Source organism: Anopheles moucheti, chromosome 2, assembly GCF_943734755.1.
Source record: "Anopheles moucheti chromosome 2, idAnoMoucSN_F20_07, whole genome shotgun sequence".
Taxonomy (NCBI): Eukaryota; Metazoa; Arthropoda; class Insecta; order Diptera; family Culicidae; genus Anopheles; species Anopheles moucheti.
The window spans coordinates 23,902,957-24,030,589 of record NC_069140.1 but is presented as its reverse complement, the minus strand read 5'-3'; the positions used below and the strand labels follow the sequence as shown (position 1 = coordinate 24,030,589).

General features: G+C 45.8%; 10 protein-coding genes across 10 annotated transcripts; 7 read left to right on the top strand and 3 right to left on the bottom strand.

Moving 5' to 3' along the window:
- The first annotated feature begins 30,420 nt into the window (after positions 1 to 30,420).
- LOC128297289 (uncharacterized) lies at positions 30,421 to 39,672 on the top strand. Its single transcript, XM_053032909.1, has 4 exons — positions 30,421 to 30,760; positions 30,846 to 31,025; positions 37,906 to 38,021; positions 38,091 to 39,672. The coding sequence occupies exons 1-4, from the start codon at positions 30,424 to 30,426 to the stop codon at positions 38,157 to 38,159; spliced, it is 702 nt and encodes a 233-aa protein (XP_052888869.1). The 5' UTR covers positions 30,421 to 30,423; the 3' UTR covers positions 38,160 to 39,672.
- A 106-nt stretch (positions 39,673 to 39,778) lies between these two features.
- On the bottom strand, positions 39,779 to 41,434 carry LOC128309969 (26S proteasome regulatory subunit 6B). Its single transcript, XM_053046488.1, has 4 exons — positions 41,330 to 41,434; positions 41,144 to 41,227; positions 40,519 to 41,069; positions 39,779 to 40,453 (listed from the first exon to the last, which is right to left on the bottom strand). Exons 1-4 carry the CDS (start codon positions 41,360 to 41,362, stop codon positions 39,883 to 39,885), a joined length of 1,239 nt encoding a protein of 412 aa, XP_052902448.1. The 5' UTR covers positions 41,363 to 41,434; the 3' UTR covers positions 39,779 to 39,882.
- A 316-nt stretch (positions 41,435 to 41,750) lies between these two features.
- LOC128310558 (surfeit locus protein 6 homolog) lies at positions 41,751 to 43,422 on the top strand. Its single transcript, XM_053047227.1, has 4 exons — positions 41,751 to 41,980; positions 42,049 to 42,435; positions 42,497 to 42,651; positions 42,755 to 43,422. The coding sequence occupies exons 1-4, from the start codon at positions 41,878 to 41,880 to the stop codon at positions 42,974 to 42,976; spliced, it is 867 nt and encodes a 288-aa protein (XP_052903187.1). The 5' UTR covers positions 41,751 to 41,877; the 3' UTR covers positions 42,977 to 43,422.
- A 6,102-nt stretch (positions 43,423 to 49,524) lies between these two features.
- LOC128309165 (serine/threonine-protein kinase SIK2) lies at positions 49,525 to 65,648 on the top strand. The gene is made up of 15 exons (XM_053045565.1): positions 49,525 to 49,619; positions 52,804 to 53,807; positions 54,720 to 54,836; positions 54,936 to 54,999; positions 55,315 to 55,430; positions 55,514 to 55,684; positions 55,762 to 55,885; positions 55,951 to 56,192; positions 56,266 to 56,468; positions 56,554 to 57,091; positions 57,566 to 57,956; positions 58,044 to 58,301; positions 58,370 to 58,532; positions 58,600 to 59,611; positions 60,985 to 65,648. The coding sequence occupies exons 2-15, from the start codon at positions 53,100 to 53,102 to the stop codon at positions 61,117 to 61,119; spliced, it is 4,242 nt and encodes a 1,413-aa protein (XP_052901525.1). The 5' UTR covers positions 49,525 to 49,619; positions 52,804 to 53,099; the 3' UTR covers positions 61,120 to 65,648.
- Positions 65,649 to 65,779: 131 nt separating this feature from the next.
- Positions 65,780 to 68,132, bottom strand: LOC128310802 (TNF receptor-associated factor 6). The gene is made up of 4 exons (XM_053047523.1): positions 67,996 to 68,132; positions 67,654 to 67,787; positions 67,276 to 67,576; positions 65,780 to 67,201 (listed from the first exon to the last, which is right to left on the bottom strand). Exons 1-4 carry the CDS (start codon positions 68,044 to 68,046, stop codon positions 66,542 to 66,544), a joined length of 1,146 nt encoding a protein of 381 aa, XP_052903483.1. The 5' UTR covers positions 68,047 to 68,132; the 3' UTR covers positions 65,780 to 66,541.
- Positions 68,133 to 68,408: 276 nt separating this feature from the next.
- On the top strand, positions 68,409 to 70,432 carry LOC128310602 (tyrosine--tRNA ligase, cytoplasmic). Its single transcript, XM_053047284.1, has 2 exons — positions 68,409 to 68,762; positions 68,845 to 70,432. The coding sequence occupies exons 1-2, from the start codon at positions 68,559 to 68,561 to the stop codon at positions 70,264 to 70,266; spliced, it is 1,626 nt and encodes a 541-aa protein (XP_052903244.1). The 5' UTR covers positions 68,409 to 68,558; the 3' UTR covers positions 70,267 to 70,432.
- A 316-nt stretch (positions 70,433 to 70,748) lies between these two features.
- On the top strand, positions 70,749 to 90,116 carry LOC128296969 (elongation factor-like GTPase 1). Its single transcript, XM_053032509.1, has 3 exons — positions 70,749 to 73,227; positions 73,292 to 73,405; positions 89,358 to 90,116. Exons 1-3 carry the CDS (start codon positions 70,749 to 70,751, stop codon positions 89,729 to 89,731), a joined length of 2,967 nt encoding a protein of 988 aa, XP_052888469.1. The 3' UTR covers positions 89,732 to 90,116.
- LOC128296970 (pre-rRNA 2'-O-ribose RNA methyltransferase FTSJ3) lies at positions 73,632 to 76,565 on the top strand. Its single transcript, XM_053032510.1, has 2 exons — positions 73,632 to 76,118; positions 76,196 to 76,565. Exons 1-2 carry the CDS (start codon positions 73,765 to 73,767, stop codon positions 76,455 to 76,457), a joined length of 2,616 nt encoding a protein of 871 aa, XP_052888470.1. The 5' UTR covers positions 73,632 to 73,764; the 3' UTR covers positions 76,458 to 76,565.
- Positions 79,242 to 126,855, bottom strand: LOC128296971 (uncharacterized). Its single transcript, XM_053032511.1, has 5 exons — positions 125,812 to 126,855; positions 88,870 to 88,950; positions 88,590 to 88,651; positions 79,610 to 79,839; positions 79,242 to 79,525 (listed from the first exon to the last, which is right to left on the bottom strand). Exons 1-5 carry the CDS (start codon positions 126,853 to 126,855, stop codon positions 79,242 to 79,244), a joined length of 1,701 nt encoding a protein of 566 aa, XP_052888471.1.
- On the top strand, positions 81,235 to 81,903 carry LOC128296972 (uncharacterized). The gene is made up of 2 exons (XM_053032512.1): positions 81,235 to 81,331; positions 81,416 to 81,903. Exons 1-2 carry the CDS (start codon positions 81,235 to 81,237, stop codon positions 81,901 to 81,903), a joined length of 585 nt encoding a protein of 194 aa, XP_052888472.1.
- Positions 126,856 to 127,633: the final 778 nt, after the last annotated feature.

The window sequence follows — 127,633 nt, the reverse complement described above, 5'->3', positions numbered from 1 at the left end:
CAAGGAAAGAGAGCTGGTTAGGGGGAAAAAGGGGGGTTGGTCTCATTCACAGCACACTACCATTACCGATATGGTTCCACAATTTAGCTCGATACTTGTTACACGGTACTATTTTGGATACTTTTAAAGCATTCAAGGATTGTTACACGTTGCACGATGGTGGACGAATGGGGGTTCGTGGGATGGACGATTCCGCACACACGTGTGCCATGTGTGTTGAATCGGAAGAGATAGGTTGAGTTTCATCTACGCTTTCTAATACACTCAGCTCTACTAATGCCCAATACGAAAGGAAGGATGCTCCAACATGGATTGCAGCAGTGGGGTTTGGGTTGAGCGTGTCGTTGTGCTTGCTGTTGACTTCATCCCGACCGTAACAACGAACGACTCTTCGATGTTCTTCTTCCAGCAGCTACCTCGAACGAGACTGGAATGTTAAATCGTGGAAGAAAAAAAAGGACATTTAAGAAATCACATCCAGCGTGTGCGCAATTGGCTAACAAAATTCAACCCTAATCCTGTTTTTAAACTCACCCAACGCCAACGGTTTGTTTAGCAGGTTCCAGCTCTTCTCCCTTTCGTATGGTATTGGTGCGGGCGAACGTCACGAAATGCACATTTAATTTTAGGGAACACAGCCACAGGGTCGGGACGCGAAACATTTAGCCACTAGTATGCTAGCACCGTAACTCTGGCAAATCTGGTGCTACACATCCACCGAGCAAAGCGTTTCCTCGAGTATCGTGTCCAGCTCTAGCGAGGGTATGCTGTGGCTTATACTTCTCTCAGAACACAAACTGACAGCTCGCGTGGCATTGTAATCTGTGCAGTGTAGGAATGGAAGGAGAAAAATGTAAAATCGCATGACAACCCCAAAAAAAACCCTCAACCCCGAGCAACGAAACAGAGACAGTGGTAAAGAGAAAAAATAGAGAAAGACAGATAGATGAAGAAAAAGCGAAACTAGTTAGTACGAGGGCGTACAGCTAGAGGGCAGCAGTGGTAGCCATAGTATCGCACAGCCAACTAGTAGTAACTGCGTTAAACGTTCTTTTCATCTGGCCGTGCACTTCGTTGTGCTGTGTTGTGCAGCCTCATACCGCACTGCCACATGTGCAATGGCAATTTTCATCACATTAACATAGTAAGCGCTGTGTCTCGATAAGCGTATTAAGGAAAGTGCATCCCTTTCCAGCCGGAACACACTCTGAGCGTGCTCTGTCACGTGTAAAAGCGAAATTGAATTTAGATTACCGTACGGTGTGATTATGTGTACGTGTAAATGGTGTTCGGCTATGTGCGGGGCTTAGAAGTAATTAAAGTTTGTTGTTTTGTACACAGTAAACGAATAGAAAAAAAACACTAACAAAATCAGAACACAACGTAAACCAGCTGCTAGCCCATATAGCTACTAGCTGGTAAGAAACTTTATCTATTGTTATTATGGTTGCAGCTTGAAGCGTCGGCAACCGAACGGAATTGTTTGATAGTTTAATGATTGATTTTATTCTAATGTACAGAAGCAAAGCAAAAGCAGCTGGCGCAGTGTTTGAAGCATTCTTTTCTTTACAATATGTACATGTTTTGTAATAGTGTGGTTTGTGATGCGTAATGTACAATGCCCCATACGTACAATTTACCAAACACAACTCCGGACACCTGAAAATTGTATGATTGTTTCAGTTTTGTTGCGAAGGATTGGATATTGAGTTTGAGGTATTAACTTTCTACTTTGCTTTAGAATAACCGAACAGGAGTTGCTTACACAGTTAAAATGAACTTAAAGAATTCCACAAATTTGATCCACATGATTAAAATAGCAGTTATGAGCTATTATGGATTTAAATTACAAAAATAATAATCTGTAATCTCCTGTACAATCAAATAACATAAAAAAGATGTTTGAAAATACGTATTTTAATATGTAGATAAAGCTATTAATTCTAATCCTTTAGTTTACAGATGTCCAGATTTGCGTGTGAGCCACTGTATGTAGCTACATGGCGGTACACTGCATTACGATCACGATGGGTTTGGTGTAATGGAAAACTCTCACTTACCCAGGCAAATACCTACATCAATCTGTGTTTTTTTTCTAATGTGCAATCGGTTGGTCGACCAAATCGACTCAATTTCCCAATTATTGCCATGCTTAGCAGAACCACAACACAAAGCATGATCGCTTTAGTGTTCGCCAACCGATCGAAAGCTAATGTTCGATGCTGGTCAAACATTGCATGTGAAACACGAGTTATAAATTTATTCGCACACACATCAGTTAGCTTAATTAATCGATAAAGCTGTTGCAAACATTCTATCGGGGATCGGAAGTTCAAAGTGGAAATTAATTTATCGATTAGCCGTTTATATTTACATTGCAATCGCTGCATAACCAATGGAAGCTGGGCTTGTCATGAACGATAAGAAGTAATCACTGCAAACGTTACTTCAAACGTTATTTACAAAACGTGCACTATATTTTTAATTAGAAATAACTAATAGTGAATTTGATTACCCGTTTGAAGGGTGTTTCACAATGCAAATCTATCCAAATCCATCTATTACGAGGTGTATATGCTACAGGCATCACGTTCCCACCAGAATGACATCAATCCTAATCAAACAGTTAAAATCGGACCGACCCGAATCGTAAAACTCAAAATCATTTTCCTTTTGGGATTTACTTTAGTGTCAAAGGGCCTAAATGCCTGACGTGGAACATTTAAGGTGTCACCGAGACGTGCCCAAACACACACGCAGACACAAAAAAGGCCGCCATAGTATTTAATAAAAACCGCGAGCCGTCACCGAAAAAAAAGGATCAATGAACGTTCAGCCCGAACTTGGCCGGTGTTGGCATTTATTGGATTGGTCGCGCAGAAGGAGCGCCTAAAAAGAACTCACCAAAAAAATAATAATAAAAACCGGGAGTGACGAACTAAATGAAAAACGGGGGAGCTCCGAAGCCTAAAGGGATTCAGACAACCCAACCACGGTTCACACCTGGCGTGGAAAAAGGTCAGCAAATCAACTTGCGACCATTAACCGGCAGGTTGGTAATTATGCGATCGTGACGAAAAAAAAGAGTTACTAACGGAGGAAAAGCGGCTCCGAGCGGTTCGCACCACTTCTGCACGAAGGTTAAATTGTTAGACGCCAGCCAACCAGCCAGCCAGGTAGAACCGGTTGGGTGGTGCGGAAATAATGAGACGTAAATACTTGCCACGTTGAAAATTTATTGTGAATTTAGGCGGAGATGGAGGGTGTGTGTTTTTTTTTGTTTCGTATAAAATTAAATTAAAACAAAACAGGCACACATCAAACATAAATAAAACCTCCCACCGCGTTCGGTCCCTGTCGCCCGGGAAGGCTGGCACATTTTTAATACTTAAAAACTTCCCCATTTACTTGCTTTGCTAAAACAACCATCCAAGTAGGTATCCCTTTTCCGGTGCTTCAATTAATCCTTATTCTGCCTTAACGCGTTTGCCTTCCAACGTTGAACCCCTTTGCTAGCTGAATCCTATTACGGCATAAATAACTCAACGTACTGCCGGGGTCCCCGGAGGTCGGTCGGGTAAGCCGGCCAATGCCGGGACGTTCAAATTACTTCAGTCCGGGGCACATTCGAGACGGCCGTGAGGCCCGTGATGAACAAAAGAATGAAACCTTTGAAATATTACAATGTGCACTTATTCGCTCTGTGAGCGTTCGGTTCAAAGGACGAAACACGGTCCTTTATTAAAAAGGAAAACACGGCCATACCGGGGTAAATTAGAAGCTGATGCTGGCCTCGGGGTGCCTCGGTAGCTTAATAAGGCCTACAACAAACTGACCGACGAGACAACGGTTCACATTACGGCACTGGCAGCTTGTAAGACATCAAAACCGGGCAAAAGGATTCGAAGGAGACAATTCCGTATTCCGTTGCAGTAAAGCCCGGTTTACTGTGAAGAGCATGAAGAAAGGTACGGCTCAGTAGCCCACGGTTGCCTCTAATCCAACGGAAACAAAACTCATCCAACAGATCCAAGATGGCATTGGCGCACCCAAAACGTCATCCGTGTTGAGGTGAAAAGTTCACCGAGAATGAAAGTAGGAAAGAATTCCGAAAAAAGGCTTCTGAGGTATGATGTATGGGTAGAGAGGGTGCAGTCGAATGATGATTACTGTTGTGACGATGGCTTTGCAATGGTTCTGAGACAGAGAGTGATTGTTGGCGTGTGTGTGTTTGTAGCTAGCCACAGAAGAGGGGTTTTTGCTTATATCTACGTGTCAACTCACTGAACCTATGTATGGCATTTATTCGCACCAGACTGACTGCATGATCCTGTAGGTCGATGTTCCGCCGCCGGTCCCGATCTCGCGCCAGTTTGGCCCGTCGCCGCAGGCAGCATATCACCAGCAGCGCCAGTATGGGGAAGCCAATGATGCAGGACACAATTGGTATGATCACCGTCTCGGGGGACACTGTGTACACGCCGCGGGTTGCCCACGCGGTTGCAGGGAAGAAGGTTGGTGCGAATCGGTGGTGAGGTTTTGTGGTGAATCGAACGAAATGCAAATGGCGATTGGAACGTGGGATCCGTTCGTTGTAATACAATTACAAAACCGTTGACTTACCAGTGGGGTAGATGACTATGGTGGCTCTCTTGGTGTTTTCATTTGTGGCAAATCCTTTCGAAATGGTGATGGAGTGGAAGCACTAGCAGGCTTTGCACGACGCCGTACGCAGACGGTAGCGCTGTCGGTCACACTGTTTATTGCAAACGCGGCTGGTCGCTGGTGGTGAAGCATTTAACACTCATGGCTACCTGCCAGCTGGACACACTACCCCAACGTTGGGTGTTGGGGTGAGGAACGACGGACAGTTTCACACAAAACAAATAAACCCGGCGCGTTGGACCGACGACACTGAAAGTATGAGAAGTTTGGGGCGGTTTTTTGGGTGATTGGATTCTGGCACGCAAGTAAGAACATTAATCCTTTTATTTTTGTGGATAGAATCAAACCGTGGATATACGACTTGTAATTCGATTTACCGAGCGACCTCAACCATATTTGCAACTTAAACCTTTCTTTAGCTATTTGGAACTCTCTCAAGAATTAACTTCAGAATTGTTATATAAACCTTGAGCAAGGCTAATACACCTAACGATAAAGTTATTATAGCCAAATCTACTAATCGGACGACTTCACACTGCGATATATGTACAAGGATAGGTTCATTACCGCTATACTGTCACTTTTTTAGGTCAATGCTTAAGTATTTATATGTTTTAGAATTCTAGTTGAAGTATTTATAGCATCTTTAGACAATAAATCAGGAAACAAGTTATACTAAATCTAGTCAGCAATTTGGACATTTGGACCATTCTCCAGTAGCAATGACTGATTCTTGTGCTACACGGTAGTACTAGACATAGTAAACCAGCTAGTACAGGCATCATCCTAAAGGTTGTTACGCCAACCAGTAGAAGCGACTCTGAGCGACATCCTACTGCTCTGGACTTTTTTCCGAACATTTTAACAAGATGCACTCAAGAATTAATTGAATATAATTCTTTTGGAAGAATTGTAGTTTTGCTTGTGCCGAACAATACACAATTACTAGTACTCAACTATGTTCCCATTTCCTCGTTGGTAACGAAGAATTTCATAACGAATCCAGCAGACATTCACGTGCTTCGGTGTAGTATAATCAAATTCCTTAATTCATATTGACGTGTTGCGTTCGTTATTATCCTCGTGTCCTTGCCCGTATCCGTTCGGCGGTCGAAACACTCCCAAGAATGCACACCGAACGATCGATGAAAGCACCCCCCCCCCCGAAACCAAGTGTGTTCTTTTGGGGTGAGTTTCTTTTGTGCCTGGCCCGAAAAATTCATCGAATCGATTGAACAAGCCTCCGACCGTTTCGGTGGAGCAATTCGCACAGGGAACAGCACTTTTCACGAACCAGGGATTGCGCGATTTGTGTTGTGGCGCTAGAATCAATTAAAGCAATCCGGTTTGTGGCCGGTTTTTACTCAACAAAAAAATAATACGCCCGGCACTCCTGACGGTACTTGATGATGCCGTGCAAACACTTATCCGGCACGTGTTAAAACACTCTCACACACACACTCACACTCAGCTGATGATAATGCCCGCGAGACACCGGTGTGCGGGGGGTTGTTTGTTTTTCGGTTGGTTGGCTGCTCGTTTCACTGTCGCTTCACTTTCACTGCTGGCTGTTTGCTGCAAACACAACACACTCAGCGAGTCCCAGCCGTTATCCTGCGCCGAGAGCGGAAAAAAACGACACCTTATCCCGACCACGGCTTACGGTCAACAAACAGAGTTGGCGGCAAACGTACCGCAGCCTGCCTGGTCGCTTAAATACACCGGCACCGATGGAGATGTGCGGTGGATGTGCTGCTATAGCGATGCTACTACTAACTTCGGTTCGCAAAAGCTTCCACGCTTGCTGCGATCCACGGCACGGACGAAAGCTTTTGCGACGTGTGCCGGTCGGGATCGTCTCGGGCAGACCCGAAGGTTCGGCAACACGTTCGGTTTCCTGGCACGACCAGTTGGTGCATGCGCAACGATGCCTTACTTGCAATCCGATACCCCTCCATTAGAAGCCATTTTGAGAGGGGTAGCAGATCAACCTCCGGAGAATCTCCCCTCTCCCCTTTCCCCCACTCCACCACGGATCCTTTCCCACAAGTGCGAATTTCCACGAGGATATGCAGACAGTCAGCATTTGAGCGTTCGCTTTCCTTTGCCGTTCACCATTTGCCACCGAATTCTTCAACCAGCACGTGTGCGAAAGGAAAGCAGAGCGTTAACCCTCATGGGGGCGCAACTTTCGTGCCGGATTTCCTTGGTTCCCGAGGGAAGTTTACTGCTTATTTTCTGGAATTGCTTTTTTTTTGCTGTTAATGCTCACACAAAACGACAAGCGAAAGCTGAAAGTGAGTTCGAATCAGGCAACGAATGAATGCTTTCGAATCGAACGAAACATGGCCGGTGGATCCTTTTTGGCAGCGAACGTATCTCCTGCTGGTGGGCATGGCCGTGACGTAATGGGTGTAGTGTAGTTTCGACCTCCCTTTGGTGTGCCCGGTACGGTGAACGTTACCCATGAGAATGCTAACAGATGGCGGATAGCCCCGAAGGAAGACTAAGCGATGTTAAGTAGATTAGTGAATGGATGGGAGAAGCGGGAGAGAAAAAAAAGGAATCGAAACGTCCGCCAGTCATTAAAAAGGAGCATAGCAGCCGCCGTTCGCGACGGCCAGGTTGTCGTTTTGCTGGTTTGTTCCGACTGGCAGTGGCAAGGATGCTGCAAACAGCTGTTTCATTCCGCGCTCCACATCCGCGCACCATCTTTTTCAACCGGAATATGTCGGAGTTAATTTCCCGATACCTTCCCTTACTCGGTTCTCGGTTTCTGGTCGTGATTTCCGAGACAAAGTGGATAATAATTTTCACCGTGCGCTGCCAGCGGCACCAGCACCAGCGGCTAATTGTGCGAAATGAAACCGAAACATACAAAACACGTCCATTCCGTTCCGCAGCATCCGTTTTGCCACCACCGACCACCGAGTTTTTCCGGCCCGGTGTTACGAATGGTGTCTCGAATATTAGATTGTTTAGGGGGGTTGTTTTTTTTGTTTCACCGCCGTTCCGTTTCGTCAGCTCATAAAACGTCGAACGTTGTGCCATAAAATTGGCCAACAAAATGGGCAAACAAAACGGACCGACCGAACGACGACCAGAACCATAAAAGTAGCACCAAATTTTCCGCACCACACGCATCACACCTTCGCTGATCGCTGACGAAAGATCATCCCATCCCAATCAGCAGATCCTATGATCCGAAGACCGCAGAAATGTAAATGAGACTGGAAGAGCCGCTGGTACGAGAGTGGCCGATTATTAACCTTTTTCATCCTCCTCCGACTAGCCCGGCATTATAATTAAGGGGAAAAGAGGTGAAAAATAGGCATTCGTTTGGTTGGGTGCTAATAAATCGAGCGCTACTTCCTTCGCTGGCCGGTATATTGTGTCGGGGGTTGGAGGAAAATTGAAAGCGAATAATTAAAACGGTAGGAAAATGGAAAAGAACACACACACATAAACCCTTCACAAATCCCAGATCAATTACATTCAGTGCAACTGATGCAAAACATAAATTGATTATAACTTTAATGCCAAGTTGTTACAGCCGGCAGCCGAGACAATACCAGTACCACCACCGTAAGGCATTCATGCAACTTTGCACACTCAAGAGTTTAAGTTAGAGCCATGTTTGGACTCGTATCAAGTTGAAGTGGAACGTATAGTATATCCCTACATTTTTTAGAGTTCTGCATATTGCAAACGATTCGGTGCGAAAGCTTCCTTAATTCATACGCTCCCTAAAAAAAAAACTTTCCTTAATGGCGGATTTATATGACGGAGCCTTGAAAGGATTCGCATTGCTTTTTAAACAAGGTCTGGAAAGTAGGAAGGACCCCCTTTTTACCTCAACAAATTCCAGTACAAGTTAAACAAAATCCAGTAACATCTCTAACTAAACTAAGAAAAAGTAATTAATTGAATAATTATAAATACTTGTTTCGGGCAGAAATTCTTACAGTAATAAGCCAACTAACGAATAATTAATTAACTTGCAAACTTGTAGAACAATAGAAGAAATTGTCATGTTCAACAACAAATAAATAATGCTTCCATAATTAATCAATTCGAAATTCAAACCGACATAACCCGGTATAAAGAAGAAATGCTTATTCTCATGGAGTTTTCGGGCTGACGTCGGATCATTACAGCTTTTTTTTGAATTTTTTCAAGCAAGTAACTTATTTTAATTGAGGCAAACGTGTAATACTTTTTCTCGGTTGATACATGATCATGGTTGATAAAAAAATGAATAAAAATGATGAGAGTACTTAGCACAGAAGCGTTGTCATCTTGAAAACCGTCAAGAAAGGTAGGAAAAAGCCATATCTACATCTAGAAATTAAGTTCAACCTGTACATAAAATACACAAATGATTCCATCTTTCTCCATTTCGTCTGTCAAGTCTAAAACAACCTTGAATCCTTCAGAAATAGTTCAACACCTCGACAACCGAGCGAAAAGGTCGGACCAAAAAAAATAAATTGTCTAAATTTAATCGAACACCCTAACACAATCTGCCGCTCTCAAGACTGCTAAAATTCATACCCAGTGGAGGATCAATCCGCTTGGAGGCCCAGGGCGGAATTATAAATGGGGCCTCTAATTTTAAAAACGATGAATTTGGGGGGCATTGAGGCCCTTGAAATGAGGCAAAGCTAAAGGCGCAGTAAGAAGGGGCATTAGAAACATTTGTTGGGGCCTCCAACACGGCGTGGCCCTAGGCGACCATCTACTCCGTCTACCGTTTGATCCGCCGTTGATCCCTTTTATCAACTCAACCACGAATCCGAAGATCGAACTATTAAATAAACTTTTAATAAACACACAAAAACACTGTCCTGTCCTTCATATAAACACGTATGTACGTAAAAGCGTTTAGAAGGAAGCGTCGCCACCAGCAGATGCCAATCGCACCTCATAATTGCATGCGGTTTTGTACTGAGTATATAGTTTGCATGAATATAGCGACGAGCTGAGCTGTGCCGGTGCCCGAAGGATGTGGACACCGCTCAGCATACGACGATACGGATAAAGAGCAGTACAATAGATGTTAATATCACATATCACAACATATCACATATATCAGCAGATTGACTCGCGGTACTGTTTGCCTGCCACATTCCCACATTCCCACACGGTTATTCTTCTTCTTGATGACAATCTTTGTCGGGGGACAACAGAGAGCAAAATGGAAAGAATTAATCACCGTAAGTGTTTAATGTCCACTTCACAAATGCTAGAGGAGCGCACGGTCAGCTCAGTCGTCATTGCATATTATTTTGAAGCGCTTTTCCTTTCATCGAAGTCTCTCTGCGCATGCGATCGGAGCCACCAAAAAGCGACCGGTTTTGTGATTTCTGACACCAAGAGAGCATCCACGAAAGGAGATAACATCAATCTGATCCGCACAAGGCTCCGCCATGTTTGTACATAACATATTGATATCGCATACTCACGTATCGTTCGCTTTGAGGGTATTGATCAATCATCAGAATAAGAGATCTTCTACGATTGGCTATTAGTTACACATACTATCGAACAAGGGAGAGCCATCGATAGAGTAAATAGAATCCTCCGTCTCATTTTATCCATCCAGTTCCTACAGTGCGTCTCACAACTGTACAGCAGGTTAGTTTTTTAATCATTAGCGATAGAAAACATGGAGTGCCACTATTTCCGAAGATATTATTCATTGCTTATTGTTCAATTATTTCGCAATAATTATATGTCATGTCGTCATGGAGTTTCCGGGAGTTTGAAAGGATTCCATACATAAATATATGATTTCAATACTCCTTATTGTTATTTCCATAAAAATGAGCTTGGATGGAGTCATATTAAGGTGCTAGAACATTTGGACGAACGGAAAGAGAGGAAAGAACAGTCGACGGATCAAGCGCTATGATCACTAGAGGGAAGGGTACAGCATATGAAATGCTACCACGTGGTACGGAAATTTGTGCTGGCTCTTCGTTGATCATGCTCTCTTGGTGTCAGAAACCAAAAATTTCACCGTTTCTGAGCGTTTTTGACTTTTTTAATTCTCACATTCCGGCCACCACAGAAGGAACTCCGATCTAAGTATTGAATTTATGGGTATATATAGGTATGTGCCTTCAATGCCCACTATGGAAGTAAACAAACGTAAACATGGTTTGTTGCTGCATGCTATTCAGTGCCAGTGCCAATCTTCTTATCCAAATTGCTGGGCACATTTGGATTGGGTAACATTACCAACCGATTTACTGCGCGTACAACGTGTTTACCGGATGCTGTGCGCAGTGTCACTACGCGAACTGTTCCGTCCTTGCCAGGATGAACCGAAACAATACGCCCCATTGCCCATAAGATAGGATGCATGTTGCCTTGTTTGACGATCACCAGTTGGTTTTCTTTTAGGGATACTGATCGACCATTGCAATACTTGGCTTGCACTTGCAAGTGCTGAAGGTATTTCGGATACCATCTAGCCCATTTGGTTCTCATGTGCTTCTGCACTGGCTGATATTCCTTCAAGCGGTTGTCTGGTATACCGGTGTAGCTGACGTCTGGTACCACCACTTGCATGTTGTTACCGATTAGAAAGTGTCCCGGTGTTAAGGGTTCCAAATCCGACGGCTCGTCAGATAGATGAGTGATCGGTCGGGAATTTAAACATAGTTCGAATTGTGCAAGCAAGGTAAGCATATTCTCCTGTGTGATGCTCGTTGTTCCGATGGTTCTAATTATGTGTTTTTTAGCTGCCTTCACCGCTGCTCCCCACAGACCTCCGAAGTGAGGTGCTCGTGGAGGAATGAAATTCCATTTCATCTCATTCGTCGCGCACCAATCAAGTAATGCATTTCGATCATTTTCATCGCATTTAAGCATGTTATAAATGCTCGTGTGACGCTCCTTTGAACGTAGTTGCATTTCTCTGAGTGTAGTTCCCTTATCCTTCCGCGGCGTGAAACTAATCGGCGTAGTGTTCCCAAAAATGCTGTTGTGGTTAAACCGCTTTCCAATTCTATATGAACCGCTCGCGTTGAAAAGCATACGAATATCGCGATATAGTGGGACTTCTGGTGCGAACAGCTGATTTTAGAAAAATTGGCCCACAGTAATCAACACCGCACACTGAACACGGTCTTGTCGGTCAAACTCTCGACGTCGACAGGTCAGCGATCCTTTGTTTTATGAGTGTTGGTTGGTGGTAGACATAAATGCATAAATTGCAACCTCCAATGATCCAGAATCGTTGTCGCAACGATGTAAGCAGCATGTAGTTTGCTCAGGCGATGTGCAACTGCCAATAGTGCTGCCAATGGATGCTTTGATGCGAGTGTGACTGGATGTTTACGGAATCGAAGCATTCTTGATCGTTTTCCCTCTCATCCACGATGAGTTCTCGATCGGCGATCGGATGTTAGTGGCTGCTGTGCTGGAACGTGATGAGACACTTCGTGAAGTTTTGTTGAAAGTGAAAGTAACAAAGGGAAGTAAGCTTGTACTAATGCATGGTCTTCTGTGTCGCTTGCAGTTTATCTACCACCATAGGAAGAACGGTATCGTCGAGTCGTTGCGAAAGGGCAGTGGCTGGATCCACAACTACCATGTGCCGCAGAATAAGGTGGCCTATTTCATTAAAATGCTCGAAAATACGCGCTTTTAGGTGTGCCCATATCGTCCTTTTCTCAACTCAACTACGAATCCGAAGATCAAATTATTTATTCTATTCAATAAACTTTTAAGAAACACACAAAAATACTGTCCTGTCCTTCATATAAACACGTATGTACGTAAAAGCGTTTAGAAAAAAGCATCGCCACCAGCAAATGCTGATCGCACCTCATAATTGCTTGTGGTTTTATACTGATTATATAGTTTGCATGAATATAGCGACGAGCTGAGCTGTGCCGGTGCCCGAAGGACGTGGACACCGCTCAGCATACGACGATACGGATAAAGAGCAGTACAATAGATGTTAATATCACATATCACAACATATCACAAATATCAGCAGATTGAGTCGCGGTACTGTTTGCCTCCCACATTCCCACACGGTTATTCTTCTTCTTGATGACAATCTTTGTCGGGGGACAACAGAGAGCAAAATGGAAAGAATTAATCACCGTAAGTATTTAATGTCCACCTCACAAATGCTAGAGGAGCGCACGGTCAGCTCAGTCGTCATTGCATATTATTTTGAAGCGCTTTTCCTTTCGTCGAAGTCTCCGCGCATGCGATCGGAGCCACCAAAAAGCGACCGGTTTTGTGATTTCTGACACCAAGAGAGCATCCATGAAAGGAGATGACATCAATCTGATCCGCACATGGATCCGTCATGATTGTACATAACATATTGATATCGCATACTCACGTATCGTTCGCTTTGAGGGTATTGATCAATCATCAGAATAAGAGATCTTCTACGATTGGCTATTAGTTACACATACTATCGAACAAGGGAGAGCCATCGATAGAGTAAATAGAATCCTCCGTCTCATTTTATCCATCCAGTTCCTACAGTGCGTCTCACAACTGTACAGCAGGTTAGTTTTTTAATCATTAGCGATAGAAAACATGGAGTGCCACTATTTCCGAAGATATTATTCATTGCTTATTGTTCAATTATTTCGCAATAATTATATGTCATGTCGTCATGGAGTTTCCGGGAGTTTGAAAGGATTCCATACATAAATATATGATTTCAATACTCCTTATTGTTATTTCCATAAAAATGAGCTTGGATGGAGTCATATTAAGGTGCTAGAACATTTGGACGAACGGAAAGAGAGGAAAGAACAGTCGACGGATCAAGCGCTATGATCACTAGAGGGAAGGGTACAGCATATGAAATGCTACCACGTGGTACGGAAATTTGTGCTGGCTCTTCGTTGATCATGCTCTCTTGGTGTCAGAAACCAAAAATTTCACCGTTTCTGAGCGTTTTTGACTTTTTTAATTCTCACATTCCGGCCACCACAGAAGGAACTCCGATCTAAGTATTGAATTTATGGGTATATATAGGTATGTGCCTTCAATGCCCACTATGGAAGTAAACAAACGTAAACATGGTTTGTTGCTGCATGCTATTCAGTGCCAGTGCCAATCTTCTTATCCAAATTGCTGGGCACATTTGGATTGGGTAACATTACCAACCGATTTACTGCGCGTACAACGTGTTTACCGGATGCTGTGCGCAGTGTCACTACGCGAACTGTTCCGTCCTTGCCAGGATGAACCGAAACAATACGCCCCATTGCCCATAAGATAGGATGCATGTTGCCTTGTTTGACGATCACCAGTTGGTTTTCTTTTAGGGATACTGATCGACCATTGCAATACTTGGCTTGCACTTGCAAGTGCTGAAGGTATTTCGGATACCATCTAGCCCATTTGGTTCTCATGTGCTTCTGCACTGGCTGATATTCCTTCAAGCGGTTGTCTGGTATACCGGTGTAGCTGACGTCTGGTACCACCACTTGCATGTTGTTACCGATTAGAAAGTGTCCCGGTGTTAAGGGTTCCAAATCCGACGGCTCGTCAGATAGATGAGTGATCGGTCGGGAATTTAAACATAGTTCGAATTGTGCAAGCAAGGTAAGCATATTCTCCTGTGTGATGCTCGTTGTTCCGATGGTTCTAATTATGTGTTTTTTAGCTGCCTTCACCGCTGCTCCCCACAGACCTCCGAAGTGAGGTGCTCGTGGAGGAATGAAATTCCATTTCATCTCATTCGTCGCGCACCAATCAAGTAATGCATTTCGATCATTTTCATCGCATTTAAGCATGTTATAAATGCTCGTGTGACGCTCCTTTGAACGTAGTTGCATTTCTCTGAGTGTAGTTCCCTTATCCTTCCGCGGCGTGAAACTAATCGGCGTAGTGTTCCCAAAAATGCTGTTGTGGTTAAACCGCTTTCCAATTCTATATGAACCGCTCGCGTTGAAAAGCATACGAATATCGCGATATAGTGGGACTTCTGGTGCGAACAGCTGATTTTAGAAAAATTGGCCCACAGTAATCAACACCGCACACTGAACACGGTCTTGTCGGTCAAACTCTCGACGTCGACAGGTCAGCGATCCTTTGTTTTATGAGTGTTGGTTGGTGGTAGACATAAATGCATAAATTGCAACCTCCAATGATCCAGAATCGTTGTCGCAACGATGTAAGCAGCATGTAGTTTGCTCAGGCGATGTGCAACTGCCAATAGTGCTGCCAATGGATGCTTTGATGCGAGTGTGACTGGATGTTTACGGAATCGAAGCATTCTTGATCGTTTTCCCTCTCATCCACGATGAGTTCTCGATCGGCGATCGGATGTTAGTGGCTGCTGTGCTGGAACGTGATGAGACACTTCGTGAAGTTTTGTTGAAAGTGAAAGTAACAAAGGGAAGTAAGCTTGTACTAATGCATGGTCTTCTGTGTCGCTTGCAGTTTATCTACCACCATAGGAAGAACGGTATCGTCGAGTCGTTGCGAAAGGGCAGTGGCTGGATCCACAACTACCATGTGCCGCAGAATAAGGTGGCCTATTTCATTAAAATGCTCGAAAATACGCGCTTTTAGGTGTGCCCATATCGTCCTTTTCTCAACTCAACTACGAATCCGAAGATCAAATTATTTATTCTATTCAATAAACTTTTAAGAAACACACAAAAATACTGTCCTGTCCTTCATATAAACACGTATGTACGTAAAAGCGTTTAGAAAAAAGCATCGCCACCAGCAAATGCTGATCGCACCTCATAATTGCTTGTGGTTTTATACTGATTATATAGTTTGCATGAATATAGCGACGAGCTGAGCTGTGCCGGTGCCCGAAGGACGTGGACACCGCTCAGCATACGACGATACGGATAAAGAGCAGTACAATAGATGTTAATATCACATATCACAACATATCACAAATATCAGCAGATTGAGTCGCGGTACTGTTTGCCTCCCACATTCCCACACGGTTATTCTTCTTCTTGATGACAATCTTTGTCGGGGGACAACAGAGAGCAAAATGGAAAGAATTAATCACCGTTAAGTGTTTAGTGTCCACCTCTTAAAAGCTAAAGGAGCGCACGGTCAGCTCAGTCGTCATTGCATATTATTTTGAAGCGCTTTTCCTTTCGTCGAAGTCTCTCCGCGCACGCGATCGGAGCCACCAAAAAGCGACCGGTTTTGTGATTTCTGACACCAAGAGAGCATCCACGAAAGGAGATGACATCAATCTGATCCGCACAAGGCTGATCCGCCATGTTTGTACATAACATATTGATATCGCATACTCACGTTATCGTTCGCTTTGATGGTATTGATCAATCATCAGAGTGAGAGATCTTCTACGATTGGCTATTAGTTACACATACTATCGAACAAGGGAGAGCCATCGATAGAGTAAATAGCTAAGGTACTGTGGCGAGAATCTTCCGTCTCGTTTCATCCATCCAGTTCCTACAGTGCGTCTCACAACTGTACAGCAGGTTAGTTTTTTAATCATTAGCGATAGAAAACATGGAGTGCCACTATTTCCGAAGATATTATTCATTGCTTATTGTTCAATTATTTCGCAATAATTATATGTCATGTCGTCATGGAGTTTCCGGGAGTTTGAAAGGATTCCATACATAAATATATGATTTCAATACTCCTTATTGTTATTTCCATAAAAATGAACTTGGATGGAGTCATATTAAGGTGCTAGAACATTTGGACGAACGGAAAGAGATGAAAGATCAGTCGACGGATCAAGCGCTATGATCACTAGAGGGAAGGGTACGGTTATATGAAATGCTACCACGTGGTACGGAAATTTGTGCTAGCTCTTCGTTTGGATGCTCTCTTGGTTTGGAAACCAAAAATTCCATCGTTTCTGAAGCGTTTTCGACGGACGGAACGGCGAAAAATACGAAAGAGATGCAGGATCCGTTTTGCCTTTTCCCCCTTCACTCTAATGCGTTTGATAGGAATGTGAAAGGAATATTCTTTTATAAACCTTAATTCTCACATTCCGGTCACCAAAAAATTGAATTTATGGGTGTATATGGGTATGTGCCTTGCCTTGTTATCACTTACAACTATGAAAGTAAATAAACGAAAACATGGTTTGTTGCTGCATGCTATTCAGTGCCAGTGCCCTAGGCGACCACCTACTTCGCCTACCGTTTGATCCGCCGCTGTTCGTACCCTTTTTCCAACAACACAGTGTTTGATTAATTTATGCCTTCCAAACGCCTCGAAACATTAAACATTAATGTATGCTTGTTGTTTTCGTTTCCTTACACACTCCAATGATTGCAGTTTGTAGGCCCGACCCGTTTTTGCCGCTTTTTGCGGCAGAAACTTATTCATAATCATGCGCCGTCTCACTAGCGGTGGGTGTGTGCGGGTTTCGAGCGAAAGAAAAACAAACCCGACCCAGTACCGTACAGCATTCCAAAACGCATTGCCAGAATTTTCCAACCAACACTCGTCTGCGCTTCCGTTCGAGGAGAAAAAAAAACATTTCCAGAAAGGAAAAGCTTAAAACATACAAAACCCACAAGAAGGAAACCGAAAAAAAGCGCGATAAATATGCAGGATCACTTTGAGAAGGGTCATGTTGCTGCGCTCGGAGGTACGAAGCAATTTTCCTTCGGTGGCTTCATCTTTAACTCGATTTGGGTAACCTTGCTTCCCGATTCGTTCAACTCGCGCGTTTCCTGCAGTAATAGGAGTTTTCGTTTGCACCGAGCTGGATTCGTCTGGCGGTGCTGGGTGTGATGAAAAGAAAGTCCCTAAAATAAACAAACAACCACACACACGTACATGTGCAAACACACACACATCCACAAAAAGAGGAAAAAATAAGGGAAATTTAGAAAGAAAATGCAAGGACAAAACAAGTTCCACAATAGTCACAAAGTGAGTGGAGGAAGAAATGTTGAACCAAGCGAGCGGTACTTTGGAATTGTTTCGTCGTTCATCTTTTGTATAAAAAAAAGTACGCTTCGTTCGATTTAGTGAAGAAACAGCGCAGCTTGAATTTTGCACCACATTTTGCGTACCGCTGCGAGCTTTTCCATTTCCATGCACGCACGTGCCCAACAGCTTTTAAAGCACGGCTAACGAGCGATGTGTATGTGCGTACGGACACATGTACGTACGTCAGGAATATTGTGTAGAACAGCAGGCCGGTTGTCGCCTTAAAAGAAAGCATAAAATTTAAGTGAGAAGAATTTCCACGCCTGCCACGATTCGCATTACGTTTGGCAAACCAATCACCAATTTCCCGCCACATGCTACCACGCCACCACGTGTTTTTGTGAGTGTGCATGGCTGTGTGCGGTTATGCTGCTGCTGCTGCTGGAGGAGGATGCTGGATATTGCCACACACAGTGCGAGTTCATGGCGCTATGCATCCTGCGGGACACTTTATCGATTATGGGTTGATGGGTATAAATTAAAGAGCCTTTGATTGGCATAAAATTGCTTTTCACGGCGGGTACCGCATTTCTTTTCCCCTCCCCCCTCAGCGTATCGATCGGAACAGAGTTGGAACAGTTTTATTGGGAAAAGGTAATATAAATCCCGAGCTTTCCGGCCTTCACTCCCCCCAACTCCCCCCGCCTTTCCTCGTAGTAAGTTTGTGCAAATTAGTTTTGATTGCTGGGTGATTGGAAAATGGCACCGGATTGGGTTTGTTGGTGGAAGGGAGGGGGGCGAGGTGGGGGGGTGGGAGGGGGGGGGGGGTTCTTTGACATTAGAGAGTAAAGTGTAAGTAATTTTCAAATCCAGAGAGTGCTTATGAAACTTTTCTTTCTAATCCGGTTTTAGTGCAGCGGTGAGCGGATTGTAACTCACCTACTCGGGTGGTTTTCAATCAATAATGCATCGGATTATCAACTTTTTGCTCTTTGCTGACGTACTTCCAGGTGTGGGCGTTTGTGGGACGCTGCTGCAGGTTATAAATATTCATTCCAAAACAAACGAAATCAGACGATGGTGCTTCGGGTTGGCACTACCATCGACTGTTGTTGTGCTACCTTCTTCCATTCAACCATTTATGGGGCGCTTTTCCCGCTCGACGGGAAAAGAGCCCACGGTTACAATTGCCATCAGCCGGCTAGAAGCAACTGCCAGCACAAAAGATTCCAGCTGGATAACCTTTGAAATCACCATTTGCAATTAAAACGAACGTGAATCTTTAGCATCGCCCACGCGTCTGCAGTGCACGGTGGAAGATGATCCACGGCCGCTAGAGACAGAGTGACAAATTCAGCTGTTGGTGTTGCCGAGTTGTGTTTGATTAGCATCTGTTAAATCGTTCTTTGGTCTGTAGACTCCTTTCTGCCATTATAGTTTCATCCAGAAAAAAAATGTTCAATCAACTTCCATGCTGTTTCCAGCAGAAAATGCACCCCCTTCACGGCCCGGCCAGACACATCTCCTGACAGCTGACTGCAACAGCAGAATACAGCGAGACAAAAGCAGTGTACAAACAATTTGGTGCATTTTGGTGCTCTGTCGAACAATGGGTGGACTTTGGCGTTCCTTTCGTTGCATAACTTCCACCATTGTTCGGCGAACGAACAACAATTTCCGTGTTCTTCTTGTTCTTCAAACTCAGATCTCCGGCTTCTGGGAAGTTACAAGGACGGCCGATGCTTCGCGAGAGGGCCTGCAGGAAGGAGATGCTGTTAAAGATGTACCAAGGCATTTCAGGCGCCTCAAGCTCGACGACGCGGACCGAAAAGTGTGCCACAAACAGAACGCCAAGGTACAGCGGAGATCAGGAGGCTGAGGAGCTCGTACATCCAATTTAAGTCTTTTAAACTATAAACATTAGGGATAAAGTTGGGGTGGAGCGGAAGGGTGGGAAAGAGGAATCTGGAAATGGAATGTCTTCTTCGCTCCAGCTCACACACCATCGGGGCCCGGGATAGATTTACAACTATTCCTCCCATGCAAAGTTAACAGCCAGTGCCCCAGACGCCAGACGCCATTGTTTTTGGGGCGTGCTGCATTCAGAACAGGTGTATGGTTCGAGTGGATGAAGTTGAAGCGTATTGTTTCGTATGTGACCTACATTTTGTGTTTCTTCCCTTTTTTGTAACGAGCACACACACACACACACACACGCACACAAACTGATTTTTGTCAAGCTGTAAACTCAGTGCTGTAAAGTATCAGCATCAGCGAAATAAAAACAAAACACATTGAAAGCCGGTCCGTGCTAGGCAAACTTGGGCCCTTGCCACTTTTATCTTCACACTGGAGCAGCGCCAAACAATGGATTCGGTGCAGTGTTGGTTGTGTAGAACTGAACTGCTAACTGTAACCTGATGGTTGGAGATGATTTTTCCCTCCCTTTTTTAGGCTAGAACCACATGGGTTGCTTGGGGCAAAAATTTTCACGCAACGTTGCTACCGGGCATTTAGACAACGCAACCAAAAGGAAGAAGCAGCCCAAGAGCATGCGGAACGGATTCCAACACCCAATACACGCTACGCTCAAACCTGTCGAAAAGGGTCACAATTAATGGAAGGAAGAAGCAACCCGCAAAGAAAACAAAGCCACCAGCCCAGCCGGTTTCGGTGCAAAATGTGCAAAAGTTTTGCATATTTTATCGACAGCTCGTACCCGAAATGGATACGCGCAACCCGAAACTCGGTCGCATTGGTTTGATGCCACCCTCGCCGGTGGAGCGATGATTGGAAAAGTTATGCAGAATTTCTAATTAATTGTTGCCGAAAACCCTGCACCAGCGACAGCGTTGCCATGGAGCGCGCGGGTTTTCACGTTTTGTCCCCCCGCCGGAGCGTCAACATCAAAGACAGCCTGGATGGGGGTAACAAGAATGTGTACGAGCGAGCGTTGTGGCGGGAGATTCGAGTTCGCGTTTTGATCTCGAAAATGATGACAAATGTTGAAAAGGTAAATAGTAGACATCACACAAATACGGTGCACATTCCGGTAGTGACGAATGCTTCGTCTCATCTCATGTGAGTGATATTTTTTTTATTCTGTTTCCATGGGAGAGAGTTTTGATGTGCGCAAAAAAAGGAAATTCGAAACCATCAAAGCGCGATTTTGCACAAAGTTCCCAAGTGATGTGTGGTGCGGGATTTTTTTGTTTTGTTTGTTTGTTACCATCCATTTTCCCCCCTTTTCTCGCTGTCGTTTTACGTCCATAAAGGGGGTGCAATATTGAAATCTCGTCAGGTTTGATCGCAATAATATTTGATGATGTGTTGTTGACGTGCAGTTGTTGCGTTCCGCGAGTTCTTTCGCCATTGATTCCTCTCCATCGCATCGCTGCTGCTACCGTTTTTCCCTGCTAACGAGTCCCCCACGAGTGCGCTTGTGTGCGCTGGGGAGAATAATAATGGATGCCGGCGTAGGGAAAAATGAGATCATGAAGTGCAAACGATCGAATGAATATTCGACCTTGGGTGGAAAATTTCGAACAGAGAAAACAAAAAAACTTTGGCGAAGGAAAATAGCACACCGTCAGCATTTGCTGCGTGTATGGTTTCACGCTCATATTTATTGGCATTTTTATTTAAATTGCTATATTGTTCATTTTATTTTTTTTGGTTGTGTGCAGCCACTGTAAATCCACACGCGGCTTAAAAGTTTTACAAAACGACCGTTTTATGGTTCTTTGTGATGATGGGGGTTCGTTCGGATGCGCGATGCATATTTCACCTGGGCGGAGCAATTTGAATGGGTTCTGATTTTATTCTCCACTCCACTCCACACGGAACACCGTCCGATGTGGATCCATGGATATGTTTTGATCAAGAGAATTGAATTTTACTGCATGATGTTCCTGTTACGCTAGAAATACGACTGCTGGATAGTTGGATGAAATTGATGTACACAATTTAAAGTATTTTGCTTGCTTTATTATTATAACTTTTCCCGGAGGAAAACTTTCCATTGGCATAGATTGTAGAATAAGAAATGCAGTGATGTGAAAATGGAAGCACAAAAAAAAGAAAAATACACCCAGCGATGGAGCGAGTTATAGCACGGAAAGTTTTCTTTTTTTCCAGATTGATTACCTTCAACCGGTACATATCTTCAAGTTTTGTGAAACACCACGACACTCGGTACACTTTACTGGGGAGTGTATACATTGTATACGCGCTGTACCGAAGCGCTGAGAAACACATTTTCCGAGAGTAGGAAAACTTTCGCAATTGCCTTCGTTTTAGTACTTCTTTAGTTTTCCATCCGCTGCCAGGCTACCAAATGCCATCGTACCATCGCATGATCGCATGGGAGCAGGGAGCAAAACGTAAACTGTATTTATTTTATTTTCCTCCTTGAAGGACTCGTTTGCACCATGGAATACAGTTTCAGCTTTCTACCCTTTTCTTCGCAAACTATGGTGATGTACGCGCGCAAAGTGAATGTTACGGGATACGGGTAAGTAGCTCGGTATGCTTATGTTCATGCTTTTGCCACGCAGATCGACCATCGACCGTGTCTGCTGTTACACCGACCGGCGGCCCGGCTGGTGATGCATTTAAAACCATCAAAGGAAACCCATTGCACGGTGCGGTGGATGTCCTCTAAACGTATCCCGTTTCTCTCACCATCGCCACCAGGTAGTAACCCACCGCACGGTAGGCAAAAGTTTTGCAAAATTGAATTCCTCCACCCTGGGAACTGGGGTGGATTATAGTAATCACATTTTCCCTCCATTTGTTGCGCCCATTGGTTCATTCCGCTAACTTTTGTTGCGGCATACACTGGCTGGTATGGTTCCGTTCCTTTGCTGGTTTTGAATTTCACACACGTCATTCAGTCTGCTGACGGAATCAGCTTTGCAGCCAGCTGGATGTGCCAAAATAAAAATAGCAAAACAAAACAAAAATGCGCCAAACACTGGAGGATGATAAATCTGCTTGCTGTTGCTGCTGCTGCCAAATGGAGGATGACCGTGAGGAAGTGATGGAAGACAACCTCGCAGCACTAAAAACCTCTCGGTAAAGTGTCATCGAAAAATAGTACCGCGAATGAACGCTGTGGAGAACGTTGGGAATGGATGGAACGACATGACAAGTGAAACAGAACAAGTAAAAGTTGGGCAGAATGTTTGAAGGGCACTGGGTAGATCGAACACAGTGCTGGACGTTTGCGAGGAGTCACAAAGAACAGGAATAGATGTAAGAATGAGTAATTTTAACTAGGAAATATTATTGATGTTGGAAGTATTAAATTGAAACGCAAAAAAGGACACAAAAAGAGCTATTAACATTCAACAGAAAACTGTTGAGAATAGAGTATACTAGAGTTAGGTAAATCCGGTTTAAATTCATAAATAACCCAAAATGAATGACTTTTAAGGGAGCTTGTCGTTATGGTCCCTCCCCAACTCATCGTTGCCAAGAATCATTAAGCTTTTGGGAGTCGATTCCTGATTTGAATGACTCCTTGCTGAAGATTCATATGAAGGATGCATTATGAAGTGAATAAAGTACATAAAGAGCAACACTAGAGTGTACCTTTAAATTATTTTAACACAATTTAAAGCGAAGTTTTAGATAGTACAATTAAAAACTTCCTGGGAGCTTTTACTTTAAGCTGCCCAATGCTAATTTTATATTTGATGGTTAAGGCTATTCTGGTTACATCCAGAGTTAAAAGCGTTGCTAATCGATCTAGTGATAATTTTATTAATAGTAATAAAGTATTAGTAGCTCTTATTAGTAATTGTTGTAGCCAGAAAATGGCGGAATAAACAGATGCGTTCCATGTTTCTTAAACATTATTGTTGTGTTGTGCACACCTGAAGCCGAGCGCAGGGCACTCACCGATCATCCGCCGTTATCGGTAAATGAGTAGCCTCGATCGGACCGCTCGCACACGACGGACGCTGTTTTAATCTGTGTTGTAATATCGTGCATCTGTGTATCCTGTTTTAGTTAATAAATACGGCTACGGCTCTTTTAAACGTTAAACCCTTGTGAACATAACAATTATCATCTATCTTTAAAAAAAACCGCAAACCTGTTTTGTTAGACTACCAAAGAGGACTATCTTCTTAATAAAGCCGGATAAAAGCCTTAATAAAGCAGGATAGTCAATCCTGCGTATTTTGGACCGGTCCTGCCGTGTGGTGAAGATCGGCGCCGCTGCCAATACATCACTGAGCAGCCCCAAAAAATCTATTGACTAGGAATCTCAATATTCAAGGCTAGACAAATGTATCTTACTATATTATCTTACTCCAATATTCCTCAAGATTCAATCTTCATGGACAGAGATTGCATAGTAAGCTTACATTGGCAGATGCAATAATGATGCAAGCGTGTCAGAAAGACCGAGATGGGTTGAAATATTCAAACGACGATCTTCAGTATATTAGTCCAATGGAAAAACGAGATCAATGGAAAAACCAATGGAAAAATGGAAAAAAAAAACTTAAAAGCTTTAGTGAAATGAAATTTCAACTAAACTAAGCTTTCACTGGGCGATTTCATCCTATAAAATAGTGGACATATTGCTTCACTACCTCATCCATCTGTTTAACACCTTATTTGGGTAATGCTTTTACACCATTGTCCTGTAGAGCAAAATCAGTAACGCACTGTGCGGTTCCCGATTGCCACGCACTGCCCCCGACTCGCAGTGACACAGTTTCTTTTCATCCGCTTTTACGTCATCAGCGGCAGGATAATCCCAGGGTGGTTCATGTCCCTTTCGCCGTACGTTCGCTATTTGTGTGGCACCCACCATCTTCAACGCCACTGCCAGAGCGCGCCACGTCACGAGTGTCCTTTTAACGCTCGATTGACAACATATTTCGTCCACTTTCAGGCGCTCTCCAGCGGTTTCTTTAATATTTCGTTGTACCGTGCGGGAAAATAAAAGAGGAAAAGAAAATTGTCACTTACACGTGTGCGTCCCCCCAGCATTACTACCACCGTCGTGGGCGTGTGTGTGTGTGAGTGGGGTAGAGAAAAATAAATGACGTTCGTGCTTTAGTTGACCAAACCCAACGTCCCGACGCTGAAATGTCTGGTGGGTGCTGGCTTCCTTTCTTGCTTCGCTATTTACTTTCCCCACAAGAGTGCTTTGGGAAAATGGGGAGTGATAGAGAAAGCGTATATTCCTACTTTTGGGTAGACATTTAGATTAAGCAAAAGGGAAATGGAGAAGGGGGTGGCAGTTGTGGAGCTCCAAGTGGAAGCTCACTTAAACTGAACGTTAGTGTGTAAACAGAGCAAGTGAGCAAAAAATCGCCGGCATCCCAACAAGTGTGTCAGTCGCCAGTGGGCACGATCACATTGTGTGCGCTCGATTAGTCGCTTCGGTTCGTTTATTCCGATTAGCAAGCTACTTAGAACTGGCACACTGGAACTGAGGTGGAAGTATACTAATACTGCATACCCCGTGGGTGTGGTATATGTTAAGTGCACTTGAACTGTACAATCAGAACTTGGAACTGCCATCACGAATACAGGAATGCAGTTGCATGAGTTGAGTAGCAATCGACTGGGTACAAATGTATTGCAGATGTTGATGATTTTTTAAACTTTCAACCATTATTAAAATCTACCCTCCCAAGCGATTTGATTAGCCAGTATTCGATTTAATACAGGCAATATCCGAGTTTCGCGGTTCTCGACTTACGTGGATTGGGAGAGACACGAGTTTGACACGTCGTAGAATTAAGATTTTAATTTACAATTAATAATCTCACAAATACGTTACGTTTCATTAATGTAAAAACTAATTTGCATAACATTTTATGATAATTCTTGAAATAAACTTATAAATTTCAAATTTGAAAGAGCTTCGTAAAGTGAAAATAAGTATTCAATTCTTGAACACCACATATAAACGATGTTTTAGGGGAAACTCCAAATACGCGTCGGATTACTTGGATTGAAATTAACCAGGTCCGTCAAAAAGACTAGTTCTTGGTAGTTAAAGTGTAGCTCTAAGCCTTAAATTAGACATTGAAAGGTCTTTGTTCTGTCCTTATCGAAAGAAATCAACGCAAGTATGAAAAGGTAACGAAACCTTCTCACACCTTATGTTAATGTGAAGAATTACCCAGGATATTTCAAACCAGGGGAGTAATTAAGGTATTCCCAAGTCATACCGAGGTATTAACTCGATGAGCAGAAGAATTAGTCCAGAGCTGCAACGAACGAAGCTACCCCAACTCTTTCTCCACTGGAAAGCTGTCTCCGGTGAAAATTTAGCTCCGCACAGCTATGTTCCACGAAAGTAGTATCAAAAGTATGAAACGGTAGTGGATTCTTTGTACTCTTATTCGGTTCCTGTTGCTTATCCTCAGTGAAAGATACTTCTTTGTAGTGTCATTATCACTTTTATGCACCTCTGATCGTTGTACGGTTTAGCGAAAAACTGATTAAAAAACACGAGGAAAACTCAAATGGATAAAGCTAAAATTGCCAAGCCAGGAGTAAATGTGGGCTAAACACTCGTTTTGCTTCTTTTTTTTTTGTTCTGCTGCATGATGTAAATTGTTGTGAACACGTGCATAATCGTAGAAAATCCCTGGCTTGTGCGGTTCGGCGTGCACTGTGGCCTGTAGTACACTTTATTTTGTAGCACATCCTGTCCATCTGCTAACCATTAGTCAACGTCCTCCCATGTTGTCGAGTAGTCGATGGTTCGTGTCGTGTCCCCTCTGTGGCACCACTTCTTTGCATTATCCGTTCCCTGTGTAGCAACGAGTATTGCCATTTCTTTGACTCTATCTACAGCTTGACTCACGTTTTTTTTCCCTCTCCCCCTTTGAACGGTGGCCAAATGTCAGCTTTGTGCAGTTCGCACTTCTTCGCTTCAGCGATTCCGGGATGCTATTCCTGGGAAGATACCAGCACGTCCCCAAAGGAAGGCAGAAAATGGAAAGCACACATCATGCACGAAGGAAATAACACTCCGGGAAGGATAAAAATAAAACCCGGAATGAATGAAACATGATGCTGGGCGAAAATAATCACCACCAAACCCGGCCGGCAAGCCAAAATGCCAAAGTAGCCCTGCTAAAACGGATCGCCCGGTCGGTTGGGGAGATTTATTCGTTGAAGGCACTGGAGCAGTTGGAGGCTGGCGAAGAATTGAATGTGACAAAGGGTGGAAAGGAAGAGCCGGGCCTGGTCGGACGACGTGCTTTGTAGCTCTGTCTGCAAGGAATCATATTTACACCTCGTAGTAGCACTGTTTGGCATCTTCCTTTGTTCCCCATGTGCATGGCACACAACCTAATCACGCCAACCTCTACTTCCGATACCGGTCTCCACACCCAACTCCGGAAGTCCCGGAGTTGCAGAGCCGTTGGATTTGTTGGATTGTGCTGGGTTGTGCTGTGGAGCTAATTTCGCTCTCTTTTTCTCTCTCTCTCTCTCTCTCTCTCTCTCTCTCTCTCTCTCTCTCTCTCTGTCTCTCTCTTTCTCCGTACCCGAAGCCCGTTAACCGAACGTATGTGTGTAATAATGAAACTGTTGGCAACGGTACGAAACCTGTCACGAGATGGAAAATATGAAACGGATCGGCATCCGTTGGGATTTCCTGCAGGCGAACCACACACTGCTGGTCCTGCCCCTGCAAACGGAATCCGGAAGATGGATCACACTCGGTCGATGGTCCACCGATACGGTGAGTGTCTATTTTCTGCTTCACCATTCGTTGTGACTGCCTGAAATTAGGTTAAAGTTGGTTTGTGCTTAATGAATCTTTTAAGAAGAGTCATTCGTATGAATCGGAGTCGGAATCAGGAATCGACTCTCTAAATATTCATTAACCATCATGTAATATATGAAATAATTTAAAAATACACATTAATTGAAATTTAAAAATTATCTGTAAATTAAGGATTCTATAGTCTCCAAGGATTCATGAGCATAATGCAATACAACATTCCAAAATTATATTATTGTTATTACACTTACTCTATATGTATTATAATTTTGAACCTAAAATTATATTTCTGTAGAAATTCATGAATCTTCATGAGGAGTCAGATTGCTGAGGATTTATAAATCTCTGATGATTCTCTGTGTCATAGCGCTGGTGCGTCTACCAAAAAGGTCGTGATAAAGCATCGGCTGTCTACGGCACTCGACCTTAAACGGTTTTTGAGGATTCCTGCAGTGAGATAGATTAATCTCTGAAGATTCATGAATTTTAAAAATTAAGATTCAGATTCATTCATTCAGATACATGAATCTTAATCAGATTCACCCAGCATTAGCTTAAAAATTGATCTATTTTCTACTTGCTTATATGATTTATTATTAAGATCTTTTATAATATTTTTTTTACATATACAAAAAAAACCATTTAATGATTGTATAAAAATTAATCTATTGCAAAATAATGTGTGAAAATGAAAATGATAAATGACGCTTATATATCTAAGTTTTAAAAATAGTACATCAGTTGTCAAATGGTGCTTACCATCATGACGGAAATAGATCCGGCACTGTATCCGATACAGTGTATCGCATCCCCACCAATAACGAGGGAGTGGTTTTTCCGTTAAGCCATTGCAAGATCGGAACACAGCGAAATGCAAACCCATCACGCGCAAGAACAGGAAGCAATGACAAAGCGATAAGGGATCCCTGCTGGGGAGGGGGTTGAAATTGGGGGTGTCCTCTCCCTCCCACCGTGGGCAGAAGGAATGCTATGCAAGCTTCGCTACAAAACATTCGGAATGTGTAACCCAAAATCCTCTCTCGCTCACTCACACGCTCACTCTCACTTTCGGTGCCCATCGCGCTCCAACCCATTCGGGCAGTGTTGTCGCTCACGTTTCCCGTTGCTGCTCCCGCTTTCCCGGACATCTGGTCCTAGGCCAAGAAAAACAACGGTCAGCAGAAGTCAGACCGAAGTGGCATTTACTAACTGGCTGTTGGAGCAGCCGTGCTTCATAGTCGCCATTTCAGGACAGGACGAAGGAAATCCGAGTACGATGGTAGCGGTTGTGTATCATTTTCTCATTCCCTCTCACTCTCTCTCGCACTCGCTCACGCGCTCCCTTTCTCTCTCACACTCTGTCTCGCTTGCACACATTTAACCCGAACCGTGGACAGATTTTCGCGTTTTCCAAAACGCGTGTGTTTCAAACGATCGATTTTCATATCCTCTAACCCAGCACACGGCCGCTTTAGATCGGGCGGTTAGACGAGAAATGTGGGCGAGGGAGGGAGCCAAATGCCACGAGGGGGAGGACACTCTTTCCTCTTATCCCGATCGGTCCGAATGCGCGTATTTTCCGAAGTCCGAACTGCGCTCGGTTCGTTTTGTTTGCGTTTGTTGGCCGGCCAACGTTGAATTCCTGCTCGGGAATGGAACGAACTGCACGCTGCTATTTGGTGGGTATTGTGCTGCAGTTAGTCGCGTGGTCGCTTGCGGTTCGGTTCTCTTTCCCATCCGCTCCCGCTTGGTACGAAACGTACAATCCGTCACAACAACAGTAGCTTATTTAAATCGAGAAAACAACTGCCCAACCCTTTGCCCTTTAGACACACACACACATACGCGCGCACACTCATAATTAAACTCCGTTCCAGTTGTCGTGCTCGAAGCTTCACATCCGACACAGCATGTGGTGATATAACCCGGTTTCGCGCATGCAGGGGTCGTAATCGTCCCACTCGACCAACATGTGAGATGTCGCCCCGTGCGGTACATTTAGCGCTACGCTTAACTACCTGTTTTCCACCCACTTGAACTCGTCTCGCCACACGCCCCATCGCTGGGGATGCTGGAATGCTGGAAGGGGTTGCGGGTTTGCTTGGTTGGAATATTAAAGCCCCGCGGGGTAAGTGTGAGTCCCTCCGGTGCGGGCGGTGATGGTGCCACCAACCGATGGAGCAGCCCAGTCGCTCGTGAACTGCCGTCATCGCAGTAACCCTAGACACCGTGTGCGGGCAGGGTCGCTCGGTTTAAATTACTTCCGTGCGGTGTCCTGATGTTGTGCCAGGTTTGCTGCTGCTTGCTGTAAGATGAGAATGAAAACAACCGTGAAGTGTGTCGATTAAACGAAACAAAAACAAAAATTAAAGTCAACCAAAAAAAAAAAGCCATCCAAAATATATCGCCCACACGTGTCTACGTGCTGCTTGAGGGGAGTTCACCTTCTTTCTTTGTGTGTGTTAATGTTTGTGCCCTCTGTGTGTGCTACAAAGAACGGTAAAAATTGATTGATTCAGCAAATGGGACGTGAATGTTTATCAGAGATCGAACGGGCACACACACAGCAAAGCGGGAAGCGCGTTCGAGCGTCACCGGAAGAAAATTGCTCTCGAGGTTGCTACTATTGACATAGGCAGGGAAAACCATAACTTCCAAAAACACCGAAAAAAGCCTACAAGCCGGGTGTCCCTCCGGAAAGGGGGCAAGGAGTGGCAAACCAATAAAAGTTATCTTCAGAAAGCAATTCGGACTCGGTTCTTCCCGTGCCGGGCCTGTGATGTGATGAATGGGTGAATACCGAATTTCCAATCGAAGCAATCAGCGGACGGTTTGAAGTGAACGCGTGCGAAGCAAGAAACGGCTGTTTATTTAGTTTGTCGCACGGTGTTGTAATCGTTTTTTTCTTCGTTCTGTTGTTGCCGCTCTCGGCGTTGCCACGAGCTATTCAGGCACGTGCCTTCAGGCTTTCCCCTTGTCTCTTGCAGGCCTAGCTAATGAATATAGACACCGACATCAACAAACCGTAGTATCGGCACGATACGGCACTCGGCAGGACGTGCGAAACCGTGTGTTTTTAGGTGGAAAAGTGAAGCGAAACAATGTTATTACAACTAGATGATGCTATTGAAGCGACGTCCTCGATCGAACGGTTACAGCGTAGCAGTGGCAGACAGCACCAGCAAACGAAGGACACCATTCTAGCGGACGCCGATCGGCGGAATGAAGCCATCAACAGTACCATTCTCGGCAGAACAGTTCAGAACGCCACTAGGTCTAGCGGTGTGCGAACGCACACGCACGTAACTGTTGCGATGGCCCAAGGCAACACGACGCTGGCAGCGGGTCTCGGGCCGAAGGTACCGAGCGCCACCCTGACAACGTCTCCACCCACCGAACAACCTGCTCGCAAGGCAGACATATTAATCTATCCAACAGGTGAGTCATACTGTCGCCCGTTCTTTGCTGAAACTCTTCAACTTACACCTTTCCCTTTTTATCGCTGGTCGTCCAACCCCACTAGTGTCACCGGAAACGATCGTCGTACCGATCCTGTCCTGCATAGTGGGATTTCCCATCTTTGCCCTGCTGGTCATCTGCTGTCTGCGCCGCCGTGCCAAGATTGCACGCGAACGTGACCGGCGGCGAAATTTCGATCTAAAGGCCAACACCATTACGCTGGTACGCTTCAATTCGCACCACCGTAAGTATTTTCCCCCACTGTTGATGTTGTATAATGCTTGTTGGCTGCATGTAAAACCCTTGCCCGTAAATACATTTAAAAAAAAAAACCCTCCTGTGTCCTTGGCCTTCTGCCGAATGTGGGTTGTAAAAGTTTTTGGCAGTACCAGGAAACTATCATATCCCGTGGGTGGAAAATTAGTTCGAGGTTGTACGCGCGAAAACTTCCTCCCCCACGTGGGAGGAATGGGGTTTGTCTGTGCTGGAATAAACTTTACCTAACTGTGCCGTAGGGTATGTTTCATCGGAAGGAACAAAAATCCACAAAAAAATCAAGACAAGTTAGTCCAACGAAACGAAACAACTGAATTGGTGTTGCTAGCGTTCCGACTAACACTAGAACTACCTGGAGTGTTTTATTGCTGATATTCTTTATACACTATTTCGCACAGCTGGATAATGTTTTTAGGGGTTTTGTTAATAAAGTTGGAGTTCGTATTACTGTTTTTTATACTTTGATTGAGCAACTTGTTATATGCCCTATCGATCCATTCTAATAAAATTTTGAAACATAAAGTGGGATAGTCTTGCATATTACTAGCTACTTTAAATGTTTTGCTTGCCTATTCGTTATTAGTACAGTTCATTCTCAAGCTACGCGAATTTGAAAAAGGTAAATGTCTAAATTTTGACAGTAATTTCGTATAAGAAATTTAAAATTGTTTTTGCCAACATTTTGCCAAAATTTTGCCAACAAATCGTTACACTTTTACTATTTAAAAAAAATCAAAATGCTTCCATTTGGCCATAGTCATAGCCATAGTGTGCTTCTAGTTCCTAAACCTTCTTCTTCAGCACAACAACTTTAAGAGATCTAGGTCTTTATTTACTCGTAACAGAAAAGTCATTGCTGCGTGCGGGGAATAGGTACGAATGGGATTTCGGACCGATCCTTTCGTGTGAAATTCGGCGCCGCTTTCAATACACCTCCGTGCCACCTCTTCTTAAATTACGTTGTTTAATAAATTATGGTGTCAATTTCATTTGGTAGTACTTTGGCATAAAAATGTCGTAAAAAAATGTAAATGTATCTTGACGTTTATAGGTCTAGTAAAGAGCAACGATCTATCCCTGTCTCTCTAGGTCTGGTCTGGTAAATCCATTTTATATTTATTCAATTCTCTTGAGCAAAGTATTTGCTAGTTCTTCATCAATTTCGACCACTAAACTATTTAACATTCTAAGAAATAAATCCAAACATTCGATACGTCATTTAGTTCCAAGATCGCGAATAACATTAGTAGGAGAATCAGCAGAATTATTTAACCCCCATACCTAAATGCGATTAGAGGAATCTATCCCAGCCAAACTGACTGATTCGGCAGCTCTAGTGTTAAAATAGCCATCTCACGCAAGGGTAAAGGGCTCTCACGGGGGGGGGGGGGGGGGGGGGGGGGGGGCAAATACAACCACTTCTGGTAGCAAAGAATTCGGAAGGTTGCGAAAAGGAAAGCATTCAGCGGAAGTGTATGTTTCGTCCAAGGAATGTGGCCACACGTTTTGGACGCACATTTGCATGCGGAAAGTTGAGGCACGGGGTCGGCCCAACCGCTTCCCCACCCGGCACACCTTCCGTACAACGCGTCACGAAATAGTTCGATTAATTAAATTTTCATACAAAAGTTACGGGCTGTGCTGTGCAAACTTTTTGCCGTTGCCTCAACCAAATTGAATCAATTATTTTGCCGGTGAGTGGAAACAATTTTGCCAACTTCGGATTTTTTTTCTTATGTTTGGGTACCGAAAATATCCAAACCGAGCAGTACAACACACTGCCTGCAGATAACGCTGCCGGTTTGCTCCATTACGCGCCTCATTGTCAACGTCAGCGTCTCGCTGCTTATCAGGTGCCGGTTTTGTCTTTCGATTACAGCGTGATTAGACAAAGTTTTCACTAGACGAAAGTTGTGCTGAAAATCTGCGCCGTCCAATGGACCAGAAGATCTTCTAGTCTTCTACTTGCTCGGGGAAGTTTGTGTGTGTGTGTGTGGAGCAGCATCGCTTAAAAGTTGCCACCCGGGAGACCTGTCTGGTTTTGCCCACGAGGATTTGCCGGCGCTGAAACACGGAACCGCGGCAATCGTTAGCGATGTGGGCGAATCGGGCAAATGTGAAAATGCTGAAGCACATGAATCACATTTAATGGAAGACAATCCATCCGTGCTGGGGAGTTGAGCAGCAGCCGGAGTGCGCGAGCGTGTACGATGTGCGATGCCTTGATTGAGATTTATTATCTAGCGCAATGCGTTCCTTTATTTAGATTAACAGGAGTTTGACTTCGGTTTTGGCGTTCCTTGACGTACCGTGGCCGCCTTTCGCATAACGAGCAGGGACGGTAAACTCGCAAGTGATGTCCCGCGGAACGATAGTGCTGGGTGTTAAGCATTGTATGTTTAACAGTGAAATATATTTACAGCACAAAATACGCACCGATACGAAGACGGTTGCACTCCCGAATGACCGATTGTTATTGTTTTAATGATGTAATGATATGATATGTTTAATGATATGGTTGTTATCTTTGGCTCCAACATCTGTGTGTGTGACATTTTTAAGCAAGTTTATTAAATCCCTGAGCTTTCTTACTTACTTATCTGCAGGCTAGACGACTGTTTACCGGGCTTGGTTTGCCACAGAAGTCCTTTAAGACGGCTGAAGGTCAGGTGCCGTCATTAGGGGAGCGCTAGATTATATCGACCTTTCTGGCACTTTACCCAAGCCTTCGCTATTCAGCTGGACGGACAGCAAAGTCAAGTTTATGGGGCTGAATGATCCGGCATCATTCGGAAGCAGAGATTATGCTGTCTCTATATTTTCTCCCAATGGCACGATGGCCGGTCGTATTCGTAACGGCAGGACTTGGAAATGGAGAATGGAAATTTAAACGCACCAACTTACAAATAGCTTGATACGCAGAGTTTAGTGATCGGAAGCTTTATTCTGCTTTATTTTTAGCAATTCGTAACCTTTCAATAGATATTTGGGACTTCTTTTGGTGACTTTATAGTGGTGCAGGTCACAAAACGACAGGACCCTTTTCCTGCTCCGAGGAGCAATACTCATCTTAATCAGTAAGCCAGTTCCTTCGATATTGTCATGTGCTTTACAATGAATTATCGGTTAGACACTCGTCTCCAGAACATCTCTTTTACCTTGCCACCAAACTTTCCTTTCGTTTGATGAAAAACTCCATTTGCTTCGAACACTCGAGCTGAAATTACCGAGCAAAAACGAAAGGATTCGAAAAGGTAAACGTAATTATTGATTGAAAGTAAACAATTACCTTGATTGAGCCGGGAAAAGTCGTGGACAAAAAAGGAAAGGACGAAAGATAAATCGTTCATTGTAAAGTTTGTTGCTCGTGGTTTGGCTTTAGTGCTGGCCGTTTTGTAAACGAAGGGAAAATAGTGGTTTTGTTGAGTGATTGAGAACTTTATGGTGGGTTGGATTGGTTGGAAAGTGCGATTTTTTAGGAGTTTACTTAGAAGGTTTTTTAAGCAAGTATTTTTAAATAAAATGTATACTACTTGCGCGTTTAAACCTTCAACACACTATATACTTAACGAGCGTGCTATTGGCGCATAATTTATGGCCCTATCGAAGCTAATCACAACGTCCTTAAATTAAACTTCCACGAAAAGCAATCCATTAAAACGAAGTCTAGTGGAAAAGGATATCTTGATCCGTAAATGATATGGGTTGCGAAGCGCGTTATAAGCTTACTACATTCCTATCCAAAACCACACATCTTCCTACGGCAAGCCGTTCGACCGAACCGCGTAGCTAACGTACGGAAATTCAACTCACGCACGCAGCTGTGTGCCACACGCGATCCGGCATCTCCCGGTCCCGGTCGCATTAATGAGCAACCGATTGTTCGGAGCGAACGCGTTCACCGGCTCGCTAATGCCGATCAGATTAGCTTCAGTGCTGTATTTCGTCCTCTCCGACAGGACACGAGTTTTCCGCTTGGAAAAAAAATCCGAAGCTTTTACTCAGTGCATAAATTCTCATCTCGAACGGCTAAACGCGGACGAGATTGTACATCCGCGCGCTTCATTGTGGTTGCATTCTCGGTAATGAATGCGCAAATAAATAAATGAATGAGTATATAAATAAATAATTGATTCACAGCCACCGACATTAGCTACTTAACAGCATCGCACGCGTACCATCCTGGCGCCGTTTTTGATGTGGTGCTGTTGCTCTTTACGATAGCGCCAAAAGCTGAAATAACGGCCAGCCACTGCTACGCTCTACTTCAAAGGGCCCAGAGGCCTGCCCAGAGTGCGGTTAACGAAGTGGCAATTACTCCCATTTAGGTCGTGCTTTAAGGGATGGGATCATCATTCCCTCGTGCCGGAGTGTTTTAATCCCCAGCTTCCACAAACTTCCACGGGTGCGCTCACGTGTCGGGAACGTCACGGACAAACTTGCCCATTTATAAACACTCGCGTCGTTCCGAGCATAAGTTGAGCCGGATTTTGGTTGCATTAGGAAGGCACAAGAACACTTTGTGCTGTTTGTTTGGTTGTTTCGCGTACGCAGAACGCTGGCTACGCTGGCCATTATTATTATGCTAAAACGGTCGTTCACAGATGCCCTTCGGAAGTCGTGATCATACGGCGCATTGAGGACGCGCCCTACGACGAATAATTTTGGCACTACTTGTGCATTCCTCCCCATTGACGATGGAATTATAATGAGGGATTGTAGTTCATTGCGTTGTGGTTAGTTTGTTTGTTTGAGACACGATTCCAATTCCACGTTACTGCTCTTGCACTACAAATGGTAATTGAACTGGGCCAGTCCTGTCCCGCCCCGCCCGATCGCTATCGTTCTAGTGCTACTGATTTAATTCCTCTTCAATCATGTCGATACGCACCGAAAAGCGAAGGAAAAGATCGTTCAGTTCGATTGCCAAGTTAAGGAGCCGCCGTGCCGTATTCCTCCCCTTGGCGTTCCGACTGATTGATAATGGGGGAGGGTTTTTCTTTTGTGTGCATGAAATCTACATTTGCCAAGAGGGATTTTGCACCATTTTGGCCACCAATTGATTTGCAAAGTTTATTTTGGCAATTTTGCTTTCCGCACGCTCGGACATGAAATCGTGACGATTTGGGCCCTCCCTCCCACGGCGAGCTGAGTTCCGGTGTGAAAATCGCAACCGACACACGAGAGTTTGAGATTTCACTTTGAAGTTTTGCATTCGCTTTGTTGAACCAAGAGGGTGACTGGAGGGCTTTTCTTAACTTCCAGAATCATTTAAGCTTCGGACGATTTGGAAGCATCAAAGGCCGGAGAATAAGTTATGCAGGAAGACTGCCTGGATCGACGTGTTACCGGTTGGCAATACGGCAGCCGATCAGGACCGAATGTCGATGAGAAAAAAGTAATTGTCAGCTTTGCGTCAACCTTGGACGATCGACTGTCCACCCCGTTCGTTTTTGTGTCTAAGATTTATTTCAGTTAAGTTCCGCCAGAGATATCACACATTGTTAGGCTTGGCAGTGTACGATAAAAAGCTCGTCCAGTCCAGTTATCTTGGTGTAAGAGGACATCAAGAAGTTGATCCTTCTTGTGATGTTTTTTGATGTAGGTGGAATCCTCCGGAGGACATTTTTGAACGCACCCCAAATCTCCGGAAGCACTTGGGGTAAGAACTTTTCCCTTTCGGTGGTTGTTGTGGGATGGCTTGGAAGTCGTCACCGCTTATCTTCTCAGCCGCGGGACGTAAAATACTCACCGGGTTACGGGTCGGGTTGTTGGGCCTGTCGTTGCCGTGCTTCGTCTGAAGAAAATTCCGACAGCTGCTGATTGCCTGCTGCTGCCGGGATAGTGTCGGCTTCGCCTGTTCTCAGGTACATCTACTTCCCTGTTTGGCCAGTTGTTCCACCCTCTCGGCGGAATGACCTTTTAGACCCTTTAGGCTTAGGTAGTGCAGTAGAGCAGTCCGATCTATCTTCCGCAGCACACAGATTGTTTAAATCTCAGATCGCCTTTAAAAGAGAGCTTGGCGTTATCTCATGTTGAAAAACTTCCTCGCTTCAGACACTACAACTTCAATGGCACAATTCTTCATACTTAACCGCCTGACCATGTTCAAAGTTACAGAATCACAGCATTAAATTCTGTCCCTCCCCATCAAACATAGCTTCACCGCTTGGAATTCGCATGAAAAATCACTCAAATAATTACGAATGTTAATGCTTACCTAACTTCAGTAAACTTGTGTAAAATAATTATAAAATTCCCCGTTACATGCTGTGTAAATACACGGTACAAATCGACCATTTCGCTTGCGGTAGCGTACGTTGCAAGAGCTCTAATTAAATTAGATTCAAAATGCAAAGCGTCCTTTCATTGAATAAATCGTAAATTAACATTCGTCGGCCTGGTCCCGGCCGATGGAAATGATGATGTGACGACTGTGAGATTCAATTCCAAAGCGAGATACGATGTTATTCATCCATGCAGCGTTTGGTGCGAACGCGGGACCGGTGGTCTTTATGGACCTGTTATTCATTCCTGTCCTTTCCAACCAGCTGGTTGCGTCGGGCCGGGGGAAACTTTTGTGTTCTATCCTGCGGCAAATCGCTCCATCGCTTAACGACGGTAAACATGGCCCGGACGGAAGAGGATGAATGTGAACAAAGGCATCCTTGTTGCGTTGTTCCTGTTGCTACAAGTGAATGGAAGGCATGCTGGGGAAAGCATCCTTTAACGTGCTCGTCCCAATTCGGGCTTATGAAGTGACTTGTCGTCTTATCAGCTTTTCTTTCAACGGAAATATTTCGCTACAAACTAATGCTTGTACGTTGTGTTATGTTCTCTCCTGCCAGTCAGTAATCAACGCTCCATCCTGCTACAGTCCGGTGACAGCTTGAGCCGTGGATATCCCTCGCTCGATCTGGATACGGTGTACGAGGAGAAGAGCGACACGCACTGCAGCAGTCAGGTAACTGTACCACTGTTCGGAATAATTCGATCGTAGCCCTCTAACTGACCTTTCCCTATCCTCCCACAGCTCGACTCACCGGCCGCTCATATGCTACTGACGGACTCACCGCCCGATACGGACAATGAACAGTGCTAGCAGTCCGAGAGTCCGGTCCGTTCGAGGGCTCCCAGCCCGGAACAGACCGGTCTATTACTGCCCGGTCGTACCAACACGATCACTGGCACGATCGCAACGGCCGCGTACGGCATGTACGGCAAGGATCGTGACGACACCGTGCTGGATCTTGTGCGAGGCAAGCGGAAACGGTTCCGAAACACCAAACACAAGCGCCTGGCCGTATCGCACAGTGAAACCAATCTCACCGGACTGGGGCGTAGCGCTGCGGATCGTAGTCCGGCGCGAGCACGTGATGGGATGAGCGGAAGCTGCAGCACCAGCAGTACCAGCCAAACAAACGCCAGCTTCGACGAAACGGGTAAGGATGGGAAACAGTCCAAGGTGCGGTACGGTTCGCGTAAAAAGGCACCACGCGTCCAGCGGCAGCGAGAGGTGTGTGAAGGCATCAGGGCTCCGCTGTGGACCACACTGACCCATGCACAGACAATAAGCGATTATGAAATCTAGACACCTTACTGCTTACGCATGGTACAGAGCTGGCAGGCAAGAGATGTACCGATGTCCGAAGAAGCATTCCCCCCCAGCAAACCCATAGCGTGCGGAGCATAAGGAATTGATTGACTGGTAGATAGCAAATTGTGCAAGATTTCATACAGCCAAACAGCAACTTTACATGCGAATCAACCGTACGCCGAGCGAGGATAATTAATGAATCATTCAACTTCTAGTCAAATGCTGAACCATTGTTAATTATGAAACATTTTTTGTAGGCTAAGTGCAACATTCAAAACTCCATTGACACCAGTGACACGAGAAACTACCGAACAGAGATGATAAGAGTTGAGCAATAAGCGGGCGCCGGGTTAGGACAAGTTATTGCAAAGTGTAGCTAACATTGTTGAACCATTCAACAAATTGCTGATAAACTTTAAACCGAAACGTGGAAAACTTACCAACATTAAAACCGAACAGGCCCAAAACCGCATTAAAAAAGCAAAGAGGACAAATAATCCTATTAATCGTTTGATTATACACGTGCAACAGTTGCTATATACATACATACATACATACATACATATATATACCTACATATATACCATGTTGAAATGATATATCTATACAATTTCGTTTGCGCTATATAAAGTTTGTATACTACCAAATTAAACGGTTTCCTTAAACTTTCGGCGTGCTGCTTGTTGGTATTGTACAGCTAAAGTTGTAGAGGAATTTTAAAAAGAAATGGAAAGTATGGCAATAGCACAGCAAGACTTAATACGTGTACAATTTGAATACAAGAAGAGAATTAAAAACAAAACAAACAAAAAACAGCCAAACGTAAAGGCTCCGCTTCAATCCAGCGTTTGAAGGCGAGCCATCGAGACGGGTCCGTTTGTGGTTTCAAAACATGCTGCTATCGTAACTGTATGTATATGTAGTTTCATTACAAAACAATGCCAAAATAACAACTTTGTCGAACGTCAATGTTAAACAGGAAGAAAATTCTATATATATATATATATATACACTCTTTCTCTCAGTACATAGATGTGTGTCTGTGTAAGCAGGTGTGCGTTGGGGTTTTGGTTTTGGAAAGGTGTCCGAAAATGTTACACCAAAAACAAACTGTAAAAGCGGAATTAAGAGCATTAGTGCCAGACAAAATCATTTTATTCAAACGAATCTAGTTAGGATTCCCGCAAACGAAGCTAAACGAAAGGTAATACACCTCAATACGCGCTTCCTACTTGTAGAACTCGTGCTCCGTTTCATCCTTTTTGATATTGTTTTTGTATCCCTTTTCAAAGTCTTTCGCTAGCACAATGTAACGATTTTCACGCACAGCGTGCATGCCTGCCTCCTGACAGATAGCGTTAATGTCGGCACCGGAAATTTTGTCCGGCCGGGCAACGAAATCTTCCAGATCGACGTCCTCGGAAAGATTCATCTTGGCGGTAATGGTGGAGAAGATCAGTCGCTTTTGTCGTCGATCCGGAAGCGGGAATTCGATCTTTCGATCGAGTCGACCCGGACGCAGCAGGGCAGGATCGAGCGTATCGGCACGGTTCGTTGCCATGATGACCTTCACATTGGTGGTTTGATCAAAGCCATCCATCTGGTTGAGCAGCTCGAGCAGGATACGCTGTACCTCACGATCGGCACCGGTCTGTGCATCGAAACGTTTCGTAGCGATGGCATCGATTTCGTCAATGAAGATGATGGCCGGTGAGTTTTCCTTCGCCAGACGGAACACATCACGCACCATACGGGGTCCCTCGCCGAGATACTTTTGCACAAACTCGGAACCGACCACACTGTTAAGGGCGAAAAAAGGGAATGTTACGCTACCGTTTACATGCACAGTGTAATGACCACTTACCGAATGAAAGCAGCCGTTGTATGATGGGCGACAGCCTTCGCCAACATTGTCTTACCGCATCCGGGTGGTCCGTACATGAGCACGCCGCGCGGAGGATCAATACCAATTTGCTTGTACAGTTCGAAATGTGTTAGCGGCAGTTCGACAGCTTCGCGAATTTCTTGCTTCTGCATATCCATACCACCGATGTCGGAATACTGAACATCCGGTTTCTCGTCCGCATTTAGCATGGAAATTGAACTATCCGCTTCCGGAGGCAAAACATCTACCAGAGCATTACTGTGTTTGTGCAGGGCGACACTAGCCGAGGGTTTCAGCAACTCCCGGTCGATGGTGGATAGAATGCGAACATAATAGTTGGAGCCCGTCGTCGACCCAACGATACCGGTGTTTTGATCAACCGCTTCCAGGAACTGACCAATTACGAGCGGAACCGACTGGATACGTTTCACTTCTTCCTGCGCGTGCAGGTATTCCTTCTTCAGATTACGCTGCTCATCCTTGATGTACTCCTCCTGAACCACTAAGAACTCGAGCATCTTCAGCAGTTTCTATGCAGACAAAGGAATCATGGGAGTTTATTAGGTATTCCCATCTCATGGCACAGCACATTCCATTAGCTTACCTTGTATTTTATGTACAAATCTTCCTCCTGAGGTTCTTCCAACGGGTTCACTACGTCCTTCATGGTTCGCGTATCGGACTCGTCCTGTGCGTTGGCAACCAAATGAGAGCGTTATTGCCGATGGCGGATGCAAAGCAAGCACTGCACGGAATAAGCCAGCTGTTGCGACTACACCCTCGCACTTACCTTATCAGGAATAACCATCTCGGCGTCAATCATTTTCACTATTTTTTGTAAGTTAAACAAGCACAAGTCGAACAACGGCAACAAATATTGCAATGACTCGGATGATTTTTGACAGCCAGAGCGTGCGTCAACTTTCGCTACAACAAAGCTTGACAGTTGTGTTCTTTGTTTATTGCCAAGGTTGGTAGATAGAAAAAAATTCGACAACGGAACTGCACTTGATAACCGTTGATAGAACTCTCATTTTGCATTGAAAATGGTCGGAAAAAATGTTGTATTCTTGTCGAATGCTTAATATCATAGTTTGAAAACGAAGACTGCAATTGGGCAACGGAGCGTATGTTCCCGGATCGCAAAGACAGTTGTCATTCGACTATGCCCATCTCTACGCTACTGTCATTCGGGTCGAGTCCCCCGTCCATCGCAGTGTACGTTTTGTTTTGATTGATACCACGCGGACCAAAAACATTAATTCGTTTCAACTAGCCGGATTTTTGTATCCGTGAATAGAATTTATAGCTTGTGTACATTGCACCAAATTACCTAAAATGGGTAAGAAGGTAACTTCCGATCTAACAACCCGCATGCAGGCGATAAACGATGAAATGGAATTCTACATGGAACTGTTCAACATTCCGGAATCCAAAGAAGGTATGTATCGTAATGTAAAAGTTTCTATTGCAATTCCGTACTACATTTTGCTTTGCTTTGCTTCACAGACGATGATGATGAGTCTGAATATTTGTTGGACACTGATGATGGCGCCAAGAAACAGCATATGAAAAGCATGCAAAATAGCGAAGAGGACAAAGTACACCAGTTAGAGGTTAAGAAAAATAAAATCACCGGGAAACATTTGGGCCGCAAAAGCAAAGCGGGCACGGACAGCAACAAAGCCGAACGCAAGAAACTGAAAAAGGAAAAACTGCTGAAGGAAAAGCTAAAGTCGATCAACATGATGGCCATAAAACAGGAGCGTAGCAAATTAGTCGAACATAAGCCGCTGGATGTAAAGAAGGAAAAGAAACCGGAACCAATATTCAATGCGGAAGGAAAGATTGTGTTCTCCAAAGTTCAGCTGGATGAAGGCGATGTTCGGAAGAGAGGTAAGTTGCGGAACTGCGCTGTTCGATCGGAATGCTTGTAAATTCCACTTTTGCTTTTTAGGCATTGAAACGGATACGAAAAAACTGCTGAAGAAGGTAATTGACAACAAAAAACAGCTGGCCGAGTTGAAGGAATCGGGCGATTTGGAGAAGTACGCAGAAATAAAAAAGAAACAGGCATGGGAGAAGGCATTGGCCAAAACTGCCGGCCAAAAGGTAACGTTATCTGTTTAGCTCATTTGTGCATCCGGAGTAGGAAAGATCGTAAAGAAAACGTTATAAGAATTATAATCTTAAATTCTGCTTATTTCTTCTAAAGGTACGCGATGATCCGGAACTGCTGTCGAAGAAAATCATGCAGCGCAAGAAGCAGATTAAAAAATCGAAGGAAAATTGGAAGGAACGACAGCAAAAGATGGAACATCAGCAAAACCAGCGGCAGAAGGAACGAACGGCCAACCTGAAGGAACGTGCTCAAAAGAAAAAGAACACCAAGCTGAAGAAAATGGCCAAGAAGGGACGAATCATACCTGGATTCTAGAAATATACACGTATATAAGTCGTCGGAAAATGATGCGGATTTAGGGTATTGTTATTTTTTTCGCACTTCCGCATTTCTAATGAGCGCGCGCCCTATAGTTATCATTTCAAAGGGTGCGTCACACACGTGTAAAGTATTTCTAAGAACGCTCTGCTCTGATGCGAGAAGCTTCCTACACTCTAAAATAACTAACTGCGCTTCCGTTTTTCCATCACACACCGGTTGAATGAACTCTAAAAATATTTCTTTGAACGTACGTTTCCCTTTCCGTTCGTCATTTGAACGTACGTCAAACGCTGTCCACGGGCGTTTCGCGTGCGACCTACAAGTAGCGTGCTCGAAAGAACACACTGGAGTGGAACAGGTCGCGTAAATGTTTAAGGACTTGTCGCTTTAATCGCTTTACACGCTCCGTACGAAGCTGTCCTACTCTCGTTGCACTTGAGACACATACACACAACCAAAAGGGGAATGTACACACCTCGCACCTTCCGCGTTCCCGTAGATGTCGCATCGTGCTATATTTAGCAGAGACAAGTGTATGTCTTTTTTCATCTCGTCGTTTGTCTTATTTATATTTAACCAGGATGAGCTAGATTCAGGACGTGTGTTTTTATGGATAGAGTAGACAACGGCAGGCGCTTGCTGACGCAGGCAATAGAGCTTCGCACGGAGTGAAAAAACATTCCGTTAAAGGAATGGCCGCAACGACCACGGACAACCCATGCAGGCATCATTTGCATACCAGTGCAAGTCAGCCTGTTGGGCGCCCTGCCGCATTGGCCCTTGGTGGCGCCGTGACCTCTCAATGGGTACGAGAGTGTCGTCGGTGTATTATCATCTTTACCCACTCGGTACGGCAAATTGTCCACCGCGTAATCACCAGTCACCCTTCGAAAGGACAGAACAACACGCGTCCCAGTGTGCTGCCGTGATCGAAGCAGGCACGGGTTGCTAAGGTAGGACGCAATGTTTCGCATTTCTCCTTTGTGCCGACGCGGTTTACGTCAACCGCGACCGGCACATCGAATACAACACAGGCCGGGGGTGGAAATCAGTGAGTAGCCCTTGCCTCGCTATTCAGTGCGCATGCTGCAAAGACGAGGATTTGTACGTACTGGAGAGGATGAGTGTTTGGTTTGGCACTGGTACGCCCGTACTACTACTCTTCCTAGCTTTTGCTTTGGATGACTGGGGAGCGCTGGTACGAATTATCCCGGTACTGTCGTCCGCTGTTCTGACGTCATTACGCTGACACACTGTCTGCTCTCTATCTCTCGTTTTGCTCTCTCTCTCTCTCTCTTTCTCTGGTATCTCTGTTCAGTTCAATTGACGGCTGTATCGCGTATCAAGAGAGTGTGAAACAACAACCCGGGAGAAAACAGGAAATTGAGCGAGCAACCATGCGCCTCCATCGTGGTAGAAGAAATTTGATAATCACCGAGTCGAGGGGGTGAGTTGTGAAGGAGGTTTTGGTTGGAAAAACAATGAACGATGATAGCAAGAAAAAAGAGATGTTACTCTCCATGTTATGACTAGGAGAGTTGGAAGGCGAAAGAGAGCTACCGAGAGCCAAGTTGTATTGGGGATTATATTAACTGACCGGTTGCTTGATTATTCCAGAGCGAAACGAGCCAAAATAACATCCCCCATAGCAGACGGTGGATTGAAAAGTGTGTAGAGTAAGAGTTTTTGTCACTGTACAGTAACGTTAAAGTTAAATTGCTGTTGGTTTTTATCGAACGTTATCGAATTAATTGCATAATTAATTTGATATTCAATAATAGTATAATGCATTCTATTAAAGTACATCATCCCGTAACAGATACTTTTTGGATTGAATCGTAGTGGGTTGGGTTCATTTCATCCAACACAAAGCACTTTACGTAGCAACAGTAGGGTGACAGCGATAAAAAAAATAACACTGTATCCATTGCAAAATGGGTACACATGACGCGAGAGAACCATTCGGATGGCGGGCATCGTTAAGAAGCAAACTCATTTTGCGAGAGAACATATCCCATTTCGCTCACACCCCACGAACCTGGTGAGCGTTTGGTGTACTCCATTGCCATTGTTATTGTCTGCCGTTGGCGAAGGTATCGAGCAACGCTGAGCTGGGTGCGAGTGTGCTGTGAGCAGCGCTAAACTTTATCTCCCCCGCCGAAGGTCCGAGCGCGCGCTGGCTGGAGCGAAATCCCCAAGCATTTTCGTGCAGCCTCAGTTCAGGTTTAACCGTCGGGGCTCGCGAGTGGATCACAGTAGGCTTCCGACCGAGATCCGACCGTTTGTCTGTTCCCGGTCCTTCGACAGCGAGGTGTCCTTCGCGCAACGGCCCGTGTGTGCCAGCCAGGGGATTGCCCAGAAGGATGTCCAGCATCGCCACCGTCTCTGTACCAATCACGCCACACTGAGACCAATCGTCGGTTTCGGCCGGTACGGCGGGCGGCGTGCAATCACCGGGCGTGTATAAGTGCCGTGCATTGGGTGGCGTGTGCTGTGCAGTGCTGGATGTGGAACACCACAAAACGGGGTGAACCGCAAGGATTAAGTTCTGGTTAGACATCGAAAATTGGGGTTCACTTTTTGGAGCTAACGAAGCAGCATACATAATCGTCTCCCGTTTTTTTTGGCATTGCATTCCACTCGAAGCTTGTGCTTGTGGTGCGTGTGTGTGTGTGCTGGTGTGTGCGTGTGAAGAAAAGTGAAGAAAGTAGTAGTAAGAAGCAAGTGGGTGAAAAATTCATCAAAGTTCAGGCGAAAGTTGGCGTTTGAAGCAGTGCAACTTGAAACGGCCGTAGTCGTAGACACCTGAATGCGTATTTTTTGAAAGAAAACCAACGAAAACCAAAGTCGCAAAGGAGTTCACATTCGTGGAAATATCGCCTTGAAAAGAAGGTAATAAAGTGGAACCTAGTTTATTCGTTTGTTAATGTAAATTTTAAGCAGACAGCAGTGCTACGTCGGTCATCGTTTTGCTCAGAGTGAGAGACAGACGAAGCATGTCGTCGTGCGATTTTCCACTATATATCGTCCATTTTCAGCGACTGGTGCGTAATGTCCATTGTTAAGTGTATTCAAGACTAAAGACACCTCGGAAAAATGACTCCACACCGTGTAACTATTCTCAATGACGTGACAGTGCCAGTAGAATTGCAATTGAAATTTCCACATGTTCAACCATCTTCTCCCCATAATGTCCCCATCTTCCCAATGCTACATTGTCCGGAGCGTTCTGGAGCTAGTTTGTGCCCCGTTGGTCTTTCCTATGGTTAACGATTTTCCGATCAGATCCGTTCGTAATTCATGCTCAGCACGACGAAGGGCCAGCAGTAGCGAACCAAAAAAAAACGCACCATCCGTCTCGTCGATTCGCAATCGATTTTCCCTCCCATTTACGCCACCTACTATCCTTGTCGCACAATCGCATTCTCTCGCTCTCTCTTCTTCTCTCTCTCTCTCTCTCATCCCCGCTGGAGAAAACACACACCCTTTCGGCGAGATTCACATCCCGAGTTTCGCCTACTTATGGTGCATCGTTCAACTCCACATATTCGTTCCCTATTTCCCGTCTCGCCAACAAAAAAAAACACAGTGCCCCTTTTTCCAACGCATTTCCGTTGTTGTATTGTGTCCCCCCTCCTCCCCTCCACCGTGTAGGGCCGGCTCTGGTTGGATCAACTACGCAGGCGAACACTAAACAACGGTATGCTGCTATGTTTGCAAAGCTCGCGCGAACGAAGCAGGTCCGCTCCAGCAGTGGGTGGAATCGCGCACGGCGTGAAAGCGAGATGCAAGAATAGAAGAAAACCCATTAACCACCCATCTCAGCTCGTTTTCTCACTTACTCTTTTTACTTTTCGCTCACTATCGCCCCCTCGTTTTCTCTCTCTCGCGCTCGCTCGCTCTTACAAGGTCCGATCTCTCGGCGGTGCCTTGCAAATGGTGCAAATGGCTGGAAATCTTTCACCAAAATCCTCCCCCCCAAAAAAAAAAAAAAAACACTTTTCAAGATTGTTTGTAACAATTTTTTGAGGTTAAGTTTCCTTTTTTTGTTTGCAATGGTTCCCCTTCTTTTCCGTCTCGATCCCACCAAAAAGCGTGATGGAGGTGCCTGGTGGCGCTTGGAATAAGCGCGCTCCACAACTTCGTCTCCATGTCCCCATGTTGGACTTGGCCTGGTGAAAGAAACAGGGTATTTTTTTATTTGCTGCCTGTATGATGATTCACAAGTGCCATTTTCCGTTGCGTCTTCAACAAGTTTTACGCACTTTGGTGTTTGTTAGTGGACGAGGAGGGGAGTGGGCGACATTTTTACCCATTGGCATATTAACGTGTGGGTGTGAATGTGCTTTTCTTTTGGTGAGGGATTTCGGTGCTTATCTGGTAGGGAATTGTAAGTTGGCCAGGAGAGGGCATTTGATGCGATGAAGAAATAGCACCCATTGAGGGACCATTACATAATTGTGAAAATGTCCTCAACAGAATTCGTCGAATGTAAAGTGTCCCTTTAGGGGTAGCCCATGTTCGTAAGTTTCGATTTACGCTCCCTTCTCGTTCATGGCAAAAAAAAAACCATACTTATTACCACACACCAATCACTTACAGCAGGTAACAACAGGCCATCGCTGGAATTGCAAAGGTTTCGCAATCTATCTTGTGCCGCAAAGCACAAAAATCACATTCTCAAACACGGTTTCTGTAAAAGAAAACAAAAGAAAAAACATACACGCGCGCGCTGAAGCATCCAATGCGCTACCGGCATACGCGGCTAGCGCACATGTGTTCACGCCGTGATCCGGAGGCATTGGATGCGCGCGTCAAATCGTGCGTCTTGCCCACCGTCGCTGAGCATATTGTTTGCTCGGCGATCTTTTACCTTCACGCGCACACAACCATGGGAGCCGTTGGGGAAACTAAACATTACCCACACAGACACGAACATGCCGGTGCGATACCGGCGATATTTCTTTCTCCAACACACCACATTTGCGCTCGGACGACACACCCGGGGTGGCTGTTGGGCAACGGTGCGTGTTGGTGTTGATATTTCTGGCTCTCTGGCTCGGGAACAGGAATTCCCTTAATCGGCAAAAGAAAAGGTTCGTACTTTCAACGGAGATTTGATTAAACCATAACCGACGTGCGGTTGAGCGTGCGATTGTTGGTGAGCGCACACCAGCGCACGTGCCGATGAAGCTGCAGCAAAAAAAAAAAAGGGGATCGCAGTTGGCGGTGACGGTAATGCTGGTAATCGCTTCTGTCAGAAATGTCACCCCTGGAGGAGAATTAGCATTAGATCGGTCATTTTTTTTTTTCGGTCCCATTTCGAACGATTCCGGTAGCACAAACTGTGGCGATGTGTTTCCGCTGATCTGGACATTCGATCTTACAACATGTTGTTTACGTGCAATCGATCGCAGCATCCGCAAACCCCGTGCTTCCGGACTGAAGTCTGAGTGAGATGACCGCGTCTGTGTGTGCGTCCGTGCGCTTGGTTGCACGGTTTTTGCTGTTGCTGTTGTTGTTGTTCTCCCTTCATAACGCTCCCGGGGTTTTTGGTTTGTTTAGTTTAGGCGAGCAGAACACGCTCGTTAATAGGATGACTGATGGGTAGCGGAGGGTGGGGGGTAAATGCGGGGATGCTACCCTCATACCTAGGGGTTGAGAGGGAGCGAATGTGTGCAATGTCAAGTGTGTTGCTGGTTGATAGGGAAGCGGCAAGAGAGCGGGGGTTGGTAGGTATGTGCAAGGAAGGAGAAGGGGGAGGAGGGGGTACCAGTGTGACGCAGTGCCCCGACCGCTAAAATCGGTTTACCTACGTCAATCGTACGTACGGAATCGCGCCGTTACCATTCGTCAGCCCGAACGCGCGCGCAAAGAGAGTCGATCCGTCGAGCGCGCGCGTTTGTGTCTGTGTGTACCGCGACTAAGAAGAAGAAAGACGTCGAATGGGGAGCAAATATAGCCCGCAAACCGTGCACCCCTTGTTCCAACCCTCCCCCCACCCCTCTCTTCGCACTTTGTATGTTTCGCTTTACGTTGACGGGTTCGCGGGTGTTTAAAGGGCGCGCGCGGTGTGTGCGCGGCCGCACGGTGAGTGCGTGTAGTAGACAGAAGCGCGGAGCATGTGTACATATTGAGTGGTGTTGCTTGCATGCGGTAAGCAAACCGTACGTAAACTTACCATGCTGCTTACGTACACGCAAGGGTGTACACACACACACACGCACGCGCGGGGTGGGAAACGAAATTACACGATGCAAGAGAGTGACGCCGGTTCAAACAAAACTCATCATCATCGGTACGGTTGCGGTACGAAGGGCGCACAGCGTCTGACGAAGGCTCCAAGCTGGCATGCAGTTTGTTGTGTTGGATAGTTAGCAGCCTGCTTTGCTTTCGGCTGGTTGACATTAGTAGCGTAGTGCATCATCAGGCGTGCATTGGGCGGGGTGTTGTCTGACGCTGGAAGACGAAGCGGTTAGAAGCGAAAGATGTACGTGTGAATGACCTCCCGGTGTGTGTGAGTTTCGGGTGCATGTAAAGAAGGTGGAGAGTGCACATGGAGTTTGGAGAATACGAGTTCTTTAGTTTAAAATGCACCCATTGCAATCAACATTGGTGAATAATGTCGCCGGAGTGAGTGAGTGAGTGAGTGAGTGAGTCTGTCGCATTGCTTTAATTCCTGTCGATAGTCTCGAGCCCACACGACCTCTACCAAAAACGGGGATGATAAAGTGACCATACACAGGAACGGAGATTTATTTTTAGCATCCTCCTCCTGATCCTTACCTGGTAGCACCCCTTCCTCCCTCTTCCCTCTCCCCCCTCTTCCCTCTCCCCATCAGTTTCCGTCTTTCGTGGCCTGGCACGATCTCTGTTGTGTTCCACTAATGTCACGGTGGGCTGCTGTTATAGTACCACCTCTAATTGGGTTGCCAACAAATCGAAACAAACGAAGCAGAAAGGGAACAGCAAAAAAAAGGGCAGCGAAGAACATGAAAGTGTACATACAACCCAAACCCGCCCCACCCCCCACCCCCTTTCGCGTCCCCCCTGCTGAGGTATCGCGTTCCTACCCACGTAATCGATATTCGATCTTTTCGCGATGTGATGTCAACAGCGAAAACTCATTCGAGTGTGTGATGTTTTCTGGTTTGGCTTGGCTTGTTTTGTTTGTTTTGCTCTGTGTCCACCCACGGGCATATGTTCCACGTTCGGTGGACAGTTCAGATGCCGCGCCACCTGCTGCCGCGCCGTGATTACGCCCGTTTGTGCCTGTGTGAGCAGCAAGAAAGCGAATCTTCACTGACTGACGCAGACAGCATCATAGATCGCCCTAGATGGCAACGTGTACCGGAACGGTTCTGTGTTACAATTTGACGCAAATTCGGGCAAAACATGTTGCGATATAAATCATGCCCCCATGCGGTGCGGTCAATGATCGGATTCGAGTGGATCTGGCCTGTGATGTGATGTGCCCGTACTGTGGGACTCTTCCTTCTCCCAAGTGTACATTTGGTGTAGTAAGCAGTGTTTGAGTTGGGTCTGATTCTGATTCAAAAATCTGAATTATTCATTGAAATGAATAAAGAACTCTGCATCTCTATTATGACGATTTATGAATCATCAAAGCTTCAAGAGTCTATTCCAGATTCAGTACTCTCTAAGAATTCCTGATTCCTTCTCTCTATCTATCTTTCTTGTTTATTCCCTTTCTCTCTCTTAAGATTCATCAATCCTCAAAGATGTTTGATTCTCTTATGATTAATTGATTCAATTGATTATGACTCCTCCTGTTGAATCGTCAGATTCCCGTCAATATTATGGTTCTAATGGTTCATAAATTCTCAGATATTCGAATCTTTTTGAGACTTGACTTACGATTCAAATGACCATTTTCGAAAGATTCCTTACTATACTGAAAGTAACGTCAGGCTGTGTACCAGTTGTGGGAACAAGTTTAATGATTGCAACTCCAGGACATTCCGAAGTTAACCGCGTATTAATCGCCCTTAACGTGGGTGGACCTTATCATGGCCGGAGCACCAGATCCGACTTCGGATTGTTTTTGAACCATTCCCATTCGAGGGAGTAGTGGCAGGACTCATCACTCCACTACGGATTTACGGATCACTAATTTATAGCCTTGGGAAATCTTTATCATAGGGCCGGATAGCAATCACTCCTCATGAAATCACCTCCCTGGCTTAAGTAGTCCTGAACCTTTAAGGTTCTTTAGTTGATGTTGGCTGAGCCGTTAGGTATACCTGGCAGTTTTGGGATGCCTCGTGCCACTAGGTAGGATTTTATTGTTTGTTCTCGATTACCGTACCGTTTGTCCGTGGTGCGCGTTGTTGGACGTGCCGATAAGATAACACATGGGAATGCTCTTATTGAGCTGAGGGCTGTGCCTGTTTTTTTGGGCAATTTTGTTATTGTTGTTAATATTTACTTTTACTATCATCGCACGAAACGTCGTCGACAAACGGGACGGGTCGTGGACCGGGAGAAGCAAACGGTAAGCTTCAATCGGTCTGATAAGAGACAGCAGGAAACCTATGCTGCCTATCTATTTTTTAATGTGTAACTATGTGACCATAGTCGTATGGTCGCCACACGTCTTTCTCCTTCTTTTCGAGGAAAAAGGCATTAAATTCAACCTGAAACTGCGCATCTAACACTGCGATGATGGTTTTGATAACGCAACGCAATGTAAATAGGTTCAGTGTTGTTGTATGTTATCAATTAATATCACTCATTCATTTGAAATGTAAATTTTGAGTACATACACTTACCCTGCTTAACCTGGTTTGGATTGCCGGTGATATTAGCAGCATTGCTTTTGTCAGGTTATGTTCGGGATGAAGGTAGATATATCGTGGCATAACGTACACGAATTATGATAGGAAAGTACGTCAAGTAACGGAGAATTGTTATCTATGCGCAAACAATTACACTGATAACAGAAATATCTCGGGTCTACTGTAACTATTCTATCGCCTTTATTAGTGTTGGATGAATCTGATTCGGATTCATGAGTGTGAATGAATATTTGAACCGCAAGAATGAATTGGAATCTATATTACAAAGATACATGAATCCCCCAAGCTTTATAACCTTCAAGTAGCGTGTCCATTTTATATCCCTCTCTTGGTTTTTATTTGCCAAAAATGGTGGGAATAGGCGAAGGGGCTGGTTCCGCCACAGCTCATGGAGACGATTCACAAATCTCTTGAGATTTGACTCCTGATTTTAATGACTACTCATTAAAGATTCGCAAAAAAGATTCATTAAGCACAACATTAGCCTTTATGTTATTTTTAAAATATTTATTCGTCGAGAATTCTGCAGTTGACTCTTCAAGAAAAAGAAACAATGTTGTATATTTTATTCCAAACGTTGATAGAATAGCTAGCCAACCCCTTTAAAGATTATATGCAAGATTAAAACAATTGCACGTATGTTCTTCAGTTCTACTTGGACGAATTATTGGACTGTTCTCAGCTTATTGCTGCTTACTCCAGTCTATTGAGAAGTCAGTTTCAGATCTTGATGTGTCCGAGATATCCGAGACAACCAATCACAACGGATTTAGAGGGAGTTCGAAGTTCATTCATCGCTATCATTAAAGATTGACCAATGTAAAAAAAAATATTCGAAAATGGTTCTAATGCAGATACGATGTGTCCGTTTAATTCTTATCGCCAGACTAATAGTTTCAATTGTAGCATAATAAGATTTTTTGCCTGATTTTCTGTGTTTTTTATATTTAAGCATTAAGTATTAATTAATGTACCTCATGTCTTCTCTTTTTCCACATGCAGAACTGAATAATGGAACACATCTGCAACGGAGAAGTTGCCCAATTTTGAAACGTTGCCCATTTTGAGACATGCCAAGAATTTAACGGAGCACGACGCCAAGCACGGGAACGAACGAGTAACCGAAACCCGAAAAAATCGTTTGTTCTAGGGCTTCAGTACCCGACCGGGCGTTGCGGTGAAAGTGTTTTGCGGGACAGAATCGATACACCGATCAGTACGGTGGTGGAATCGACGCCCGAAACGAGCCCAACCGCCGCCACCGACCGGGCGGATCTTGCTGTTGCGAGACGCGACCGATGGGCGAATATGGCACACTGGACACAAACACCATCACCAGCAGTAGCAGTGCGTCCTCACTTACGTCAATTCTGATGCCGATGCCGATGTCGATGGCAGCCGCCCCACCCACCTCCGCAGCAGCAGCAGCAGCAATGTCGGTAACCGCTACCGGTAAACCGACCCCATCCTGTTCCTCCACCTCGGCGGCACCCACCGGCGGTGTACCGTCCGTGGCGATGGTACTGGCGGCCGCAGCAGCAGCAGCAGCAGCAAACACCACTACAACGAACCAAATGCCGTGCAATCACGTCCAAACCTCGGCGTCCTCGTCGTCGGTGGAATCTGACAGCTACCATTTTTATCACAAATCCGCTGCCGGTGGAACCGGTGGCAGTAACGGACTGGCCGGGGTCGGCGGTGGTACCGCCGGCGCCAGTTCCACCGTTGGCCATCACCACAATGGTGCGGGCGGGGCAGTGAAGGGCAGCGGGAGGGCTGGTACCGGTCACGAATCTACGTCATCGGCTGGTGGTGGTGGTGGTATGCCACGGCCGTCCGTGGTGGCCGGTGGTGGCACCGGTAGCAACGGTGGTGGTTCGGGCGGTAGCGGACGAGTTAAGTGCAAGGATCCGATACGTGTCGGTTTCTATGAAATCGAGAAAACGATTGGCAAGGGTAACTTTGCCGTGGTGAAACTGGCACGCCATCGAATTACCAAAAACGAGGTACGTACTACGGCCGCAAAAACGGTACGATTCTTAAGTCTTCCACAAACCGACTTATGGACGTAACGTGCCCGTCCACCACTTATAACGTGCTGTCAACAATTTCCTAGCCAAAAGCAGGCCACGCTTAAATGAATGTGTATCCTTATGATGGAATTCTTTGGGGACCCATTAATACCTGCCGCAGTTGGGTGGGCAGAACCGTCTGTCTGCCCTTGGAAAACAACTGTTCGGGATGTCTAAAGCCCAAATTGCGTTCAAAAACAAAACAAAAAAGGGAAAGTGAGTCCCCTCTCCCCCCCTTCAGAGAACTTTCGCTTCGTTTGGCTGTGGTCAATCGAAAGGTTCAGTAGCATCCGGTAGGTACTGTGTTTCCTACTGCGTGTGCCTTTCTTGGATGCCATTTTCCAAGAACGACTACCATAAACATAATGTGCTTCCGACAGGAAAATAGAAGAATGTAATTAGTTTGACTATTTCGGGATCAGCGTGTATAGTATGGGCGAATAGAGTTTTGGATGTCTTGGTCAACCTGGCGATACTTGACGGTACTTTCTCTAGGAAATGAACTTTTTTCTTTCTTCTAAATATACGAAAGATGGATGAATGCTTCAATTACGCTTGTTATTTGATGATAATAGGATACGATCTGTAATGAGCTAGGAGTATAGCAATGTTGGACAAACATCTCCAGGATTCTCGTAAAACACACTTCCTAATCTTAGTTGTTTAATGACGGTTTCGGGGGAAAAAAACATGAGTTACTTTTAGTCCTGAAGGAGATTTCCCGAAAAGTGTCAAGATCTGTTGTTTCCCATTGCCAGCAGAGGGCGCTAGGGTGCTTGCAACATAATCGTTATTGTGTAATTGCTAATGAAGTACTAATATCTGGCGATTTCCTTTCTTTCACAGGTAGCAATTAAAATTATTGACAAATCCCAGCTCGATCCTGGCAACCTGCAGAAGGTGTATCGTGAGGTTGAGATTATGAAACGCTTAGACCACCCGCACGTCATTAAACTGTACCAGGTGCGTCAGCCGATCCGGAGGGGTGTGGAAGGGCGTGTGGACGCCCGACAAGTGCAGACGAAATTAATATGCAGCTAAGCTTCGTTTTCGTTTTTACAGGTGATGGAAACGCAGAGCATGATTTACATAGTCTCGGAGTATGCTAGTCAGGGTGAAATTTTTGGTAAGTTTTCGTCCAAACCCGTTACGTTCGGCACTGGGGGAGTAACGTTTCGTGCGCGATTGTGGTCGTATGTTTATGAATTTGTTACCGATTCGAACAGCAGATTAGTCGCAAATGCAGATTTTCGGTAACAAGTTCGTTCGTTTTACGATCAATTCCAACTTTGTCGACATGCATAAGTAATTAAGGTCACGGGGAACTGGTCCAACTGTCTGCTGTTTGCCTTCTACTAAGGTTCTGGGCCACGATTAGGTTTTTTCGTTCGGAACAATGTACCGATTTCGTTATATACCATTCGCTTTCCTTTACTTTCAGATTACATCGCAAAGTATGGACGACTTAATGAACGCGCAGCTAGAAATAAGTTTTGGCAGATCTTATCCGCCGTAGAATATTGTCACAATAAGGGAATAGTACACAGAGATCTTAAGGTGAGTTGAAAGCGGCGTTGGATACCTCGGACTTGCACCGTGACGATTAATCGCATTCTGTCGTAACTGTGTCCTATTTGCAGGCTGAGAATCTATTGCTAGATTCTAAGATGGACATAAAAATAGCGGACTTTGGGTTTTCCAACTTTTACAAAAAGGGCGAACTGCTTGCCACGTGGTGCGGTTCCCCGCCGTATGCTGCCCCGGAGGTGTTTGAGGGTAAGCGCTACACCGGACCAGAAATTGACATATGGGTAAGTGGACGCAGCGTGGGAGTGTTTGTTGCGGGTTTTGTGGCTGGAGTGGCATAACCGTTTCCGCTTGTTTACAGTCACTGGGAGTGGTGCTGTACGTGCTGGTGTGCGGAGCATTGCCTTTCGACGGATCAACGCTACAGTCGCTCCGTGATCGGGTACTGTCTGGCCGTTTTCGGATCCCGTTCTTCATGAGCTCTGGTGAGTGATGGAAGTTTGCAAATTCCCTGCGCTGCTTTTTACCAATGTACCCATGTCCGCCACAGACTGTGAATCCCTCATCCGGAAGATGCTCGTACTGGACCCTTCCCGGCGGTTCTCCATCGACCAAATCAAGCGACACCGTTGGATGATGGTGGAGCTGATCGACACACCGAAGATTAGCAGTATCGTCATCAACGGCAATGTCAGCGAAGTGAGTGCACTGGAAACGGAACCGAACGAGCAGATATTGAAGATCATGCAGAACCTGGGCATCGATATTCTCAAGACGCGGGAAAGCCTCAAGGTTTGTGTGCCCATCGCGAGTTGCAGAGTTGGTGGATCTCTGGACAAGCTTATAATCTGAACGACTTCTTCAGCTTCACAGCTACGATCACTACACGGCTTTCTATTTGCTACTGTTGGAAAGACTGAAGAGCCGCACGATGTCGCATGAGAGTGGGAACGCTGTCGCTGGCTGCATCGGTGGTGGAAAATCGGCCATACATGAAACGCAACGCCGCCGTCCCAGTAACGTTGCCGAACAGGCAATGCGAAAACTTGCGATCAGTACGCAACACAAGTAAGTGGTTTATCCATTTTGCTGCCAGCCTCGGGGGCCATCATCTTCAAACTCACACTATCTTGGTTTTGTTTTGCCACGCTAGGGCTGACCAATCCGGTTCCTCGCCGAAACATCAGCAACAAATCTCACCCGCAATATCGTCCGGTATGAGCAATCACAGTGCGGAAACGCTGCACGGTTTGCTGGGCGCACAGGTGGGCACGGGCGTAACCGGTGCGCTACCGTCAATGGCACCCGGTGTTATAATGCTGCGCGATACGAGCATCCGCGAGCAGCAACCGGTGCTGAAGGATAGCTCCTACTTTCGCGGTGTCTCGTATACGTCCAGCTCGGGGTTTACGGATGCGTCGCTCTACCAGCTGGCCTCGTTGCGGGAGCGTGACTGCAGCTCCACATATCTGACCGGGCCCGGTACGGTGGGGTTGCTACCGTCGTCACTATCCTCGAACGTAGCGGCAACCCTGGCGGCTTCCGCCACATCCCGCGAAGGCAGCTCGATAGTGCTGCGCGAGTCGGGTATCCTATCCAACCGCATCTCCTCGACGCGGCTGCTGTCGAGCAACATCGACAAGCGTATTCTGCAGCAAAGTACGGAGGATTGTCGCCGGTTGCTGCAGCAGGTAAGTTTAACCTCACTGTAAGGCGGACGGTGTAGTCCGTAAGGCGTAGTTTTATCATGCACGTAGGTCGTAAAGCATTGTACGTTGATTTATAGCTATATACATTAGCGTTTAAGTAGGGACAGACAACGAACAGGATGCACACTATTGCAAAGTCTCTTATGGAAAGATTATCTTGGCTAGAGTAGAGTGCGCTTAGTGGCTTGAGTTGAGTAGCGTAGTGAACTGGAGGAAAAAGACTTAATAAAGGAATAAAAGATCCTTTGATATACGTAATCATCTCTTATGTTTGTTTTATGAGTTTTACCATTAAGAAGGTTAGACAATTTCTCCAGTAGGATGTAACGATAACCAGCGAATCGAATATCACCCGTTTGGAAACATTGTAGAATCACTCTTCAGTAAAGCAAAAGCCTCATTGCACTTAGAAAAGGTTTAAAATGCTTCATTTGTCTGTGTGTGCTTCGTTTTTAGGCTCGTCCCGTGTCGATGGGTGAATCGAATCGGTATACGAAACCACCGTCCCATTCACCGGTAAACAACGATCTCCACCAAGCGTCCCAACCGCAACAGTCCACAGTAGCGCCCTCAATACCCCAGTCGCAACGCTACTCGGATCCGCTGAACGGCTTCAGCAAAGACTACCTAACGAACGCATCGTCCGCAGCGAACGAAACCTCGATCACTGTGCCGCCGTTCAAGGACTACATCAACAACATGCAGACCTATTCGTACCTTCAGCATTACGAACCGAACCTGACCGTTACCAGCTCGTCGGCGAGTGGTCACACAGCACCGCAGCCTACATCCATTACGGCACAGTACAGCTCCAGCACCGACGAGGGATGTGAGACAGATCTTGGAGGTTAGAATAGTCTTACGTCGAGTTGGGTTTTTGGGGTATCCTTTCTTTTACTAACAATTGTGGTTTTTTGGGGATTTTTCTTTTTAGACGAGGATGTGCAACAATCAATCGACAAGTCAATTCAGCGGCTCAACTCCTTCGCCAGCTCCAGTTCGTCCAGTGGAGTCGTCACCAACATTCACCCGAAGAGCTTAAGTCAAAACCTGAGCTGCGATTCATCGCGCAGCAACTTTTCGACCTTCGAAAGCCTGGATCTCAATTTATCCGATTGTGCCGAGCTGGCCGGCAGCTTACCGTCCTGTACGGCCACAACGGAAGCGTATGATGGTGTAGCGAAAGATGAAGGTGGTTAAAGCCTGCTGTTCTGATTGTTCTGGTGGTAATGAAACTGATTAATATACCTTCGTTTTTAGCTTCATTTCGTGCCGTCACAAGTTCGGCCTGCATCAATCAACCCCAGTGCGTGTACGCCATGTCGGATAAGGTGGTTAGCTCGTTCCTGAGAGCCAACACGGTGTATCAGGATGTGCATAATGGTGACCATCGCAGTATTACCCGTTCGCCCGTTGATTTCCGGTAATGTTCCGAAATGTTGCGCTTGAAGCTTCGCTTAAGTAACGCTCTTAACTTTTTCATCGCACAGCGAGGGTCGACGTGCCAGTGACGGGCTGGTTACACAAGGTCTTGTGCACGCATCGGAGAATCCGCTCAATTCTCCGGTTGCGTTCAACAGCCAGCGGTTGAATGAAACGTGCAAGGCGAAAGGTGTGCTGGAGCTGCATCTGCTGCAGAAGGAGGCCGCCCAGCTGAAGGTGAAGTATCAGGCGAACGTACCGCAGGATGAGCTGAATGTGCGCCAGCTGCAGCACAGCCAGTTCCGGGTGAACCCGCTCGAGGGTCTCATCCTGAAGTCGCTGTCGGCCTCATCGCACGGCAGCGCCTGCCTCGACCCGTCGAACGGTGGCAATGCCGGCTACTACAACAAGGTGGCCGACTACGTTGGGCTGTCGCTCGGCATGAAGGCGGCAACGGTGGCGGCTGCGGGTGGACCGACCGAGCAGATGGGGAAACTCGAGGCGGAGCAGCTACTGCTGCGGGCAGGCGTCGCTCGCTCGGACCAGCTAAGTGCTGCCGCCGTACAGCAGCTGCAGCAGAAGCCTCCGCTGCAGCAGCAGCTCATGCAGCACCGGTTGCTGCAGCAGAAGCGTCAGATACTGCAGAAGCAGGGTGCGATGGAGGCGGGCCTGAGCCGCAGACAGATGCTGCGGCAGCACAGCTATAAGATCGCACAGCAAACGCAAATCCTGCCGCCGCTACCGTACGGCGAGCTGGCCGAATCGGTGGACGGTGCCGGGTATCCGACGCTGCAGTCGGTACGCGAAACGGCCATTCTCGAAACCGAACCGAGCCCGGGTTTGAAGGACCCGCTAGATCTGTACACCCATCTGCACGCGCACCATTCGCACCTGCACCATCAGCAGCAGCAGCAGCAGCAGCAGCAACAGCAGCAACAGCACGCCGCCGCACATCTCGCGTCCGATCGGGGCACGCTCTGCTCCTGGAGCACGTTGCCGAGTTCGATGAAAACGTGCCAAATAAGCGAAGGAACATCCGCCACGGACAGCCCATGGAATGTGGCTGCCCTCTACCATCAGGTACATACCACACAAAAGTAGTAGACACCGCTGTGCTAGAACCGTACACATACCGGCACCATTACCCCGCGTGCGTTATCATTAGCCACATCATTATCCACCCTTGTCCGGGCCGGGGGCTTGTTTTTTGCGTGGGGCTTTGTCCTTCCATCATTAGATCTTAGTCCGCAAAACGGAGCATCTAGGGGGAGGCCCCCTGGTGGCTGTGTGTGTGTGTCTGTGTGTGAGTGTGTTTTGTTTTTCGCTACTTATGGCCAATGGTTCCCGTTGCCCGAAGCACATTACCAACGATGGCCCGTTGTGCTCGCACAGGACTGGCGTTAGAGCAACACCGCCCATGCTTTCGGCCATCGAATGTAGATACAGCAGTGGTGTGTTTATAGATGCCCTTAGGCCCTTAAAGGCGAGCAGTAGCAGAACCGTTTTGTTTGTGCATTTCTAGTGAACAACATTAACTCGTCCGTTTCTTTCTTTTTAAATCTGTAGCTGGTAGATGATTCATAGTACATAGTTTGTTCGTTCGCCATTGTTCATTTCTTTGTTTGCCTTCTAAGCTAGCAATGCGCAGCGATAAACGATGATTAACGAAGTACTAATAATACATTTTTGACCGTCCTACTCATAAGCAGCCATATTAAGGCAGGTACAGTGCAGGGGTGTCAGTTGAATAGGTACGCGAACCACATAGTAAACGAATAATTTGTAGTAAAATTATGCAATGTAAAACACTTGTTGGAGATTTTTTGGAGAATAAGCGTACCGCACAACAAGCGAAGGGAGATATGAATGTGTTCGATTAAGTACTTCTGGTTCCAAGCCTATTGCATATTTGTTCATAACGCTCTAAAGAAAGGAATCACGAAAAAGCTTTGGATTGGCTTCTTTTTTTTTTTTTGGTTATTAATTTTCCCTTTAATTTTCCATTTTCCACATTCTGCACGAAACCACCATGGATTTACCTTTGTTCGTTTTTGTTTTGTTGTCAACTGTTTGATCATTTAGTAATGCGTTCCGTTTGCCTTCCGATTCTAGTGCTTACGTTATGTGTTATGTTTTCTTGCCTTCCAGTAAGGAATTGCACCCCCCCCCCCCCCGCTCCCCTCCCCTTGCCTTGGTTTGTCCGTAGCAAAACCGAAACATTTGCTAACAAATTAGTTCGTAAAGGCTGACCATAGTTTGTTGTTTTCTGTAGCTTTCAATGTGTTTTCTCGTTAGGTCGTGTTGTAAAGTAACAAAATAGTTCATACTGATCATTAGCAAAGCAAAACGGTTAATCATTAGAAGTAAAAAAACAACCGATTATTATCATCACGCAACACCAAATTCCTACAAAATGAAGCGAGCATTCGATTCCGTGTTATCGTCCCTCACAGAATGTGCCGCCCGGCCCGTTATATGCCGCATCGCAATGGATCACACCGCACACGTCCACGATCCAGCACTCACTGCAACTGCCGCTGAGCGAAAGCCCCATACCGGAGCTTGCCGAGCAGATGGAGTCTATTTGAGCGGTGGGAGTGTTTTCGTTTCCGTTCCGTTTTTGGTTGTGGAGTTGCAAGCAACGCCATAGCGACGACGGGCTGAGGTTGGGGGGCTGTATGGCGAAATTAAGCGCTAGTTCGATGATAGCTAGATGATTAGTACGTGCTGCAAGATAGTAAATTTGGTCTAAAGGCGGTTAAACACCTCTTGGACAGCGCTTTCAGGATAAATTGGACAATAGCGAGCGTTCGTTTGGCTTGCGGGCTGCGGAAAGTTTCTTCTCGCTGGGTCACGGGGTAGCTTTGTTTTTTTGCTGCTAGCCACAAACACGAGTTCTTCGGATAGGTAGATAAATTTTGAGGCGTGTACCGGGACAGCAGCCCAATTATCGTATTCTCGTCAAATTACTGCGAAGCGAAACAGGCATGCTGTATGCATTGCTGTAACAAGTCAACACGAGACTGGTCAAACGTCAATTTTATGAAATTGAAATAACGTAATCGAAGCGGTGTAAAGTAAACATTAATAGAACATAGAACAAAACGAATACAATATTGCAAACATACAAATTACAATCATATACTCGCATAAACAAAAAACAAAACCATACACCCCTTAGAGCCCTAGAGCACACCCTTCGCCACAGAGAGATAGAGGAGCGTTTAGTGAACTGTTTTGGTTTTACAAGAACTTCGAGCAAACAGGGTGGTTGTAGCTAATACTTCGTATCCAACTATTCGAATCGCTCCATGAGCTAAAGCTCCCGCGACTGATCAACTTCACTAACGGGAATATCGATAGGCAAATAAACAGCTTACTGTGGAAGGCAATTTTATCGTAGTTGGGAAGCGGTGACCCACCCCCCACGGGAGAACCGGCGCACCCAGGCAGATCAAACTTGAGCTTTTTGTTGTTTGATCTGGCATTATTCGGCGATGGTTGTATCGTTTGTTTTATTCACGCGCATGGCAGTGGTTGTTCTGGATTTACATTTACGATGTGATACTCTACGAATCTAGTCGATAAATGATTGATATAGCAATGGTGTCCAGCAGCAAGTCCAACGAGAGGGCGCATCTTTTGGGCCCCGTAAGATGTGGGCCGTACCGCTTCAGGGAAGCGCCATCAAATTGTATTACGAGATTGCGTGTTATGCTGCAATCCGGTAAAGGTAATTTAGTTATGGTTTTCTCGTGTCGTAATCGTGTAATCCTAATTTATAGTTAATTTTCGTTTTAGAAAATTTTTATAAAATAAAACTGCCTGCCATCGTCAAAGTAATGTTTAGGCTTTAGTCGTTCTGTAAGCCAATAATGTTTTTTTGTATTGAGCAAGAAATTAGGGAGGGAATGAGCGAGAGAGGGAGAGAGAAAGAGAGAAAAGTTGTAACGAAGTAAATAATTACGAAAGTTTTTGTTTTGTAATTAAATGTATTTTGTTTTATTTTAGTTTTAATTGTTTAATTAAGTTAGTCATTCCAGTACGTGTACGATCATGTAAGAGATTTTAATGAAGAAATGAGGAAGTATACAATTTGTGCACTATTCTGTTTTTGTTGTTGGTATAGTAATGGAAGGTTTGAGCGAAGATGCGTCAATTTATCTCAAACAATCGCACCCGTAAACAATTCAGCATCCAGCGTGTTAAAAGAAAAAAAAAATAACACAACATGTCTGCAAGTTTTACTACCAATCAGGTTTTGTTTTTGTTTTTGCCAATCCTTTGGGCCGTTTGCGATCCGAATCGCGCCTTACAGCACGCTGTAGTTCGTTCACAACAGTAGCAAACACATTAAGCGAATAACGTACCAACTGCCAAGCATTTACACATAACAAAAAGAAGAACAGAAAACCTATATAACGTATCGATGTCGCTTTTTTGTCGCTGAAAGAGATGGCGCGAATTTTGTAGAGCTTTTAGTACTGCAGACGGGCACCACCGTAGCAATCAGCCAGCGTTGTGAAGTTTGTGAATGACTTTCGATCTAATCGTGCATCGATAGAACACATCGAAGCTGTATTCGCCGAACGTATTCAACCGTGTGCCCCGCCACTAGTGTGCGAAGGCGAAGATTAGTGCATTTTCATGAAGAGACAGAGAGCAGCAAATAATGATTCATCATCGTGTGTCGGTGTCAGGCGTCAGGAATTTACTTATCTTATACTGTGTAAACACGAAGCAATGCGAACAAACGAATAACCAAGGGACCGGATGTCGGTTTGAACGAAAGAAATTTAGTAAAGCTAGAATCACATACACACACACACTCACACATACATTCTCACGTACAATAATTCCCAGGCAAAACATGCTTGAAAAATATCCAAAATAAAAATGGAGAACAACCATGTAAAAAAAAAAAACACCTGCCACGTGTGGAGCAAACAGCACTGACAGGAAGGTGCGAAACCAAACACGCGTCAAAAAGTGGAAATGCCGCCAATTCAATATATCTAGTCATATCAACCAATACACACGTGCATATAATACATATTACGAAACGAGAACAAAAAAAACAAGCAACAAAACAAAAATCATTATCATACCAGGCCAGTACGGTCGATGTACCAGAAGTTACATTTCATCCTTTCGATAGCGGAGCGACATATTCATATAGGAACGAGGGCACTAGTGGTCAAACCAACCAAAACCAAATACCATTGTAGCGGCGTGGAGAGTGAAAGCGTAGATTTCGTAGTAATTACACATACAGCCTAGTTCAAGGGTTTAGCGTCGTCCACATTTACTCTAGTCAAAAGTATGAAACTGTACGAAGAGAGAAGTTGGCGGGAAAAGTCACATACACACTGACACGTATTAGAAAACAATGGCTCCCCCTTGCGGGAAGGGAGAGCACAACAATAGTAAAGTGCGCTTGAGTGTATGCGCCCTCTAGCATCTAGAGTAGCAACCATATGCAATCAATACTGACAACGAGAGTGAAACAATCGTTTGATAACAATTTGCACATTGGATCACGGTACATGTGGGAGTTAGTGTGTATGTGTGTGTGTGCGGAGGTGTATGTGTGTTTGATTGAGATATTGCGTTAATCTCGAAACACTCGCCATCAACCGTCCAACATACGATGCCGAATGTGGACGATGACAGTTTAATGAACAAACGACCAGGCGTCTCCATGAGCACTCTTGGATTGGCGGGAAAATTTATGGGTTGTGTTGAAAGCATCACAGCCTAAAGAAGAGCGATAGAAGAAGCTTAATGCGTTTTTCACGTGAACCACACACACACACACACACACGCACGCACACACAAGCACATCATGTGAAATGTGCAATATTTTTCGATTAGCGAGCGAAAGTGTAGAATAGGATTACAATTTTGGGTCTATTAAAGCGCGACCAGCGTTGGTTGGTACACTTGGGACCGCTGGCACACGATGTACGCTGTAGATAGTGTTGTGGTACGCATCGTAACGAATAATCATGATAATGGCATTACATTCAATTAAATCTCCTCCCCCCCGCCCCCTTAAAAAAAAGGCATCGGGTAGAAAACATTTAGTCGCTATAAAACTACAGGAATCGTGTCTATAGGGACAAGCGGTTTTGTTCAACTGTTAGCAAATGAAGCAACCAATAAAGAAAAAATAAGGTAAATAGATAATGTCCGAACGTATTTCGTTAGTGGAAAAAAACAGAAACAGAAAAAAAACACTTAGAGAGACATTGGTGGAGTAGCGAAAAATTAGTGTAGCGCAGCAAAAAAGTATTAGCAAAAGCAGCATTTTGAGTGTGTGTGTTTGTGTGCGTCTGTGTGCAAGTGCCCGACACTGGTTTGCAAATTGTGCATCCAATACAATCGACCGTTCATGCATGTTCCACCAAAGGTATGCACAAAAACACGACAAAACAAAATTCGAGCAAGAGCTTTTGAATGTCTACATTCGAAAGCTGCAGACAAAGGAACCAAAACACACTCACTTGGCTATCTAAAACGCGTAAACAAAAATAAACAGGATGCGAATATCCTTTCAAGCCGATCTCCGAAATGCAGTTCGTTGGGGAAAAACTGGAAAAAATGGAACCATCATTATCTCGTCACTTTACGTACAACAAACTCACAAATACATATACAATAGCAGCCTAAACATAATAAACAAAGCGGGAGAGAAAGAGAGCAAAATCCCACTACAAAACAGTCAATCGCAGGTGATAACAGAACATAGACATTTGTGCTCCACGGGGGAAGGAAGATCTAGCGGAAGTTGAAAAACGGATGACACGACATTGAACTAGACGAGCGGGAAAGTACGTGCAATGGAAATTGAAGGCGGGAAAGTTGCGTGGTAAAGCAAGAAAATGGACGCAAAGGTGGTAATACAAGTGGGATGTGAACGAACACATATTGGTTATTTAGTAACATTACATTTACAGGAAACGAAAACAATAACATTACCCTAGATCATGTTTGTAAGGAAAGCAAAAACCGAGAAAAATACAATTAAACCGTAGACTAGTTATAAATTACTTGATATACATTTTTTTCACAAGAAAATATACTTATAATCACGGACAAATAAAGAAATATTGTGAACGGGACATGATGGTGCAGTGTTCTGTAAAGGGGGGCCCAAAAAACGATCCCCTTCGCATCAGGGGAAAAAAGGGCCAAAAACTTTTCTTTCTGGTGTTAGCTGAATTAAACTTTGAGAAGGATGGGGAGGGACGCGCATACTTCCGTTACACTGGGTTGGAATACACTTTTATTACTTTTACCCCCGTTGCCCCGTTCTGTATCACGTTCTAAAATTCCTGTATTCTTGTATATTAACATCTAAATTTGTTAACAAAAAAGCTTTCAGAACCATTGGTATGTTTGTTGTGTTTTTTTTTTCTCTTTTGTTTGCTTTTCTGGTTCCGTTCTGATGGTCTGGGTGGCATAATGGAAAGGGTACGATGAAGAATGCTACCGTAAGGAATGTAAAACGGATCGCCAAATGTTAAATAATACAGACTTTTGAAGACTACAATTTCAAGCTAATGTTGTTGTTGTTGGGAAGCATTTGGGGGTGCAGGATATTACAATACCATTCATTGTAGGTTTGGCACGTCCGTTAAGTACTAAGAGCTTGAGCTACCGGTTACGCGGTGGATGTCCCACGTGCTGCCTAACTAAATCTAAAGATCTTCGACCGTACTACATCGACGCCCACATGTAAAGCAACTATGTTCTAAGACAATGCACAAGAATACACAAATATACTCGCTGGACATATACCGCAAGCCATAAAAGGGGACTTTTTGCGTTTGTGGTCAAAACACGTTGAAATGGGGAAATACTTTCATTTGAATACTTTTAAAGCGAGATAAAGAGAGGGAGTGAGAGAAAGGGAGATACATGTATAGGGCAGATCAATACTGAACCAACTTCTCATAATCGGTGTGTGTTGGTGGAATGTGTTTGTACGTTCCGTAAAAAAACTTATTACACAATGTTCATCTGTATCTTAATCACCACCGTATTATTGTCGGCAAACTTTGCCAAAATGTCCTTAATTTTAGCAAACTCCAAAAACCCAAACCCACGCGGACTGATGTCCTGGTTCGGTCGGTGGAATGCAAGAATTTCCGGCTTCGACATGATCGTATCATGCTGCGAAAGTTCCGGTGAGCGTACGTTCAGCAGCGTTATCTTGATACGACCCTTGAATGGCCACTCGAGATGGTAATCGTTCTCCGACTGCATCAGGTGCACATGCAGCCCGATCGAGTCTTTCGTGCGTGGTGACACATTGATGCGGGCGCAAAATTTGTATCCATGCGGTGAAGTGTACGCTTCGCCGCTGTAAAACATGCAGTTACTGTTCGCTAGCATGGAATCGATTTTGTTGGAAAAATCTTCCAGCTTCCATAGCAAAACACCACCACTGTACCGAGGATCGATCTCGTGGTTGATTTTGGTTAGCTGGATCTCCTGCTTGGACAGTTTGATACGGAGAATGTGCACTTCCTGCTCGAGTATTACAATACGTTCGTACATTGAGCGGACCAGTTCGGTGGTGCTCATCTCCGGCACACTGTTCTTTGCCGGTGGATCCCAAAACTTGTACCGATCGCTGCTGCCCGTGTACGTTTCCAAAAGTAGCTGCAAATAGGAAGAAAGGGTTTAAGTTAATACCAGCACACGATCATTGTGCTTCTATTCTGTGGGAAAACTACCTGTAAATGCTGCTGACAATCGGAAGCTATGTGCGCATTAAGCGCATCTTCATCCGCAGCAACAAACTTGCACTTTATCCGTGCGAAAGGACACGGTTGGCTTTGACGGGACATCGCGAATGGGCACTGGCGCAGATGCGTATCAATTTCGGTGGGTGAAAACTGATCGACACAGCCCCGCATTGAATTCGGGCACGGTTTTTTGATTTGCGATATTTCACGGCGCGTACAGTTGTCCGGAAATATGTCACACTTGATGTCGAGCGGTTCGTTGTCCAACGGGCAGTTGGAGTTTTTCTCACTGCAGAGTATATCGAATAAAAGAAATAACTCATTAAATGTGATGAATTTGAGAGCTTTACAAGCCAAAATACGTACTTCAACCAATCCGTAATGCATTTCCGGCAGAATCGATGGCCGCACTTGGTGAGGATAGGCTCGTTCAGCCAGCAGTAGCAGATGGGACATTCATATCGGGCTTCAAGCGTTCCATCGTCCCCTTTGGCAGCACTCTGCGGGAAGATTATAATGATCATAAAAAAGGTGAGTAATGCAATAAGGTTTTTTAGTGCATTCCGAAGGTAGCATCCGTCTAGGCCACATCAAAGGCCTAACTAACTAAGCTAAATATGAGTCATCTTGATACATCCGGGAGCACTAGAGGAAGACTACACATGTGTGGATTTAGCAAAACACTGCATCAAACCGGCACCCTCTTACCTGTAAACAATTTTCCTCGGCGGATACTTCTCTTTTCACGGGTCTACTCATTTCTTATCATAATTAATACACGAAAATATTGCACCAAACAAAGCGATTTGTGTATCTTCCGTTTGTCAACTATTTTGTGTTGTGCATGGTCCCAAGGTCGATACGAAAGATGGGACAATGTACATTTTGACAGCGGTTTGTTTATCATATTTTTTAATTATTTCACTGCAGAAATAAGCATGAGTTTTATTCAAATTTGGTTTACTATTAAATAATGAGCTTATAAGCAAATTAAATTGATTCCCTAACATCCAAAATAAAATAGATAAATAAAAAAAAGATCAGCGTAAATTCTCTCTAGCCACCTTGGGCAAGTATGACGGAGTTGTCACTGCAAACGTGTACAACATTTCCCTGATATCGTTCGCTCCTCCTGGCCGTCTCGGAAACTTGTTGTGACGATCGCATTTATCAGCGATCTTTCCCATTAATTTCGACAGCTTTGCATCTCTTGCATTGCAATTCTTGCGCTCGAACTTAGTGTAAATTGTGCATACTGAACGTGCATCAGAATGGCCGCTGCATTAACACCGGAGGAGAAGGAGCATCTCATCACTCGCAACCTGCAGGAGGTGCTGGGACAGGATAATCTCCGCGCGATCTTGAAGGAGCGAGATCTTAAAATATACTGGGGCACGGCTACTACCGGCAAACCGCACATTGCTTACTTCGTGCCGATGTCGAAGGTGGCCGACTTCCTGAAAGCCGGTTGTGAAGTGAGTGAAATCATACACCGACCTTGCGTAAGCCCTAATGGTCGAATGTTATCACTTTCACTGCGCTTATCTCTCGTCACAGGTAACGATCCTGTTTGCAGATCTGCATGCGTACTTGGACAACATGAAGGCACCGTGGTCGCTGCTGAAGGAACGTACCAAGTACTACGAAGCGGTTATCAAGGCGATGCTTTCATCACTGGGAGTCCCATTGGATAAGCTGCGGTTCGTGTGTGGCACGGACTATCAGTTGTCGAAGGAGTACACGCTGGATGTGTATCGGTTGTCCTCGGTAGTGACGCAGCATGACGCCAAGAAGGCAGGTGCGGAGGTGGTTAAGCAGGTGGAACATCCACTGATGTCCGGGATCTTGTACCCCGGGCTGCAGGCTCTGGACGAGGAGTATCTTAAGGTGGACGCTCAATTTGGTGGTGTGGATCAGCGTAAAATATTCACCTTCGCTGAGAAGTACCTGCCTCAGCTGGGTTATGCCAAACGCATCCATCTGATGAACCCGATGATCCCGGGACTGGCTGGTGGCAAGATGTCATCGAGCGAGGAAGACTCGAAAATTGATTTGCTCGACAGTGCGGCGAAGGTGAAGAGCAAGATCAAGAAAGCGTTTTGCGAGCCGGGCAATATTGAAGATAACGGGCTGCTGAAGTTTGTGAAGCACGTCATCTACCCGATGTTCAAGGCGGGTGAAGCATTCACGGTGCATCGCAAGCCGGACTTTGGCGGAGATCTGGTGTTTGTGGAGTACGAAAAGCTGGAAGCAAGCTTTGCTGCGCAAGAACTGCATCCCGGCGATTTGAAGGCAGCTGTGGAGGTGTACATAAACCGTCTGTTGGAACCGATCCGGAAGTCGTTTGAGAGCGATTTCTATCGGGAACTAACCGAGCGTGCTTATCCCGCGCCGGTAAAAGTTGTGGCTGGAAAACAAGCAGCCGGAGGAAAGCAACAGCAGGGCGCGAATGCTAATGCGGCTGCAAACGGTGCTGCGGGTGAAAATACACCGGACAAGCTGGAACTGAAGGTAGGACAAATCATGGACGCCGTGAAGCATCCGGACGCCGATAGTCTCTGTGTGCTGACGGTTGATATCGGGGGTGGTGAGCGGAAGGCGATCGTGAGCAATCTGATGTCTCACTACACACTGGAGCAACTCCGGGAACGGTTAGTGGTGGTGCTGACGAACATGAAGGCATCCAAAATACGTGGCGTTGAAAGCGAAGGCTTGGTATTGTACGCGGCCGGAGCGGAAAAATGTGAAGCATTGGCAGTGCCGGAAGATTCGAAGGTTGGTGAACGAATTATTGTGGAAGGGTACGACAATACGAGCAATCCGGTGCCACCACTAAACCCGAAGAAGAAGGTGTGGGACAAGATTCAGGCCGAACTACACACCGGCACGGATGGAGAGGCATTGTGGAAGGAATTCTCACTGATGACACTGAACGGTGATCGGGTGACTAGCACGCTTGCTGGAGTCAGCATCAAGTAGGCTAGGGTTTGGAGCTTTGCTGAGTACCATGGCATTTCGCAGCTTTGCTGTTGCACTTTGAGAGATTTATTTTTGATCATTTTGTTGTCCCGTCGAACGTTCGGTTGAAGATAAAAAGTGCGCGTTCACATTCGTTCCGTGTTTTGCAGAGTAATTTATTAAAATTTTGGTATCGCATACAAACGAAAATGGTGTTTGTTTTTAATGACGAAAAGAAATTAGATTTTCTACGCTGAGCAATTTAAATAATAATAAACATACTGGCAACACTGCTCGCCATGCACGCAGCACTGGTGGAATGTAAATAACAACAATTGCACGTGGTGGGAAAACTGTCAAAATCAGGTGTTTTTGGTTTGGTAAATTGTTGTGTTGGCCGCATAAAAGCGGTCTTTTTGCTGTGCAGTGCTAGTGAAAAATCGACAAAACTGTGATAGAAGTGTATCGATAGAAGTGTAATAGAAGTGTAAGTGTAGACAAACATGGTGCGAGTGGATTTATCGAAATTAATACAGTTGCAAACGAACGCTAGCCAGGTGCGAAACATCTGCATTCTGGCACACGTGGATCATGGCAAGACGACACTCGCCGATAGTTTGATTGCAAGCAATGGCATCATTTCCACGCGCTTAGCAGGAAAATTACGCTACATGGATAGCCGGCCCGATGAACAGGAGCGTCAAATTACCATGAAAAGCAGCAGTATCGCGTTGTACTTTCGGAACGAATCAAACGGGGACAATACCACCGACGAATATTTGGTAAATGTGATCGATTCCCCTGGACACGTAGATTTTAGTAGCGAAGTTTCGACCGCCATTCGGCTGTGTGATGGAGCCATAATCGTCGTTGATGTGGTTGAGGGCGTTTGTCCCCAGACCCGTGTATGTTTGCAGCAGGCGTACAATGAGCAACTGTCCACCATTTTGTTGTTGAACAAAATCGACCGCTTGGTGCTGGAAAAGCGTCTCGAACCGGCAGAAGCGTACCATCATCTGGCGCAGGTGCTGGAGCAGGTCAATGCCGTGGTGGGAAACCTTTTCGCGACAGATGTTTTTGCAAGGGAGCAAATTAGTACCGCAGTCGATCAAACGTCCGCCCTCGAGGAAGCGGATGATTCCTTTCTTTACTACTCACCCCAGCAGGGCAACGTACTGTTCGGATCGGCACTTGACGGATGGGCATTCGATTTGGCAACCTTTGCCCGGCTGTACCAGGGAAAGCTGGAAGGTGTAACGGACAGTGGAACCCTGTTGAATGCGCTGTGGGGTGACTATTTTTATTCTCCCCGTAAAAAAGCGATCGAATCCGGTGCAACCGAAAAAGGCCGCAAACCACTTTTCGTACAGCTAGTTCTCGACAATCTGTGGAATATTTACGCGTTGGTAGAAAATCGAGATGAAGCCAAACTACGTGCCATCTCGGAACGTTGCGGTGTGGTACAGAATGCGCGCGATTTGCGGCACGCTGATGGACGAGTTCCCGTACGGAATCTGCTCTCTGGGTGGTTGCCCATGGAACGATCACTGCTGGGGGCTGTATGCCGTTCGGTTCCCAATCCATGCGGTATTAGTGAGTTGAAGGCCGAAAAGCTGCTGTGTTCTAGGTTGGCTGATTTCGGATCTTATCCACCCGAAACCCAAGCACTAAAGCAGGACATTATACATTGCGCGGCGGACAGTGAACGGTTGATTGTGTTCGTTTCAAAGATGTTTCCCATCGAACATGGAGCACTGGCCGCATCGAAGGACACGTTGGAACGGTTAACGAAGGCTCTTTCGTTAAACGATGCAACGGATGCTGGTGATGAGAACGATGGAGCAACGGAGATATTTCTTGCATTCGCTAGAGTATACAGTGGGACACTTAGGAAAGGATCTCGGGTGTTTGTACTTGGACCTAAGTATGACCCACGGACGATGCACTCCACTGAAAGCGATGCCTTAAATCCGCACATTGTCGAGATCGAGATTGATAGTCTCTTTCTCCTGATGGGACGTCAGCTAGAACCGGTTGATTCGGTCCCGGCTGGCAATATAGTCGGAATAGGAGGTTTGCAGAACGTGGTCTTGAAGACGGCGACACTCAGCAACACCCGGTTCTGTCCACCGTTTGTGGATCTTCCCTTAATAGCGACACCGATCCTGCGAGTTGCCGTTGAACCGAAGGATATTCAAAAAATGCCTCACCTTGTACGTGGACTAAAGTTGCTCAATCAGGCCGATGCGTGTGTTGAGGTGCGTGTTCAAGAAAGTGGCGAACATGTCCTACTGACGCTAGGTGAAGTACACCTAGAACGGTGCATAAAGGATCTTCAGGAAACGTACGCCAAAATTGAGCTGAACGTATCGAAACCGATCGTACCGTTCAAGGAAACAATTGTACCGTTCGTGCCAACCTCGGAGGATAATCCGGAGGAAGAAATAGCGAAGGACAGAGAGAAGGACAAAACCGTTACCCTGCAGACGCCAAATCGCCAGTGTACGATAAAGCTGGTAGCGATTCCAATTTCACACGAGGTGGTGGACCTGTTAAACGCTAACGAATCGGTGTTGAAAGCGTACGTTAGAGCACACGAAGCGAAACAAAAACTTCCACAAGCGCTGCAGGATTCGATCGGCGAGCTTCAATCAAATCTGATAAAACATTTACCCGAAACGGTTCCGTTCGATCGTATTTGGTCCTTGGGGCCGAAGAAGTGTGGTACGAATCTGCTGATTAATTGTACCGATTTCAAGCATACCTCTGTGTGGTACGAAAATGTGGCAGACGAACGACAAACGGATGATCCCCGAGTTCAGTACGAGTCGTCATTTTTGAACGGGTTTCAAATGGCATCGTTAGCCGGTCCATTGTGCGATGAACCGATGCAAGGTGTGTGCTTTGTGGTCGAACGCTGGGAGGTCGATGTAACGATTGGGGTGGACCTTGCGTCTGTTGCTTCTCATGGACCGCTTTCGGGTATGTATTCTGTAGAAATGAATGAAAATGGAAACATTTGTTGATCGATTCACACTGCTTACAGGACAAATTATGTCAGCGGTTAAGGAGGGATGCAAAAAGGCTTTCCAAAATCAACCCCAGCGACTGGTTCATCCAATGTACAGTTGCAATATAACCGTAAACTCGGACGTACTCGGTAAGTCTATATTTTCATTATCTTTTACGGCTAAAAATATCGTTAATATTTATAACACCCAAAAGGGAAATATTTTGAATTTATTCATGTTTTTGTGATTGTGAATGGAAACAATGGCAATGACAATGAGATTCCTACCCCTCGCCGCTAGTAGGGGTAGCTGTCAAAATGAATTTTTCCGAGCTGTCAAAACGAGCACATGGTTTGTTGTCGATAGAAACAAACGGCGACGACCAAAAGTTCCCAAACCGTGCCGGCCCTGAATGTAAGAACGTGTATTAAAAGTGAATAACATTATAGTTCTTCGTGATTATTAGTGCCGTTTGTAGTGCTAAAGCTAGTTCATATTATTCAGAAACATGGGAAAGAAGGGAAAAGTAGGAAAGGATCGGCGCGATAAGTTCTACAAATTAGCGAAAGAGTCCGGGTACAGGTCGCGTGCCGCCTTTAAGTTAATCCAGCTGAATCGGCGCTTCGGATTTTTGCAGCAATCGCAAGTATGCCTCGATCTGTGTGCCGCCCCGGGCGGTTGGATGCAGGTGGCCAAACAAAACATGCCGGTTTCCAGCATCGTGATCGGTGTGGATCTGCACCCGATCAAGAATGTACCGGGCTGTATCAGTCTTATCGGCGATATTACAAGCGACAAAACTAAGGCAGATTTGGCAAAGGAATTGAAGACCTGGAAGGTGGACGTTGTGCTGAACGATGGTGCGCCGAATGTTGGTAAAAACTGGCTGCACGATGCATACCAGCAGGTCTGTTTGACGCTCAGCGCTGTGAAGCTGGCGACACAGTTCTTGCGACCGGGCGGTTGGTTCATCACAAAGGTGTTCCGCTCGAAGGATTACAATGCGTTGATCTGGGTACTGAAGCAGCTGTTCCGCAAGGTGCATGCCACCAAACCGTCCGCATCGCGTAAGGAGTCGGCTGAAATTTTCGTCGTGTGTCAGTACTTTAAGGCGCCGGATAAGATTGATCCTCGCTTTTTGGATTCGAAGTATGTGTTCGAAGAGTTGGACATTCAGTCAACGGACATTTCGTCAAGCAACATTCTTAAAGATTTGGAGCGTAAGACGGCCAAGAAGCCGAAGGTGGAAGGATACGACAGTACGGATGTGAGGAAGATCGTCACCGCGCTGGAGTACATGCAGAACGATAAACCACTGGTGCTGTTGAGCCGGGTAACGGAAATTACTTTCACAGCCAAAGATGAGGCGATTGCAAACCATCCCCGTACGACCACAGAACTGAAGGAATGTTGCAAAGACATAAAAATTCTTGGGCGTAAGGATATAAAGGAACTGCTGCGCTGGCATAAGTTGTTAAGCCCAGAGTTTGTGAAATCGAGCGAGGAAAAGCCGGACGACAAGAAAAAGAAAGGCGCAGGCAAGGATGGTTCGAAGGATGATGATGAGACGGATGTGGATGAGGACATTATAGAGTTGAAACAGATTGAAAAAGAAATTGCCTCCCTGCAGGAGGAGGAGGAACGTAATTCGAAGCGAAAGCGCAAGCAGACCAACAAGGAGCGTTCGAAACTGAACGAAAAGCTTAGTCTGAAGATGGTAATCAAGGGTGACGCAGGGCCGACTGAACTGGGTGGGGATTTAGTGTTCTCGCTTAAGGACGTCGGATCCAAGCAGCAGCTGGAGAGCATGCTCGATCAACCTCCTGATACTGTAGTGGAGGATGAAGAAATGTCGGACGATGAGGGTAAATACAATAGGTACGTACGGTACGATCGTGAAACGAAGGGTGATCTGTTTGAGGATGATGCACTGCTTGCCAAAACATCCGACAGCGATTCGGAGATAGATTCGGATTTCGACGAGAAAGGATTGGCAATGGGCTCTGATGAGGAAGAATTGAGCTTCGAGGAGGATGAAGACAATAAGGATCCCTCGGATGATGAAGACCGCAATCCGTTGATAACCGATTTGGACTATCGTAACAAAACGGACAAGCGAGTGCAACGGGCACAGCTGTGGTACGAGCAGGAAGCTTTCAAAAAGCATAACTTTGAAACGAACGATGAAGAGGTGGATTACGATTTGGACAAGTTAATCGAGGCGTACAAGAAGTCCGGCGTGAAGGTACTCGGAGCGGAAAAGGACGAAAAAAGTAAGGAACCACTTGGCAAAAAGGCACGCCGCCGGGCAAAGCATGACTTGGACAAGACAGATGGTCAGTCGAGTGATAACGATACGAGCAGCTCTTCGGATGAGGAAGAAGATCCACTGGCGGCAAAGGTGGGCACAATGGTACACAAGATGGTGGAAACGGTCGGCGACAAGGACGGTGGATTTGAGATTGTTTCCTCGGAGAAGGTGCGCAAGCAGAAAAAGGTCAAACTAAGCGAAGAGGAGCTTGCGCTGGGACAGATGCTAATCACGGGAAAGAAGATGCGCCGTGATATCATTGATTCCGCGTTCAATCGCTACATGTTCAATGATGCCAATCTGCCGGATTGGTTCGTGGAAGATGAGCTGAATACGATGAAACGGCAACTGCCCGTACCGGAGGAGGTGGTTGACCAGTACCGCAAATCGAAGGATGAGTTTAACGTACGCACGATCAAGAAGGTAATGGAAGCGAAGGCGCGCAAGAAGCGACATGCGACGAAGCGTTTGGAGAAGATCAAGAAAAAGGCGGAAATGATCATGGAGAATGTGGACAACACGAACCAGGAGAAGGTTCGTCTGCTGAAGAAGTAAGTAGCCGAAGATGTAGTGTTACTTTTATTTAGAGCTTCACAGTTACTAACCACTTCGATGCGTTTCTTTCAAGGCTCTACAAAAAGGCGGACGCAAAGAAGAAGGATGTGACGTACGTCGTGGCGAAGAAGACGGGCGTTAGCGGCAAGAAGGTGCGCCGTCCGAAGGGTGTGGAAGGCCGGTTTAAGGTGGTCGATCCCCGCATGAAGAAGGATCGACGGGGCGAAATGGCGAAAGACAAACGTTCCAAGAAGTTTGGCAAGGGTGCTGGTAAAGGCAAGGGCAAAGGAATGGCGAAGGGAAAGGCAAAAGTTGGCGTAGGTCGAAAGAAGTGATGTGTGTAGGGTTGGTATGGCGGTTATGAAGAATTATTGCACAAAGCGAGCAATTCACTTCACAGAAATATAAATGTTAAATAAATCCACAATAATTAGCCCTTAGTTTTATATGTTTCTTAGTCAACAGTTAATTACAGCTTTAGTTCATGTTCAGTCGAATTTATTGTTTCCTCGAGTTGTGTACATTACTAGTACCGGAGATAATCAGTGCCTCCAGATTAGAATTACGATCCAGAATATTGCCAAAGCTTCCAGTTGTAATGAGAACATGCTTGCCTTCGAGGGTGTGCGTACGTTAGAATCCTTGGTGTGAGGTGTGATCTTGGGTGACAAGGTAGAATGCATGGACGAACTGTTCGATTGTACCACTATGCTCACGACAGTGGTAGAATATCCTGATTGGGAATGTTTTGTTGCCTGTGTCGAAGCTTTTCCGCCAAAGCTTTTCGATCCACCATTCGGTGCAACGGATGACGGTGCCGATCGGGGTGTTGGTTTGCCGGTCGACAACTGTCCCTCAATGCCGTTTGTAACTATACACTGGCTCAATACCTTCCAGCCTTCACATATGTGACTGCCTGCATAGGAACAACCCATGTGATAGTTCCAAATACCGTCGGTAGTGTAGTTCACCTGGAAGCACTGGTACTGTCTTGCCGCAGGCACCTTCCCAAGCGATGGATTGTGTGGGTTTAGCAAAAGATGGGTCATGTTAACCATTGCATTGTTACATTCGACTACCCCGGCAGAGTTAAGGCACTTGTTGTAGTTGTTGATCGATTGACAGAATCTGCAGCTTACTGCATCAGCTGGGAGACGAGTGGGATAAAATAGGATAAAATAGGACTCTAGGTAAGATAAAATAGGACTCTAATGACATAAGTACCTTCGTTGGTGAATATGCCGATCAGTGGCAACAGCACGTAGATGAGCGGACTCCAATTACGCAACATCATGGTTGTGAATTTGAACTAACGCAGCAACCTTCCTTCGCGAGACTACGCGCCCTAGTTGATGCGATCGTTCGTACTGCGGCCAACGTGTGCGATGTTACATCAACAAGAGAATTTGTTGTTTGGTATTGACACTCCGGTTTCTCAGGTAAAAGCATAGAAACAATCGTTGTGGTTGTTTCTTTCTAATTTGCCATGCGAGACATTACAAACGTTGAACGTGTTTTCCTCATTAGGGATGTGTGTTTACCATTTTTCATTAGCAACGTGGAGCTTTCGGTTGTTTTGTTTTTCGTATATCGCTTTTTATTAATAATATTGTTACTAATTTTACGTTAGTCTTACGCATCTAGGCATTGTAATTAAATAGTGTGTAGGGGTTTTGTTTTTTCGCTTTCGCTAGTTAAATTATTTGTTTTAATTTCCCTCGGTCCGTGTCGTTCGTTGCATAAACATTAGTGGTAGAAAAGTGTCTGTAAAATCTTTCCTTCGTCGTCACGTTTACGTTAAACGCTTCGATGTCGATACGACCCCGTTTCAGTTGCTCACAGTAGCATGCGTTTAATGTTAATATGCTTACATCAACAATGCGCTCCCCCTAATTGCGGATAGCCGTGCGTGGTAATGTTTTTGAATACTATTTACAAAAAGAACGCGACCAATCTTCCATCAATCGTCCTGCTAGGCATATACCTTACCGGGGGCCTGCCGTAGTATGTATAAATAGCAAAAATACTACCATAAAACAAAAATCGATTCGTTAAAAAAAATCTTTTCTCCGGCACCACATTCCAAGTGCACGAACACCATGGCTGGCGGCCTCTGTAGGCACGCACGCCAGCTCCAAAACCAATTTAGCCCCTTTTCGCGCAAGTGCGTTCGTTGGTTGGTTCATTCTCTTGATTGTATCATAAGATTAAAAACAAATAAATAGTAGAATATTAATAAATAGGCAAGTTTGGGATAGAAATGGGTGGCAACACAGTTCAAGAGCCACCCACTTACTGTTCCGCCGGCATCTACCGTCGATCTCGTTCTTTCCATCACTGGTGGCCATCGATTGGTTATCGTAGTGTGGTGCGTAACGTTGTAAAAGCTACACCCCCGTAGAGTGTGTAGCCGCATATTAACATCTTTTTCGTTCGGTTAAAATTCTGTTCCCCAAACTCCTTGACCGTTTGGCGCAGTAGCGATGAAAAGAAAGAGATATCGGCACAGATCGGATCAGTTGTGTGGTGCTCTGTGTTGACGCGCAGTTGCCTAAGCCCCCGTCCTGTGCTTTACCGTAAACCCGGACCATAGCTTAAAACGATTGCAAGATGGTGACCGTTCGTCTGCTCGTTCGTACGATCGCGATCGCGGAACCGTTTTTTTTTTCGTTTGTGCTAGCAGCTACCGTTCGATTACTGGCGGTGTAATTGAATGATGGGCGTGTGTAATATGGGTGTGCAGTTGCTGTCCGTATGGTGTGGTTGCATTGATTAAAACGGATAGTTACGACTTGCTACGTACGACTACTGACCTGGCGCCAGGTCTCTCTTGCATACGAATATAATTAACTATCGACAAATAAATAATGGAAAATAGCATTCGAGTTCGATGGGAATGAGAGGTGTCTCGGAGGTACAAACTAAAGGAAAGTGAATGATCGAAATGGAGATGAGGATGATTAAGTTATACGCGTGTAGGACACTGCAAGGAGATGCGAGCCCATTTCCATCTGGCTTGGGTGAGCGGGCTTGTCTCAACACTCGTGTAGAACTGCTTCGCTACCCTGTAAAGGCCAAGCACCACATGCCCACGATGTAGCAGTCGGTGGAAAACGGCTTTAAGCTTCGTTGGCCAGTGCTGCCGCAGCCGTGGGGCTCTGGTACGTCCGGGAGACGGATTCGGTCTCGTTGTCAACGGCAGCATTGATGGCGGCAGAGTTCGCACGGTACGACGATACCGGCTGTCGCGATGGGATCTTCCACTTGTTGTACACGTTGGCGGGCGTTTTGGCTGGCTTCGAGGCGTAGTAGCTGGAGGTTTCCGGTGGTACGCACAGCATACCGTACACGTTGATACCGGGCAGTCCGGCGTACGTTGGCTGATCGTGAGCCAACGGTCCCTCTGCGCAATGAGAGTAAGGTTTTGGTTTAGTTCAGTTTTGTTTATTCGCCTTCGGAACAATCGATAAATGCTTCACAAACTTACCGAGCCGATAGTGTGGTGGGCATTTGCAGATAACCAGATAGTGCGACTTGCCAGTACGAGTGTTTTGCAGCGCGAGAATCGACCAGTCCTTCGGTGCACGGCAATCGCGCAGCTCGTTCGTGTTTTCGCATGTCTTCGCCAGCGTAATGGCTCGCTTTTGCTGATTGCCCACGAGTTTGATCGTGTGGTTGTCGTCTTCGTTCAAACTAGCCGAGCAGGGATCGCGGTATCTAGTTTGGCAAGAAAACGGGGCGATACAGATTGTGGAGCATTAGTTGGATGTTGAAGATCCGGGAGAAAAATCGGAAGAATTCGATGTAGCGAGATTGTGTGAGGTATGTTAGTAGATAAGGCTAGACACAAGAGTTATCATTGTGGAACTTCATATGACAGAACTAGTCACTAATTAAATCTGGACCATTCCTCCATGCGGAAGGTAAGATCAGAAATTCTAGGTCAAGACTTTCTAAAGTTCTTACGCTAGCGATCTTCAACTTTTGGAAAAATAGTTTTAATCGTCCATGATCCCAAGCTTTGAATTGTTTAACATCATCACTTTATTGGAGTTCAGGCCATCCAGGCCGCTTCTGTCCATAAGGACATAATTGAAAGTTTTGTTTTTATAATGAGTCGTCTGGTGTCATTCCACTGACGTGCCCAGCACACCGGAATCTAATTCTTCATACGACATTGAGTTATTTATACAAGTGGTAGTGCTCATTATCTTACCGGCTTCTGCATCGTTCTTCTGAACACTTTGCATTACTAAAAACCCTTCTGATTATTATCCTTTTGCATGCGGCTACGAAGTTTTCGTCAGCTTTGGACAAGGTTCATGCTTCAGAGGTATGAGAGAGGTAGTAAAGATTACAAGTTTTATGTAGTCATAGCTGAGACCGTGGGGACACGAAGTTTCAGTGAGGTTTCCTAAAGCATCGTGGTACGGATCTGTTAGTTCCTCATTATAGTTTTTGCCACTTTAAAGTCCAATATGAAGTCTTTTGCTATCTACATGATGCTCTGCAACTAGGCGAGTCGCAGAGCAAGGTGCAAAACCAATATCTATGACATTAGCATAAGTCATGATCAGGATAAAAGATGGTTCCCGAAGATTCGACCCCAGAATCAAGGTTGTCCCTCTTGAGTTTTTCCTCCTCTTACAAATCTGTTAAGAAGACATTAAACTCTACTAACTCGAGGATCCAACTCCAATTCAATCACAATGGACAGTGTTTGGAGTTGATTTCATTTAGACGACGTCTCTGGCAGAGTTTTTAAGTTACGGTAGCCACCATTTCGGAATTCTTTTCAAGCTGTACCTGTGTGTTTATCTCAGGTATGTTCTAACCTTGGTAAGAGTTAATCACATAATATCTTAGAACCATTTTCCCTAAGAACAGCGTACGTCGTGTTAATATACATGTGTCACCTATCGGCAAACTACGTTCAGCAATGATTCATGGCTCCCATTTCCCTGTTGACATTCTTTCTTCCAAAACCGAAACCGACTGTGCAAACAACCGGCATGCATCACAGTATTGGTAACATGAGGTTGTACCGGCAGAGGAAATTTTAAATACACCTTGCCCAACGCGTCGTTAGCGATAGTTTCAGTTTTTCGGCAAATGTCTTCGAAGCAACAGGTGCTCCAACGCTCGGTGTCCTCGGATGCTGGGCGCCTTATTGTGTCGCTGCTCGTTGCAGTGTGTCTCGTTGGCAGTGGTATGTAGTTGAATGAGAGGGTGGTGTGTGTGTGTGCGTTTGCTTGTTCTCTGACTACACGTTGCGTATCTGTTCCGTTTGCAGCGTTGGCACTGAACTGTAAAATCTGTCAATCGACCGGAGATTACGAGGCCTGTCTGCGCAGTCCGTCCGCACCGTGCACGGTACCGCTGGTGAACACCACCCATCTTTATCTGACCACTGCAAACCCGACACTGCGAAACGTTACGTACCAGGGTGTACCAATGTTCCAGTGCTTCCAGGTGAACTACACCGTTGGGCTGATGTGGCACTATCAGATGGGGTGCACCTACACTAACACCAAGATCTGTGAGGGTTGGCGAGCGGCCAGCAAATGCCTTACAACCACGTCCAATGTGATGGGCGTACCGGGCCGGGTACCGGTTCCACACACTGCCGTTTACAACCCGCACGGTCCACCAAACGGTGCCGTGACCGGGATGAAGCGCAGCTCTAATTCGGCTGCCGCCAGTAGAAATGCCGTGCTGGTGGACTGTATCATGCTGACGATGGTGGTGGGTTGGGCAATCAGAAAGGTGCTAGGATACTAATAGTTGTAGCTGATAAAGTAGCGCATACTGAGGATGACATGGTGTATCGCAGGATATCTCTTTTCGCAGAGCGAAAGGTACGCTATCAATTTGGGCGATGAGAATCAATTTAAATAAAACTTATCAAACAAGCTTAGAGAGAGTTTGAACGGTTTGGTTGTATTACGTTTATTTTACCTACTAAGAACAAAGTAGGCCGTTACGTCCAGAAGAAGTGTGGTTATCGTTTGTTAGTGAATTAGAAAGCTTCTTGTAAGTCCATCTGTGCTGTCCATACGGTGCACATTTGAATCGAAAGCATTTCTCCATTTGATCACTGTGCTTACCATCAGATCATGTGGGTAAGTGATCCTCTGGCTACTTCTATGAGTGTACCGAACCCCTCCGCCCAAGGGTCCCGTGTACATTTTGAGCCAATTATTAATCGACCGCTTTCCATCGTGCGTGTGGCGTACTCCATCGATCGGCCCTGTAGTAATGTTCATTAACTTCGGCTTCGGTGATCGATGATGAAAATGATGCGCCCCGTGCACTGGATTCCAGGTCACCGGAATCCGGATTCGGCCAATCGAACACTTACTTCCGGTCATTGAATCCGATCGTTGCGCCACGGCACACGGCACCCCCAGCTTCAATGCTCCACGGAATCGTAATCACCAGCGTTGTGTTCCGTCGAACAGGTGTGTACCATTTTGTGGGTGGTTTTTTTTTCGTTGTTCCATACGATCACCACCCTGCCAAGTTAGCGCTGGAGGAAAATTTCATCACCCCTTGCTTGTATCGGCCGGAAGAGGCGATTCGGGTTTTCCCCCGAACGGCGGTGTAGGCCCAGTAACCTGGTTGGCTACGGGACGCAGGCGATTGTAACCAATTTTCCACAATAAACACACACACACACCCACACGCACACAAGTGGCATTAAAGCCATGGTGGTGGCAAAGTTTGCGAGATGGCTGGACGCATTTTCCATTGTTCAAAACCCAATTTTCCGGAGCACAAAATGTTCGAGGGAGAAATTTTTGCATACGCCTGCTGCTGTGCACTGTGCCGGTGCTAAACTAATAGCATTCACGGTGCAATTCGATTCGATTATGAATTTCGAATCTCACGAATCAAGATCGGAGCGATAGGATTGTTTGTACGCGGAGGGGGGGAAAATTGGGCGAAGATGAGTGAGTGATCGCAACAAATCGAATAACGAAAATAATAAAACCCAAACACACACTACACAAGGAAATCAAACAATTTGAAGTGTTGGGAAAGCTGGGAAGGTGTGCTCAAGCTCTGCTGCCGGTGGAAAAAAGGTTGGAGGTGGAGGCACTGGTGCAGTGGCGTATTAAATAGATCTTTCGCACCACAAAAGCCCCCAACGCAATGTGATGTGAAATTTTCGGATTAAAACGATAAGAAAGATTGATAATTATGATTTCCGGACCCCGGTGTAAGGTAATTGTGATGTGCATTTTTTGTTGTTGTATAGCAAGTTTAAATTAAACAATATGGTGCTACCAAACAATGTAATGGCAGCTTTGAGATGGTAAACCGGATTGTACAGGGGTTTCCATCAAACGTTTGTTATAATTTACAAATGTTTAAACCTGATCTTAATGTATGGAACATGACATCGATCAAATCGATCACTATGGCCCCGAAAGTTTATCCCGAATCTACATGACTCTGGAGCATAAGTCGGGCTTAATCGTTGTTTTGAGATTTGTTGACTTTGAGATGAGAGATCTACGCGTTTACAAAACTCTTTCATAGATAGTCCAGATGTTGCTCGGGCTGTATATTGATTCGTATATTATGTGGCATTTTGTGTACTGTCTGGTTGGAATTATAGATGGTAAATTGAAATCATTTGAAGGTTTTAAATCTGAGTCAAAATCTTAGGATAAAGATTTATCTCTTTGACTCACTCATAAAGATTTCAACAATTAAAGGTAAAGGATGGAGAAATTCACTCATACTCATGTGAGTTAACTCAGGATTTAATTCTTCACGACTCACACATGAGTTTACTCATGATTTAACTCATGAGTTGAAGGTAGATCAGAATGATTTTAAATATTTTAATTCCCTTTGATTGAGTTAAATCATAAAATTATTTTAACTACTCTTCTTGAAGAGTTTGAATTAAGTCACTCTCTAGAAAGATTTAAATCATTCATTCATTCTGATTCATTGTACACAAAGCCAGTTGGAATAACTTATTGCTCACATTGATATCTTCCTGTTTGGACCAAAAATAGTCGGTAATCATCATCATCTTCACCGCTTTCCGGTACCGCTAATGACCTTGGCGGTTTCATTAAATATAAGAGTGGACGAAAGCGATTTTGCTTGCCTATCCGAAATTCTATGAAAATTCTTATATTTAAACATCCAGCAATCCAGACCTCGTCGATGAAGAAGGGGTTTGTGGCAAAATTGGGATCGTTATTTGCAACTACTCTTAAGCCCAACCTGTGAAGCATTCCTGGATAAAGTTGATCTTAAATTCAATCCTTTCAATTCTTCCAAGTCATCAAAATCTTGACGTTGAAATCTGCTAAATTCAGAGTTCCTGAGAGCGACTTGTATAATCGACTGTTATGGGTTGTTGTGTATCTTTAAACGTTAGGGGATCCACATTAGAATATTTTTGCCTAATAAACTGGTAACGTGCTTTTGAATCTGAATAGTGAAATGTGTCAGTTGATATTCGTTTTACCTTTTGTAACAAAGCTTCGTTTGCTCTCGATAAACTATCCACCTGAGGTGGTAAGTTTAATTATTAAGATGCTCAGCCTCCAAATCATTAGAGTAGTCAAGCTAACAAATACCCTGTGGGAGCACTCTTATATTCACCCTGCTGGAGGTCACACCCCCCTCGCGGGAGAGAAAGTATCGGCTCGCCCCGAGGAATTTGTTTTCACTGATTATTATTTTAGCGCAACCATTAAGATACCGCCCGATGGTTCGCGGCATGGGTTTTGCGCCCCCTTCGGATGACGTTTCCCAGGGTGAGCGGCTGGGCATGTGGCGAATAATTGCCGATCATACACCGGACCGTTTGCATTGATCGATGGTGGTGCATTCATTTCCCGCCTCGGTGCGAATAGCCCCTCGGTGCCGGGAATCAATCGGGAAATTGATGGCCAAAGGTTGGATTGCGGGTAACGGCATGCGAGGTACGATAGTTGGGAAATTAGTCACGATCGCAATGGGGCAGATTCGTCATCTGTTGCAACGAATATGCACACAGTGCATGCGCATCGGATGATTGATGTTGTGTAAGCGAAGTTGGCATTTGTGTGCATTCGCTGGACAAATACGCTTTTGCTTTGTATGCGACGGTAAGGAGCGATTGATTTTTATGATGTTTTACCCTAGACCCTAGAAAGTCCGCTAGACACAGGGTTAAATGAATCTTTTCACCAGGGCAAATAGCCCATTTGCCATTTTCGTACGCTGCATTTGTGTGAGGGTTGTTTAATTAATGTGTAAATTATAATTTCTGCCAACGATCCGTGGTGCATTGACTGCTTTCATGCGATGGATTAGTGCGATCAAACTCGTGCGATTTATTTTAATGAGTCAATGGCATCGTCAAGCGATCGATCGAAAGGGGGGAGGTGTATGCATAAACATGGCATTAAAATAGGTGTGCTATCTGTCGTACATTATCGGAGGCATTTTTGCATGTTGCATTACTATCTGTGTGGAAGGTGCTGATGAAATTTAATTGGTAGCTTGTACCGTTTTCAGGGCGCCACACTAAACCATCAGCCCTTGGGGGTCTCGGGCATGCAGCGTGAAACGTTGCCCTGTTTGGTTCGGAGCCACTAACAAAAACTTCGGCAAAACGTTGATGTATCACTGCACACGGGCCCAAACTGACCAATCTTGGGCCGGTCGGTGGACGGTGCAGGAACGTCCGGAAGATTCGCTCACTCACTAACATCCCGATATGCTAATACGCGAGCATATATTTACACAATCGGATTAGCGTGGTGAAACACAACAGCGTTAAAAAAACTGGAGCTCTTCGGACGATGGTGATCAGCAACATCATCCACACGGCGTGTTGGGCGCTGTAATGCCACTGCGCATGGTTAATAAGATGTGTTGCCGGTTGTATGTGAACAGTGCCCGAGCATCCGTGCGGATGGTGTAACCCGGACACTTTGGTTTTGTGGCAAGCGTTTCCACTGTTCGGGAGAACGCCATCGAATCTAAATCACCCTGGTGGGCAATGAGGCTGCTACCCGTGTTCGTAGTGTGTGCCCCGGGCTACAGAGAGCGTCTTGTTGTGCCATGTACGATCGTGTTCTTATCCGCGCGCGCGCGGACTTTAAACCTTGGTCCCGCTTGGTCGTGAAGATGTCTCGCGATCACAAAGCCGGCGGGGGGATCTGGCAGCAAACATATTGCATATTACATAAACATTATCGTACGGCTTGGTGGCCGTTGTGTTCCTTTGCACACGCGGACCGTGTAGTTTCGGTGTAATTGAACCTGGCAGGGGTCCGCTTTCATTACACGCCAGAGGAGCCGGCAGTAGGTTAAGTGTGCTGCAGGAACTACCCGGGGCCGGGGTTGTATTCTGAAATATAGATTTTAACGGAATTCTGTGGCGTAGAATGACAATTTTCCAATGAGGTGAATGGGAAATTTAACATTCCCCGCTGCAACGAAGCGCAACAGAAGGAAGGTATAGGTGATCGTATTGTAACCTAAACCTCAGTGGGGTTGTGTGGCCACCCGAAAGCGAAGTGTTTCTCAAGTGCATTCCAGTGCTGTGCTGTTCCTGCGCTCTGGTTGGTCGTGTTTCCTGGTGATTTAATTAAATACGTGACCCGTTGGGATACACCGCGCGGTGGGGAACATTGGCAGAATGCTTCGTCCATTGTCGTGCGCACCTAGTGGGATATTCCGCTGCGGACATGTAATGCTAATAAACATTAGAAACATCACAATAAAATGGTTCCACCGGTCTAGGGCTTGCAAGAGAGAAAGAGACTGTGGAGGGCAATAAGAGGGTCATCGTTACAGATTTATTACTAAAACGATCGCTTACAGCATATGCAAGCTGGTAATGGATCTTGTACTAGTAAAGTTATGAGCATTCCCATGAGCGTAGATCATTTACATAAGAGCATTGCAGGGGAGACATATTTCATACTCGATCGTGCATTACAGTGCCAGTTACAATTTAGTGTTCACCCCCTCGCCCCAAATGTTATCTGGGGAATGGCGCATACATTACAAATGTCCAATACCTCTGCCCATGCGCAGGTTTGTAATCGATCAGAGTCGATAAAATAGCACGCGCGCTTGTTTGTTGCAGCGCCAAGGTTCATTGAAATTTGAGGCAACTATTAACCGGATCGGTTCGACCTGCGATAAACCTGTCCGGACACTAATTCGATTACCGCGTGTGTGTGAGTGTGTGGTAAGATTTATGGAATCGTCGGTTGTGGAGAAGGGGGCCGTAACAAAGCTCCGGTCTGCCAGACATGATACGGTTCCCTCCATTTGCACGTGAAGACAAGAAATTCAATAAACGCCATAACTGTACCCAAGGGCCTCTTCGCTTTGTTGTCAGTGGCGGGTGTTTTTTTAATCTTTCACTACTCTCTGTTGTTTCCACCCCCCCCCCCTCCCTTTCGGAAGGGCGGTGTTTTTTTTTTTGCGCGTATGAGAAACGTTCCAGCATAAAAGGGAAGTTCAGCGCTGATGCGCGCCTGTCATACATCATGTTTAGCAGCTTGTTTAGCTTGCACAAAGCATAATGAGTGCTACGGGGGTGCTTCAGAGGGTGGGGTCGGAGTTTCAACGGTACCGACACTGGGTACCGGGATGATGTTTCGAAAAGGAAACGCCAGCAAAAACTCGAGTACGAAACCCGGTCCCCACTGTGGGTGTTTGGTGGCCGCATGGCGACGGTCCGAAGTCTCCACGAAGCTTCGGAAATGCTTCGAAGCATGATTGATGAGGGTAATTGCTTTCTGCACCATCACCACCAACAAGTACCGTGAACGGTCCCCGGTCGTGGTGGAACGGTCCGGGTTGTGGGAGTTGATGGGCGATCTGCTACACGGTGCTTCCCTCCGTCACGGCTTTTCGGTGCGGAAAGTGAAAACCAATTGCCTTGAAGAACTACTTCACGTACATGAAGAACATTTCACGGAGACATACGATCTCTCCGAGCAATCTTCTTCAAATGCGATCTTCTACAGCTCGTCCGTGCACAAAGATCCTCGAATCGCCCAAATCGTACAGCAAAGGGTGTGGTAAATTAATTAACGATCAATCCGGCCTTCAAGCACAAGGGTTTGGGATCAAGGTCTTGATCTACAAATTCGCCACACGCCGAGGTCATTCGCTGGACGAAGTAGTTCAATCACTGGTCGAATGGAAAACGAAATTCATCGTGAATTCCGGGAAAGGGGGCATTCTACCCAGTCATGTCAATTGATGATTTTGGACGCAAGGAGCATTACGGCGTCCTGCTCGAAGCTCGGTCCACGCTTGCTGCGAAGAATTTTAATGGGTTCCAATAAGCTACGGGTGTGTGTGTTTTTATGTTGGTTGGAAAATTGGTAAAGAAACAAGAATTCATCTCGTTACCGAGCGCTCTTTCGTTCGCTGCTTGTTAGATGGGGCAAAACAACAACACCAGAACCTAGACGTTAACTTACCTCGGTGGGCAGGCACACAGTGGCTGGGTGTAGTTGAGGCGAACGTAAACAGCATTGCAGACCTGCTCTCGCCACGGGGTTTTCGTAATGCGATGTAGAAGCCGTGCGGGAAAAAACCAAAAACGAGCACAAAAAAAAAACACAAAAACTCCATTGAATATTGATTAGAACACGCGCAGCCGAAGCGCAGAAGCTTTCTAACGGTGTGCGCATCCGCGTATGCAGATGCCGAAGAGTGAGGTAGCAGTGTAAAGAAGGTATAAACCATAACCGAACCTACCTGCTGGATGGCGCATTCTGGCAGGAAGTAGATATGCTGATTGTGCGGATAGTAATGGTACTTGGTCGGTGCGAGGCCAGTCTGTAAAGAGTGTGGAAGGTGGGGTATTTTATCGATTAATTCTTCAGCAGAATCGCGAGCTACTATCTGAGCAGGTGGAAAGGGGGCGCAGATGAAGAAGGTGGTGGATGCGGTTGGTGGATTTATTCGGGATCGCTTTTCGCGTACCACGCTACTTTTTGGGCTTAGAGCGTGTCTGGTAGGCTTTCGTAGTGTGTGAGAATCAGTAGCAATCGTTAACGGTGGTTCTTCTAGAGACTAGAGAAAGAATGAAACCCTCGCAGCTTGCAAACATAATTTTGTTTGTTTGCAAGCTTCTGCAGAAGAGGTTCTGCGGCTAAGCTTATAGTTTGCTTCTATCATCATAAGCAGCATTAAATAACGCTTTTTTACGCCTTCCCTTTGTTTTGTCTATCTCATCAAAACAGGAAAATTGTACGCGGTGATTGGACGACGGCATGGCCGCATCCAGTCGGCGGATCTGATTGAAGGCAGCGGCCAGTTTGATGTGACGGCCGTCATCCCGGTGATTGAGTCGTTTAATTTTGCGACCGAAATACGGAAGCAAACGTCCGGTTTGGCGATGCCCCAGCTCGTATTCAGCCACTGGGAAACGGTCGATATCGATCCGCACTGGGTACCGTCGACGGAGGAGGAGTATCTGCAGTACGGCGAGAAGGCGGACTTTACGAATGTGGCCCGCGTGTACATGGATGCGATACGCGAACGTAAAGGTTTGGCGGTGGAAAGGAAGCTGGTCGAATTTGCCGAGAAGCAGCGTACACTATCGAAGAATAAGTAATTAAGAAGGGCCACAAAAGGAAGTTATCGCAAGGTACTTATCTTGACTATATGATGTTTATGGACGTATTACCGGGGTTTTTGCGTTCAAGTGGTAAAATTTAATCTATATTTATATTTTTTCCAAAATGAACTGGAATACGGAAAGGTAGATGTCCACCTTTCTCGATTTCGTTAGCTTTTCTACAAGAACAAAACAAGAAAGCTCAAATTCAGAATCAAATTCGTTTTGAACAACATCCGACAAGTGGGAAGGAATCTACATTTACCTCCACACAGTCCAGTTCACCTCATAAAAAAATTCATTTACATTACCACTTTAACTCGAAAATCTTGATGGATTGGGCAATTAAATGATCGGGTTTTCAATATTTAAGCTGCTTATCTACAAACGATATTTAATTGTTTTGGTTATTATTTCAAGCAATGTAGATAAGTTCAACAAAATCATTTCGAATTGTTTGAAAAACATAAAAATTCACACTTAAAAATATAGTTGCTAAACATAAACATAAATAAATGTTTCGGTTGACACAGACACCGTTTAAGGAGGTATTATCGAATACCTTCATTCGTTTGCTTAATAGTATTGATGTTCATCCGATAAATGTTGAAATTTCTCTTCTTTGCTTCATAAAAAATAAATAAGCAAGTGAGACAACTTTCTTCTTTTAGTTTTAATTCTTGTTTTGATACCATCATATCAGAAGAATAGTCATTTTGAGTAGAGAAATCAATTTATGGTTGCTAAAGTTCCAAGAAATGTGATTTAGCTCTAGTTCTGGATACATTCTAGTCCAACTTGATTAGATTCCAGCAATGGCTCCAAAGATGCCACTTAAATTTGCAAATACTGTAATAGTGTAATTAAATGTGTATTGTATGAAAATGAATTGTTGAGATCTAGCACTACGCAGTCCAATTGTCGGATTTCGGACGATATTTCATGGCACAATTTTCACAAGTCGCTGTTTTCATTATCCTTCTTCAAATTTATCACCGCTTAATGTCGTTATCCGATCAAAATGAGGTCCTTCGGCTCGAAATCACTAGTATATATTGATCGCGACGCTTTCGCCCTCTATCGGAACTAACCGCTACTTCCCTGACATTCAGGAGCGTCAAATTGCATTGACATCAATTATGTGAAACTTAGAATCTCTATCGACTTATCACACATTTGTTTTGTGTCTTTCGTTTTCGACTTATGTGAGATCATGAAAAGGTTAATAATAATCACGTTTAACACTTCTCCTATATCGAAATTGATGTTGTCAATTGTTTCAAATGTGAAACGTTACACGAAAGTGTATAAAATAGATCAAACCTTCACTACTTAGTGGGTTCGTCTTTAACCTCAGTGCATTTTTATACCACCGTCACCAACTCTCAATTTTGGGGACGGCATCCTTAACGCGTTGCTGACCTAGAAAGTGAAATGCCAAATGATTGCACCGAACCGTACGTGTTGGTGGTCGCGTTTCATCCTCGTCCGCATTTGCGGAAGGTTTATTTGTGGTTTAATTTTCCGTACCAACTCGATCCGGCTCATTTTGTTTGGGGCCGCAATGTTCCGGGACACGCTTAGCGCATTGTGGTTGTGGCAGTGATCTTTCCCGCTATCACGTATCGCATTTCCACCGACAAACTTTCCCTCCGGAGGTGATCTCGGTACGATGATGGAAATGAATGAAGATTCGCTTTCCTGCCTTGTTGCTGGAACGCGGTGAAGACGGTTGGAAAAGTGCGCGTCAGTTTGGTTTTGTTCTGGGATTAGAAATCAGCGCCGGGACCCGGGCTGGGTGATGTGATCCTCCGGTGCCTCAGACTAATTATACGTGCATCGGACGTGGTGCGACAATAGACACCGATTCGGCTGGGTGGTACAGTACAGACGTAGCAAGCTCCCCACCCCGTGGTTGAGTATGTCAATTAGCAACAGAAGTCACAATGCTGGGAGATGCAACCGCAGAAGACCGAACACGAACCACCATCGTGTTCCCATACGCATCCCATGAATCCCACGTGTGGCAGTGTTGCCGTTTGCCAGATTTTCCCATCGGGTCGGAAATGGTAATGTGGATAAGGCGACCGTGGATAACACACTGCCGCGCTCGGTGTTCACCTTGATTGGTTTCACTTTCACGTATCGATGCACGGATTTACATGCGCATCGCGCAAAAAAGGCAGGCAGAGCTAATCTTCCGCGGTGCTGGAGGACGATGACAGGAAAACGAAGTTGACATGGTGAAATGCGGGTTTGGTTACGGGGTTAGAGCTGGTTAGAAGAGCGAAACAAGACGAGGGCAAGACATTTCGCTTTCGATGACGAGTCTCAGCCAAGGGCTTGGTGGGCTTCCTGGTAAGCCACGATCACCGTCTACGCGTCACCGTTGACGTGCGCTACTGATAGAGGGTTATCTTGATGCGTCGTGAAGCGGGTACGCGATCACGACCCCGCTCGAGGCATTGAGCAGAACTCGCACAAATCACGCTCGGATGCGTACGGAAAAACGGTGAAAATACTACCGCCACACGGCGCGAGCAAGGACGGAAGTTCGGATACCTGATTTCACTCGCGCAACTCGTAACTTCTGCGGGCGAAAGTTAAGAAGAAAAGCCTGCAACCGGAGGACATGGGACAGCCGGTAAGGTATGGCTAACGAGGCCCGTATCCGTAGCGGGCGCTTGGATTGCTCGAAGAATCGCTACAGAGGTGTACTGGGTGTACGAAACACCACCGCGGTGCGTTCGGGTGCGTTTCTGGTTCCGCTGGGAGCGATGCCAATTAACGGTGCACGCGGGCAGAATGTCGTGGCCGCATAGTTCGGTGCGTTGCGCGGTATGTTTTGGGCTAATTAATGAGCAGCGTAATTGGGTGTAGGTTCCATGTCCAGCGTCAGCGAACAGGCTGCACAATGTATACCTTCTTTTTGCGCTAAAGTGTCGTCCAAAAGAAGGGAAACATTTTCTTGCGTTGGGTAAATTACTTAGACATTGAGCAGCTGATGAGAAATGTCAGTTATACCCAATGGGAGGTATAGTTCCCGAGCAATGTAACCAAATTCTTGGTCTACATAGGTTGAATATTGTCACATGACATGTACAGAGCGGCCAAGTGCTGAAGATAGACATCCAGCCCGGGGTGGAATGTGATCCACCGGGCGCTGGGGAATGCGTCACATTCAATCGAATGATATTCCTTCTGTTCTCATTCCAACATCCTCCAATGTTGACGTACAACTCCGTACAAGATCGATTCGTGCCGGATCAATGTCACGGGGCCACCTCAGCATTCTTGCCCTGTTGGTCAAAGCAACACCTTCATCGCGGTTGGTTGAGAATTACAAATTTCACACTCCCGAAGCCAAGATCGATCGTGATCTGCAAAGCGGACATCGATCCGTTCGTTTTGTCTCCGACACGATCGTGATCGTTCCGTGTGTATCATCGGCCGGTGCATCGGCGCTGGGAGACGACTGGTAAACCGTGACCAACGATACTCCCGGTCTGAGGAATGCTTAGACATGAGAGCCCGATTGGCTACGGAATGGTATCATCCCCTCCACCCCCCCATTAAAGGCGTAATCGGCCCAATGTCCGCGAATGAGGTCTTTGGGGATAGCGTTTCGCAAGGGCGCAAACTGTTACCATCGCGGCTGTGACAGTGACAGTGATTGGCAGTGGCAGTGACCACCGTCGATGTTAGCCACCGTTAACCCACTGCGGGCATTCGTGCAAAAAAAAAGAACACAAGAAACGGCGCGAGTACAGAGGGGGCGAACCTGTGATTGATTTATGCCGACTCACATTACGGCGCCCCGCGGTGCTCAGTTGGTGCTGTGCGCACGTCCAGAAGCATGGAGTTCGCCATCACCGCACCAGCAGCAACCCAGTAGCGCTATGGGTCTAATTAATAACGTTAGCAAGCGAACGACATGATCTGCACCCGGGCCTGACAGTGGGATCGGAAAAAGCCGACGCTTCGGCCGTTTGACAGCAGTCGGCGCTAGTGTCATAATGACAGATCGTTAACCAATTATTTTATTAGCGTGTGGGCGATTTACTATCCCGCGGCTTTTGTACCATTGCCGCTGTCCACTGCCGGTTTCCAGCTTCAGTTTTTTTAGGGCTAAACTTATCGGCCAACGAAAGAGTTGATCCAGATTCTTTGTTGATCTTTAATTTCTTCCTCTTATTGTTATAATGCTATTGCTTATTTTTAATGATTGGTTTACCTTTTGTGCCAGTGAACTAGAAAGGTAAAGTTGGCGAAATTGCCCACAGCAAACTGGGTGAGTTTGAAAAGTAAACATAGGCAACAGCGACAATGGTCCGGAAACTAAGTTGCTCGATTACGTTCACAAGGTACGGAACAGGCGGAATCAATTCCTACACCTACCTTAGAGTGTGCGGTCGTCCCTTGTACAGGTGATGCGATCCGTTACGGATGATCCGCAGGCTGTGTTTAACCTTGATCGTAGCGGATTAGTACGGACCGTAGTGAATGCAGATAAAGGAAAAAAACCGGAATGCTAACGCCCGCGGGATGGGTCCCCATCGCACCGGGTGACAGTTGGTAAGGCACACTTTCTACTCGCGGCGCGTAGCTTTTCTTCTCAGTGGGCCAAGGTGACGACTGCGGCGTTGTGATGCTCGCCAAAGTTCATTGTGCCATTTATGCGAAGGTGTGCTACCAGCAGTACCACTATCAGTTACCTGCAGGTGCCTAGCTTATGTGAACTATTGGCTCACGCTCGCCTAGCCGTGTGAATCGCGCATGATGGTACGGTGCGCCGGTGCGGTAGTGGTGGGAAAATTTGAAACCAAAGCGAGAAGATAATGGCATGCGAACAAACCGTACCCCGTCGGTAGAAAATTGGCTCCATTTTTTCCACCTTCTTCTCGGGTGAGAGTTTCCAACCCCGACAATACAGGCTCGCCACGGGGGGTGGGTTTGTTTTTACTGTATCGCATTACCATTTGCCATCGTGTAGACGGTATTTGAATTAAAAAAAAATAAACAGCAGCCAGAGCAGACGTTACGAGTGTTAGGTGCTTTCAGAGATGCGTATCGGTCGTGGAAGTCACCGGAAGAGGTAACAGAAAGAACGACTCCCTGCACAGCCCATTATCGGAAGCAGGTGGCAGTTGTCGATCGGCTTGAGAACGTCTTGTTCACCCGAGCTGCTGATGCCTAACGTTTGCTAATTTATTCTTCACTTTCGCACGAACAAAAGGGTGTGCCACCAACTTTTCCTTTTGTTACGATTGCTCGGGAAATGGTGTAAATTTGCTATAAATCATTACTGTGAGAGCTAAAAGTTTCTTTGAAGGGAGCGATGGAAATGGGTGGATTGTTTTAGTTTTACTATCTTAATTTTGCGATTCAGCACCAGCCGTGTGCATTATGGGAAGTGTGAATAGATTCTTTGAGATGCGTCACTTATAATGAGAAGGCGTTGAAATTTTAATGCGTTGCAGTTAGTGAAAGTGATCGTTGCTATATTGTAATGATAGCTAGTGCAGTGCTTTGTAGAGGCTTTGAATTAGGTTAATTGTTTATTTTTTTATTATTGGAATGCATTCTGGGATACACGATCTCCAGAAATTCGGCGTTTGTGAACTCTCTGATCTTTATCCTTGAATCTTATTTAAACCTTCCTTGCCTTCTTGTAGTTTATTTAGCATTTTGAATGTTTTATACATAAACTTCATATAAAAATTTATGTTTATTGGATAGAACTTAAGATATTATTAACCTTTTTTCCTAATCTGATTAAATTTTAATTACTACATTAAATTCCCAAAGTTATGAAACGACTAAATCCACCGATCTCCGAATCCACGTACCCCATACACCTTGTGTGTCACGGGAAGTACTTGCGTATGTATGCCATATTGATACTCATGTTATACAAAAAGCATAAAAGTAAAACATATTTCTGCTCCACTCTCTTCATACTCCGCGTCTAACCAAACCAAACAACCATTTGGTGCAGTGCTCGTAGTGTAAATGCAAAACCCATGTACGGTACTAATCGTATCCAGCCTGGACCAATGTTTTATCTTGGTCACCGTACACATTTCTCTTGTTTCTTTTATTGCAGTTTGTCTTGGCTGTCTCGTGTTTCACGCCCGCAGGGGGAGAATGGTCGATCATTACTGCCTGGGTTGTTTGCAGATGTCGAGTCAAATTATATCCAATGGGCATGTGAGGCACGGTCACCCTGAACACAGAGAGAGAGAGGCCAAGGAAGCGAAAGGACAATTTATGCGGTTCAATTTTCAATTACTTCTCCCATGCACTGCCCTATCGATACCGCAGAACGTGTAGGTCAAGGTTTGACACACCTTCCGTACGGCATACAGCGCCGAGTTAGACGATGCGAAATAAAAATCTTTCCGGATCGACGAACGCAAACGACGGTTTCAGATGGAAGATTTTGCCACGAAACAATCTGGTCCAGAGCGTTAGTGAGAGGCAGCGGTCAGATAAGCAGCGTAAGAAAATTGAGTATTTTGAAGGAAAAGTCCATCAGCTTGGGGATGGCTCGGAAGGGTTTTGTACCCGGGGAAGATTTATGGGGCCAACACAAAGCCGTCCGTGTGTCCTCGTTTTGGATCGCGCTACGAAGCTTTCGCTACAAAGTGCAGAAGGAAGAAAGAGATGTGATCTCCCGTTTTTTGTGTCATAATATTGCCAAACAAACATGAGCCATACTTTGTATGGTAGGAATGGAGCTAAAAATAGTGAAACCACCTCAACCACAACAGATGGGCTCATTGGGATCATTCACGCTTGTTTGCACGGCATGCAAAAGGACACCAATGCACAGGGCTTTGCCGTTGATATTGTGTAGCAATCGCATAACGAAGGAATGCAATCTTGACCTCTTGAAATATGCAGCATTTAGATTCATTCTTAATGCGAACTGCGGGTAAACGATCATTTCTTCACAGCTGTGAATGTCTCACCCTTTTCCGTAGCATTCTTAAGGATAGTGAAGATCCCTCCGAACAACATAACGGCAGTCCAGCAGTTGTCTCAAAGCGATCGGACAGAAGAATGCACGGCGAAAAAAATGGCCGTAATGGAAAAACGGCGCTACTTACAATTGTTTTTTTTTTTGCTCTCGGTTACCTCACCGTTTTCCCGGTCGTCGTCGGCTCGTTCTGTGGTGGAATTTAAAATTCTAATTTTCCGCCAACAGCGCCAACTGGCCGCTAGTTTTACGGCCCACTGGTCCGGAATGCATCCGGAGCGGGCGAGGGAAATGTTTTATTAATAAAATTAATCTTCCACGCCAGCGCACGGCAGCGCTGCTAATGTGAAAGCGGGCGTGGGCCAGTTTTAGTGCAATTTTAATTACATTTCCGCGGATTTGACATGGGAGAATGTTGCTGAGCATAAGTGTTTCTTTTTTTGCTGGTTGCATTCTTTCGGGGTGCTAGCACAACGCGGAAACAAGATTAACTTGGCAAAGTGCCCGACCGTGATCGTTGTAGGGTTGTTGAAACTATAAAAGAATATATATTTAAAATATAAAAGATACAACGACTATAACATTCATATCACGCCAAATATCCACTATTAAACTAAAGATTGTTTGAAAGAATGATTTGCTTTGGGTTTCCTATTTTGTTGCTGACTTCCAATTACATAAAAAGAATCGTCACGTAAGAGCTGCACCTAGTGTGTTGATGTTTGCCACATATGATCTTCATTTCCTTCACCACAGAAGCAATTCGTGTTGGAAAAGCGATGCACCGTGGGCAATGCCGTGCACCGGAACGGTTGCAATTCCTTCGTTGCGAAACCTTCCCTGTCCGGGCGTGTGAGCGATGTGAACTCCGGCTGGACGTACGTACCGATGGATCCATCCACACGAGTAGGTGGGTGTTTCTTAACGAGCTTCGAAGCATACCACATGGTACCGAGCCGTTGCTTCTGCTCGGTGGATGACGCTGGGCATGCGATTACAAGTTCGCGATAGCCGGCCAGATCTTTCGCCGAGAACATGGGCGGGAATGGGCATGAAATTAATAATTAACTATCCATCAGTACACACCGGCAAAAAAGGGACCGTCGACCCAACGGAAAGCCCTACCATGCGCGTGTACCATGATCGCGAGGACGCAAAATTATTGCCAATGGGGTCTCAATTACTGATATTACTGTGACTGATTATTACTGTCGCTCGCTGTCGGGAGTAAATAGTGAACGTTAATGGGAAAGCGTGGATGAAAGCGAATGGAAACGGCGACGGCTCGTAACGAGATGGTACTCGATACATAGAATAGAACAGAAGTTACTATGCGTGTAGTGATTGTCGCTACTCTGCGATGAATGTTGCGAATGTTTTTATCACTGGTTTGGATTGTGTTTAAGCAACAGAGAGCTCATATGTAAATTTTTCCATCCAAAACAAAACCATTTGCTGCGGTTAGAATAATGATAGCATGATAAAGTGTACACAAACCCCGCACTTCGGCTGCTTTTGCGCTGGTGTTACCCCAGAATAAAATGCCTCAATCATGACCCAAAGCTCCATTGTTTGGTTGAAATTTCTCCTTGCGGTTGCGGCTGACCCACAATCCCGCCGTGGATACGGCAAGTCATAAATCAAACATTGTAACCACCCATCGATGGGGGATTGGGTTTCCATTTCGTTAAGGAAATTGGCGCACGGCGGATGACTTTGCGAGCGCGCGGGGGCGATCACGTAATGAAGATCTGCATTTTTGGTGCAACGAAAGGCACAGCATCCGATCCCGGGGTCTCCCAAATCAACCCACTGAACTTCGAACTGGCGAGTCACCCAACGCCACGTCGCCAGCGAGTGGGGGTTTGCGTTTGTTTTTGTCCCGAACGGAACGGTAGGGCTCCTGTGGGAGGCTGGGTACAAGAAGAAATAAGTGGAATCAAATGTCACGATCATCGTATCATGGGTTACGGAGGGAAACGGAGCTTTTTGTTTTTGTTCTGCTTGCACTCCACCGGTGGGTTCGTCGTTTATGCCGGCGCCCAAGTCTTTCGTAGCAGAACGAACGTTTTTTCCGCTGGTGGGAAGTTTGTTTTTGCTTAGCCGGGCCTATAAGGAACATTATTATTTCGTACCGATGAAAATAGACAAACAAATAAAAACACGCGCAGGCAATGCAATAGTGCAATGCTTTCCATCTGTCTTCCCACCCCCGTACACGGGGTTTGTTGCATGGGGCTGCTTCGTGTTGAGCACACCGTCAGACAAATGAAGGGAGGTTTGTTGCTTGTTTTTTTGTTACGATAACAGCAGACGCTTACACACCGGGATCGATGACTGTGGCGGTTGTTGGCAAACCCCGTGGTGGTACATGATCGGTTCGATAGGCTGCTGCTGGAAAAAAAATGTTTTGTTGCTCGTGGTGTACTGCTAATGAACCTTGCGCTTGACATTGACTGCGCGGTGCAGTAGGTTTGGTCTTTGCTCTTTTGCTTCCATTGGCCGTGTACACTAATGCCGACAGGGTGGAAACGGAACGGAAAAGTAGCAGATGTTACCACATATCGACTGGAAGTCTGTCGTTAGCTGTGGCTGGAAGTCGGTTTTTAAGATGATGCCAGGCGTTCGATGCCAAGTTCTAAAGTTCCGTTAGATCAATTACAACAAAAAAAGGTTTCATACCCTGAGTGGGATCTTTTGATTACCGTTTGATGTGTCATCTCTTTGGGGGGAAGTTTTGCTGGGAGCTATTTTCACCGAGAGTTTGTTTGTAAAATTATCATTTTTTGCCTTCTTGAGCAATCGTTCTCAAGATGAAACATTAACCACACCAACTGCAGCAACCACAGTGCCGTGTTGATGTTATCATTAAATTAGGTTTATAGGTCCCTGACAACCGTTTCATCGCCACACGTCCGAATTGAAAGATTTGCTCTACATACGCTGGTACACATCTGATACCAATAATCACTTCCTCCGATCGTATGTTTCACTTTCAACGTTTAGCCCGCGGCTAGCTACCTAATGAACCCATGTTCCTGGTGCAGCGTTTTCAACGCATATGCATTACTTTCGCTGCTGCTGACAGATCAATAGCCTGAAATTCAGGTTTACCCGGCCGATCGAGAGCTCTGGTCTGGTGTGCCCTCCGGCCGCCGGACCATGAACTGCAACACGCACACATACACACCAATATCGGTCAGACGGAGCCGGCGCGGTAGCTGTCACGGTGGCTCCACGGTGGCAAAGATTACAGTGTTTACCAGTGTCTTAATAATCATCATCCCGACCACATCAAGATCACCAGATCACGCCCGTTTACAAATGAGCAGTGGAAAGACTAAGCGAACAAAAAAAAAAAAACAAAAACAATCGATTGCTAGCTTTATCCGGAAATTAATCGCCGACGGAACGCTACGGTGTGAGGTCAAACACAGTCGAGGAGAAACAAAAAAAATTAATTAACCAATCGAAGCAATCCACGCGGTCTCCGCTCATCAATTAAAATGACAACGATCTGTCGTACGAACAGTGTCCCACCGTTGAAGTTTAAGTCACTCAGAACCAGTCATCCTTTGAACCCTGCGGGCAAGGTCCAAACATTCGGGACCGATGAAAAAGGTGTCAATAATTGGCAGTGGCAGCGAAAAGCGGAAATCATGGCGGATCGTGTGCCGATCTGATGTCTAAATTAGCGGACTTTTAGAGGCGGTCAATCATCGTTCATTAATTACGGAGCCGGTCGGACTGGTTAATTGATGATGGAGGGGTTTAGATTTTGTGTGCTTCGTTACACTATTTTTACTATTCCCTTTTCACTTGGCGGTTAGGTTTTTGCGCATATGATTACAAAAAAAGTACAGAAGGAGTGGGCGAACAATCTTTCAATCATTACAAGCTCGGTGAAGTGGGAAGTGGGAAGTGGGTCCAGATTTGTTATTTTTTTGGCATATACTTTAAAATTTCTTTTTGCCACTTTACACCATTTGTGGTCTACTTTGATCTAGTTGCCGAAAGCGACGAGGTCAGATGATGATGTATCGCTGTTTCGCATGCAGCAGAAGAAGCAGTGCTCAACTGCTTGATGAAGTAGTGGAACTTTCATATTCGGGCACTTCCCAACCGAACGGCTTCATTATGCTGTGTGGGCTTAATTGTTGTCTTTAAGTTATGCCTTTCCCTAGATAATGTCCCTAGGCAGCTCACCGTTGTTCCAAAACTGTTCACTGTAGCAGATGCTTCATTAGACGCTGAGGAGAACCATTTCTCTGAGCGTCTGTTTGCTGACCAAACAACTGCGTCGAGCAAGTACGTGCACAAGTGCTCCGGTACATCGAAAGCATTCGCTAAAGGTTGGTGAAAAGCGCTAAGAGCTGCTTAAACTAACTTTACCCACAATCACGGCTATCACTCCACTTTGCACCAGACCTTTGTTCTTCGAGTGAAATATTTCTTTTCCCGTGTCGCTTGTTGTATATCAGTTAACCGTTTAGCTTCGAATCATTTAAACAGTGTTTTTTTTTGCATAGTCCGACGATGCTAAAGGAACACATCTCCACAATGCCACCAGGTAGGTGCTTGTTCCGTACGGATGGCAAAGAAAATTTATGGTTATCCACGAGTGCGAAAACCGACTCGTTATGCAGATATGCTGTCACAGCTCGATAGTGACCCGGTGCTAATTTATTTTCACGCCCAAATTTGGCCACACTCCTTCGAAGCTGCGCAAAACAATGAGTTGCCTCGGATGGACGGACGGGCCCTTCCCCAACGAAGCCGTACCCACCGATCCAGCGTGCAAACGAAACCCATTAATCAACACCCCGTTTGGCCGACAGACGGCGGCATCTTGGGTTTCGGGTCGGGTTCGGTTGTTGTGAGTTGGAAGAGAAATAAATTAGACAGCTTAGAGCTTCCGTACATCCGCGGCATCCGTGCTGAAATTGTGCAAGAGGGATGCTGTTCTCGTGCCGGCACGTGCTTAATCGTGGCCAGTACTGGGTGTCTTTCTTCGCCGAAAACGGCACACCGGGTGGTTGATTCGAGTGGAGCGTAGAATGGGTGTAGAACGCGGCCACCAGTGGTACAAAACGAAGAATGAAAGATAAGATCATCGGTTCCGTATTTTTTTTCCTTCTGCCCATCGGGCAGAGGCCAGAGATCACCACCAGAGGTGCATAAATTACACACGAATTTGTTGTGAACGAGTTTCAACAATCGGTGGCGGATTTATTGGGCTGCAAAGCGTGCCTCACGGCGGGAAGCAAAGAGAACGAACGAGCCGCAGACATCGCGAAACAGTTATTCATACATTGTGCTGTGCTCGGGCAGCGTGTCCGTGTGGAATGTTTTCGTAGTGTGTTGGACACATATGTTATGCCCGAAACGCTGTGTTGGCAATGGGAAGGATAATGATTTATGGTTTCGGGTGTCTTAATGCGTGCTCACGTGATTTGGAAGGGTCATAACAGCTTGGTTCTATTCAGTGGTGGATTTAATGATGCGATTTAATGTATTTATCTACTTTGTACCTTTATAATGTGTTTGAGTTTTTTATGATGTTGTTTATTATCGAAAAAAATGATTGACCTATTTCTTACTTCATTACACACTTTCTTAACGAAAACTAAGTAAAAACAAGAAAGCCTTTTGCTTCGGAAAAGTAAGTTTTCATGATATCGAGGCATCTCTGTATCAATGTCGCGCGATCTTGCGCCAACTGGTGCGAATATTAGTGATGCAAGTGTAAATGTTAGTATTTACCCCTTATTCAGTTTGGTCTCAAAATTATTGAAGGGGAACATATATTTGAAGCATGCTACACCTAAGATTAATCACATCTCAGAGAATATTTATATAAGCAAGGTGCTTATTTATCAGTCCATTTCCTGTAGTGAATTATTGGCAGGATTAACCAAGATCAGACCAGACCAATGGATGAAGAAGGTGGTAATGTACGATACACATGACCACTCTCAATTCTTCATGAGTTCTGAAGGACTCAATTTATCCTTTTCACTGATCGTCAAGAGTTTCAATTAACGATCGTTGTCTATCTTATACAAATACTGCTTCACTGTTTGGATTACTTTGTCACGATGACATCACTTTGCTCTAGATCTTCCGCTATAGTTTCTGCCACAATGTGGGATTATGGCTATTGTTTAGGAATTAAAACTGTTAAGGTCTGTCGTCACTGGTAAAGATATATGTGTTAAGACGTGCACGCGAATACTATTATAATTACTTTATTACAACTATTCTAACGCACTGCCGGAGAGAGAGTGTCCTTCTGTCGTGGCACTCTCGATCCTTCTTTAAGCGGCGTCCGTTAAGGCAGCCCATTAGAAGCGCTTAACGGGCTGAGGAATATGCAAAAACAAAAGACCTTCGTAGCAATAGCGAGCTTTACGGGGGCTGAAATCCATACAAATAAATGATGTTAGCCGTGTTTGTATAGAAGATACTAATATTAGAGCCCATTAGGATCGCGGGGTACTACTCCCCCGATTACGGGGGAGGTACTAAAGCAGTGAGTGCCGTGGTGAAGGTTCCAGGATGGACCATCATTAGTTAATAATTCACCATAACAATAACTTCACTTCTGTGCGACGTTTTCATCTTCCTTCAGAAGTTATAGGATATTATAGTTGCCACATCAACGATATCCACAGAATACACAAGGCTTTCCCTCTCCAAGAATGTCGTTAAGCCGAACAGAGTGCGATATCTTGCAGACAAATTGATTCAAAACAAATGATAATGAATGATAAAATATTGACTCAGCAGAAACATCAGTTTGGTGGCACAATTTACAACAACGATCCACAAATGTAGGCCAAAAAGCAACAGATTTAGCAGAATGTGCCTAAACCGAAAGTGAGGATTAACTTTTGCCTCATATTTCGCACCGACCAGCTCCATTCATCATGCCCCGGCCGCATGCTGGCCGGGAAAAACCGCACGTGGAACAATAATCCGCCAATGTTGTTGATTAAAATGGAGCAATTTGTTTGCTGGCTTGTTTTCTCCATCCGACGGTTCATTTGTTTGATACCGCTGAGAGAAAAAAGGACCCGGCCAATTCTCGAGTCACCATAAACACTGGTACGCCCTTTTCCTGTCGTGTAACACATTTTCGCTTTATCTATTTCACCCGACCGAACGTTTGTTTTGTCTGGTTGCTGTTAGGGAAGGCAATCGTTTTGCGTATCGTGTTGTTTTTTATTGTTGTTGAAATCTAAGCAAAATCGTAGCAAAGCTACGATAAATAGGACCACAATTGGCAAAGATTGGCCGATGTTTGTATGCCGCTGTTGTTGTTGTGGTGAACAATTTAAAAAAACAGTGCCCGCCGGTTGTGGTTGAATTTTTACACGCGAACGGGGAAATAAACCATCGCAGGGAATAAAATCCAGCATTAAGGCGACGATCGACGGGCGGCCGTAACGTTGCCGCTCGTTTGTTCGATTTTGTTAGCCTATGCTTGTGCTATGCTAATTTATTTATCGCTTCCTCACCATAAAACGGGGATCACTGCGCGGATCGCTTTAATACAAGCGCCACGAGCTGGTGCAATGACTCTATTTCTCTGCGCTCCGTACACGCTACGGTTGATTACCCCAGAAGTACCGCGTTGCCGCTCGTATTTCTCCCGCCGGACAGATCGTACAGCAGTGCAGTGGAAATTTGCATTCATGCAACGATCGCTCTGCTGGCACCCCCCGTGTTGTGGCCTCCACCATTTCATATCGTAACGGAAACGAATTTCAATTACGATGATAACGATCAGCATAACCGTCACCGTTGTCTTCCCTGTTCTCCAGCAGGTATCGGGACGATCATCATCATCATCATCGCACGTTTGCAAAATCATCGATCGATTGCCACCCCGAAATAAAGCAAAAGGATGCTGGACCGCGATCGATGCGAATTAATGCATACAAACGCGACCAAAAACTGGCAGAATGCTGGACGGTTAGATCGAGCATGTTGGGATGGTGGATGATCGTAAGATACTAATAGCTCCATTATTTGCGTCAACAGCACGCTGTTGGCTACGGTTCATATATTTTGTTCTCTCCATACCATACGAGTGTGTCTACCAGCGATCGTCAGGGCTGCTAAAAAAACTAAAGGAAACACAATCCACCGCTCCAGCGGAAAAGCTAAACAAAGCTACAATAAAAGAAAAGGCGGAAGATTAGCAACGGTCTCCAACAGCCGCAGCGTCGTTGCCTTCTGTTCGCTTTCGGTACAAAGATCACTCCGCGGTGTATCGCGGAGATCTCGGTACGAACTGTAGGTATGTTGTAGGTAGCCAGTCCGTTCCCGTCCAGAGACCCATATCGGTCGTACAAATGAAAGATAAACAAAGTCCACGCTGGTGGTGGACGAGGTTTATTGATTGTTTGATTTATTGAACCAACTCATCATCGAAAGAACATGGTACGTGAGATGGTATGGTATTGAATTATGAATGCTGGTGGAATATCGGTAAGGCTCATGATGTGGCCCCCGAACGTTATTACGGAAAACTGTAAGCTGAAACCGGTAGTTGCCGGAAGCTGTGTAGTTTTAGGTTAGGAGTTCGGAGCGGCGCGTGACAAATGAATAATATTGCTAGGGCCGCGAAGCTGCACTGCAGACGACTGGAGGTTAAATTAAATTTTAGAGAGTAGCTGCTTCTGGGAACAACATCGTGATCGTGAGCAGTGTCCCAGTTAGTTGTGCATTGTCATCTTTGCTCTGTTTGAACATCGATCCAGTTTTTTTTATTCCCCCTCCGCATAAAATCAATTCCAAGTAGGACGGGCTCGATGAATCATCACAAATCGATTGACAAATGAATAAGAGCTAGAATAAGAGTTTTTGGCGAACGGTTTGCAGCGGTGACCCAGTAAGTTGTACCATTAATCAAACAAATTTTGGATGTGCAAAGTAGTACACGGGTGCTGCTATTTTCCCCTTCTATAGAAACCCAAGTCCATCGTCATCATCAGAGAGACACCGCCGGGTTGTTTGGGGCGTTACAAAGCCATCCAACCGCATCATACGTGTACGTGTGGTACGTGATACGATCATCATCAGCTCGATCGTCGACAGATCGGGACCGCCGGCACACAAAACGCTAATACATTGTAAAAAGCGAGCGATTATTTTGCATATAAAACGTATGCGCTTGCAGCTCCCGGCTGCGATAGAACGGCTCGGTTTGTGAAAACGATTTAATCGAAACCGGCGATCAAGGAAGATCCATCCGACCGAAGGGTACGTACGCCTCCGGGTGTATGGGTGGAAAGCAATTTGTTTGCCATCCTGCCACGGCGGTTCCAACGGTGCTTGTGGTGGCGTGCTCTGCCATTCTGGACCGAGAAGTTTTGCGCCCCGGCTTGCATATCGGCGGTTCTGCGGTCGGCACAGATGCACGTCCCACGCCTGCGCTCGACTCGGCTGATCTAAAGGTATTGCATTCTTGCCTAGCTACCACAATTTAATTGTAACATTGGCTGCAAACCGCACATTACAACGTTTTACGGGCAATCGGGTTCGGGTTTTGGGGTGCAAAAATTCTTGTGGCGGTCTGTGTCGGGTTGGTTGGCTCCGGCACAAGGGAGTCTTTTGATCGTACCATTCTATCGGGGTGAAGGAAGCGTACCGGAGCGGGAATAGTTTGCGCTTTCTGTTCCATTTTGTTTACTCCATTGTGGGGTAATCGCACAATATGAAGGAATCTCCGCTGCCACAGCTGCTGCAGTTCAATGGCAGTGGTGCTGATTTTTTTTGTTCTCTCCTTCACCTTAAACGAGCTTGCTAATTCTGGTTCATCACTGTTTTGCTCTTCCCCGTAGAATTCCTATCGCCGGTAGGGGAAAAAAGGAAACATTAAATCACGCTCAGCATCAGTGGCGATGGGCTGTGAGCGCGGGCAATTCAAAAACACTTCAACCTTGCTCATAAACAGCGAGGATCGAGCTTTTGAAGATGCATACAGCACGTCAAAAAAGAACAGCATAATAGAAGAAGTTTTCTCTCTCGCCAGCTGGAACGATTCGGGGTGCGCATGGTACGATAACCCTGTAGTACGCGGACCGAAAGCTACCGTGGCCAGTAAACTCTCTCGCCCCTGGACATAATGATGCAAATACGCCGTGATCCCATTTGTTCTCGTTCGTTCACGAATCGGATGGGCTTTATTCGCTAACCTTGCCGCACAAGCTGAAGCTGAAGTTCGATCGTACATCTTTGAGACGAGTGTCTCTGATTCATCTGTTCGAAGGGGAAAAGGAAATCTTGAAAGGAGTATATTCCGAACCGATCGCGCCGATGAAGATAATTTTATGCGCTTAAGATTGTTTAATTTGTGGCTCATTCTTCTGGCGCATAAAGGATCTATTTTTGGTTGGTTAGTTTTACTTTTTCGTCTGGTCGAAAGGTCGTCAGCTGGAGTGTTAGGACGCATGGACCAGGCGTGTACTCTGGAACAGAGAAATGGTCGATCGAAACGAACTATTGCGTATTTTCTCTTTCTTCGATGCGTTCCCCCTCGGTGAGTGTGTGAAAGGGCATGTTGGCAATTGAAATAATGCCGATGAAGACCGCACATCATATGGTGGGAGCCTAAGGGTACTGGAACCGGTGTAAAAATGTGTATCGACCATTGGGATGATCTAGAAAGTAACGGTTTTGTACGAAACATGCGTTATATTTTACACCGAGCAGAATCAAACCAAAACCGTTGTTTGAGATTTTACGTGTGATGGTATGTTTGATTGATGTGTAAAATGGCGTTGTTTCACCACAAGAATATCATCTGCTTTGCTGGGTGCTGAGTGCTCCATCAAGGTGCTTTTGGATTTTACATTGTTCGTTTCTTATATGTGGAATAGATCTTTAAAATTAGTCTTAGAGAGTCTTAGAGAATCTACAAATAAGACATTTTTGTATGGTGCATTTAAATGTCTCCGAGATGCTATGCGATCAGTAACCAAGCTCAGTAGCTTTCTCAAGATGTTCGGTCAATCCCGTGCACTTTCTATCATGTTGCACACATGTGCCATCTGTCTTCGGCCGTATTCCATCCCATCGCGTAACGTGTCAGCAGTGAAAGAAAGACTAGATACACAATCCTGAATTGTAAACAGACGGGCAGGACCGAAACTCCATTTTCCATGTCCATACAAAACACGACCCGGGCTAAAAGACGCACCACACGTGCGCATTTAAAGTCGCGATCGTGCTGACAAGACGTTAACTTATGATCATCGTCTCTAGTGCGTTTTGTACATGCACCGGACATCATTCAACCGGTGGGGTGGACCGTTCGGTTTGCTTGCATTGTGCCCAGACTCACGACAAGAGGGCCACGTTGGTCAATCGATGGTCACAGGATTGACACACACTCGCACTCAACAAGGTCTCTTGATCTCGAGAAATCAGACCCGGCTTAACTTAGCGTTCGTTTGTGCCATTACCGAAAGAGCGAGTACAATGGGAGGACGGAAAAAGCATAACACCAAGTAGGTTTTATTTTCTGTTCGCTTCCGTCCGGTGGCGTCTTAATTACTCCATTCAATTACTTCAGTAGCTCGGGCCACTTGTGGGGCATGCAGTTTGGAGATGTTGGAAGCATGTGGTCAACTGTGCGACTTGGTACACTAAATGTTGATTATTTTGTACTTTTTTGCCTCTGCGAGAGAAACTTCTCTTAACTGTTTGCGTTATTGTTTAGAGCACTTTCGATTTAATATAAGCTTTAGGATTGTTTTAAATATACCACCACATGGCTTAAATGTGAAACAAATTTAACTCAAAGAGCATTCATGAAGCATTCATTGCGCTACTAGCGCCGCTAAATGAAATTAATTTGACCTTGTTACTGAGAACTGTTGTCTAAGACTTTCCATATTGCCCGTTGCATACTGTCAGACAATACTGCACTTAATTCCAGCAGATATAAAACGATTCAAATTGCTTTAATTTGTGCATCTTGCGTAGCGTAGGCGCGCGATACCATTTATTCCATCCGCAACCGCGCAAAAGGGGATTAATTAAAATCGCTTCTAGTTTTTTTGGATCACGGCGAGCAAAATTAAAAAGAGCAAAATAAAAAGCTAAACCGACGGTAGAGAGGTACTTCGCCGAGGTCGGCAAATGAGGGTTGTCCCTTTCTTTAAATGATCACCGACGTTCCGCGGGCGCGTTTGTGTGTGCGAGACTTTGCGTTGGATTTACTTTCTTTCTCGGGGCCCCCTCATTTCACCGTTTTGTGCCCTCGGATGCTGTACCTTCGGAGCCCTGTCGATGTTGGCTCAAGATAAATAGCAAAAAATTAAATGGACAATTTAGCAGACAGTGTCTGCCCCCGCTCGGGGCAAATGGAACATAACACGCGCAGGAAAGGGGAGCTACCAGGGTTTGCACTCTAATTATGTGTCTGCGTCCGTGGGCACGGGCCTGGGTAGCATAGAAGTGTGTAAAAGGGTTGAATGAGCAAAAACAACAACAAAAAAAGCAGATCGTCTATTTCATTCTCTCCCACTTTCTGTGATGTCTGTACGCAAGCCATAAACGCACGGCGCTTAACATGGAGTGCTCCTGCGGGTGAGGTGATTAGGGATTTAAGTCTAGGGGTTTGTGGGCGGTTTATGCGTTCGCTAATGATGGTTTCCTTTGACTTAGAACACTACTCCTGCTCTATGCCGGAGGATAAATTCCCGTGCGCTGCCCCTCCCGAGCACAGAGGTATCGCTGCTTGCGCTGATCTCTGGTACTTACGCGCGCATCACACATCCACATCCACCACGGCAAACTTCATCCGTTAGGTCGCGTTAGGCGAAAGCATCGATTTTGCTTTCGTTTCGTTTGGCTTACCTGCAAAAGGAAACATAAACATGAAACATAAGTACACCGCGGTAAGCATAAACAAGGGAAGAAATGCATCACAAAAACGACAGGGAAATATGGCAGGAAGATTTAAAGTGGTGCGCAGATTACATTTTTCCTTTCCACGCAACGCACAAACGGAAGCGTGAAAGGAAAATTAAATACTGCACCGGAAAAATGTTTGATGTAAGTAAGCGGCAGCACGCAGCAGCTAGGCCTTCGGTGCGTTTTGAATGCTAATGTGCTAATGATGGGGATTTCGGAACGGGGTTGGAAGTAAAGCTCTGGCGCAAAGGTACAAAGGTGTATGTGCGTAGTAACGTGATAAACCCTTGCAGTGCTTATTCTTGGAAGAAAAACGGAAAGTGGTTCGTGCTATAGCGATTCTAACCATCGTCTAATCACGTACAACGTGATGGAAACATGCGTGGTACGGTGCTAACAAGGCGCCCTCACTGTGCAGTTTAGGGAGCGAGTGTAATCTAAAGCGCAACGCAAGGCGGGGCGTGTTAATCAGCATGTATTTGATTACACTTTCCGGCAATTACGGAATTTTCAAATTTAATAGAATAATCAGGTGAAGCGTGAGTGAGCTTACAGATTTGGGGGTTTAGTAACTTTTTTTCTGCTGAAAGTATCAGTTTCTTTGCCTGATAAACAATTGCAAATAATTTATGTAGAGGTATGTGTAATTTTGTGTCGAAGCCGTAAAGAACGGGTTGTTTCCATTGAAACACTCTATTGTAAGAATTAACAATGCATTGCACATATTCTACACATAATAACATAAGTAATTTAATTGATTTGAATATGAAGGTTAATCGATTTAGGAATTGTTTAAGACAAGTTTTTTGACGATCTCTATGACTTATTTTTTTTATTGTTACGTAGGCAATCTATGCTTGATAACTTAATTATACGAATAAATGAAATTCTGAATATATTTTTGTAGAGTTCTACCAAAACGTCGAATTTTCACCGAACACCTCCACTTTAACTGACTTTCGGTACGGTCATTTATATTCTCTTGTCTTTTAAGTTCATTCTATGTTCATTTGCTATAATTCATTATAACACCAGGTGAATAGGTCAGTTTATACTATCCCCTTTAGGTGTTGTTTCCCATTTAATGATTGTTATTCGATCCCAAAGGAATTCGGTTATCAATCAGTAGCCAACTCATTGCAAAGATAAAAAACATGCCAACAAGGTCAAGGTATAGGGCACTAGATATAGGACTTCTAATGAAGTACTTTACAGCCTCGAGGAATAACTCGTTATATCAAACCTATTAGAATCATTTTAAAGGTAGTTCCTGCGTAACTTATAGCTCTCATATTGTCAAACTACTTGTGTCTCTCAGTGTTTTCTTTGGTACGCTCTCCAGGTCTCCGGTATACTTTTGTCTTTAGTATGCTTCTAAAAATAGACCATTTTCCGTCAAAACCCTTTTCCATCAAACTCATATCCTTAAAATTGGTTTCCGTCCGACATACGATCATTGCTGATGCTCGTTGAAATAATCCTTTTATTCCAAACCCCATCGAGGCACACTAGTTTCTACATTCCCCAATTGTGCTTCTGTACGAGATAAAATGTTTCCATTGTAGCTCCAAAATATAGGCCGTCACATTTACCCATTTTCACGCGGAGAAGCGTTTGAACGGGAAAAATGCATCGTTAGCGGCTGCCAGCGTAGCCAGGAACTAGGTTTGTGCTATTTATGAGCTGTTTTATGTTGATTTTTTTTTCTCTCTCGCTCGCTCCCCAATCTCCCCAACCAGCCCAACCGTTGGTTGGGCGTTGCGTTGGGGTTTCGGCTGAAAAATTTGATGCCAATCCACGGCCATGCAGACCATCAACACATTATGTTTCGTGGTTTATGCGCGCTGGCCGGTCGGGGGTTGTCCGGCCTACCGTTTCCACTGCCTAGCGCGGGCCCCCGCAGTTGTCGGGCAAATCGCACAATAATGCCGCTGATGGAAAGCTGCTTCAAAAAAAAAAAAAAAACAGAATCGAGAGAAAGGTGCTAATGATCTCATCATCCCCATCAACCTTACCGGGCTCTGGCATCGCGATGGCTTCAATACCCCGATGCGCACGGCTACCAAGACAATTACGATCGAAATCTGTACAGCCGATCAATGCGGTCGAATACCCGCTGCAAGTTGGGAGGAGAAATATTGTTTTTTTTTTGCTGTCGGGAAGTGTTTTTTTGTGCTGGGACAGGTTGCAGTTCGTGGTTTGGTGGAAACGTTATCGAATGGGAAGGAATCCTAATTTTGGTTTTAACCTTCTCATTGAAATTCCTCCCGACGGGGTTGAAATATGATCACCCCCGCGGGAAATCGAATCGTTCAAAAGAGAGCGGAAAAAACACCAAACATTTAATCTAAATCGGTCTCCGCCGAACAATAATGAGTGTAGCCCACAGCGGGTCGCATCTATTGCTCGTTGCACTGATGATTGCACTACGCGTGTCCAACGCGTTTCGAGGCGCCCGTTTGTGCTAAACCATCTCAATCTGCACCGATGGGCAGTGCGAGCAGGACCGTACCGCAGCGGCTAACTGAATTATAGCTTGTTAATAGATAAATTTCATTAAACTTGTTCCCTTTTCCGGAAATCACTTCCCACTGTCTTGGCAACGGGTTGTCCGGGTCCTGTATCGGCAACACGCTGGCGATTATGCTGCTTGGTAGTGTTAGTTTTTGCGTTGCCGTTTGATTCATCGTTTTGTTGTCCGTTGGTGGTTTTTTTTTTTTTGTATTTCGTCCATCCCCAAAGGGACCACATGTTCTTCGGCGACGACGGCCGGCATCAGCAGCAACCGGTTGAACAATAAAGCTAACAGTACTTCCATCGGAGTACCTTCAACCACGCAAGTACGCACGCAAGGGCGTTGTTGCAGGGGGAGAAGGACACGGGCGCAGGTGGGTGTGGATAGAAACAGGCGAAAGTGGTACGTGGAGTGTAGCAAAGTAACACTCGCATTATTGGCCGCCCTATCGGTGCGCGAGCGTCAAGACATGTGGCCGGGAAGATGACTTCCTCCTCGCTTGTGCGATCGTTGAAGTCTTTTGGCGCCAATCGTCGACGGTGGCAGCGTATCGAGCGCGGTTGAATTTAATGATAATCGCCCACAGTCATACAATCAATCAATGGACGTTGGTGATGCAGCGTTGGGGTTGGTTAGAAGCGTGAAGCCGCAGCGCTGGAATGGAGCATTCCGAATTCCCCTATCCCGTTGGATTGACCGGTCCATTGCACTGTGCCGCATCTGAATGGCTGAAGAAGAGCGGTGAATTTCTTTACGCGAATTGCTCCGTTTTACGGAAGCAACGTTGAGCGCGGTGTGCGTGTGTCTGTATTTTTGTGTTTAATGTTTCAATTGAAACCTTGAAGATGAACCTTGAACAGTAGAAGAAGCTCCTCAGGGAAAATTGTCATGATCATATGTTAATGTAATGAACCGATAAAAACCGAATATTCACGTTGAAATTTGAATGAAGTGAATGAACTACAACAACACATTTGTATTGAAAATCGAATATACGATTTTTTCACAGAAATTCTCACAATTGTTTTGAGTAGCGATAAGTAATTAATATTCATTTTCCACTCAACGGTAATCTATACGCCCGACAGCGGTAGTGATCTCACGCTACCAAATGATGTTTTTGATTTGCATAATTGTTAAAGTGAAATGATTAATCGGAGCATAATTTTTTCACTATAAATATTCGTTATTTCTATCGCGTACACCCGAACGATCATTATTCAGGTCAATTATGTTGCACTCCACTGTAGCAAATAGCGATCGTTGCGTTAATTGACCAGCAAGGCCCGAAACGAACCGATCGTTTCAATGCAGATCGATAACGCGACGCCTGCCGTGCGAAATGCTCGCCTTTTTTTCTCGGAGAAAATGGAAATATGTCTAAAACACTTTGACCACGCGGGTGTGCTAAATCAGGTTCCTCATCTCAGAGCAAACAACGGCAAACCATCAAAATAAAAATGGGGAAAGAAAAGAAACTCCGAAAACTAGTTGCTATCTTTCGTGAAGAACACGCATCGCAATCGGAAGGCTAGGACGCGCAGCGTGAAAGTGAAACTTGGCGGAAAATCTTTTCCTTCGTCCAATCTGGTGCTTTTACATTTGCAGCAGCTTTCGATTGAATGGCCCAACCAGCGCCCAATCGCTTTTCGCAGCAGTTAATGGTGAACGGTGTGTGCGGTGCGGTGATTATCGGAAAGTGCGCTTATCGCAATCTATGACCCCCCTCTCTATCTCTCTCGATCGGTCCATTAGGCCGCCCGATCATCGATCGGGTTGGGTCAGACTCGCCGCCTTAACAGGTGGTCCACTGTCGGTTGAGGCAAAACTGAACAGCGAAACACTGATCCATGCGTCGATACACATTTGCCGGCATTATTACTAAACGGGGCCGAAATAAAACATTCGCCCACGGCGCGGGAGAAGAACGAAAGTGAGAGCATGCAGCGCGCTTGGCATATTGAACGGGGCAATAAATTAGCCGATTGATTTTTCATCCGCCAAAGCGAGCGCGGGCAAGTGAGACTTGTTTAGCATCGCCAAGAGTTGAGTTACCAGGCGTGCCGAACGCGAGGTGGTGTGGTTTGGCTGTTACTTTTAAGCCTTCCGCGTAACGCGTTCCGAGAGTTGCGAATACCGAACACAAGCCAGCATGAAGTTGAAGCTGCTGCTGCAAAGTTCAGTCACGGATTTTTTGGCGCCTCGAAGCCTTTGCCAAACCCATGCTGGCGAATTTTGACGCTGAAGCCGTACCACGTCTGCACGTCTCGGCCGGTTCATCGTTTCGACATCTCAATAGGTCGACGGCTGACCGGTGGATGGTTTGCATTGTGTTTATGATAATTTTCACACACCGTATGCTAAAGGATCTGGTGGCTTGAAGGTGGCTTTCGCGTCCGCTGGGATTGTAGTGCGATGCGAGTTCCGTCTCTCGCTTGCTTTCGATCGTAAATCAATCCAAAGCAGATGCGAAAGCTATCAGAAAACGTTCGCTTTCCATCCGATGGGGCACATTGTGGGGTGAGACCGTATTTCGGTAGAGTCTTTTGCGCTGATTGCCCTGTCCGGTTGTCGAATTCTGACAAGATAATCTGCTACCGTTTCATTGTGGATAAGGTAAATTCTGAACTGGTTGAACCTTGTTTGGGGTTGTATCGTTGAGGCTCATCGCAAAAGTTTATTGCCTTTGAGTTGCTCTAGTAATTCGAATTTCTTCAAGGATTTTTCCTTATTTTGCCAGCAACCCATCACGAACCGCGGGTGCGAAAGCGCTGAACTTTGCAGCGCTGGAGCACAGGTTAAAGAATCCGCAGGCAAATGAACTCTGGCTAATTAATTGATTGATCAGCAGAAACGGTACGATCAGTGTTAACCACCGGTGCGGAGGTTATCGTCCTGAACGATGATGGTGCTGTTTTTCGGAAGCTGCTGATCTCCTGCCACGAGTAGTAGCGCTTCGTTTATTGTGTATTCCTGACGATCAAACGGCGATTTGGCTCTGTTTGTTCTGGGTTGAACCCCGATAAATTCCAATAATTTGCATCGTTACGCGGAAGAGTGTATGTATGTGTGTGTGTATTCTTTTTTCTGAACTCTCCACCGCCATCTTCACTTACGATGTGAAAGAATGATTGTAGCTGCTGATCAACGATAGCGTGAAATTGCTTCCGATTGATCTTCTGGTATCCGTCACGAATGGAGTAAAAGCAGAGCAATGAGATTTATGTGCAGACCGGCCGAATGCTTTCGTGGTGTGTTTACGATTCACTCGCTGAGATCAGTAAATGTTTCGGCTAATGGTTACAAATTGTTTTAGAAGTTGGTGGAACTATCTATGATAACGAGATGAGACAGAGAGATAGAGCTCCGGCATTAGTTATTGGAAATTAATTCTATGCATTAACTCCTGCTGTGCATTTTAATATGGCCCGTATTGCATTACCGCAATCTCGGGTTGGTCATTGCATACGGTACTGAATGTTCAATTGAACGAGCAACAAAAAAACTAGATCACAAATTCATGATACATGAGAGGGCGCTACACTTTCACTACCAAACCGATGATTACTTATCAAACGCATTCGAAATATCATTTTTCACTTTTTCCACCCGCCATCGTGAGGGTGAAAATGGGGGAAAATCCAGCCCCCCTCGACTGCCTCCATTCATCGCTAGTTCCAGTCGTTCCGATCCGAGTCGCACTCGGCGGGGGGAGGCGGCCTGGAAGTGTTGGAAAGCTGATGGGGTACTTTGTCTCAAATGAACCGCGAAGTGGAAAATGGATGGACCGTGCGATGAAGATATGGTAAAATGGCAGAATTTCTAAACCAAAAACCCCGTTGACCGCTAATCAGGTCATTAGATTGTTTGGTCGCCACGGTTCGTGTAGCCTGGCCATTGTGGCAAGCAAGGGCCCCGCACGTGGGGTTGTTGCTTTTTTCCCTCCAACCAATCATAACAATTTTTCTTTAACTTGAAAACGTTTGTGGGAAATGCACAAACATGAATCGACTTTATATGGGTAGAGCATGATCGGGTGTAGTCGATATTGATATGATCAATTTCGTGCGATAATTCAAGGGTAGAGGGATGCCCATACCGGAAAGCAAGACATTCGGTGCATATAAATCGTATTAAAATGCTTTAGATTATGCATCAGTTTGACCGTACCGTGACACAGCATGGTTCGCGTTATGTCGGAATCATACAAACACGCAACACTCCAGCATGATCGCTGTCCCTGCTATTGTATGGTGGACCTTCTATCGAAGGATCACTGTGCGATGCGGCCGATAACGGGTTATAATGGTGTGTATCGTTGTACCTTCAAACCCTTGCCCCTTGAGGACGGCCGAAAGATCGTACACAAGCCGTAGCAAAACTCTTTTCCACAGCTTTCATCTGACCTTCGGTTGATATTTTATGCTAATTCACCGTAAAAATGGGTGCCAACTCAGCAGTGGAACTGTTGTGGAAGTCTTGTTTCTCCCTATTTTAACGTTCTCACCAGGTGCATTCAGCTGGGAGACGGTTAAGGGCTCGATCGATGCGAACAAACGCATACTTCATCGAGCCGAAAGTTGTATCACCCATGCGGCTGGGACCGTTAATTTGTAGAGTGGTGATTAAAACGATAATCACTACACAGTTAGGAAAGCAAGCAGGTTCGGTTTTAGTGTGGAAGGGAATTCGTGTACTGCGTGCATGTGTTTATATGTTTGGATAAATCGACCCAAAAACCTATTCCCCCGTGTGTGCAACGGGAAAATGGCTCGTTTCGTGCACAAGAACGTGATCGATCAGAACATCAGGGCAGGAGGTGTGTGCCGACGGGATGAAGGGCAGGAAAATCAACAAAACGGAAGAGGTTTACATTTTTTCATGACTCAATTACGTTTGCGTTTCGGTTTCATCAAGTGTTTATGGGGAGGGGTGGTCAACAGATCTTGGGTTGTGTGCGTTAAGAAGCAAAGATGGGAGATGGGAACGAAGATGATCAGATGCGCATAGATTGTAGACGGTTGCATTAGTTCCGACATAAATTGAACATTCACCAGTTCCGTTTCTGCTTTGTAGTACCGGAGCATACCGGAGAACGGTTCTGAGCGCAACTGCGAGGCAGGTTTAACGGACGCGTGTCATGTGAATTGATGTGCGTTTCTAATGTGGTCCGTTTTTTCGTTGGCGAATTTTTTTTTGCAACCAAATCAGACGAATGCATATGTGAAAATGAATGGCTTTAAATTGCCTTACTGGCCTTGGTGAGCTGCATGCAATATACAGCGGCCACAAGAAGCGGTCCCTTTGGAAGCACTGCCAATACAGGGTTCGTCGCTTGCGTTCCCAGCAGTGAACGAAATCTCTGCGAATTCTTTTCATCCAATTTTCCTCTCAGCCATAAGGCTAAGTTATAAATTTGTTATGGTTGAAAATAGAGGAAAATGTGAGAAAAAGGGGGAAGCGTGAATAAAAAAAAGCTCCCCTAACAGCATATTAATAATGTTTTATGAGGTCAGTTTTATGAGTCTACTACGCGGTGGCAAGGTTGATTTCGTGGCTGGTTGCCCACTGCCCCAAAACCGTGCACGGTGACGAACCCCGCTCCCCGGGTTGGGCAGGAAGGCCGGAAGGTAGCATAACGGATCGCGGCCTCGAAGCCGACCACCAGAAACTGACCCCAATTTTAATCACCCTAATCGTTCGGGTTCGGGTCTCGCGGAAGAAGTGTGGTAATAATAATTGTTCTGCGTTCGTACGGTCGGTTTGATTCGCAGTGGTTGCCAATCTACCACGGGTTGCCGCTAAATATTTATCCCGCTCGCGAAAACAATAGCGGCCCGCGGTTTGGCCTCCCTGCTCGAAACGCCACAATCTTTCGCCGTTCTGACACGGCGCAAACCCTTTTGCTCGAGTGCTCACAACAATTTCGATTCGGGTGTTTGGGTCAGCTATCTCGTGTGATGTGTGGTGGATCGGGTTTTTCTACGACCATTAACGCATCAAGAATGTTTTTCCCGGTTTTCGCGGCTACGGAGTTTTGATCACCGTTCTGTGAAGTGAGCATTTCATTTTAATTACCGTTCCATCCCAGACACAAAGCCAGCGTGATTGTGGACCAGCCGGGAAAGCCGGTGGACGGACGGTTTTGTTTGTGTTATTTATTTATTTCGTTTTTTGTTTGGTGCGCGATTGTGGTTGCCGTTCCTATCTGGCGCATGCAGTTCCAGCTGTTGTTAAATCCCTTTTATGGGTCAACAGTTTAATCGTACACATGGCTCCACAAATCGCACCACAATGGCCTTGATGGGCCATTCGGTTGTTACCGCTACGGTTTTTTTTATTCCATTGACGTAACTTCAAGAAATGGATCGAAGAAGAGTAGCGAAAGAGTAGCTTTGGACGTGTGGGTTTTGTTTTTCGGCACATTTCCCAAGAAAGTTGTGCAATTCTTGGGCGTTTTGTCTAAGCGCAGAAAACCACTATCTCACGGGTACGGAGCGTAAGCGTAGTTGAGAATGCTTCCGGTTGCTTTAATGTCGGCGCACTGCGGATGCCACTGGGAAACCCTTTTTTTCAGAGCAGTATTGTGTCATAAAAGTGGCATTTGGTTTTGTTGCTTTCGACAGTAGCATATAACATATTTTTTTTTTCGCACAAGAAGGCGGTAGTGAGAGAATTGTCAACGAATTACGATCATCCGGTGAGCAGAATGGATGAAGCTTAGAACATCCGCTTCATCTCGCACTTCAATTACCAACAGTACATTCGTGAATGGAAGGCTTTGGACCAGTGAGTGGTAAAGAACATGATAATTGATTTGTTCTGTGTCGTGTTGGTCCAGAACGGATGCGTAGGAAATGATCAACGGATTCTTGATGATCTTCTGGACGAGGAAAAACCCCTCTTTTAAACTTCCCTGTACTGCAACTAGCAGTAAGACACTGTCATCATTACATGTGTTCTTTTTACTTGGTCTACCTTTGACGTATGACGTACTTTAGGACACCGCAAGCTAAACTCACAAAGGTGTGAACCAAAAGGTCGACATTAACCTCTGCCGATCGTTGGGAAATGTAGACGAGCCTCGCCCAATAATGCGGTGCGACAGAAATGGTTCTCATCATTTGCCCGCACCGGCACTAACAATCATCATTAAGGTTTAATTTCAATCGCCCAGTAACGCTAATAACGCGAAACCGAGGCACGAAACAGTACGATCGTGCGAGAAACGTTCCATTTCGCGCCTGGCTGTGACAGAGGATCAGCACCGTACAGCGAGTATCGTTTGGAGGTGGCAGTTTTTCTTTGCGCGACACTCACTCAGTCGGTTGGAAGTGATCGAAGATTGCGTAGCAAAAGGACTTGAATGAGGCGAAGGTGACGAACATGGCGTGTCATCCGTGGGTTAATCGATCGCAACTTGGATTGGGGGTGCGACATGAGAGCAGGCGCGATGTGCTCTCGTCCGCAGTGAGATAAGTAGTAGTAGTGCGCCGTTGCGAACGGTTATGCTGTAGATAAACATAAATCATCCATCCCTAGCAGGGTTATTATTACCATTATCATCGTTTCCCCGGTCAGTTTCGCCTGTGACGCGATCGTCCTATCCATCGGTGTTTGCCCACCCCACCATCGGCGTGGTGGGAGCGCTGGTGAAACATTTTCATCCTTGCTTTCCTTACGATCGCGATACGGTCGCCGGTTGGACATTCATTGCAGTTTGAATAATTATTGGCAGAAATGATGACGCCGGTCCCCAGCGCACCATTGCAATTTGAATTGCTAATCATAATGTTTCTGGGAAAGTCCAGGGTAAAAGGAAATCTATCACGGAAGAATGCTATCGAAAAGATGCGGCATTAAAATTCCTGCAAAAATCAATCCAAAGCACCCATTAAGATGTCAGTTTGCTGGTTGTGTACATCGGTGTGTGGGAAGGGAAAATCAATTTTTCCATCGTTGATATGTGGCTGCAGTCTGGCCAGTGGACGAAAAGATGTCGCTTGCTAACGTAAAGAGTAAAAACAAACGTTAACACTCTTTGAATGACAGCGAAACCGTACAACGTGTCGGTCGGTGAAGATGAGCATTCCTTTTCTTCTAAAGTATTTTCCTTGGTTTCAAGAGAAAATTGCATTTATCAGGTATTTTACTGTTTTCTTTTTTTTTTTGTTTGTTAGAACCAACAAGTGTCAACTTGTCTCGCGGAATCAGAAAGGTTCTTTAAACTCTCATTCACAACCTGTAGAAACTGGCTTTTGCATGAGCATGGGTAAGCTGCTCTATCTATTCAGAGCATTTCTGCCGCTACAACCGTTTTTCTTTTCTCCTGCGGTGAAAATGGAAGTTAGAACGAATCGGGCTGCCGGTCGTCCATCATCTATCCGCAAGCACATTAATTTGCAACTTTGAAGACTATTAGTGGTCGGGATGCCGGCACGTTGCACCGACCGGCCGGTGGTATGTCGATCACCCGGTCGGAAGCCTGCGCGTAAACTCGTCTGCAAAACGGCAACTCGGCAAACATTTGTTACAACCGACAGATCTACATCAGCTGCATGCTTGCGCTGTGGATGCGCATCGATGTAATAACGAGTGGTGGTTGGCAGGTTGGCATGCGAAACTGGATCCGGGCTGGACCGGTTCGTTGGTGGTATCGATCCGGGTGCTGCGTGCGTTCTAGGAAAGGGCTGCGCTGACCAAGAAGGGATACACGACCTTCATCGGACAGAACGGGAGCTCAGCCTTGCTCCAGCGAATGCTGTCAGAAATCATTCAGTATGAAGCCATCTAAGGGTATTCGATGGTTCGATCCAGGTGTGTGCGGTCGTGCCGATCAATTCGATTTATGTACATCAATTACTAGCTTAGTGGTAATGTATTGATCGTAATCTTATTCATTGGACCGGGAAAATAGAAAATGATGGACCAGCAATTGCTATTTTTACACCGAAAGAGATCCAGTCTTTCGTTGCTGTTGTCCATTACGCAACCGTTTCAAAACATTATGTAAGAAAGTTTACCGTCAGTCAACAACATTTTTGAATTACAACAGCATCGCATTTCATCCCATGCTCAGTGCGGATGAGAATAGGTAAACAATAATGGATAAGTGTAGGGATTTGGTCTGCACAGCGAGGGAAAGAACGTAAGCGCATCACAGAACACAACCATGAGAATGTACATTTTATCGCTTCTTCGGTGCCCTCGTTGTCCAGTCCCGGATCAAACAAAACGCTAGTCGCAGCGCTTCCCCAAAGGCAGGCCGCTTCGTACAAAATGAAATAATTAAAAGAGTGTGATTTTGATGGACCGTAATCGTCATAAAACTGGATCGTGAACACTTCGTTCTGCAGCGGCCCTGCGATTGCGTTTTGCAGGTCGGTGAATCGTTCATGCACGAGCCACCATTATGGCGTGGAGTTTGGGGACGCGACAAAGCGACGGCCCTTTCCCCGTTTGGGGAGAGTGCACACCACGAAAGGGCGTTTATGATAAACGTTAAATTTTATGCTCAACCTCCGTGGCGTGTGAAGTGTGTCAGCGTCGAGGCGGGCAGAATCGACATCGAAAAAGCGGCGCCGTGCCCGTGAGAGACGCTACCGAAACGGTGCCAACGTTCCAGTTGTCTTTACTGGCGGAACTACCAACCATGGAGCGCACGAACACCGAGCGCAAACCGTGGTTTCGGTATCGAAGTATTAACCGGAAATACGACGCCAAAACGGGGCGTGAACTGTCACTGTGCTTAGTTAACTGTAGCTGCATACGCTGATCGATATCAGACACCGAAGATCTCCGGGTGTCCGATTGCTCGAGGGCTACTTACACTGCGTGCGGATCACGTGTGGATGGAGCGTCTCGAGCAGTTGCGGTTTGCTTCATTGATATTGGAGATGATTGTAAGCACATGCGTTGATGAGCATATAAGCGACCCGTCTAGCGCTGTTCCGGTTGGCTAGATTACATCGTACGCAACGGAACGCGGAGCTACGGTATTGGACGTTGATTAGCTGTCGGTCCGCTAGACCCAGCGGTGGAGATGATGCGACGGTACACGTTTGATTAGATCATCCAATTTTGTTTAATTAAATTTAATTCGTAGCGTATCCCGGTATCTCCCGGAGCGGACAAAGGGGAACGGCTTAATTTCCAAACCATCGCCAATGGGAGCGCTTGTCGAGGGGAGAAGTCGGTTCCAGCATGCAGTGCTGAACTGCCGAACAAATGGCACTAAATGTGGACCCAGACCGTTGGGCCTGTTGATCTAATGTGATTCTTTCACTGGATCCACCAAAGGCTTCTCCGGTGGCTACCCGATCATTATCCAATTAGGTGGTACCGTAGGCTGTGAAGGTGATCACCTCAGCCGCAGACACCACGAATGGTTTGGGTCATTCTTCATTCTGTCGGAATCCGTTCGGGAGTGGAAATGATTCTACACTCCGGCTGCCAGCCAATTACTCTTTCCCTCTCCCTTTGCGCGAGTGAACATCAGCGCGAACGGTTCGCGAAATGCGTATTTTCCTCACCTAGTTCCAACGCAATACCTCCCAAGGGCGGAAAACCCACTGGATGATTGACTTCGTTTGTTTACACACCACTTTGCTGCTGTCCTTGTGCCTTTGAGTCGGTGGGCGATAATTGGACAGCAAAATTCACGGTCGGCGAGATAATATTCTGGAAAGATTTTGCCAAGCAGGCAGGAAGCAGGTGAATCGAATCACCCAGGGGAGAGAAAAGATCTTGGCGATTTGACAGCGATATGAAGGCGAGATGTACAGAATGCAACAAAAGAAACATCATCCAATTTCATAGTGGTTAGAAGGTTTTAGAAATCTTGGAAGAAAGGAAGAAAATAATTGTAATGCTTTGAGGTTTACTAAAATTGGATAGCAAAACATCTCTGGCGAGTTCGCTGGCGAATAATATCCAAAAGTTGATGGGAGCTTCACTGGAAGTGAGTTAACGGTCTTTTGTTATTTTTGATTGCTTCACCAATCGTAGAATCATGCCTTTTATTAAGAAGATCATAAAAGATGCATAGATTTTGAATGTCGACAAGGAGACATATCATTGGAATCAAATATTGAGCTGAATTTAAAGTTCAATCAACGCATAGAATACAGATAATATTTAAAAATATTCACCTAATGTATATAAAACTGATACATTGCCCATTAAACTATAAAATTCTCATGCTATTGAGGATATAATTAAAGTTTACTGAATGCCTTCCGTGTTCTGTTAGAATACCCAGAGCACAGAGCAGACTGCTACATCTAATGACTTTACGAGCTTGTTGTTGACCTAGCCCAACAAACTTCATGCCCAGCATGCCTGCAGCTACCGCTAACTGTTCACATTCTTCGGCCCACTCGTCAGAAGGTTCTTCTCCTCTGGACAACGCCCGATAAAGGGGATAAAAGCATCCACGGTTCCACGGTTGCGGTTATGCGTCAAGCCCGTTTTGCATAAAGAGCCCTTTAGCGCAGTAGACGGCACTACTATGCCAGTTTCGACCTGTACGGAGTGACACAATTTCCTCCTCAGCGCCCGGGTAAGTGTCAGCAATGACCACAAACCTAACGGTGCAGCAAATTCTCAAAACGCCGAGACGGACGACCGAGCGCGTTGGTACAAATTACGGCAAGCCAGTAAAAGTCGCCTCGTAAATCTCGTCACCGTCAAGAACTCGGGCAGCGTTCGGATACGTTCTAGAGCAAAATGGCAAGATCGCGGCTGGCGAACATCACGGCCAAGACACGCCTACGGCTCATTATCGCTCGACAATCATTTCCGTCCGCCGGTTGGGCACTCGGCAAAGATCTGCATGCGCAAAGTGGATGCGGAAGACATTCGCTTCGGCCGGCTTCGGTACAATGCTACACAGTCCTAGTCCCTGCGGTAATGTGTCCTGTTGCTAGCATCTAACATCCATCGGAGCCCCGATACGGTGAGGGCGATAACGATTCAATAGATCATGGCGATTGATGTGTTCTGCAGCGCGCATGCCCAGCAGATTGAAGTCGTTGAAGATTTATCTGCCCACCCTTTGATTCCGTTCCTAACACATGCCATCGGGACGCGCCCCGTTAAAGGCGGTCGATTAATTAGCGTATCGCTGATCACTGCACACGGGGAGGGGGTGATCGCGTGATGGCGGCACTTTCTTTAGCTCGTGGTCAATATTCGCCGTGATGGAGCTGTTCTTGCTCTGGGGGAAGTGTTTTGCCAGCCTTTTTGGGTTCGCTTCTTGATTAATTCACTCCCGCACCACCGGGCGAGCTCTGGGGCAACGTTTGACAAGCGGTGAAGCGGTCCAAAACAAGGAAAGGAAAAGGAGCAAGCTCGCTTTATCTTAATGCAACCACCGAAGGCGTCCACTTGCGTTGGGCACTGTGCCAGGCAGATAGAGCGCCGCCCGTTGGTTTCGGCAGCGATTCATTCGCTCGTATGAACCGTTAAGGAACCGTTCGATATGCCGAGCTAACGAGGTGGAAGTGGACGACGATGGCCGCGGTAGAAAGCTTGCTGCTACAGAACCGGGTACGGTACAATCGACGGGGTGGTGCAGTTCCCGCAGCTTCATCTTCCAAACCCCCATTCGACGCAGCTAGTTTAGATGGTCCCGAGCCGTCCAGACTATCCGGTTGGTGTGGCTGCTGTTGGTCTGTTTGTTTGAAGGCTTAAATGGGGGGCTTTGCAAAAATAAACGCACTTACCGGCAAACAAGCTGCCGCCGCCTCCATCTGTTGTGTGTTTGTGTGTGTGGGGAGGTTTGGGTGTGCAAGAAGAATGTTGCTGGAGTGAGTACAACTTCCAGCGAAATGAACGGCGTGGGGATCATAAATTTAATACCCATTCCCCAGCCATAGTGCACGGGACCAACCTACTTTTGCGTACCCGAGAACAGATATAGGTGAGCTGGTTGGTGATTTGTTCTAAATTTTAACCAGCCCCGGTAATGGTGTTGCAATTAATTAGACGCTTTATGGCAGCGTGCGGTTAAAGTGCATTAAGTTGTTCCGTGTTCCGTCGATCGGGTGAGAACGAACCCCGGGGGAAGTGTTTGCAATAATTTGCACACGGCACAGCTCAGAATTGTACCATTTTATTGGGGGGCACTTTAGGCATATTGCGCAACTGGTGCGGATTTAGAACGCGAACCGTCACGCCGGTATTGAGGTTAGGTTTTACACAGTTCTTCCCGGGTCAATAAAGAGCAGCGCGGACCTGTTGGCTGTTCAGGTTGCGCGTACCAGAACGCGAGAGCTGGCTTTTCCGGGAAGGTTTCACGCGGTGAGAACCACAACGACCTGTCCCGTTTATGGATTGACCTGTCGTTGTCATTTGGCCAGTTTTTGTGTGGTCGCAATTCGTTCTCGTTTCGACAGCTCGCTTCACATTTCTAGAGCGCGGGAACGTTTACCGAAGTTACCGCTTGGTCTAGTTTGGTTTGATTCTGGACCTTTCGGTTGTTGAAGATTTAAAGAAGGGAGAAAAAATTAGGTTACAATCTTAAAACGGATTCGTCGCTAATAGACCACCGTATCGGCTTTCCTCGATGGGTCACATAATATTTGGAAATGTGTTTTTTCCTCCCAGAGCTGGAAAAACCTAAAAACTGCCATCTCATCGAAGACTTACCTTATCTTTATTGTTCCCGACCGGTCCGGTGATTGTTCCGTTTTCGGTTGCCGGTATCGCGACGGCTGGCGATGTCTGCTGAGAGATCTGGTTGCTGCTGCTGCTGCTGCTACTGCTGGCCACGGCATTGCTGCTGACACTGACCTTGTTCACGTTGACCGTGCTCGGTCCGACGCTTGCACTGGTGGGCGGTTTGCTGGACGCAGTCTGGGCAGCGGCGGCGGCTGCGGCGGCCGATAGCTTGTTCTTGTTTTTGTTCGAGCTGTTTTTGTGCGACAGACGGCGTGGCGTGCTGGCACGGATCGGTGCCGCCGCCGTAGTCAACTCGACGGTAGCGTTCCGACCGACGGAAGCCTCCGTCGAGCCGGACGATCCGTAAGCGGCGCTGGTGGCAACGGTGGAGCTTCCCCGGTTGGCAGTAGAGGTGGCCGTTGTTGTGGTAGTAGTGCTGCTGCTACTGCTGCTGCTAGTCACGCTGATAGAACTGGCCGTCGATGGTTTCGTTACTTCCTTGGGCGATTCCTTCGGCTTGGTGGGTGTGCTAGTTAGTGCCGCCGCCTTGGGCAGATCGGAAGTGGTTGCCGCGGACGTGATGTCTCGGTTTGATGCCACATCGGTCACGAGTGTTTCGGTCGCGGTGCTGGTAGAAGCGGCCACCGTAGACGCTCCCGTGGTCGTTGTCGGTACGGTGGACGCACGCGGTGTGCTGAGCGCTGCTTCCTCGCTGCGAAACGCGTCGGGCAGCTCGTGTTCCGCGACGTCACGCTTCCGGCGCCAGTTGCTACCGAACGTATGCGCCTGCAGATCGCTGATCAGCTGTCGATACTGTGGATTGTTGAGGAAGAGCTGATCGATCGAGAGGAAATCGTACCCGTCATCGTCACTCTTCAGCTCACGATCGTCACCGGTGTCGGAGTCGAGCCGCACGGTCGGTGCATCCTCCGTTTCCGACTGCCGGGCGTTCGCGCTGCTCGGCGATGGTATCGCGAGCGTTCCCACCACGACCAGCTGCAGCAGCACCAACCACTTTTGACAGGTCACCATCGCGCTAAAGGGCTTTTCTTTGGGATGCGAATCACGAGATGCGGATCGGAACCAGTGGATGCGCAAACCCGGAATGACACTTTTCACGACTCGGCTAATTATATTCCGGCCAGCGGCGAACGGTTGCGAGCGAGAGGAAACGCTTTTATGGGTGCAGCTTGAGCGCAGAAAACAGTTGAAAGGTGACGTTAGACACACGGGCACGAAGTCACTTGCGGCTTTAACAGCAGTTCCACATTGTCTCACGATACAGCTGGAACACCGGGGCAGGGGACGAGAGAGAGGTGGGGGAGTGGCGGGTGAAATAATGAAAACGGCTCCGTATCTTAAATCGGATTTTACCGCCCTTCAGATGAGCTGATAGAGCAAGATCGAGCAAATGGCGCAATTTCCACGGTGACGTTCCAAGCAGGCGGTGGGTGGTTCTGTGAAATGCGCGAGCGGGAAAAAAAAGGTAAATAGAGAACAAAATTATAGGTTAGTCTTGGCTGTTAAAAATTATGATGATGATGACGATGAGAAACGCCATTGTAGATTTTGTGGATCATGGCCAGATTAGGAGCAATGGCAAAAAAGTAAAGAAAAAAGAAATGGAAAGGATCGACGGCAAGACGACAAGAAAAAACAGACAGTTTGTAGACACGTTTTGGGATAAAGTCTCTCAATTTTTTTATGCGCACGCCCCATTCTTATCGAGACACCGCGGTATCCATCCATCTTGCGCGTAACATTTGGACACTAGTCAAAACGCACCGTTTATCGATGCCATTATGATAAG

What these genes read in the sequence shown, in the direction of transcription:
- LOC128296972 (XM_053032512.1), top strand. Translation starts at nt 81,235, where the DNA reads ATGTCTTCGAAGCAACAGGTGCTCCAACGCTCGGTGTCCTCGGATGCT. An exon ending in AGTGTGTCTCGTTGGCAGTG is followed by an intron (nt 81,332 to 81,415) that starts GTATGTAGTTGA and finishes TTCCGTTTGCAG; the next exon opens with CGTTGGCACTGAACTGTAAA.
- LOC128309969 (XM_053046488.1), bottom strand. Translation starts at nt 41,362, where the DNA reads ATGATTGACGCCGAGATGGTTATTCCTGATAAG. An exon ending in ATTTGTACATAAAATACAAG is followed by an intron (nt 41,070 to 41,143) that starts GTAAGCTAATGG and finishes TTGTCTGCATAG; the next exon opens with AAACTGCTGAAGATGCTCGA. An exon ending in ACAACGGCTGCTTTCATTCG is followed by an intron (nt 40,454 to 40,518) that starts GTAAGTGGTCAT and finishes CGCCCTTAACAG; the next exon opens with TGTGGTCGGTTCCGAGTTTG.
- LOC128309165 (XM_053045565.1), top strand. Translation starts at nt 53,100, where the DNA reads ATGGGCGAATATGGCACACTGGACACAAACACCATCACCAGCAGTAGC. An exon ending in GACCAGAAATTGACATATGG is followed by an intron (nt 55,685 to 55,761) that starts GTAAGTGGACGC and finishes GCTTGTTTACAG; the next exon opens with TCACTGGGAGTGGTGCTGTA. An exon ending in CCCGTTCTTCATGAGCTCTG is followed by an intron (nt 55,886 to 55,950) that starts GTGAGTGATGGA and finishes TGTCCGCCACAG; the next exon opens with ACTGTGAATCCCTCATCCGG.
- LOC128296971 (XM_053032511.1), bottom strand. Translation starts at nt 126,855, where the DNA reads ATGGTGACCTGTCAAAAGTGGTTGGTGCTGCTGCAGCTGGTCGTGGTG. An exon ending in TCGGGAACAATAAAGATAAG is followed by an intron (nt 88,951 to 125,811) that starts GTAAGTCTTCGA and finishes CACTCTTTACAG; the next exon opens with ACTGGCCTCGCACCGACCAA. An exon ending in CTGTGTGCCTGCCCACCGAG is followed by an intron (nt 79,840 to 88,589) that starts GTAAGTTAACGT and finishes TTGCCAAACTAG; the next exon opens with ATACCGCGATCCCTGCTCGG.
- LOC128297289 (XM_053032909.1), top strand. Translation starts at nt 30,424, where the DNA reads ATGTTATTACAACTAGATGATGCTATTGAAGCGACGTCCTCGATCGAA. An exon ending in ACGCTTCAATTCGCACCACC is followed by an intron (nt 31,026 to 37,905) that starts GTAAGTATTTTC and finishes CTCTCCTGCCAG; the next exon opens with TCAGTAATCAACGCTCCATC. An exon ending in ACACGCACTGCAGCAGTCAG is followed by an intron (nt 38,022 to 38,090) that starts GTAACTGTACCA and finishes ATCCTCCCACAG; the next exon opens with CTCGACTCACCGGCCGCTCA.
- LOC128310558 (XM_053047227.1), top strand. Translation starts at nt 41,878, where the DNA reads ATGGGTAAGAAGGTAACTTCCGATCTAACAACCCGCATGCAGGCGATA. An exon ending in AGGCGATGTTCGGAAGAGAG is followed by an intron (nt 42,436 to 42,496) that starts GTAAGTTGCGGA and finishes TTTGCTTTTTAG; the next exon opens with GCATTGAAACGGATACGAAA. An exon ending in CCAAAACTGCCGGCCAAAAG is followed by an intron (nt 42,652 to 42,754) that starts GTAACGTTATCT and finishes TTTCTTCTAAAG; the next exon opens with GTACGCGATGATCCGGAACT.
- LOC128310802 (XM_053047523.1), bottom strand. Translation starts at nt 68,046, where the DNA reads ATGAGTAGACCCGTGAAAAGAGAAGTATCCGCCGAGGAAAATTGTTTA. An exon ending in CCGAGGAAAATTGTTTACAG is followed by an intron (nt 67,788 to 67,995) that starts GTAAGAGGGTGC and finishes ATCTTCCCGCAG; the next exon opens with AGTGCTGCCAAAGGGGACGA. An exon ending in TGCATTACGGATTGGTTGAA is followed by an intron (nt 67,577 to 67,653) that starts GTACGTATTTTG and finishes TATACTCTGCAG; the next exon opens with TGAGAAAAACTCCAACTGCC.
- LOC128310602 (XM_053047284.1), top strand. Translation starts at nt 68,559, where the DNA reads ATGGCCGCTGCATTAACACCGGAGGAGAAGGAGCATCTCATCACTCGC. An exon ending in TCCTGAAAGCCGGTTGTGAA is followed by an intron (nt 68,763 to 68,844) that starts GTGAGTGAAATC and finishes CTCTCGTCACAG; the next exon opens with GTAACGATCCTGTTTGCAGA.
- LOC128296970 (XM_053032510.1), top strand. Translation starts at nt 73,765, where the DNA reads ATGGGAAAGAAGGGAAAAGTAGGAAAGGATCGGCGCGATAAGTTCTAC. An exon ending in AAGGTTCGTCTGCTGAAGAA is followed by an intron (nt 76,119 to 76,195) that starts GTAAGTAGCCGA and finishes GTTTCTTTCAAG; the next exon opens with GCTCTACAAAAAGGCGGACG.
- LOC128296969 (XM_053032509.1), top strand. Translation starts at nt 70,749, where the DNA reads ATGGTGCGAGTGGATTTATCGAAATTAATACAGTTGCAAACGAACGCT. An exon ending in TTCTCATGGACCGCTTTCGG is followed by an intron (nt 73,228 to 73,291) that starts GTATGTATTCTG and finishes CACTGCTTACAG; the next exon opens with GACAAATTATGTCAGCGGTT. An exon ending in CGTAAACTCGGACGTACTCG is followed by an intron (nt 73,406 to 89,357) that starts GTAAGTCTATAT and finishes TCATCAAAACAG; the next exon opens with GAAAATTGTACGCGGTGATT.